Raw genomic sequence first — 106,843 nt, forward strand, 5'->3', positions numbered from 1 at the left:
TGCATGAATTTATTTAATTTAAATATTTGTTTATATCTCGCTACACTATTTTTTTTTTTGTTATTTGAATTTAATTAATCATTTCTTTCAGCCACGGTTGTTGCTTTACACACTTTCATGAAGCTATATTTTTCATTGCTAAACTAGGATATCCATGAATCATAATAAACGAATATTAGTTTTAGTTCTCCGTCTACGATAAAATCCCATAGAATGAATTATTTTTAAAGTCTAATAAAAGATTATAATGCTCGCTTAATTTCCGCCTAACTATGATTTCCGCTAGCCGCAGCATGTAGAGGTTTTATGGGGTCGTTTAAATTATTATTTTATTTTATTTTTTTGGATAAAATAAACAAGGATGGGTGGGCGAAACTTTCCTTGACGACAGCAGAGGAAGGAAAAAAATGTTTCCAGTTGTATTACGTGGTCTGCCGTCCGAGTTCCAGGTTTCTGATCATATTTATGTCATCTTCCCAGTTTTGATGGCTTTCAGTATTGTACGCTTTGATTTCAAATAATAAGCTTGATGAAAGGCCGTATGTTTTGAGAGACATTGAACACCACCCAATATCCGACGAGCCCGAGCCGGAACCAAAATAGCGTGCGCTCTCAAACATACACTCACCACCTCGCCTAAGCTAATGGGTTACCCGTTACAATCCCTCTGGCAAGTCCTCACTTCGGAGGAATCCAAGGGACTGGGGTGGATTCAGTAAAAAATTACAAAAATGAAATAGTAAAAGAACGCACTCTAACATACGAGAAAATATGTACATCACTAGTGCAAATCAAGACCATACTGAACTCCAGGCCACTGTACAGTTTAGACAGTAGCATTGAATTAGAGAACAGTTTAAGGCCAGCACAATTTGGAATTCATGAACCACTATTCGAAGACATAGGTCGGAAATAAGAGATTTCAGTATTGGACCCATGGAAATTGGTACCAAACAAGAATATCCGTTTTTGGACAAAGTGAAAAGAGAAATACAATTTGTTGCTTGGATGCAATTAGGAGTAAAAATTATATGTTAAGAGACTAAGACATTATTTCCTGTCGCAAGATGTTCATAAAAGTGAACAACGTTTCAGAGACTAGCATTAAGAATGTAAACAAGTAGGTAGGCTAACCAGAAATAAAAATAAAAAATATATAATATCCACATGCAGTACAGCAGCAGACCAACTCTAGAAAAGTATATAGAAATAGGATCGCGACAGCGTTTAAGCGTGGATGCCCACTGCATGATAAGGAAAAGGCTTCAAAATATACATATGAAGGGGAAAACAACTTGACACTATAAGGATAGAATAAGACAAAAGATGTAAAATTAGACTACGTACAATGTTTAGAGATTAAGAAAGATTCAAATATTAAATTGTTAGTACATAAGAAACAAGTAAAAAAGCAAAAGTCGAGTGTCCCGACTTTGAAATACTCTGTACATATGTTTAGAATAATTATAGAAATTAAAAAATAAGAGAATTGAAAAAAAATTTTTGATCGACTTCATCTCTTTTGGTATTTGAACTCACGAAAAGGGTGTATAATTGCACATTTGCGTCTATGTGAGTGTATGTATGTTTATGCGCGTCTGCGCGGGCGTCCCGACTTTGAAATACTCTGTACAATTGTTTACAATATTATACAAATTAAAAAATTAAAAGAATTAAAAAAAATATTTTTTTTTTTTTTTTTTTTCCTTTGTATTTTATTTAAAACTGTCCAGCATGGACAATCATTAAATTTGATAAAGATAAACTTCTCAGTTTATTATTTCATTTAGAGTGTGGTTGTAGTATCCGGCTAGTCCCTGGGGAGGTCCAGAGGATGGGTCCTGAGCAGCCTCCTGGTCCGTTCGCTGTTGTCCAGCAAGTTCATCGCTAAGTTGTTGGGGTGGTCATGTAGCCTCTGCATGTACCGCTTGCTGATTTTCTTAACTTCGTCCTTCACCCAAGGGAAGCTGAGGACTTCATGAATGGTGTCGTTGTCGTGCAGAGGATGAGCGCTGGTGGCGATGCGGAGAGCTTTGTTCTCGAATGTCTGTATAATTCGGACATTAGTTTTACAGGCAGTGCCCCACAATTGGATACCATATGTCCAGATTGGCCTGATGATCGCCTTGTATACAAGAAGCTTTGATGACGTCGGCAGCTTGGATCTCCTACCCATCAGCCAGTAGAACGCTTTAATGCGGTCTTCTGCCTGGCGGCGCTTCTTCTGCAGGTGCGGTTTCCACGTTAGCTTCCTGTCGAGGGTGATGCCAAGATATTTGGGAGTGTCTTCTTCTGGGATTGTAATATTATTGAGGCTAACTGGTGGGCAGTTGCCGAAGCGGGTGGAGAAGGTGGTGGCGGTGGACTTATCGCTGTTAACATCTTGCATTACCTGGGAGGCCTCTGCTGGGGTGTCTGCTACGGTGAGGAAGGCCGTGTCGTCGGCATATGTGGCTATCATAATGTTGGGGCTCAGTAGCCCCGGGAGGTCGGCCGTGTAAACATTGTACATAAGTAGGGCTGGGGCAGGCCGGTTTTAATCTTTAGGAGGAGTCCAGGGTGCCAGACCCGATCGAAGGCTTGCTTGACGTCCAGCATGACCGCTAGGCAATATTTCTTGTTTTCAAAAGCGTCCAAGATATATTGAACCACTCGATGGCATTGCTCTGGGGTTCCGTGGCAGCGCCTAAATCCAAACTGGTGATCGGGGATCAGACCAGCCTCGTCCATTATCGGCAATACTCTATTTAAGAATACTCTTTCGAGTATCTTTGAGAGTACTGGCAGTAAGCTGATCGGCCGATAGGAGGCAATATTAGCTTCAGGTTTTCCAGGCTTAGGTATCATAACTATCTCTGCACGTTTCCATGATGATGGAAAGTGCCCCATTTGCAAGCATTTGTTAAATATGAGCGTTATGAGTTTCTTGCTTGTGGGTGGGAGAAGTTTTAATGCGATTGCATTGATGCCATCATCGCCTGGTGCCTTGTTGTTATGCATTGCAGCTATTAGCTCGGCAGTCTCCTCTTCCGTAACTTGGGGAATCGGCTCAGAGTCTGCGAGAGGTTCATCCAGGAGTCCGTTTCCGTTGCGTCATAGGGAGAGCATCGAAGAATTGGTGTGAAGACTCCCTCCAGGTGCTCGGCGAATGCGTTGGCCCTCTCCGCCTCTGTTCTGCACCATGAGTCGTCTGGTTTCTTAATGGGCGGAATCCTCTTGAGTGGCCGCTTAATGTGCTTGGTGACATTCCACAAATTGTGGTGAGGGACACCAGGCGCAAGCTGTCCTACGAAGCTGTCAAGGGCCTCCTTCCTCAGGTTTGCCAAAGCCTCCTTAAGCTCCTTTGTGGCTCTGTTAAGAGCGGTCTTGTCTCTAGGATTTCTTGAGAGGAACCATACTCGTCGGAGACGCCGTTTCTCGGTCTTCAGCTCGATTACTTGGGGATTCCAAAAGTGGACGTCCCTGCTGGTAGCTCTCAGCTGGTTTGAGAGCCTTGGTGCCGCACGTGCCGCTGCCTCCTTAATTTGCGTGGTGAGATTCTCGACGGCAGTCTCGATATCTTCGGGAGTGTCCAGTGGTGGGTTCGGGTTCATGGAGTTCAGCCAGTGATGGTATCTGCTGATGTCTGAGGTTTTGCATATCAGCTTTTTACGGGCGGTTCGCAGCATGGCTGAAGCGTACACGGAAATAGCTATGGCGCTGTGGTCCGAAAGGAGATCCTCGACCTCTCTGGCTAGAATCCTTGCAGAATCCAAGCCACCGGAGATGGCAATGTCCAGAACGTCTGGGATTTTTGCAGGATCGGTGGGCCAGTAGGTCGGTGCACCAGTCCCATGGCATTTGAGATTGTGGGACAGAACCTGCCTGCACAGCACTCTGCCTTTTGGATTGCAGACTCTGGATCCCCACCAGGTGTGCTTGGCATTGAAGTCCCCTCCTATGACAAACTTGGGGCCCAGGCTGTCCAGGAGCATTTCGAAATCCTCGTCTCTGACCCTATGCCTTGGAGGGCAGTAGGCAGCGCCTACAGTGATGTCGCCATGAGTGGTGTTGACGGAAATTCGGGCGCATTGCACCCAATCCTCTTGGATGGCCGGTAGGGTCTCGAACTTAATGCTGCTGCGGATGAGGATGGCCGCCCCGCCGCGGGCCGAACCACTTGGATGGTTGGCAGGGATAAGGTCATACCCTCTCAAGGTGAAGTAAGACCTGGCGGAGAAGTGGGTTTCGGAAATGAGTATAATGTCAGCTTGGTTGGTCTTGCAGTATAGCTCGACCTCAGGCCTGCTCTTGATCAGGCCGTTTGCGTTCCAAATGGTAATGTCTAATCCCGTTTGCATAGGGACTTGCAAACGGTGGCCATCATTTGCGTGATTTGGCTCATCATTTTCTCTATCATTCTCTGGAACATGGATTCCATCCTGGTCATCATTGCATCCATCAGACTGTCTGGTTGCGGGGAGGTGTGAGTCCCACCGGTTGCCTGTTTAGCTGCGTTGGCATAGCTGAAGTTGGGATTAACCCTACTGGAGTTCGCGGGATGTTGGACACTAGAAGCTGGCTGCTTTGGAGCGAGCATGTTCTTTGCTTTCTTATATGCGGGGCAACCTTTGTAGGAGGCCGCATGTGGGCCTTCGCAGTGCAGGCAGTGTGCCGGTTTGCTGGTGTTTGTGCACTCAGAGGTTGGGTGCCCGTCTCCGCACTTGACACATCTGTGCTCCAGGTGGCAGTACCGTTGGGTGTGTCCAAATCCCTGGCAGCGATAGCATTGGGGCACATCGTTAAACTTGATCGGTGGCTTGATCGTCACCACTGAGCTGCAAAGCCGCTTAACTTGATAAACCTCCTTATTATTCCTGGCCGGTTCGAGGTTGGCGAAGAAGATGTTAAGAGGCTTTTTGGTGCCTCTCTGGGTGGGATTGAAGAGATATCTGACCTTGTGCCCGAGATGGCATAGCCCTTCCCGAATTTCCTCCAGATCCATTGAGTGATGAAGACCTTTGATGACGACCCGATAGGCGCGTTCGTCTCGGGGCTGGAAGGTTTGGAACCTTTTATTGGTTTCCGTCAAAAACTTCTTGAGAGCGGAGTAGCTCTCCTTGTCCGGGGTCATCACGCGAACGTTGTTGTTGCTGGTCGCCTTGAAGGTGAACTCCACGTCTTTGCCGAGCACAGTAGTGATGTTACTGGCAAGGGCCTTGATGTTGGTCACGTCCGGGATAAAGATCGGTGGCGGCTTGATCGCCTTAGGTTTCTCCTTTTCTTTCTCCTTTGGAGGAGAATTGGCTGGCAGGTCATCGTCCTCATCATACTCGTCGTCCTCATCCGATGATAAAGGTGCGAATCGATTGGTCACCAACTTCGCTTGAGCTTCGGCAGCGGCCTTGCTCGTACTGGGTCCGTCTATTCCACGGGAATGCTTGCGCAGGGGTTTCCTCCTTGGCTCGTCCGGTTCAAGTGTGTCGTCGGAGTCCCAGGGAAAGGAGTTCTTTTTCTTCTTCGGTTTGCTGCCATTCGTTTTCCTAGCGCTAGACACGGCTTGCCAGTCCATGATGGACGGTGTCTAAAGGGGTGGGGGGAAGCGGACAAATAAGCTGCCTGTTAGGCAAGCTTAAGCTGCGTAAATTTTAAGTTTTCGCTGTCTGCTTAATGCTATTTTCCAAAGTTTGTAATAACACACACAGTGTGTGTATGTGCAGCTGGGTCACGCTGTCGCGGCGAATAATCAGAGCGGAATTTTTAACCAAAAATTAAAAATAAATCAAATATTTTGAGGAGCACCCAAAAATACGTGTTGTTACTTTGACAGTTTTCGATTTTACCTCTCTCGGTATTCTAACTCACGTAAAGGGTGTGATGTGTATGTGTATGTATGCCTATGCGCGTCTATTAGTGAATGTATGTATGTCTATTCGCGTCTATTCGTGTCTGTTTGAGCATGTTTGCAGTCAACCAAACAGCAACATCAACAACAGCTGCGGGCAGCGCTTGGGCAGCAAATATATTAGGCATACGGACACATAATCACTAACTGGGGATATTTGCAAAATTTGAGTTCGAAATTCCAGGAATTACGGGAGTTATGGAAGATCCCCTATTACATGGGAGAGGGGGAAGGTAGGGAAATTTCAAAATACACATTTTAAGGCATCTGACTAAAATTTGGTGTCCCTAGGTCTTATAGTCTCCGAGATGTAGGTAATTATAAGAACGGAAAACCGGGGAAACCCCCAAGGGGGAAAAGTCGGTGCGAAAATCAGAAAAATAAAACAAATTTGCACAGCATACACTCATAAGGTATCTTTGTCCAAAATTTTCTGTCTCTAGCTTTTATAGTCTCTGAGATGCAGGTGTTCATACGGACAGACAGACGGACATATATATATATATATATATATATATATATATATATATATCATATATATATATATCATATATATATATATATCATACAGACAGACAGACGGACAGACATACGGACAGACCGACATGGCTATATCGACTAGGCTTGTCATGCTGATCAAGAATATATATACTTTGTGGGGTCTGCCACGCCTCCTTCTGTGTGTTACATGTACACTCGCACAAAACTAATATACCCTTGTACCCTTTGGGTACAGGGTATAATAACAGAAGAGAATTATGTTAGCAATGGCTACTAGGGCCTTCAGCTAACTTTGTATGTACATTTTACAGTGTTAAAGAAAAAAGTAGGAATACATATGTATGGGGATTGGGCTTAGATTTTGTGGTAAATGTTTGTGGCTTGTAAATATTTAAATATGAGTTTGGAGTTATGTATTGATGGGTTTGCAATTAAGGTGATGGGGTTAATGTGTGGGAAAATAGATAATCTATATGGTGTAGTATTAAGTATATAAATAGTATAAGTGAAATTGAAGTGAAAAATTTTTATATTTGTTAATTAACACATAAAACAATGCAAAAGATATGTGCCGATGAGTTTTCATTGTCACAGTTGAGAATGTGGTTGATGCTGTTGAAGTGTCCGTCGGACGGCGACAAAACGGAGCTGGTTGTGCGTTTAAGTGAAATTCCAACTGAATTCCGCGGCGAGTGTCCATCAAGAGAACACGCTGCAGCGGCGCTCCAAAAAATGCAAAGACGGTCGCTAGATGGTACGGACGAGCAAGAAATGGGTGCTGGCGACGGCGGTGGTGGCGCCGAAGATCCGTGCAGGGCAATTGAAACACGTGACGATGGGCATAATGCAGACGGCGATAACGGCCAGGGTTGAGCAGAGAACGAACTGAACATGCTAAAACTACAGTTAGATATGCTGAAGCTCGAAAATGCAATGCTGAAAAAGAACGAGAAAGAGAGAGAAAAGAGAAATGAAACACACGAGGCCGTGGGCTTAAGCATCAAATTAGGCAACATGTTGATAAATGTTGTTAAAGACATATTGCCAGCGTTTGATGGCAAGAGCCCTGTAAACATTTGGGTTGCGCAACTGAAGTCTGTGGCCGCTGTTTATGAACTTGACGACAACATGTTGCGAATGCTGCTAATGGCGAAGCTGAGAAATGACGCTCAGATGTGGGGACGCCTTGCTCCACCAGCGCATTTAGAATGCATCCCCAGTCTGCCGAGTTAAATGCGTTCTTTACATCCAGGGTCACCACCAAGCAATATTCCTTGGATCCGCCTTTCCATCTGCTGCCAGAAATCGCATTAGACGCGATGTCCACTACTTTACCGATAGCATCTATCGTGGACCTCGACTTCCTGAACCCAAATTGGTTGGGTGAAAGACCGATAACTGCTTCAATCCTAACGCATAATAGTCTCTCCAGGACCTTTCCGATTGAGTCTAGGAGACAGATCGGCCTGTAAGATGAGGGATCTTCAAGTGGTTTACCTGGTTTTGGAAGCAGGACCAGGTTCTGTATCTTCCAGCAGTCTGGGAATATGCCTTCCTTAATGCACTTCCCAAAGAGAGAAGCGAACGCCTCAGCGTGCATACACAAAGCCAATTTAAGGGCGCGGTTAGGTATTGCGTTCGTGCCCGGCGCTTTGTTTGTCTTAAGACTGCGAGCAGCTAGGAGCACTTCCTCTGTGCTGACATCGTCAAAGGCCGCATCTGTAGTGGGGATCCTCGCAGGCGTCTCCGGTCTCGTAGGAAATAGAGTCCCAACAATCCGATAGAGGTTCTCGGCATCCAGAGGGGCATCACGTCCACCAGCATGGATTCGCTTCACGATCAGCTTATATGCCTTCCCCCAGGGGTCCTGCTCGGCGGAGTCACACAGCTCTTTCCCCAAATTTTAGCTTTCTAGCTCTCACCGTTTGGGCTGTGGGCTGTTGACGCGGTTTCCTCTTGTGCCTCAAAAAAGCCCCAATAATTCAGCCTCCAAGAAAATATTTAAAAAACCAGATATGCAACTTTATTTGTATTCTTTTATTGATTTTAGAAACCAAGTTTTAAGTCGATGGGTTGAAAAATGAGGATATTTGGGGTCAAGTATCCTATCATGGTGTAGGTGCCCACTAAGAAGGGATTTTGGAAAACTCGAGCTCCAAAGGGGGAAAACAGGCTCCAAAGGTTATTTGAAAAATCTTCAGTTTTCCACCAATCAACTTTAAATTTGATTTTTAAAATCTATAAAAGAATACAAACAAAACTGCATACTCGCATTTTCGAAATGCGTGTTGGAGCTTGAATTATTGGGGTTTTAATATTTATTCACCTTTTCAAATTAAAAGTTTGTGCTATAAATTTGTTCCGATCGGTTTTAAATTTGGGGACTATAATCTACGTAACTAAATCTACAACTTTGCGTTCAAGGATTTTCAAAATATGCATTTTACAAATGCAGGCAGAACAAACAATACAAAATATCAAACAATTGGGACAACTAAGTATACACACACACACACACACACATACAAGCAGCTGTTCATGTAGTTGCGTGCAAACGATTGAAATAGCCAAAGCAAAATGTGAGACCCTAATGTGTGAATGTACACACATACATATGTACACATCTATGTACATGTCCGCTGCCAGCGGAGAAGGCAAGGAAGCTCACGGAAATTGGCAAAGTGCGAATTGGCTGGGTAATCTGCTGTATCCGTGGGGTGATTCGGCCAACACGTTGTTATAAGTGTCTCGGCTTCGGTCATACGGCAGCAAGGTGTTCCAGTGCAGAGGACCTAAAGGACACCTGTTACAGGTGCGGGGAAAAGGGGCACCTAGCCAGAAACTGCTCAAATAGCCCTAGATGCGCATTATGCGCGAAGAAGAGCATACCATCTACAGACCACGCCACTGGTAGCTTTAAATGCCCGGCATACAAGGAGGCAGTACGACAGCTAAGATGTTAAGGTTTCTGCAGCTAAACCTTAACCGCTGTATTGCAGCACAGGACTTGTTGCTGCAGACCGTTAGGGAGGAGAATATTAGCCTGGCGATACTCAGTGAGCCATATAAAACTTACAGTAACAGCAAATGGGCCGTGGATTTGTCTGGTAAGGCTGCTTTATGGCTTTGCGATCCTAGAACGCTCGCTTACTCAGAAACCAACACGGGACACTGCTTTGTGAGAGCGAAGGTTGCCGGCCTGTGGGTCTACAGCTGCTACTTCCCACCCAGCCTACCTCTGTCGGAGTTCGCCGCTGTGCTAAACGCACTGGTGAACGATGCCAGGGGGCACAGCCGCGTCATAATAGGCGGAGATTTCAACTCATGGGCAGTCGAATGGGGCAGCAGTATCACTAACGCGCGTGGCCGTACACTACTGGAAGCCTTCTCAGGACTGGATCTGACACTACTGAATACTGACTCAAAACAAACATTCAGTAGGGCAGGTATCGGAACCATAATAGACCTGTAATACGCTAGTAGCTCCCTGCATATGCATCAGGGCAAGGAGAGTGGCCCAAAGAGCACGCTGTACACCCTCGTTCTCGTTCAGGCAGGACATGTACCGGGAGTCTAGGCGTTCGCTAAAAAGGGCAATCGCAGCCAGCAAGAGAAACTGCTTCTTAGAGCTGTGTGACTCCGCCGAGCAGGACCCCTGGGGGAAGGCATATAAGCTGATCGTGAAGCGAATCCATGCTGGTGGACGTGATGCCCCTCTGGATGCCGAGAACCTCTATCGGATTGTTGGGACTCTATTTCCTACGAGACCGGAGACGCCTGCGAGGATCCCCACTACAGATGCGGCCTTTGACGATGTCAGCACAGAGGAAGTGCTCCTAGCTGCTCGCAGTCTTAAGACAAACAAAGCGCCGGGCACGAACGCAATACCTAACCGCGCCCTTAAATTGGCTTTGTGTATGCACGCTGAGGCGTTCGCTTCTCTCTTTGGGAAGTGCATTAAGGAAGGCATATTCCCAGACTGCTGGAAGATACAGAACCTGGTCCTGCTTCCAAAACCAGGTAAACCACTTGAAGATCCCTCATCTTACAGGCCGATCTGTCTCCTAGACTCAATCGGAAAGGTCCTGGAGAGACTATTATGCGTTAGGATTGAAGCAGTTATCGGTCTTTCACCCAACCAATTTGGGTTCAGGAAGTCGAGGTCCACGATAGATGCTATCGGTAAAGTAGTGGACATCGCGTCTAATGCGATTTCTGGCAGCAGATGGAAAGGCGGATCCAAGGAATATTGCTTGGTGGTGACCCTGGATGTAAAGAACGCATTTAACTCGGCAGACTGGGGATGCATTCTAAATGCGCTGGTGGAGCAAGGCGTCCCCACATCTGAGCGTCATTTCTCAGCTTCGCCATTAGCAGCATTCGCAACATGTTGTCGTCAAGTTCATAAACAGCGGCCACAGACTTCAGTTGCGCAACCCAAATGTTTACAGGGCTCTTGCCATCAAACGCTGGCAATATGTCTTTAACAACATTTATCAACATGTTGCCTAATTTGATGCTTAAGCCCACGGCCTCGTGTGTTTCATTTCTCTTTTCTCTCTCTTTCTCGTTCTTTTTCAGCATTGCATTTTCGAGCTTCAGCATATCTAACTGTAGTTTTAGCATGTTCAGTTCGTTCTCTGCTCAACCCTGGCCGTTATCGCCGTCTGCATTATGCCCATCGTCACGTGTTTCAATTGCCCTGCACGGATCTTCGGCGCCACCACCGCCGTCGCCAGCACCCATTTCTTGCTCGTCCGTACCATCTAGCGACCGTCTTTGCATTTTTTGGAGCGCCGCTGCAGCGTGTTCTCTTGATGGACACTCGCCGCGGAATTCAGTTGGAATTTCACTTAAACGCACAACCAGCTCCGTTTTGTCGCCGTCCGACGGACACTTCAACAGCATCAACCACATTCTCAACTGTGACAATGAAAACTCATCGGCACATATCTTTTGCATTGTTTTATGTGTTAATTAACAAATATAAAAATTTTTCACTTCAATTTCACTTATACTATTTATATACTTAATACTACACCATATAGATTATCTATTTTCCCACACATTAACCCCATCACCTTAATTGCAAACCCATCAATACATAACTCCAAACTCATATTTAAATATTTACAAGCCACAAACATTTACCACAAAATCTAAGCCCAATCCCCATACATATGTATTCCTACTTTTTTCTTTAACACTGTAAAATGTACATACAAAGTTAGCTGAAGGCCCTAGTAGCCATTGCTAACATAATTCTCTTCTGTTATTATACCCTGTACCCAAAGGGTACAAGGGTATATTAGTTTTGTGCGAGTGTACATGTAACACACAGAAGGAGGCGTGGCAGACCCCACAAAGTATATATATTCTTGATCAGCATGACAAGCCTAGTCGATATAGCCATGTCCGTCTGTCCGTATGTCTGTCCGTATGTCTGTCTGTCTGTATTAACGCAAGGATCTCAGAAAGTATAAGAGCTAGAATAACTAAACTTGGGATCTAGATTCTTCTAAGCCCGGGACGAGTTTGTTTATTTTTCCCGATGCACCTCCCCACTCCCTCCCTATTCGAGATTTTCTATAACTCCCGTAATTCTTAGAATTTTAAGGCGCCAGTAGTCTCAAGGATAAAGAAGCCGTCGGTTTTATCGCGGTCGACGCTCACGAAAATGAATAACAAAGAGGACAAAGAAACCGTTACAAGTGAGCACGCACTGACAATATCATATGACAATATCATATGTTGCCAGAAAGGTCGGAGGGCAACAGAGAAACACAAGAAAAAATGCAAGAAGAAACGAATAGAACCACAACAGCCGAAAACAGCGTTACCATGCAACAGCTAGTGCAACTATTGACCCTGAAATGCAAAACGGAAGACAGCAGCAAAGAAGAAGGCAAATTGGTGGTGGAAAATTTTTCTAAAATTATTCCGGAGTTTGACGGTGAAAATATGCAAGTGGAAAAGTGGTTCACAAATTTTGAATTAAATGCAGACGCGTACGGTTTGAACGAAAAACAGAAGTATTTTCAGGCACGCGCCAAGATGACACGCACAGCAGCATTGTTTTTGGAGTCTACGTTCATATACGAGTACAAATCGTTGCGTGAACAGGTGATCGATGAATTTCAACGAGGCAAAATTTGCAGTTCCGAAATTCACAAACAATTAAGTGCTCGCACAAAGCGCAACGATGAACATTTTCATGAGTATTTGTTGCAAATGAAGAGCATTGCAGCCCGTGGAGTGATGGATACTGAATCGTTAATTCGATATGTTGTGGATGGGCTAAATCTTAAAACTGATTTTAAATACAATTTGTATAGCTGCACATCGTTCAAAGAATTGCGAGAGAAATATGAAGTTTACGAAAGTGTAGCGGAAACAAACGAGAAAGTGTATGCAGAGAGAAAACAGTTTGTACCAAACAAATACAACAACAAAAATGCAAATGTAAGAAGCGAAACGAAGCAGCATTGTTTTAATTGTGGTGCAGTGGATCATTTGCGCAAGGACTGAAAAGCTGAAATCAAGTGCTTTCGTTGCAATAAAACTTGGCATATGTCAACAGAGTGCACACCTTCGGCCGGCGTAAATGTTGTATATGAAGCAAAACGTCTCAGGGAGATAAAAATTAATGATGCAGTGGTCAATGCACTTGTAGACACCGGAGCAGACGTCTCAATAATGAGAAAGGCAGCATTTAGCAAAATCGGCGGCGCCAAATTGCAAAGCAACGTGGCTACACTTCGAGGCTTGGGCACTAACAGGATACGCCCGGTGGGTCAATTTCTAGCAGAGGTGGAGATCGACAATATGAAGGTGTTACACCAGTTCTTGGTAGTGGCTGATGGTGACATTGGATGCGACGCGCTGATTGGGTACGACTTTCTATCAAAGTTTAATGTCACGGTGACAGCGGCTGGATTTAAGTTTTCTCCCCCTGCTGGGGAGGAGACTTAGGAGAATAATCAGATAAGTACTTATCATGTAGTTGAGACAAATACTGATCCTGAAATACTGTAGTGTGCATACATAAGGAGTACACACTGTACGCAGTGCACTCTTAAGAACATACACTGTAACACTTTATTGCAGTGAATAAATTAATTCAAAAAAGCCAAGCATAATTCGGACGCGATGTAATATGATCGCACATGCATTGGGCGACATAAGTGCAGCGTCAGTGCAACTAGTGTCAGCCACCTCAAGTGCACATAACATTCTCCCTCGCGCTCTCGCTGCCAACAGCGCTGAGTACAAATACATAAGTAAAATACATAATGCGGCCGCTCCGCTGCCGGCGTCTCTGGCAGCGCAGCTACGAGGCCTTAGCTAAGTTCATTTTAAGTAAAATGTAAGAAATCAGTATAAGTTCAAGTTTTAAGATTGAGTGTCATAAAAGTTAATAAATAATTAATAAAAACTCATAATAAAAAGTACGTATGTTATTACATGGCGACCGTGACAGTGTCCTACATAGGACCGTGATAGTGGTCCTGGAGGACCAAGGACAGAGGAGCTGATATACCATAAAAACGACCATAATAACGGCAGGAGGACAACTTTAAAATTCGGAAGACGGAGCTTGGCATGGACATCAACACAATAAAAATACTGAGTGAGTAGAGTGCGCGAGTGATGGGTAAACGCGGAGGTGTGCACAATAAAATTAATAAGAGAATAGCACATTTAAAGTGGCTTTTATTCTCAACTGCAACACCACCCGCGTGGACAACGGCCCAAAAATTGCAGGCAGAACTTGACTATTTAAAGTCAATAAGCAAAAATGCGAAACCCGACTCCGCAACTCGCTCCACTCGTATTGAAAATATAAATAAACGTGAAATAATTTTACCGCCTTCACCCAAGCAACTGCCAAGGAACGCAAAAAGCTGCCCAACGGACTGCGAGGGACCATTGCACACCCCACACTGCGAGTACACGTGCCGCCACTGCACGATACGCAATTAGGAGCAGTAAGTGTGAAAGGCATAGGACCGCCTTTTGCACCACCGCTGGAAAAACGCCGACGACAACTGTAAGTGCGGGAGGCAGGCCGCCCCTTGCACCAACGAGGGAGCATCAGCGTGCCACACCGGCGACGCCCAGCTGATGCGGGAATACACCACATCAAATAGCGACAAGTGCGGGAGGCAAACCACCACCAGCGACAACGAGGGAGCATCAGCGTGCCACACCGGCGACGTCCAGCTGATGCGGACGCCACAAGACGACAATCCCAAAAAGGGACACCAGAGGAAAATTTAATGATTAAGCAAAGATAAAAACTTATAATGCAAAATTTGTAATGCATATTTAAGTTAAAATATATATATGTAAGAAAAATTGTAAAAAAAATAGCCAATAAGAAAATTGTAAAATAATTAATAAGGAAAATTGTAAAATTGAGCGGAACCTTTTCTGCCCGATTAGAAGTACAGCCCGTAAAGCTGTACGAACAAATAGGCAGGAAAATTGTCAATCTTTTAATAGTATGAATGAGGAGCAATAGTATAAGTAAGATAGATCAGATAGAAATATATAAGCCATATAAAAGTGGCATAGTTACCGATAAAATAAGTAATATACCCAAAATGGGTTTGATAGACACTAAGGTAGTAGATTCCACTGCAGGAATTGTCAATAAGGTGGAATCACAGAAAGTAGATGTAGAAATGATAAATATCCTGTTGGTAGTAATCGTTGTGTTAATGAGTGCGAATTTGTTTTTTAAGCTGTATAAGCTACACAATAAATGCCAAAAAAAAAGAATTCTGAGTAAGGCAAATGACTTAGATAAAATATAAAAAAATATACAGCGATTACTGCCAGCAGCAAAAAAAAATTATTAATAAATAAATATAAATAAAAAAAGGACATTTTTCACCAATGTAAAATTATAATATCAGGTATGCCCAAGAGTGGAAAGAAATCCACACCTAGGTAGAACCAACCACTATGCACAATGGGTAGATGACCAGGACAATAGATTTAAACAGTAAATAATAATTATGAAATATAGGAATAGAATAGAAGAAACATAAATAAATAAAAATTAATAAATAATAAATAAAACATAAAAATTAAAAGTAAAAAAAAAGAAAGGGTGTTCAACTTAATTACCTAGGAGTCCAATGAAAAAAAAATCTTGCTGAGCATCAAAATTATCCATAATACATGGACTGGAATGCTATATGCGGGAGAGTGCAAGAGCTGAGAGCTGAATTTGATAAATCATACAAAAGCCTCACTCAAAATAGGCCAATACAGATTGGTACATTGAATAAGCACACCATCAAATTGGTGCATTATTATAACGAGATCCGAGAGATATTCCTAGAAAACAAACCTAGGCTCACGGATCTCCATTGGACTCAGGCTTCAGACGTTGTCAAACGTCTAAGAGAACAGCTGCTCGCTGTTAGGGAAAGACATGGCTTGGATATACACTTGCCAAATGTCATAAGTAGCGCGGCGACATATATAGCTGTGGACGAAGATGAAGTAATGTCTATAAGTCCCAGGTCAAAATCGCCAAATACGGCATATGTCAGCATAATTTCGGAAGAAGATTCCAAAAGCGGACTTACTCCCAATAACAGCCCCGCAAGAAGCGAACCGGCTGACAGCCTCAACGCAATAGTAAACAGCCCGCAGTTGCGAAAAATGTCGCAGACACAGATACAATTCTTAAAAACGGCGTCATCTCTGATACCGGAGTTTGATGGCAAAGCCGAAAATTTGAGAAGCTTCTTGGACGCGTTGCAGTTGGTGGACTCAATTAAAGAGACACACGAGTCAACGGCAGTCCAATTAATAAAAACAAAGCTCAAAGGCAACGCACGCAATTTAATTAGCACTGAGAACTCAATTGCTGAAATTGTTTGCAAACTTTCTGCCACTGTAAAAGGTGACTCAGTTGAGGTTATTACAGCCAAACTGATGAACCTTCAACAGAAGAGCAAGACGGCTAATCAGTATACCCAAGAGGTAGAAAAACTGACAAAGTCTCTAGAGAGTGCATACATAAACGATGGACTTTCATTGGAGATAGCCGCTAAATACAGTACGCAACATGCTGTAAAATCAATGATGAAGAATTGTAACATTGACAGGGTAAAGCTGGTAATGGAGGCCGGCCAATTCAACAATATGAATGAGGCTGTCTCCAAGTTTGTCAATAGTTGTACCGATGCAACTGGACGAACAGATACAATTTTGTATTATAAAAACCAGCAAATAGACAGACGCTTCAGTAATAATCATAGAGCCAGAGGTAATAATAACCATCGCGTTGGAAATAGCTATCGTGGTGGAAATAACTATCGCGGTGGAAATAACTATCGCGGTGGAAATAACTATCGCGGTGGAGATAACCATCGTGGTGGTAGAAACTACCAGAATGGCTACCAACGAAATAACAGCAATTATAACCAAGTCCGACTGGTGCAAACCACGTCGGAAAACCAGTAAAAACCCTTGGGATAAAGAAAACTGTGGAACAAACGGTTCACGCAATAAACCTTAATTTCAATCTTTATGTTACACTAAAAAATGAAGCAACACATAAGTTGTACACATTGCTGGTTGATACAGGTGCAGATGTGTCTTTAATAAAGGAAGATACGGACTCGTTTGATAACGTCAATTATAATAATATTACTCAATTGTCCGGTATAGGTGAGGGAACAACCAATTCCAAAGGATCGGCAATGATAGAACTCCTATCAACATGCTATGCCATCCCTCATGACTTTCATATAGTAGATTCAGACTTTCCGCTTCCATGTAATGGAATAATAGGTATAGATTTTATGAAGAAATATAATTGTCAAATAGACTTAAATCAGGAGAGTGATTGGCTCATACTGAGACCTAATAATATTGATCACTCAATAAAAATCCCAATACATCATACACTTCAAAATAGTTACACAATTTTGCCAGCAAGATCCGAAGTCGTCCGAAAAATTTCCATAAATACTACAAGCAAGTATATATTCATACCAAATCAAGAAATTCAAAACGGAGTATACATTGGGAACTCCATTGCAGACTCTAAAAATATTTTTGTCCGAATTTTGAATACCACAGATAAAAATGCAATCATTCAGTTAAACGAAGTAAATTTTGAACCATTGAGTGATTATGAAATAATAGAAACAAATATGAACAGCAGTCACATTGAGGTCTTGGACAAACTAAGTAAAAATTTCCCACCACAGTTCGAACACGCTCTTACGGAGATATGCACCAAGTACATTGACGTATTCGGAATAGAAACCGAATCGATATCAACCAATAATTTCTACAAACAAAAGATAAGAATGAAAGATGATGAACCAGTTTATATTAAGAACTATAGAATTCCACATAGCCAAAAAGAAGAGGTAGACAAGCAAGTCGAGAAGCTAATAAAAGACAAAATAGTAGAACCGTCAGTCTCAGAATATAATAGCCCATTATTGATAGTTCCAAAAAAGTCATTGCCGGGTTCTGATAGTAAAAGATGGCGTTTGGTGATTGACTATCGCCAGATCAATAAAAAAATCTTATCCGACAAGTTTCCGTTGCCCAGAATTGATGATATTCTCGATCAATTGGGTAGAGCTAAGTACTTCTCATGTTTGGATCTGATGTCAGGATTTCATCAGATAGAGCTTGAGGAAAGCTCCAGAAACATAACGTCTTTTTCCACGAGCAATGGCTCTTATCGCTTCACGCGATTACCATATGGTTTAAAAATAGCACCAAATTCATTTCAAAGAATGATGACAATCGCATTTTCGGGTATAGAACCTACTCAGGCATTCTTATATATGGATGACCTGATTGTCATCGGGTGTTCAGAAAAACATATGATTAAGAATCTTACAAGCGTTTTTGATTTGTGTAGAAAACACAACCTTAAATTGCACCCCGAAAAGTGCTCATTCTTCAGGCACGAGGTAACCTTTTTGGGCCATAAGTGTACTGATAAGGGTATTTTGCCAGACAGCAAGAAATATGATGTCATAGAAAGGTACCCAGTCCCAACGGACGCTGATAGCGCTAGAAGATTCGTTGCATTCTGCAATTATTATAGACGTTTTATAAAAAATTTCGCCGATTATTCGCGGCACATAACAAGATTATGTAGAAAGAATGTTAAGTTTGAGTGGACCGGTGAATGTCAAAAAGCATTCGAATATTTAAAAGTCCAGTTGATGAAGCCTACGTTGTTGCAGTACCCAGATTTTAGCAAAGAATTTTGCATAACGACGGATGCGAGTAAACAAGCTTGTGGAGCTGTACTGACCCAAAATCATAATGGGACACAACTGCCAGTAGCGTATGCATCAAGATCGTTTACAAAAGGGGAAAGTAACAAAAATACAACGGAGCAAGAACTGGCAGCCATCCATTGGGCAATAAACCATTTTCGACCATATATTTATGGCAGACACTTCACAGTCAAAACCGATCATAGGCCCTTAACTTACTTGTTTTCAATGACGAACCCGAGCTCAAAACTGACGCGCATGAGACTTGACTTAGAGGAGTATGATTTCACAGTTGAATACCTCAAGGGAAAAGACAACCATATAGCAGATGCGTTGTCGAGAATAACTATAACAGACTTAAAAGATATACATAAAGGAAACAAAATACTAAAAGTCACTACAAGAAATCAAAGTAAACAGAAAAATCTCTGCGCAGAGAAAGACAAAGTAGATTTGCATAAGCAAACTAAAAATAAAGCTTCAAAGCCCAACGTATACGAAGTCATTATAAATGACGAGGTACGAAAAGTAGTGACCTTGCGTACGACAGATTCAACATGTTTACTAAAGCATGGAAAAAAAGTCATAGCAAGAATTGATGTTAGCGATATGTACTCCAATGGAATTCTCGACTTAGGTCAGTTCTTCCAAAGGCTTGAAAGGCAAGCCGGTGTGCTTAATATCAGCCGACTCAAAGTGGCACCGAGCGAAAAGATTTTTGAAACAACTTCAATAGAATCTTTTAAAGAAATGGGCAATAAAATATTGAAATCATTAAGAGTAGCGCTACTCAAGCCGGTGACCCAAATAAATAAAGAAAAAGAAAAAGAAGCAATACTGTTTACATTCCATGACGATCCAATACAAGGAGGCCATACGGGTATAGCAAGAACAATGGCAAAAATAAAAAGGCATTATTACTGGAAAAATATAACAAGAGACATTACAAATTATATAAAAAAATGTCGAAAATGTCAAAAGTCGAAATCGACTAAACATACCAGAGCCCCATTGATAATAACAGATACGCCAATAAAGGCTTTCGATAGGGTAATTGTGGATACGATCGGTCCACTACCTAGGTCAGAAAAAGGAAATGAATACGCAGTAACTTTAATCTGCGATTTAACAAAATACCTTGTAGCCATACCAATAGAGAACAAAAGTGCAAAGACAGTAGCCAAGGCTATATTTGAACATTTTATTCTGAAGTACGGTCCAATGAAGACGTTCATTACGGACATGGGAACAGAGTATAAGAATTCAATAATTGAAGATTTATGTAAAAATCTAAATATTAAAAACATAACATCTACTGCACATCATCACCAGACTGTAGGAACCGTGGAGCGAAGCCACAGAACATTTAATGAGTTCATCAGGTCATACATCTCAGTCGACAAATCAGATTGGGATGTGTGGTTACAGTACTTCGTATATTCTTTTAATACTACACCCTCAATGGCACATGATTACTGTCCATATGAGCTAGTTTTTGGTAGAACCTCAAATTTACCAGAGTATTTCAATAGCATAGATAGAATAGAACCACTTTACAATATAGAAGATTATGCTAAGGAATCTAAGTTTAGGATAGAACAAGCTTTGAAAAGAGCAAGATTAATGCTAGAGTCAAATAAACATAAACAGAAAATTAGTTATGACAAGAATAGTTTAGATCTGAAGTTAAAAATAGGAGACCAGGTTCTATTGAAAAATGAAACAGGTCACAAGCTAGATTTTAAATATACAGGACCATATAAGGTAGAAAAAGTAGAAGAAAATAATAACATAATAATATCAAATAATAAAGACAAAAAACAAACAGTACATAAGGATAGGTTAAAGATTTTTAATTCGTAACTTGAAGTATGGCCATACACAAGCATAAATACATATATATAAATATCAATAAATACAAAAAAAAATATACATCAATTTTCTATGATTCCATCGAAAAAAAATAATAATAGAAAGAAAAAAATATATATATATACATATACATATAAAAAAAAAATAATAAAATAAAATAAAAATAAGATAAAAAAAAAAAAAAATTTATACATACAAATAAGTATATACATACATATATCAATTTTCCCTTTAAAAACATTATTAAACAAACAAAACAAATAGATTAATAAGAAACGAATCATAAAGATATAAACATATTTCATAACTAGATATACATGAAATTAATAGATAAATAATTTAGAAAATAACTTCATAATATTACGTTATTTTTCAAAAGGAGGGAGATGTAGTGTGCATACATAAGGAGTACACACTGTACGCAGTGCACTCTTAAGAACATACACTGTAACACTTTATTGCAGTGAATAAATTAATTCAAAAAAGCCAAGCATAATTCGGACGCGATGTAATATGATCGCACATGCATTGGGCGACATAAGTGCAGCGTCAGTGCAACTAGTGTCAGCCACCTCAAGTGCACATAACATTCTCCCTCGCGCTCTCGCTGCCAACAGCGCTGAGTACAAATACATAAGTAAAATACATAATGCGGCCGCTCCGCTGCCGGCGTCTCTGGCAGCGCAGCTACGAGGCCTTAGCTAAGTTCATTTTAAGTAAAATGTAAGAAATCAGTATAAGTTCAAGTTTTAAGATTGAGTGTCATAAAAGTTAATAAATAATTAATAAAAACTCATAATAAAAAGTACGTATGTTATTACAATACCTCCCATTTCGAACTCAAAATAGTTTTGGAGGATGATAGTGGCGAATCCGAAGACGAGGAGGATCTTAATAAAGAAATGGGCGGAACCGAGGATGGTGCTGAAAAACTGGACGAACAGATTTGGAGTGACAATGAAGAAGAAAAAAATGAGCACGACGAAATGAATGACGAGGATCAAGGCAAGGGCACTAAAGACGAAAAGGATGCTCATAACGATTTGGACACAAAAAACGATGTGGCCAATGAAGATGGAAAGGATGAGCATGAAAAAGATGGGCTAGACGCCACCAACGAGCCAAACTCCGAGGATAAACGTAAGGAGCAAGCTAAGGACATTGATGATATTAGGAGTCCTGAAGTGGACGAAGAGCAAACGAATGTCTTTCACAATGAGCTTGAGGAGCCACCAGAGCCAGAGGAAATGGACCTTGGCGCTATGAATAATGTAGATGAGGGACACGATGACCTTGAGGATCAGGTTGATGAAAATCCGTTTGATATTGATGCAATGAAAGAAAACAACCCGCCTGAAAACTTGGAGGACTTCGAGTATAAAGTGGAGCACAGGAGTGGAGATCGTCTTAGGCACGTCGATTGTTTGACTCGCTACCCACAGCAAGTAATGATGGTCACGTTAGAAGTCTCAGCCCGTATAAAAGCAGCTCAACAAAAAGATTGTATGATCAAAGCTATTTTTGAGATTCTAAGCAGCCGCCCCTATGACAATTTTAAAATCAAAGGAGGATTGCTGTTTAAGTCGATAGAAGGAACTGATCTGCTGGTTATACCGAAGTCGATGGAGCGAGAAAAATTTGTCGACGCTCACAATGTTGGACACTGGGCTGTTCGAAAGGCAACGCACTTGATCAAGCAAAGCTATTGGATACCACATTTGGAAGGAAAAGTTGCTCATGCTATCGCCAATTATATTAAATGTATTGTCCACAACAAACAGTTGGGTAAAAAGGAAGGCTTTCTCCATCCCGCCGAGAAAGGAGGAGAGCCATTGCACACATTGCATGTTGACCATCTCGGACCTATGGACGCCACAACGATGCAATATAAATGCATTTTTGCTATAGTCGATGCATTTACTACGTTCGTGTGGCTGGATCCGATAAAGACAACAAGCTGCGAAGAAGTCCTTAAAAAGCTCGACAGATGGTCGGAAATCTTCGGTAATCCCAGTCGCATCATCAGTGACCGAGGGTCTGCGTTTACATCTTCAGCTTTCGAGGAGTACATGAGCAAAAATGGTATCGAGTATGTTTGGAGCACCACCGGAGTGCCCAGAGGAAACGGAAAAGTAGAGCGCGTTAACCGGTCGATACTACAAATCATATCCAATCTGTCATCAGAGAGTCCTGAAAAATGGTTTAAGTTTGTGGCTAGAGTACAGAAGGTCATAAACAGCACCATTCATGTATCAACGAAGAAGTCGCCATTCGAACTCATGTTTGGCGTAAAGATGAGAACTACGGCCGAAAATGAGGTGTTGCAACTGCTGGAAAAGGAGATATGCGACAACTTTGATGAAGAAAGGCAGAAAATAAGACAAGCAGCGAAGGAGGACATACAGAGAGCACAGGAAAGATACAAAAAGCAGTTCGATAAAAAGCGGAAGAATGCATATGGTTATAAATTGGGTGACCTAGTCGCAATCCGCCAAACACAATTCGTAGGTGGGAGAAAGCTAGCCAGCAGCTATCTGGGACCATATGAAATTACAAAAATAAACGTAACGGGCGATATGAAGTGCACAAGGCTGCAGACGTCGAGGGGCCGAACAGCACGGCACATAATATGCTGCTTTGGTGCTATATCGCAGATAACGAAGACTCGTGGTCATCGGAGGCCGATGACTAGTGCAGGCGGAACACCTAGAAGCAGCATCGCCATCAGTACTCGGTACTCATTTTGGTTTTAAGCAGTCAGTAGATATGTACTTAGTTGTCAGTAGTAAGTTGTCAGCCGCACTACAAACACAGTCGTCAGCCGTAAAGAAAGAAGCAAAAGTCAGCAGTCAAAAAAAGAAGCAGAGAGAAGCCGTCAGAGAAGCTGCATATGCTAATATTCGCCATCATCATTTTACTTTATATTCCTATTTTAAACTATATCATATATCTTGGTATCGTTATAAATAATAAACATTGTATGATACACAAGATCACATATATATATATATATATATATATATATATCATATATATATATATATATATATATATATATATATATATATATATATATATATATGGAATGGAAAATCGGGATAACCTCCATAGGGGGGAAGTGAGGGGGAAAATCAAAAAAATAAAACAAACTCGTATAGAATACACACATAAGGCATCTTTGTGCAAAATTTGGTGTCTCTATCTCTTATAGTCTCTGAGATCTAGGTGATCATACGGACGGACGGACGGACAGACAGACAGACAGGGCTAAATCGACTCGTCTTGTCATGCTGATCAAGAATATATATACTTTGTGGGGTCTGCCACGCCTCCTTCTGCCTGTTACATTTTTCTGCTCGCGCAAACCTAACATATATAACATATAACCTAGTATAAAAAGTCCATTAAGTCAATAAGCGGATTAGAAGGCACTTCGACCACGATGATCGCCGAAACACCCTTTCGCAGCTCCAGCTCTGATTGGTCTTTAGTCAGTTCCAGATGTGAATTTTGAGGCTAAAGGGAACGAATCAGTCAGTTCAGTTGTGGAACAACCACGTGAAGCTAAATCTGCTGAATTTTTTTTATAGGAACGTGACGCCAAACATTGGCAACGAAGGTATTTAAATGAGTGGGTACATTTGCATCCAATGTAATACCACTTCTGAGTCTGACTAGAACATGACTTGCTTCACTGGCATGTGCAGGAGCTGCCTGACTGATCGCTCAGATCATCCAAAGTTGCCGGTAGGCAAAGTGAAGGGGTCCCTCGTCGCGACGATCCAATCAAGATGTATGTATATAAGTACCCTTGTACTTATATGCACGAACGCACTGGCTTATGTTCACCGAAGAGCACCGAAACGAAATCAAAATAAACTGCACAAATCAACTTCCAATTTTCAAGTGCTTTATTGCTAGCCATGCAAGGCTTAGCATACGCATAACATAATGTGGACATTAACTTAACAGCGACCAAGAGACTAACATAAACAGCTGTTATTACAAATTAACATTTATGAGCGCTTACAACTAATTAGTTACAAACGGCTTAAGTCTACAATTCAATGATAATTCAAACAACTTATATCTACAATTCAGATTATTTCAACAAACTTAAATCTATACTTAAGTATAAAGGCATGAAATGCCCATACACTGACTTTTTCCCATAAAGTGGCCAATAATTGGGCTGCATTAGCCTCCAGGCGTGGAACCGATTTGGTTTCAATGGTGCAACTTTGGACTTAGCAGTCAACAAGTGCACTGTTACCTTCTTCACGAATTTGGAGACAGCACCCGTACGCTCTTGTTGAGGCATCAGCAAAACCATGCACTTGTCACTTTGCTGTTTTTGTGCACCAACGTAACGGGGTATGCGCAACGACTCCAAGTCAACAAATGAGTTCGTTGTACACTGTAAGTCCTTCAGAAAATGACTGGGTATTTGGTCGTCCCACGCAAATTTAAGTAGTCATGTTTTGCGTCATCACAAGGATTCCAAACAATGCCTAAATGACTTCAAAATCCTTACAGTTTGATGGCTATTTTGCAAGAACAAACCCAAATGGTTTTAAAACTGCATTAATTTCGCAATGTAACCGCTGAAATTATTCCACAGTATATGCGCCAGATAGCAGATCATCCACATAACAGTCAGAAGCTAATGATTTAGAAGCCAGTGGATGTGACTAAGCATTCAGCGCACTCAAATATTATAGGCATCGAATTGCCAAAAAGATGCAGAAGCGGTACCATAGGTGACCGTATTTAATCGGTATATTTAAAGTGGCTCTGTGGGGCTTTTTCTCCAAGTGATTAACTGAAAACTGCACTGTGATTATTCAACTTGAACCTGCAGGTACATTTTGGTAATGTCAGCCAACAGTGCAAATGGCCGAAGTCGGAACCTCAACAAAGTGGAGTATAAACATGGTTGGATGGTTGGACCAAACATAAGAATGTAAAGAATGTTTAAAGACTTCTGTGACCACGTCTTACTTGACGCGTCGAAAACTACTCGCAGCTTCATTGAGGTCCTTTGTGGTCTTAGCACACAGTGTTATTGAATGAAATAGTGTGGCTCTCTCGGAATTATGCTGTCGGTAGCAGTCATATGACCTAACGAAATATATTCCAACATAAACTTGTTGTACATTACATATATTTGAACGTTAACCACAGAATTTTCTGGCTGGTACGACGAAATAGCTCAATATTCCGAATTTAGAATCGAAATTAAAATTGGCAATGCGTGAAGCTATTGACGTTTGCGCAACATATCTTACAGCAGATTTTGTGTGTGCCTATGTACAGACCTAATCGTTTACAGACCGAGCTGCATCGATGGACATCGGACACAAGTACCAAATGCGAAAGACTAAAATATTAAAGTCAAATGAATATATAAATGGCAGACTGCTTTTGGCTCGCACTGAGGAAAGTTAAAAAAAAGCGAACTGCAAAGCCTTATTTCAATTTTCTAAGTAAATTTATTACAGATCAATGCAATGCATTCAATTCTTTTGCTTGGTCTCATGGGCAAGTGGATCGAGAGAGAGAGAGAGAGAGAGCGATAGAGCAACATACATTGTAAATAGACAGCGCCTAACAATAGTGTAATGACCTGCAAATTGCCCAATAATTACAAACCAACTGCACGCAATTACTAAGATATACCAAACAATGTTTATTATTTCTTCGGTGCGATCCGCACTTGACAAGTGTATATAAACGACTGACTCAATGAGAGCCAGTATGCTCTCCGCTTTCTGCAACGCTCGCAGTGACAGGCTGCCACATCCCTCCAATATTTTTCAGCTTCAGCTTCAAGTTCTGCTGCGCATCTGCAGGCTGCTCCACGGAGATATCGGGAATTGATTCGGCTTGTGGTAGCGGTGGTGGCTGTGTTCCAAGTGAGGCACCATTTTCTTGCTCGCTGCCATCCAACTGTTGTGAAGCTTCGATGCCCAAACTAGAACCCCCTGAGATCTTTTTAACATGACTTATATTTCTCAAATACGTTTTACCTCCTCCCGATATCTTTACTACGCTTCCATCTATCTGAATTACCTCATAGACTGTTGTATCAAAATTAGAAGTTAACTTGTCTCTCTCTTCCGATTCTCCCACTTCCCCTACTATATCCTGAACTCCCGGAATATTGTCTCTAATTGTGCGATTGAATATAAGCTCGGATGGTGGCGAGCCCGTAGTACCATGGGGAGTAACATTGTACATTAATATGAATTTTTGAATCTCATGTCTATAATTTTTATCATTCACATGCGCTATTTTCAACCGCTTTACTAATGATCTATTCATATTTTCTACCTCGCCATTAGCCTGAGGCCAATATGGAGGGGTTGTAATGAGGTCAATTCCATTCGTCTCAAAATATTTTTTAAACTCTACACTCAAATATTGTCTGCCATTGTCTGTTCTTAACTTTTTTGGATACCCCAATCTACTAAAAATTTCGGACATCTCTTCAATAAGCACCTTCGATCCTATTGATTGTAAAAATTTTACTTCTATGTATCTAGAATAGTAATCGATGAGAACTAGCAAGTGCTCATTATTTGGCAACGGTCCTAACAAATCAGTGTCTACCCATACCCATGGGCTACTCGGAAATGCATGACGTCTCATTGGGACTGGATTATCTGGTAAAGATACCAATATACAGTCACGACAATCCTTAACAAATTTTTCTGCATCCCTGTCAATTTTTGGCCACCATACTTTTGATCTCAGTCACCTTTTCATTGCTGCTTCTCCAGGGTGTCCCTCATGAGCTAATGTTAAAACTCTCTGTCATAGTTGTTGGGGGATGACCAGACGACTTCCTCTTAATAGAATGCTACCAATACTCGACAGCTCCAGGCGAAACGGATAATATGGGCTAGTTGCTGCAGAATTCCAGCAGTCATTGTCCAGGCATGTTATGGCATCTAGTACTTCCTCGTCTCTTGTACTCATTTCGGAAATCTCGGATATATTTAAAGATGTGGGAGTAGAAATTGAAATCATATGGAATATGTTTTCCTCTCCACCCCAATCAAATGATTTAGTACTTGAAACGTTACATAAGCGTGAGATCGAGTCAGCAATATTTTCCTTCCCAGACTTATATATCACCTGGAAGCGGTATGCCTGTAGGCGTAATAACCACCTCTCAATTCTAGCTGGAGGCTTAGAAGTTGGTTTAAAAATCGCTTCCAATGGCTTATGGTCAGTTACCAACTCTAATTCCAGACCAGCAACATAGTAATGAAATTTTTCCACGCTCCATACCAATGCCAAACTTTCCTTCTCCGTTTGCGAATATCGTTTCTCAACATCAGAAAGGCTCTTACTTGCAAACGATATGATAAATGGATTATTTTCGACATCAAACTGTATTAAGACCGCTCCCAGCGCTACAGGACTGGCATCAGCTATTACACGAGTTTTTAATTTCACGTTAAAATATGCCAACTCCGAAACTCGTGAAACTCCAATTTTCAATTTGTCGAATGCTTGCTGTTCTTGGTGGTTCCACAGAAACTTCTCATCCGCTTTGAGTAACTTTCTCAACGGTTCTGTTGTGTCTGCCAAATCTGGCAAGAACCTTCCCACGTACGTGACCAGGCCTAAGAAACTACGAAGTTCCTCTTTGTTCTTTAGTGGCCTGAATGCCGTAATTACTTCTACTTTCTCTGGATCAGCAGAAATGCCTGTGTCAGATAATATATGCCCGAGGAACTTAAGTCGCTGTGTTTTCCATACGCATTTATCTTTGTTGAGAAATATATTGTTTTCCTTAGAAATAACTTTTACCATCTCCAGCATTTTGTCGTTTTCCTCCAATGAACTTCCGAAGACAATTACATCATCTATATAATTTAATGCATTCGGGCATTTCGCTAATCGTTCCTCCATCAGTTTCTGAAATATCTCAGGTGCTGAGTTAACACCGCAGAGTAGACGCTTGTATCTATACAGTCCTTGTGGTGTTATAAATGTAGTAATTTCTCGGCTATTTGGATGCAATTCCAATTGTTGATACGCACTCTTCAAGTCCAGTCGAGAAAAATACTTAGCGTCCTTAAGCTTCGTTAAAAACGACTCGAATGTTGGTAATGGGCAATTTTCCCGTTGAATTGCTTTATTCGCTTGCCGCATATCAATGCACAGCCTTATATTCCCATCACCTTTGAATGCGATAACTATTGGAGAAATCCATTCACTTGGTCCATGTACTGGCTCTATTATATCTTGAGATAAAGCCGATTCTAGCTCTTCTTTTACCTTGTCCTCAATGGCGGCTGGGATGCGTCGCATTGGTTGCTTGACGGGCCTCACATGTGGATCAATTGACAGACGAATAGATACATTATTCCTTTTTGGAAAAGGTTCCAACTTTTCGACCCTATTTATAGCTATGCCCAATCTCAACACGTTGAGTTTTATGGCTGTTTCGCGACCAAGCAACGATTGCCTACCCTTTTTTATGACATAAAAGGTTGCAATAGACTCAGCATTCCCTCCAACTGCAATCGGTGCTTCAAACACACATGAAATCTGTAACAACTGATCTGCAGCATATGCCCGAAATTGATTTGTCGACTCAGTTCGCAGATTTAATATAGCTGCGCCTTTTTCTTGTAGATAATTCGAATCATCTTGACTTAATAAGTTATACTTGGATCCGGAATCGATGACCATGCTAATTGGTAAACCACCAACTCGGCAAGAAATGACTTCGCCCATGTCACAATCATTCGCAACTCGGTAACAGGGATTGTGAAATTGTTGGCCACCACTCACTGCTCGGACCGGTGCTTCATCTACATAGCGCCGCTTTATACCTCCTCGATGATTTCCGCCGGATCTTTTCACAATAGTCCGACATCTCTTAGCAAAGTGCCCGACTTTGGAACATCTGCTACACTCCGCATTTTTCGCTGGACAAAGCAAACTATTTGAATCATGATCATTTCGGCCACATCTGCCGCACTCTACTTTGGTGTGGTTCCATTTAGCCGTGCGCGATGCAATCTTATTGACCATAGAGCCTGAGCATCCATTTGATGACATTGCTTGCGTCTGCTTGCTCACCTGTTCCTCAATTAGACAAGCAGATATGACTCCCTCCAAGGACTGTTCAGTTGACAGCAACTTTTTCTTCAGCTCAGCCGGTGCCCAAGAATCAATTAGTTTATCCTTCAGACAGATCTCTTCTATTTCTGTTTTGGAAGTGCCAAAATTACACTTCCTCACCTGCTGACGCAATCGCATAAGAAACTCGGTGAAACATTCTCCATCCCGCTGTGTCATGCCACGGTACAAATGTCGCTCAAATACCGAATTGCGTATCGGCGAAAAATATTCATTTAATTTTTCCACCAAAGGTGTGAAGACATCGTTCTGCTCCTCTGGAATATAAGGGACCATCGCTCCTGGCAAGTTATAAACAATAGACTGCAGTTGTGAGCCTCCAAAATGCAGAAGTTTATTGCGCTTTTTAAGAGTTGAGCTGATCTCTTCGCTGTCCGCATATATGTTGAATGCGCGCAACCAGACCTCCCATTCGGAGCGCCAGAGTGATTTGTCTATGCTATTGCATAGGAATGGCTTAAGTTCGGCCATTACTTTGTTTTTTTTTTTTTCTTTTTCTTCTTATTCGATTCTCAATGTAACTCTGCGCCCACGCTACTTTGAAAAACAAGTTCAGAGTGACCAACTATTACAAGGGCCGTAATAATGCGCCTTCTTTTTTTTTTTAGTATTTTCCTAGGCTGTATCGAAACGGCCTCCATTAGGCTACATTTAAGTGGCCCCACCTTTTTCCGTTTCTTTTTTTTTTTTTTTTTTATATGTATGTATGTACCAAAATAACACACATACAGCCGAAACGAATTTTATTCTTTATCGGTCTTTTCGTAGGCTGTATTTAAACTGCCACAATTAGGCTACATTCAAGTGGCCACACTTTTTATACTCTGTACATGAAATGTACAAGAGTATATTAGGTTTGCGGGAGCTGAAAAATGTAACAGGCAGAAGGAGGCGTGGCAGACCCCACAAAGTATATATATTCTTGATCAGCGTGACAAGACGAGTCGATCTAGCCCTGTCTGTCTGTCTGTCCGTCTGTCCGTCCGTATGAACACCTGGATCTCAGAGACTATAAGAGATAGAGACACCAAATTTTGCACGAAGATGCGTTATGTGTGTATTCTATACGAGTTTGTTTTATTTTTTTGATTTTCCCCCCCACTTCCCCCCTATGGGGTTTTCCCGATTTTCCATTCGTATAATCGCCTATATCTCAGAGACTATAAGACCTAGGCACACCAAAGTCCCAGATGCCTTGTGTGAATACGCAGAAAATGTATATTTTGGAATTTTCCTCCCTCCCCCCTCTCCCCCGCAAATGCGATTTTCTCTAACTCCCGTAATTCTTGGAATTTCGAACTAAAATTTTGCAAATACCCCCAGTTAGTAATTATGTGTCCGTATGCCAAGATAGACCGATTTACCAAGAAGTTATAGCCATAAATATATTTGCTGCTGCAGCGCTGCTCAAGCGCTGCCCGCGGCTGTTGTTGATGTTCCTGTTTGGTTGACTGCGAAAATGCTTACACAGACACGAATTGATGCGCATAGGCATACATACACTCACACAGACGCAATTGCTATGTAAATCTGCAATTATACACCCTTTACGTGAGTTCGAATACCGAGAGAGGTAAAATCGATCCAATTTTTTTTTTATTTATTTATTTTTTTATTTTCTATAATTATTGTAAGCATATGTACAGAGTATTTCAAAGTCGGGACACCCGACTTTAGCTTTTTTACTTGTTTTTTTAGTATTTCTTAGGCTACATCTTTTTTTGGTTTTTTTTTTTTTTTTTTTTTTATATGTATGTATGTACCAAAATAACACACATACAGCCGAAACGAATTTTATTCTTTATCGGTCTTTTCTATTTTTTTTTTTCGGTTTTTCTCTCGTCGCCAATGTAATGACCTGCAAATTGCCCAATAATTACAAACCAACTGCACGCAATTACTAAGATATACCAAACAATGTTTATTATTTCTTCGGTGCGATCCGCACTTGACAAGTGTATATAAACGACTGACTCAATGAGAGCCAGTATGCTCTCTGCAACGCTCGCAGTGACAGGCTGCCACAAATAGCATATGTACAGTCGACTCTCGTTTTAATGCACTTAGTAATTCAAACGAATTTCTATATAACAAAAAAAAATTTTGTTGTACTTCCAACAACAACAATAACATTTATTTAGTTAAGTGCTTTGCGTAACTGATGAGAAAAGTGTGACCACTATTAATTCGTACGCTGCGTAAAATATTTAATATTTGATAAAAAATATAAATTTTCCTTAATATTAATATTGGGTAACATCGCCTTTGGCCTCTACACATTTACAACGCTGTGGCATCGAATTTAGTAATTTTTGGCATTGTTCTCTTGAAATTGAGCTCCACATCTCTTGCAGTTTCGATTTTAAATCTGCAAGGGTTCTTTGAGCCTCATTTTTCAGGTTTCTTTTCATTATTCCCCATATATTTTCGATTGGGCTATTTGATGGCCAATCTAGGACCTCAATTTCATTATACTGCAGCCAATTTCTCGTTCGTTTGGCAGTGTGAGATGACGCTCCTTCCTGCTGAAATGTGTATTCACCACAGTCTGCGAGTTTTGGTATTGATGGAAGCAAACTTTCCTCTAATATTTTGACATATTTGTCAGCATTGATAATGCTCTCAATAAAATTCAGTTGTCCTACCCCTTGGCAGACATACTTGTACAACCCTACACCATTATGCTTAGTGGAAACTTGACTGTCCTTTTAAGACAGTCTTTGTGGTACGCTTCTGCATTTGTACGGATGATTCTTCTTCACGCATCACCGACACGCACATCAAATTTAGCTTCATCGCTAAATATGATGGTGTTCCATTGCCTTTGAGTCCAAGACATCCTTTCCCGAGACCATTGTAAACGCTTCTTCATTTGACGAAGCGAAAGCAATGGTTTTTCCTTGGCCTAAGAATAATATAAGTTTTTGACTATGTAACATAGATAATCACTATATTTTGTAAAACTTATATGTATCCAATATCTCGCAACTGCAGGCGCGTTCACTCACGCTTAACACTTTTTCCGATTTTCGCAGACCACTCAGTTGCTACATTTCTCAAACATTGGCGCCGATCAGTCTTCACAATTGTGGCCAGGGCTCTTTTGTCACGAGCTGTTATGGTCGATGATCGGCATCTATTTGCAATATTACAAGTATTTTCAATATTTCCGTTTCTTTTGAACATTTTTTATAATTCCTTGAACCGACGACTTAGCCAGATTTAATTGCTTGGCTATTTCACCAAAAGTATTCCCAGACTTAAAATACTTGATGACGAAACTTCGTATTTCTGTGCATATTGGCTTACCACGTGCCATCGTTACAAAACTTTGATTAACTTTAAGTACACATTTTTTACATTCTGCATTATGTTACCATTTCTACATTATGACTAGATAGTGATTAGGTGATTTGCTTTTGTTTTGATGTACTTTCAATTCTAAGCTAAGCATATTCAGCGTACGAATTAATAGTGGTCACACTTTTCTCATCAGTTACGCAAAGCACTTAACTAAATAAATGTTATTGTTGTTGTTGTTGGAAGCACAACAAAAGTTTTTTTTCTAAAGTTAAGAGAATAAAATCATCTTTCAGAAAAGAATATGTTTGCATGTGCTCATTAGTATTGAAAATATCGTCTATTGAACATTGCATACGGGTAAAAAAGTATGCCGTGCGAATTAATAGTGGTCGGGGCTCGTAATCGGCATCCAACACTCGACAATTCAAAGTTGCACAGAGAGATGCAAAGATTGTATGTAAGTACATTTTGCGATAAGTTCAAACTTGTATCAACGTACAGGTGCTAGCCCCGCCCGTCGCGCAGCACTTCATACCACCAAGCAGACCCAAAAATCAACTTATGCGCATTTAACGGTCACCGCTCAAGATCCGTCCCAGTTTTTTTTAATGATTAAAAGTAACAATAATAGTAACATTTGACTGTTACTTTTGGTCGGCAAAAACCCTCTAACTGAACCCTCCAAGAGGGTGCCGACTGGTAATGGCACTACAATGGTCCCGTACGTTGTCGGTTGACGGTGTCCAGCTGAGATCAGGGATCATGACCACACAACCTAACTCCTTAATAGTTTCGTCGGTAGGCAATGGTCCTTGATCATGGCTACGAGGTGGGGCTGGATCAAGGTGTTATGCGACCCGTGCCAAATATTAGCCTGGCTGGGGGCCCCCGTAAAAAAGCCCAGTCGCGTACGGAATATCCGGAGTACCTGGCGTCCCAAAGGATTAATTAACCCAGCCCGGGTACATGGATCGCTGCCCGGGTGGTCATCTATTTCTCCGCCACTCAACAACAACAACACCAAGGAACCCGACCAATCTGAAAGGTAGGAAGGAACTATAAGTTCCGGAATTATAGGAGCTACGGTAAAACCGAGCTCCGGAAAAGGAGTGGGAAAGCCTAGTAGGCCGCCTCCTTCTAACCCAGCCGCTCTACTAAAGGCCACCCCTAGCATTACGACTACCAGAAGGCATATTTCCACTGGAGGGTAAGCTAAGGATGTGCGATGGTCCACTGCAGAAATCTTTTTAACAGAGCTAATTGGGCGTCATACAAGAATAAATTAAATAGCTACAAGTTGGCCATCAGGAAAGCCAAGTGCTCCTCTTGGGCGAAATTCTGTAGCGGGTTAGAATCGGTATCTGATGTTTCTAGGCTGAGAAAGGTACTATCTAAAACTCCCTCAATGCCATCCCTCCTACAGGATGAGTATGGCAGTTGGACAGGCTCATGCAAGGAATCTTTAGATCTTTTAGATTGCAAACTTCTCCCCCCTTCCACATGGGGTACCAAGATAATTGGTTAACTACATAGTTACAGAGAAGCGTATCATCTGACCTATTAATACCTTCAAGCCCTATAAATCACCTGGTCCGGATGGTATCGTCCCGGCCCAACTTCAGCGCTCTCTGCAGCTCATTATGCCTTGGCTACAGCCGATGCTCAAGGGCACCCTGCTGGTCAACCATATTCCGACGGGCTGGAGAGAATTTAAAGTGGTGTTTATCCCAAGGCTGGGAAAGCATCAGCATGTTAAGCGAAAGGACTTTAGGTCCATTAGCTTGTCTTCTTTTCTGCTAAAAACTCTCGAGAGACTAGTGGAAGTATACCTCAGGCAGTCAATCCATCCGGCTTTACTGTCCCCCTCCCAACACGCTTACAGCAAAGGCAAGTCTACTGACATTGCCCTTCACTCACTGGTTTTGAAGATAGAAAATTCACATTCCGTCAAAGAGTACTCACTGGTAGCCATTCTAGATATAGAGGGCGCCTTCAATAACATACTGTCATCCGCTATTACCCGTTCACTGAAAGAACTTGGGGTGGAAGGACCTCTCGTCGACTTCATTAGCCAACTGCTCAACAGCAGGGCTGTGAATGCCGAGCTGCGCAGTCAGACCACACGCAAGTGCGCCAACAGGGGTACACCACAGGGCGGGGTGCTCTCCCCTCAATTCCGGACCTCCAACCACCCAAACTCATGGGGGTCAATCTCGAATTCAGCGGTAAGGCTAAATACCTGAGGTTCATCCTGGATAGGAAGATTTACTGGCAATCCAACATCAGTGAATGAGTAAAACAGGCCAGTAATGCACTATACTCGTCTAAGAAGGCTATCGGTACAACATGGGGTTTCTTACCCCGTGCTGTACACTGGATCTATCAGGCTATCATCAGACCAATCGCAATTTATGGGATTGTAGTGTGGTGGCCAGCGTTGGAAAAATCCTCTGATCTTGCAACGCCCTGCAAGGTGCAGAGATCAGCGGAGTTAAACATCAGCAGGGCGCTGCGGACAACTCCGACTGACGCCCTAAACATAATATTACAGTTTCTTCCCCTGGATATCATAGGGAAAGAAATGTCTACTAACACAGCGCTAAGGCTTAGAGAAACCCGGGTCTGGAAGGACTCAGCAAAGGTGCATGCCAGCATACTCCGCCGTATGCTACTGATCACTGCAGCGTCTATCAGGCAGAGGTCACTGCGCTGATGGAGGCAGATCGTCACCTATCACCGCTCATAGTCGGTGGTAGAACACTATATTTCTACTGAGATAGCCTAGCAGTCCTTAAGGCACTTGACTCAAACATGGATAATTCCAGAACCATCACGAACTGCCGAAAATCTCTCAACGAGATTGCCCAGCACGTCAGTATAAATCTCATATGGGTATCGGAACATCGAGGCAACTGCATCGCAGAGCGAGGGATGAAACGACCGTACTTATCGATCCTGAAAAGGAGGGTATAAGGAGGCCTGAAAACTTGGAGGACTTCGAGTATAAAGTGGAGCACAGGAGTGGAGATCGTCTTAGGCACGTCGATTGTCTGACTCGCTACCCACAGCAAGTAATGATGGTCACGTCAAAAGTCTCAGCCCGTATAAAAGCAGCTCAACAAAAAGATTGTATGATCAAAGCTATTTTTGAGATTCTAAGCAGCCGCCCCTATGACAATTTTAAAATCAAAGGAGGATTGCTGTTTAAGTCGATAGAAGGAACTGATCTGCTGGTTATACCGAAGTCGATGGAGCGAGAAAAATTTGTCGACGCTCACAATGTTGGACACTGGGCTGTTCGAAAGGCAACGCACTTGATCAAGCAAAGCTATTGGATACCACATTTGGAAGGAAAAGTTGCTCATGCTATCGCCAATTGTATTAAATGTATTGTCCACAACAAACAGTTGGGTAAAAAGGAAGGCTTTCTCCATCCCGCCGAGAAAGGAGGAGAGCCATTGCACACATTGTATGTTGACCATCTCGGACCTATGGACGCCACAACGATGCAATATAAATGCATTTTTGCTATAGTCGATGCATTTACTACGTTCGTGTGGTTGTATCCGATAAAGACAACAAGCTGCGAAGAAGTCCTTAAAAAGCTCGACAGATGGTCGGAAATCTTCGGTAATCCCAGTCGCATCATCAGTGACCGAGGGTCTGCGTTTACATCTTCAGCTTTCGAGGAGTACATGAGCAAAAATGGTATCGAGTATGTTTGGAGCACCACCGGAGTGCCCAGAGGAAACGGAAAAGTAGAGCGCGTTAACCGGTCAATACTACAAATCATATCCAAGCTGTCATCAGAGAGTCCTGAAAAATGGTTTAAGTTTGTGGCTAGAGTACAGAAGGTCATAAACAGCACCATTCATGTATCAACGAAGAAGTCGCCATTCGAACTCATGTTTGGCGTAAAGATGAGAACTACGGCCGAAAATGAGGTGTTGCAACTGCTGGAAAAGGAGATATGCGACAACTTTGATGAAGAAAGGCAGAAAATAAGACAAGCAGCGAAGGAGGATATACAGAGAGCACAGGAAAGATACAAAAAGCAGTTCGATAAAAAGCGGAAGAATGCATATGGTTATAAATTGGGTGACCTAGTCGCAATCCGCCAAACACAATTCGTAGGTGGGAGAAAGCTAGCCAGCAGCTATCTGGGACCATATGAAATTACAAAAATAAACGTAACGGGCGATATGAAGTGCACAAGGCTGCAGACGTCGAGGGGCCGAACAGCACGGCACATAATATGCTGCTTTGGTGCTATATCGCAGATAACGAAGACTCGTGGTCATCGGAGGCCGATGACTAGTGCAGGCGGAACACCTAGAAGCAGCATCGCCATCAGTACTCGGTACTCATTTTGGTTTTAAGCAGTCAGTAGATATGTACTTAGTTGTCAGTAGTAAGTTGTCAGCCGCACTACAAACACAGTCGTCAGCCGTAAAGAAAGAAGCAAAAGTCAGCAGTCAAAAAAAGAAGCAGAGAGAAGCCGTCAGAGAAGCTGCATATGCTAATATTCGCCATCATCATTTTACTTTATATTCCTATTTTAAACTATATCATATATCTTGGTATCGTTATAAATAATAAACATTGTATGATACACAAGATCACATATATATATATATATATATGGAATGGAAAATCGGGATAACCTCCATAGGGGGGAAGTGAGGGGGAAAATCAAAAAAATAAAACAAACTCGTATAGAATACACACATAAGGCATCTTTGTGCAAAATTTGGTGTCTCTATCTCTTATAGTCTCTGAGATCTAGGTGATCATACGGACGGACGGACGGACAGACAGACAGACAGGGCTAAATCGACTCGTCTTGTCATGCTGATCAAGAATATATATACTTTGTTGGGTCTGCCACGCCTCCTTCTGCCTGTTACATTTTTCTGCTCGCGCAAACCTAACATATATAACATATAACCTAGTATAAAAAGTCCATTAAGTCAATAAGCGGATTAGAAGGCACTTCGACCACGATGATCGCCGAAGCACCCTTTCGCAGCTCCAGCTCTGATTGGTCTTTAGTCAGTTCCAGATGTGAATTTTGAGGCTAAAGGGAACGAATCAGTCAGTTCAGTTGTGGAACAACCACGTGAAGCTAAATCTGCTGAATTTTTTTTATAGGAACGTGACGCCAAACATTGGCAACGAAGGTATTTAAATGAGTGGGTACATTTGCATCCAATGTAATACCACTTCTGAGTCTGACTAGAACATGACTTGCTTCACTGGCATGTGCAGGAGCTGCCTGACTGATCGCTCAGATCATCCAAAGTTGCCGGTAGGCAAAGTGAAGGGGTCCCTCGTCGCGACGATCCAATCAAGATGTATGTATATAAGTACCCTTGTACTTATATGCACGAACGCACTGGCTTATGTTCACTGAAGAGCACCGAAACGAAATCAAAATAAACTGCACAAATCAACTTCCAATTTTCAAGTGCTTTATTGCTAGCCATGCAAGGCTTAGCATACGCATAACATAATGTGGACATTAACTTAACAGCGACCAAGAGACTAACATAAACAGCTGTTATTACAAATTAACATTTATGAGCGCTTACAACTAATTAGTTACAAACGGCTTAAGTCTACAATTCAATGATAATTCAAACAACTTATATCTACAATTCAGATTATTTCAACAAACTTAAATCTATACTTAAGTATAAAGGCATGAAATGCCCATACACTGACTTTTTCCCATAAAGTGGCCAATAATTGGGCTGCATTAGCCTCCAGGCGTGGAACCGATTTGGTTTCAATGGTGCAACTTTGGACTTAGCAGTCAACAAGTGCACTGTTACCTTCTTCACGAATTTGGAGACAGCACCCGTACGCTCTTGTTGAGGCATCAGCAAAACCATGCACTTGTCACTTTGCTGTTTTTGTAACACCAACGTAACGGGGTATGCGCAACGACTCCAAGTCAACAAATGAGTTCGTTGTACATTGTAAGTCCTTCAGAAAATGACTGGGTATTTGGTCGTCCCACGCAAATTTAAGTAGTCATGTTTTGCGTCATCACAAGGATTCCAAACAATGCCTAAATGACTTCAAAATCCTTACAGTTTGATGGCTATTTTGCAAGAACAAACCCAAATGGTTTTAAAACTGCATTAATTTCGCAATGTAACCGCTGAAATTATTCCACAGTATATGCGCCAGATAGCAGATCATCCACATAACAGTCAGAAGCTAATGATTTAGAAGCCAGTGGATGTGACTAAGCATTCAGCGCACTCAAATATTATAGGCATCGAATTGCCAAAAAGATGCAGAAGCGGTACCATAAGTGACCGTATTTAATCGGTATATTTAAAGTGGCTCTGTGGGGCTTTTTCTCCAAGTGATTAACTGAAAACTGCACTGTGATTATTCAACTTGAACCTGCAGGTACATTTTGGTAATGTCAGCCAACAGTGCAAATGGCCGAAGTCGGAACCTCAACAAAGTGGAGTATAAACATGGTTGGATGGTTGGACCAAACATAAGAATGTAAAGAATGTTTAAAGACTTCTGTGACCACGTCTTACTTGACGCGTCGAAAACTACTCGCAGCTTCGTTGAGGTCCTTTGTGGTCTTAGCACACAGTGTTATTGAATGAAATAGTGTGGCTCTCTCGGAATTATGCTGTCGGTAGCAGTCATATGACCTAACGAAATATATTCCAACATAAACTTGTTGTACATTACATATATTTGAACGTTAACCACAGCATTTTCTGGCTGGTACGACGACATAGCTCAATATTCCGAATTTAGAATCGAAATTAAAATTGGCAATGCGTGAAGCTATTGACGTTTGCACAACATATCTTACAGCAGATTTTGTGTGTGCCTATGTACAGACCTAATCGTTTGCAGACCGAGCTGCATCGATGGACATCGGACACAAGTACCAAATGCGAAAGACTAAAATATTAAAGTCAAATGAATATATAAATGGCAGACTGCTTTTGGCTCGCACTGAGGAAAGTTAAAAAAAAGCGAACTGCAAAGCCTTATTTCAATTTTCTAAGTAAATTTATTACAGATCAATGCAATGCATTCAATTCTTTTGCTTGGTCTCATGGGCAAGTGGATCGAGAGAGAGAGAGAGAGAGCGATAGAGCAACATACATTGTAAATAGACAGCGCCTAACAATAGTGTAATGACCTGCAAATTGCCCAATAATTACAAACCAACTGCACGCAATTACTAAGATATACCAAACAATGTTTATTATTTCTTCGGTGCGATCCGCACTTGACAAGTGTATATAAACGACTGACTCAATGAGAGCCAGTATGCTCTCCGCTTTCTGCAACGCTCGCAGTGACAGGCTGCCACATCCCTCCAATATTTTTCAGCTTCAGCTTCAAGTTCTGCTGCGCATCTGCAGGCTGCTCCACGGAGATATCGGGAATTGATTCGGCTTGTGGTAGCGGTGGTGGCTGTGTTCCAAGTGAGGCACCATTTTCTTGCTCGCTGCCATCCAACTGTTGTGAAGCTTCGATGCCCAAACTAGAACCCCCTGAGATCTTTTTAACATGACTTATATTTCTCAAATACGTTTTACCTCCTCCCGATATCTTTACTACGCTTCCATCTATCTGAATTACCTCATAGACTGTTGTATCAAAATTAGAAGTTAACTTGTCTCTCTCTTCCGATTCTCCCACTTCCCCTACTATATCCTGAACTCCCGGAATATTGTCTCTAATTGTGCGATTGAATATAAGCTCGGATGGTGGCGAGCCCGTAGTACCATGGGGAGTAACATTGTACATTAATATGAATTTTTGAATCTCATGTCTATAATTTTTATCATTCACATGCGCTATTTTCAACCGCTTTACTAATGATCTATTCATATTTTCTACCTCGCCATTAGCCTGAGGCCAATATGGAGGGGTTGTAATGAGGTCAATTCCATTCGTCTCAAAATATTTTTTAAACTCTACACTCAAATATTGTCTGCCATTGTCTGTTCTTAACTTTTTTGGATACCCCAATCTACTAAAAATTTCGGACATCTCTTCAATAAGCACCTTCGATCCTATTGATTGTAAAAATTTTACTTCTATGTATCTAGAATAGTAATCGATGAGAACTAGCAAGTGCTCATTATTTGGCAACGGTCCTAACAAATCAGTGTCTACCCATACCCATGGGCTACTCGGAAATGCATGACGTCTCATTGGGACTGGATTATCTGGTAAAGATACCAATATACAGTCACGACAATCCTTAACAAATTTTTCTGCATCCCTGTCAATTTTTGGCCACCATACTTTTGATCTCAGTCACCTTTTCATTGCTGCTTCTCCAGGGTGTCCCTCATGAGCTAATGTTAAAACTCTCTGTCATAGTTGTTGGGGGATGACCAGACGACTTCCTCTTAATAGAATGCTACCAATACTCGACAGCTCCAGGCGAAACGGATAATATGGGCTAGTTGCTGCAGAATTCCAGCAGTCATTGTCCAGGCATGTTATGGCATCTAGTACTTCCTCGTCTCTTGTACTCATTTCGGAAATCTCGGATATATTTAAAGATGTGGGAGTAGAAATTGAAATCATATGGAATATGTTTTCCTCTCCACCCCAATCAAATGATTTAGTACTTGAAACGTTACATAAGCGTGAGATCGAGTCAGCAATATTTTCCTTCCCAGACTTATATATCACCTGGAAGCGGTATGCCTGTAGGCGTAATAACCACCTCTCAATTCTAGCTGGAGGCTTAGAAGTTGGTTTAAAAATCGCTTCCAATGGCTTATGGTCAGTTACCAACTCTAATTCCAGACCAGCAACATAGTAATGAAATTTTTCCACGCTCCATACCAATGCCAAACTTTCCTTCTCCGTTTGCGAATATCGTTTCTCAACATCAGAAAGGCTCTTACTTGCAAACGATATGATAAATGGATTATTTTCGACATCAAACTGTATTAAGACCGCTCCCAGCGCTACAGGACTGGCATCAGCTATTACACGAGTTTTTAATTTCACGTTAAAATATGCCAACTCCGAAACTCGTGAAACTCCAATTTTCAATTTGTCGAATGCTTGCTGTTCTTGGTGGTTCCACAGAAACTTCTCATCCGCTTTGAGTAACTTTCTCAACGGTTCTGTTGTGTCTGCCAAATCTGGCAAGAACCTTCCCACGTACGTGACCAGGCCTAAGAAACTACGAAGTTCCTCTTTGTTCTTTAGTGGCCTGAATGCCGTAATTACTTCTACTTTCTCTGGATCAGCAGAAATGCCTGTGTCAGATAATATATGCCCGAGGAACTTAAGTCGCTGTGTTTTCCATACGCATTTATCTTTGTTGAGAAATATATTGTTTTCCTTAGAAATAACTTTTACCATCTCCAGCATTTTGTCGTTTTCCTCCAATGAACTTCCGAAGACAATTACATCATCTATATAATTTAATGCATTCGGGCATTTCGCTAATCGTTCCTCCATCAGTTTCTGAAATATCTCAGGTGCTGAGTTAACACCGCAGAGTAGACGCTTGTATCTATACAGTCCTTGTGGTGTTATAAATGTAGTAATTTCTCGGCTATTTGGATGCAATTCCAATTGTTGATACGCACTCTTCAAGTCCAGTCGAGAAAAATACTTAGCGTCCTTAAGCTTCGTTAAAAACGACTCGAATGTTGGTAATGGGCAATTTTCCCGTTGAATTGCTTTATTCGCTTGCCGCATATCAATGCACAGCCTTATATTCCCATCACCTTTGAATGCGATAACTATTGGAGAAATCCATTCACTTGGTCCATGTACTGGCTCTATTATATCTTGAGATAAAGCCGATTCTAGCTCTTCTTTTACCTTGTCCTCAATGGCGGCTGGGATGCGTCGCATTGGTTGCTTGACGGGCCTCACATGTGGATCAATTGACAGACGAATAGATACATTATTCCTTTTTGGAAAAGGTTCCAACTTTTCGACCCTATTTATAGCTATGCCCAATCTCAACACGTTGAGTTTTATGGCTGTTTCGCGACCAAGCAACGATTGCCTACCCTTTTTTATGACATAAAAGGTTGCAATAGACTCAGCATTCCCTCCAACTGCAATCGGTGCTTCAAACACACATGAAATCTGTAACAACTGATCTGCAGCATATGCCCGAAATTGATTTGTCGACTCAGTTCGCAGATTTAATATAGCTGCGCCTTTTTCTTGTAGATAATTCGAATCATCTTGACTTAATAAGTTATACTTGGATCCGGAATCGATGACCATGCTAATTGGTAAACCACCAACTCGGCAAGAAATGACTTCGCCCATGTCACAATCATTCGCAACTCGGTAACAGGGATTGTGAAATTGTTGGCCACCACTCACTGCTCGGACCGGTGCTTCATCTACATAGCGCCGCTTTATACCTCCTCGATGATTTCCGCCGGATCTTTTCACAATAGTCCGACATCTCTTAGCAAAGTGCCCGACTTTGGAACATCTGCTACACTCCGCATTTTTCGCTGGACAAAGCAAACTATTTGAATCATGATCATTTCGGCCACATCTGCCGCACTCTACTTTGGTGTGGTTCCATTTAGCCGTGCGCGATGCAATCTTATTGACCATAGAGCCTGAGCATCCATTTGATGACATTGCTTGCGTCTGCTTGCTCACCTGTTCCTCAATTAGACAAGCAGATATGACTCCCTCCAAGGACTGTTCAGTTGACAGCAACTTTTTCTTCAGCTCAGCCGGTGCCCAAGAATCAATTAGTTTATCCTTCAGACAGATCTCTTCTATTTCTGTTTTGGAAGTGCCAAAATTACACTTCCTCACCTGCTGACGCAATCGCATAAGAAACTCGGTGAAACATTCTCCATCCCGCTGTGTCATGCCACGGTACAAATGTCGCTCAAATACCGAATTGCGTATCGGCGAAAAATATTCATTTAATTTTTCCACCAAAGGTGTGAAGACATCGTTCTGCTCCTCTGGAATATAAGGGACCATCGCTCCTGGCAAGTTATAAACAATAGACTGCAGTTGTGAGCCTCCAAAATGCAGAAGTTTATTGCGCTTTTTAAGAGTTGAGCTGATCTCTTCGCTGTCCGCATATATGTTGAATGCGCGCAACCAGACCTCCCATTCGGAGCGCCAGAGTGATTTGTCTATGCTATTGCATAGGAATGGCTTAAGTTCGGCCATTACTTTGTTTTTTTTTTTTTCTTTTTCTTCTTATTCGATTCTCAATGTAACTCTGCGCCCACGCTACTTTGAAAAACAAGTTCAGAGTGACCAACTATTACAAGGGCCGTAATAATGCGCCTTCTTTTTTTTTTTAGTATTTTCCTAGGCTGTATCGAAACGGCCTCCATTAGGCTACATTTAAGTGGCCCCACCTTTTTCCGTTTCTTTTTTTTTTTTTTTTTTATATGTATGTATGTACCAAAATAACACACATACAGCCGAAACGAATTTTATTCTTTATCGGTCTTTTCGTAGGCTGTATTTAAACTGCCACAATTAGGCTACATTCAAGTGGCCACACTTTTTATACTCTGTACATGAAATGTACAAGAGTATATTAGGTTTGCGGGAGCTGAAAAATGTAACAGGCAGAAGGAGGCGTGGCAGACCCCACAAAGTATATATATTCTTGATCAGCGTGACAAGACGAGTCGATCTAGCCCTGTCTGTCTGTCTGTCCGTCTGTCCGTCCGTATGAACACCTGGATCTCAGAGACTATAAGAGATAGAGACACCAAATTTTGCACGAAGATGCGTTATGTGTGTATTCTATACGAGTTTGTTTTATTTTTTTGATTTTCCCCCCCACTTCCCCCCTATGGGGTTTTCCCGATTTTCCATTCGTATAATCGCCTATATCTCAGAGACTATAAGACCTAGGCACACCAAAGTCCCAGATGCCTTGTGTGAATACGCAGAAAATGTATATTTTGGAATTTTCCTCCCTCCCCCCTCTCCCCCGCAAATGCGATTTTCTCTAACTCCCGTAATTCTTGGAATTTCGAACTAAAATTTTGCAAATACCCCCAGTTAGTAATTATGTGTCCGTATGCCAAGATAGACCGATTTACCAAGAAGTTATAGCCATAAATATATTTGCTGCTGCAGCGCTGCTCAAGCGCTGCCCGCGGCTGTTGTTGATGTTCCTGTTTGGTTGACTGCGAAAATGCTTACACAGACACGAATTGATGCGCATAGGCATACATACACTCACACAGACGCAATTGCTATGTAAATCTGCAATTATACACCCTTTACGTGAGTTCGAATACCGAGAGAGGTAAAATCGATCCAATTTTTTTTTTATTTATTTATTTTTTTATTTTCTATAATTATTGTAAGCATATGTACAGAGTATTTCAAAGTCGGGACACCCGACTTTAGCTTTTTTACTTGTTTTTTTAGTATTTCTTAGGCTACATCTTTTTTTGGTTTTTTTTTTTTTTTTTTTTTATATGTATGTATGTACCAAAATAACACACATACAGCCGAAACGAATTTTATTCTTTATCGGTCTTTTCTATTTTTTTTTTTCGGTTTTTCTCTCGTCGCCAATGTAATGACCTGCAAATTGCCCAATAATTACAAACCAACTGCACGCAATTACTAAGATATACCAAACAATGTTTATTATTTCTTCGGTGCGATCCGCACTTGACAAGTGTATATAAACGACTGACTCAATGAGAGCCAGTATGCTCTCTGCAACGCTCGCAGTGACAGGCTGCCACAAATAGCATATGTACAGTCGACTCTCGTTTTAATGCACTTAGTAATTCAAACGAATTTCTATATAACAAAAAAAAATTTTGTTGTACTTCCAACAACAACAATAACATTTATTTAGTTAAGTGCTTTGCGTAACTGATGAGAAAAGTGTGACCACTATTAATTCGTACGCTGCGTAAAATATTTAATATTTGATAAAAAATATAAATTTTCCTTAATATTAATATTGGGTAACATCGCCTTTGGCCTCTACACATTTACAACGCTGTGGCATCGAATTTAGTAATTTTTGGCATTGTTCTCTTGAAATTGAGCTCCACATCTCTTGCAGTTTCGATTTTAAATCTGCAAGGGTTCTTTGAGCCTCATTTTTCAGGTTTCTTTTCATTATTCCCCATATATTTTCGATTGGGCTATTTGATGGCCAATCTAGGACCTCAATTTCATTATACTGCAGCCAATTTCTCGTTCGTTTGGCAGTGTGAGATGACGCTCCTTCCTGCTGAAATGTGTATTCACCACAGTCTGCGAGTTTTGGTATTGATGGAAGCAAACTTTCCTCTAATATTTTGACATATTTGTCAGCATTGATAATGCTCTCAATAAAATTCAGTTGTCCTACCCCTTGGCAGACATACTTGTACAACCCTACACCATTATGCTTAGTGGAAACTTGACTGTCCTTTTAAGACAGTCTTTGTGGTACGCTTCTGCATTTGTACGGATGATTCTTCTTCACGCATCACCGACACGCACATCAAATTTAGCTTCATCGCTAAATATGATGGTGTTCCATTGCCTTTGAGTCCAAGACATCCTTTCCCGAGACCATTGTAAACGCTTCTTCATTTGACGAAGCGAAAGCAATGGTTTTTCCTTGGCCTAAGAATAATATAAGTTTTTGACTATGTAACATAGATAATCACTATATTTTGTAAAACTTATATGTATCCAATATCTCGCAACTGCAGGCGCGTTCACTCACGCTTAACACTTTTTCCGATTTTCGCAGACCACTCAGTTGCTACATTTCTCAAACATTGGCGCCGATCAGTCTTCACAATTGTGGCCAGGGCTCTTTTGTCACGAGCTGTTATGGTCGATGATCGGCATCTATTTGCAATATTACAAGTATTTTCAATATTTCCGTTTCTTTTGAACATTTTTTATAATTCCTTGAACCGACGACTTAGCCAGATTTAATTGCTTGGCTATTTCACCAAAAGTATTCCCAGACTTAAAATACTTGATGACGAAACTTCGTATTTCTGTGCATATTGGCTTACCACGTGCCATCGTTACAAAACTTTGATTAACTTTAAGTACACATTTTTTACATTCTGCATTATGTTACCATTTCTACATTATGACTAGATAGTGATTAGGTGATTTGCTTTTGTTTTGATGTACTTTCAATTCTAAGCTAAGCATATTCAGCGTACGAATTAATAGTGGTCACACTTTTCTCATCAGTTACGCAAAGCACTTAACTAAATAAATGTTATTGTTGTTGTTGTTGGAAGCACAACAAAAGTTTTTTTTCTAAAGTTAAGAGAATAAAATCATCTTTCAGAAAAGAATATGTTTGCATGTGCTCATTAGTATTGAAAATATCGTCTATTGAACATTGCATACGGGTAAAAAAGTATGCCGTGCGAATTAATAGTGGTCGGGGCTCGTAATCGGCATCCAACACTCGACAATTCAAAGTTGCACAGAGAGATGCAAAGATTGTATGTAAGTACATTTTGCGATAAGTTCAAACTTGTATCAACGTACAGGTGCTAGCCCCGCCCGTCGCGCAGCACTTCATACCACCAAGCAGACCCAAAAATCAACTTATGCGCATTTAACGGTCACCGCTCAAGATCCGTCCCAGTTTTTTTTAATGATTAAAAGTAACAATAATAGTAACATTTGACTGTTACTTTTGGTCGGCAAAAACCCTCTAACTGAACCCTCCAAGAGGGTGCCGACTGGTAATGGCACTACAATGGTCCCGTACGTTGTCGGTTGACGGTGTCCAGCTGAGATCAGGGATCATGACCACACAACCTAACTCCTTAATAGTTTCGTCGGTAGGCAATGGTCCTTGATCATGGCTACGAGGTGGGGCTGGATCAAGGTGTTATGCGACCCGTGCCAAATATTAGCCTGGCTGGGGGCCCCCGTAAAAAAGCCCAGTCGCGTACGGAATATCCGGAGTACCTGGCGTCCCAAAGGATTAATTAACCCAGCCCGGGTACATGGATCGCTGCCCGGGTGGTCATCTATTTCTCCGCCACTCAACAACAACAACACCAAGGAACCCGACCAATCTGAAAGGTAGGAAGGAACTATAAGTTCCGGAATTATAGGAGCTACGGTAAAACCGAGCTCCGGAAAAGGAGTGGGAAAGCCTAGTAGGCCGCCTCCTTCTAACCCAGCCGCTCTACTAAAGGCCACCCCTAGCATTACGACTACCAGAAGGCATATTTCCACTGGAGGGTAAGCTAAGGATGTGCGATGGTCCACTGCAGAAATCTTTTTAACAGAGCTAATTGGGCGTCATACAAGAATAAATTAAATAGCTACAAGTTGGCCATCAGGAAAGCCAAGTGCTCCTCTTGGGCGAAATTCTGTAGCGGGTTAGAATCGGTATCTGATGTTTCTAGGCTGAGAAAGGTACTATCTAAAACTCCCTCAATGCCATCCCTCCTACAGGATGAGTATGGCAGTTGGACAGGCTCATGCAAGGAATCTTTAGATCTTTTAGATTGCAAACTTCTCCCCCCTTCCACATGGGGTACCAAGATAATTGGTTAACTACATAGTTACAGAGAAGCGTATCATCTGACCTATTAATACCTTCAAGCCCTATAAATCACCTGGTCCGGATGGTATCGTCCCGGCCCAACTTCAGCGCTCTCTGCAGCTCATTATGCCTTGGCTACAGCCGATGCTCAAGGGCACCCTGCTGGTCAACCATATTCCGACGGGCTGGAGAGAATTTAAAGTGGTGTTTATCCCAAGGCTGGGAAAGCATCAGCATGTTAAGCGAAAGGACTTTAGGTCCATTAGCTTGTCTTCTTTTCTGCTAAAAACTCTCGAGAGACTAGTGGAAGTATACCTCAGGCAGTCAATCCATCCGGCTTTACTGTCCCCCTCCCAACACGCTTACAGCAAAGGCAAGTCTACTGACATTGCCCTTCACTCACTGGTTTTGAAGATAGAAAATTCACATTCCGTCAAAGAGTACTCACTGGTAGCCATTCTAGATATAGAGGGCGCCTTCAATAACATACTGTCATCCGCTATTACCCGTTCACTGAAAGAACTTGGGGTGGAAGGACCTCTCGTCGACTTCATTAGCCAACTGCTCAACAGCAGGGCTGTGAATGCCGAGCTGCGCAGTCAGACCACACGCAAGTGCGCCAACAGGGGTACACCACAGGGCGGGGTGCTCTCCCCTCAATTCCGGACCTCCAACCACCCAAACTCATGGGGGTCAATCTCGAATTCAGCGGTAAGGCTAAATACCTGAGGTTCATCCTGGATAGGAAGATTTACTGGCAATCCAACATCAGTGAATGAGTAAAACAGGCCAGTAATGCACTATACTCGTCTAAGAAGGCTATCGGTACAACATGGGGTTTCTTACCCCGTGCTGTACACTGGATCTATCAGGCTATCATCAGACCAATCGCAATTTATGGGATTGTAGTGTGGTGGCCAGCGTTGGAAAAATCCTCTGATCTTGCAACGCCCTGCAAGGTGCAGAGATCAGCGGAGTTAAACATCAGCAGGGCGCTGCGGACAACTCCGACTGACGCCCTAAACATAATATTACAGTTTCTTCCCCTGGATATCATAGGGAAAGAAATGTCTACTAACACAGCGCTAAGGCTTAGAGAAACCCGGGTCTGGAAGGACTCAGCAAAGGTGCATGCCAGCATACTCCGCCGTATACTACTGATCACTGCAGCGTCTATCAGGCAGAGGTCACTGCGCTGATGGAGGCAGATCGTCACCTATCACCGCTCATAGTCGGTGGTAGAACACTATATTTCTACTGAGATAGCCTAGCAGTCCTTAAGGCACTTGACTCAAACATGGATAATTCCAGAACCATCACGAACTGCCGAAAATCTCTCAACGAGATTGCCCAGCACGTCAGTATAAATCTCATATGGGTATCGGAACATCGAGGCAACTGCATCGCAGAGCGAGGGATGAAACGACCGTACTTATCGATCCTGAAAAGGAGGGTATAAGGAGGCCTGAAAACTTGGAGGACTTCGAGTATAAAGTGGAGCACAGGAGTGGAGATCGTCTTAGGCACGTCGATTGTCTGACTCGCTACCCACAGCAAGTAATGATGGTCACGTCAAAAGTCTCAGCCCGTATAAAAGCAGCTCAACAAAAAGATTGTATGATCAAAGCTATTTTTGAGATTCTAAGCAGCCGCCCCTATGACAATTTTAAAATCAAAGGAGGATTGCTGTTTAAGTCGATAGAAGGAACTGATCTGCTGGTTATACCGAAGTCGATGGAGCGAGAAAAATTTGTCGACGCTCACAATGTTGGACACTGGGCTGTTCGAAAGGCAACGCACTTGATCAAGCAAAGCTATTGGATACCACATTTGGAAGGAAAAGTTGCTCATGCTATCGCCAATTGTATTAAATGTATTGTCCACAACAAACAGTTGGGTAAAAAGGAAGGCTTTCTCCATCCCGCCGAGAAAGGAGGAGAGCCATTGCACACATTGTATGTTGACCATCTCGGACCTATGGACGCCACAACGATGCAATATAAATGCATTTTTGCTATAGTCGATGCATTTACTACGTTCGTGTGGTTGTATCCGATAAAGACAACAAGCTGCGAAGAAGTCCTTAAAAAGCTCGACAGATGGTCGGAAATCTTCGGTAATCCCAGTCGCATCATCAGTGACCGAGGGTCTGCGTTTACATCTTCAGCTTTCGAGGAGTACATGAGCAAAAATGGTATCGAGTATGTTTGGAGCACCACCGGAGTGCCCAGAGGAAACGGAAAAGTAGAGCGCGTTAACCGGTCAATACTACAAATCATATCCAAGCTGTCATCAGAGAGTCCTGAAAAATGGTTTAAGTTTGTGGCTAGAGTACAGAAGGTCATAAACAGCACCATTCATGTATCAACGAAGAAGTCGCCATTCGAACTCATGTTTGGCGTAAAGATGAGAACTACGGCCGAAAATGAGGTGTTGCAACTGCTGGAAAAGGAGATATGCGACAACTTTGATGAAGAAAGGCAGAAAATAAGACAAGCAGCGAAGGAGGATATACAGAGAGCACAGGAAAGATACAAAAAGCAGTTCGATAAAAAGCGGAAGAATGCATATGGTTATAAATTGGGTGACCTAGTCGCAATCCGCCAAACACAATTCGTAGGTGGGAGAAAGCTAGCCAGCAGCTATCTGGGACCATATGAAATTACAAAAATAAACGTAACGGGCGATATGAAGTGCACAAGGCTGCAGACGTCGAGGGGCCGAACAGCACGGCACATAATATGCTGCTTTGGTGCTATATCGCAGATAACGAAGACTCGTGGTCATCGGAGGCCGATGACTAGTGCAGGCGGAACACCTAGAAGCAGCATCGCCATCAGTACTCGGTACTCATTTTGGTTTTAAGCAGTCAGTAGATATGTACTTAGTTGTCAGTAGTAAGTTGTCAGCCGCACTACAAACACAGTCGTCAGCCGTAAAGAAAGAAGCAAAAGTCAGCAGTCAAAAAAAGAAGCAGAGAGAAGCCGTCAGAGAAGCTGCATATGCTAATATTCGCCATCATCATTTTACTTTATATTCCTATTTTAAACTATATCATATATCTTGGTATCGTTATAAATAATAAACATTGTATGATACACAAGATCACATATATATATATATATATATGGAATGGAAAATCGGGATAACCTCCATAGGGGGGAAGTGAGGGGGAAAATCAAAAAAATAAAACAAACTCGTATAGAATACACACATAAGGCATCTTTGTGCAAAATTTGGTGTCTCTATCTCTTATAGTCTCTGAGATCTAGGTGATCATACGGACGGACGGACGGACGGACGGACAGACAGACAGACAGGGCTAAATCGACTCGTCTTGTCATGCTGATCAAGAATATATATACTTTGTGGGGTCTGCCACGCCTCCTTCTGCCTGTTACATTTTTCTGCTCGCGCAAACCTAACATATATAACATATAACCTAGTATAAAAAGTCCATTAAGTCAATAAGCGGATTAGAAGGCACTTCGACCACGATGATCGCCGAAGCACCCTTTCGCAGCTCCAGCTCTGATTGGTCTTTAGTCAGTTCCAGATGTGAATTTTGAGGCTAAAGGGAACGAATCAGTCAGTTCAGTTGTGGAACAACCACGTGAAGCTAAATCTGCTGAATTTTTTTTATAGGAACGTGACGCCAAACATTGGCAACGAAGGTATTTAAATGAGTGGGTACATTTGCATCCAATGTAATACCACTTCTGAGTCTGACTAGAACATGACTTGCTTCACTGGCATGTGCAGGAGCTGCCTGACTGATCGCTCAGATCATCCAAAGTTGCCGGTAGGCAAAGTGAAGGGGTCCCTCGTCGCGACGATCCAATCAAGATGTATGTATATAAGTACCCTTGTACTTATATGCACGAACGCACTGGCTTATGTTCACTGAAGAGCACCGAAACGAAATCAAAATAAACTGCACAAATCAACTTCCAATTTTCAAGTGCTTTATTGCTAGCCATGCAAGGCTTAGCATACGCATAACATAATGTGGACATTAACTTAACAGCGACCAAGAGACTAACATAAACAGCTGTTATTACAAATTAACATTTATGAGCGCTTACAACTAATTAGTTACAAACGGCTTAAGTCTACAATTCAATGATAATTCAAACAACTTATATCTACAATTCAGATTATTTCAACAAACTTAAATCTATACTTAAGTATAAAGGCATGAAATGCCCATACACTGACTTTTTCCCATAAAGTGGCCAATAATTGGGCTGCATTAGCCTCCAGGCGTGGAACCGATTTGGTTTCAATGGTGCAACTTTGGACTTAGCAGTCAACAAGTGCACTGTTACCTTCTTCACGAATTTGGAGACAGCACCCGTACGCTCTTGTTGAGGCATCAGCAAAACCATGCACTTGTCACTTTGCTGTTTTTGTAACACCAACGTAACGGGGTATGCGCAACGACTCCAAGTCAACAAATGAGTTCGTTGTACATTGTAAGTCCTTCAGAAAATGACTGGGTATTTGGTCGTCCCACGCAAATTTAAGTAGTCATGTTTTGCGTCATCACAAGGATTCCAAACAATGCCTAAATGACTTCAAAATCCTTACAGTTTGATGGCTATTTTGCAAGAACAAACCCAAATGGTTTTAAAACTGCATTAATTTCGCAATGTAACCGCTGAAATTATTCCACAGTATATGCGCCAGATAGCAGATCATCCACATAACAGTCAGAAGCTAATGATTTAGAAGCCAGTGGATGTGACTAAGCATTCAGCGCACTCAAATATTATAGGCATCGAATTGCCAAAAAGATGCAGAAGCGGTACCATAAGTGACCGTATTTAATCGGTATATTTAAAGTGGCTCTGTGGGGCTTTTTCTCCAAGTGATTAACTGAAAACTGCACTGTGATTATTCAACTTGAACCTGCAGGTACATTTTGGTAATGTCAGCCAACAGTGCAAATGGCCGAAGTCGGAACCTCAACAAAGTGGAGTATAAACATGGTTGGATGGTTGGACCAAACATAAGAATGTAAAGAATGTTTAAAGACTTCTGTGACCACGTCTTACTTGACGCGTCGAAAACTACTCGCAGCTTCGTTGAGGTCCTTTGTGGTCTTAGCACACAGTGTTATTGAATGAAATAGTGTGGCTCTCTCGGAATTATGCTGTCGGTAGCAGTCATATGACCTAACGAAATATATTCCAACATAAACTTGTTGTACATTACATATATTTGAACGTTAACCACAGCATTTTCTGGCTGGTACGACGACATAGCTCAATATTCCGAATTTAGAATCGAAATTAAAATTGGCAATGCGTGAAGCTATTGACGTTTGCACAACATATCTTACAGCAGATTTTGTGTGTGCCTATGTACAGACCTAATCGTTTGCAGACCGAGCTGCATCGATGGACATCGGACACAAGTACCAAATGCGAAAGACTAAAATATTAAAGTCAAATGAATATATAAATGGCAGACTGCTTTTGGCTCGCACTGAGGAAAGTTAAAAAAAAAGCGAACTGCAAAGCCTTATTTCAATTTTCTAAGTAAATTTATTACAGATCAATGCAATGCATTCAATTCTTTTGCTTGGTCTCATGGGCAAGTGGATCGAGAGAGAGAGAGAGAGCGATAGAGCAACATACATTGTAAATAGACAGCGCCTAACAATAGCATATGTACAGTCGACTCTCGTTTTAATGCACTTAGTAATTCAAACGAAAAAATCATTACTATATAACAAAAAAAACTTTTGTTGTACTTCCAACAACAACAATAACATTTATTTAGTTAAGTGCTTTGCATAACTGATGAGAAAAGTGTGACCACTATTAATTCGTACGCTGCGTAAAATATTTAATATTTGATAAAAAATATAAATTTTCCTTAATATTAATATTGGGTAACATCGCCTTTGGCCTCTACAACACATTTACAACGCTGTGGCATCGAATTTAGTAATTTTTGGCATTGTTCTCTTGAAATTGAGCTCCACATCTCTTGCAGTTTCGATTTTAAATCTGCAAGGGTTCTTTGAGCCTCATTTTTCAGGTTTCTTTTCATTATTCCCCATATATTTTCGATTGGGCTATTTGATGGCCAATCTAGGACCTCAATTTCATTATACTGCAGCCAATTTCTCGTTCGTTTGGCAGTGTGAGATGACGCTCCTTCCTGCTGAAATGTGTATTCACCACAGTCTGCTAGTTTTGGTATTGATGGAAGCAAACTTTCCTCTAATATTTAAACATATTTGTCAGCATTGATAATGCTCTCAATAAAATTCAGTTGTCCTACCCCTTGGCAGACATACTTGTACAACCCTACACCATTATGCTTAGTGGAAACTTGACTGTCCTTTTAAGACAGTCTTTGTGGTACGCTTCTGCATTTGTACGGATGATTCTTCTTCACGCATCACCGACACGCACATCAAATTTAGCTTCATCGCTAAATATGATGGTGTTCCATTGCCTTTGAGTCCAAGACATCCTTTCCCGAGACCATTGTAAACGCTTCTTCATTTGACGAAGCGAAAGCAATGGTTTTTCCTTGGCCTAAGAGTAATATAAGTTTTTGACTATGTAACATAGATAATCACTATATTTTGTAAAACTTATATGTATCCAATATCTCGCAACTGCAGGCGCGTTCACTCACGCTTAACACTTTTTCCGATTTTCGCAGACCACTCAGTTGCTACATTTCTCAAACATTGGCGCCGATCAGTCTTCACAATTGTGGCCAGGGCTCTTTTGTCACGAGCTGTTATGGTCGATGATCGGCATCTATTTGCAATATTACAAGTATTTTCAATATTTCCGTTTCTTTTGAACATTTTTTATAATTCCTTGAACCGACGACTTAGCCAGATTTAATTGCTTGGCTATTTCACCAAAAGTATTCCCAGACTTAAAATACTTGATGACGAAACTTCGTATTTCTGTGCATATTGGCTTACCACGTGCCATCGTTACAAAACTTTGATTAACTTTAAGTACACATTTTTTACATTCTGCATTATGTTACCATTTCTACATTATGACTAGATAGTGATTAGGTGATTTGCTTTTGTTTTTATGTACTTTCAATTCTAAGCTAAGCATATTCAGCGTACGAATTAATAGTGGTCACACTTTTCTCATCAGTTACGCAAAGCACTTAACTAAATAAATGTTATTGTTGTTGTTGTTGGAAGCACAACAAAAGTTTTTTTTCTAAAGTTAAGAGAATAAAATCATCTTTCAGAAAAGAATATGTTTGCATGTGCTCATTAGTATTGAAAATATCGTCTATTGAACATTGCATACGGGTAAAAAAGTATGCCGTGCGAATTAATAGTGGTCGGGGCTCGTAATCGGCATCCAACACTCGACAATTCAAAGTTGCACAGAGAGATGCAAAGATTGTATGTAAGTACATTTTGCGATAAGTTCAAACTTGTATCAACGTACAGGTGCTAGCCCCGCCCGTCGCGCAGCACTTCATACCACCAAGCAGACCCAAAAATCAACTTATGCGCATTTAACGGTCACCGCTCAAGATCCGTCCCAGTTTTTTTTAATGATTAAAAGTAACAATAATAGTAACATTTGACTGTTACTTTTGGTCGGCAAAAACCCTCTAACTGAACCCTCCAAGAGGGTGTCGACTGGTAATGGCACTACAATGGTCCCGTACGTTGTCGGTTGACGGTGTCCAGCTGAGATCAGGGATCATGACCACACAACCTAACTCCTTAATAGTTTCGTCGGTAGGCAATGGTCCTTGATCATGGCTACGAGGTGGGGCTGGATCAAGGTGTTATGCGACCCGTGCCAAATATTAGCCTGGCTGGGGGCCCCCGTAAAAAAGCCCAGTCGCGTACGGAATATCCGGAGTACCTGGCGTCCCAAAGGATTAATTAACCCAGCCCGGGTACATGGATCGCTGCCCGGGTGGTCATCTATTTCTCCGCCACTCAACAACAACAACACCAAGGAACCCGACCAATCTGAAAGGTAGGAAGGAACTATAAGTTCCGGAATTATAGGAGCTACGGTAAAACCGAGCTCCGGAAAAGGAGTGGGAAAGCCTAGTAGGCCGCCTCCTTCTAACCCAGCCGCTCTACTAAAGGCCACCCCTAGCATTACGACTACCAGAAGGCATATTTCCACTGGAGGGTAAGCTAAGGATGTGCGATGGTCCACTGCAGAAATCTTTTTAACAGAGCTAATTGGGCGTCATACAAGAATAAATTAAATAGCTACAAGTTGGCCATCAGGAAAGCCAAGTGCTCCTCTTGGGCGAAATTCTGTAGCGGGTTAGAATCGGTATCTGATGTTTCTAGGCTGAGAAAGGTACTATCTAAAACTCCCTCAATGGCATCCCTCCTACAGGATGAGTATGGCAGTTGGACAGGCTCATGCAAGGAATCTTTAGATCTTTTAGATTGCAAACTTCTCCCCCCTTCCACATGGGGTACCAAGATAATTGGTTAACTACATAGTTACAGAGAAGCGTATCATCTGACCTATTAATACCTTCAAGCCCTATAAATCACCTGGTCCGGATGGTATCGTCCCGGCCCAACTTCAGCGCTCTCTGCAGCTCATTATGCCTTGGCTACAGCCGATGCTCAAGGGCACCCTGCTGGTCAACCATATTCCGACGGGCTGGAGAGAATTTAAAGTGGTGTTTATCCCAAGGCTGGGAAAGCATCAGCATGTTAAGCGAAAGGACTTTAGGTCCATTAGCTTGTCTTCTTTTCTGCTAAAAACTCTCGAGAGACTAGTGGAAGTATACCTCAGGCAGTCAATCCATCCGGCTTTACTGTCCCCCTCCCAACACGCTTACAGCAAAGGCAAGTCTACTGACATTGCCCTTCACTCACTGGTTTTGAAGATAGAAAATTCACATTCCGTCAAAGAGTACTCACTGGTAGCCATTCTAGATATAGAGGGCGCCTTCAATAACATACTGTCATCCGCTATTACCCGTTCACTGAAAGAACTTGGGGTGGAAGGACCTCTCGTCGACTTCATTAGCCAACTGCTCAACAGCAGGGCTGTGAATGCCGAGCTGCGCAGTCAGACCACACGCAAGTGCGCCAACAGGGGTACACCACAGGGCGGGGTGCTCTCCCCTCAATTCCGGACCTCCAACCACCCAAACTCATGGGGGTCAATCTCGAATTCAGCGGTAAGGCTAAATACCTGAGGTTCATCCTGGATAGGAAGATTTACTGGCAATCCAACATCAGTGAATGAGTAAAACAGGCCAGTAATGCACTATACTCGTCTAAGAAGGCTATCGGTACAACATGGGGTTTCTTACCCCGTGCTGTACACTGGATCTATCAGGCTATCATCAGACCAATCGCAATTTATGGGATTGTAGTGTGGTGGCCAGCGTTGGAAAAATCCTCTGATCTTGCAACGCCCTGCAAGGTGCAGAGATCAGCGGAGTTAAACATCAGCAGGGCGCTGCGGACAACTCCGACTGACGCCCTAAACATAATATTACAGTTTCTTCCCCTGGATATCATAGGGAAAGAAATGTCTACTAACACAGCGCTAAGGCTTAGAGAAACCCGGGTCTGGAAGGACTCAGCAAAGGTGCATGCCAGCATACTCCGCCGTATGCTACTGATCACTGCAGCGTCTATCAGGCAGAGGTCACTGCGCTGATGGAGGCAGATCGTCACCTATCACCGCTCATAGTCGGTGGTAGAACACTATATTTCTACTGAGATAGCCTAGCAGTCCTTAAGGCACTTGACTCAAACATGGATAATTCCAGAACCATCACGAACTGCCGAAAATCTCTCAACGAGATTGCCCAGCACGTCAGTATAAATCTCATATGGGTATCGGAACATCGAGGCAACTGCATCGCAGAGCGAGGGATGAAACGACCGTACTTATCGATCCTGAAAAGGAGGGTATTGGTATGCCGTTGGAGTCCTTCCGGCTGATGACTAGAAACCGCGCGCTTTTATTAGCCCACTTTCTGGACACTGCTCGGTTGGTAGACATGCGGCTAGGCATGGCATCCCGCATAACGATTTTTGCAGAAGCTGCAGAGATGAGGAAGAGGAGGAGAGTGTGGAGCACCTCCACTGCCACTGTCCAGAGTTAAGCAGGCGCAGGTTCTCCACAATGGGACGACCGTTTCTAAATGGTCTTTCAGATCTGAATAAGATTGAACTTATTAGCACGGTAAGATTCATAAGAAGTACACGATGGTTGAATTAATGGATATATATAGATGTCCGTCTGTCCGTCCGTATGAACACCTGGATCCCAGAGACTATAAGAGATAGAGACCCCAAATTTTGAACAAAGATGCGTTATGTGAGTATTCTATACGAGTATAATCGCCTATATCTCGGAGACTATAAGACCTAGGAACACCAAATTTTAGTCCCAGGTGCCTTATGTGAATACGCAGAAAATGTATATTTTGGAATTTCCCTCCCTCCCCCCTCTACTCCGCAAATCGTAACTCCCGTAATTCTTGAAATTTCGAACTAAAATTTTGGAAATACCCCCAGTTGGTTATTATATGTCCGTATACCAAGTTTCACTGCAGCGCTGCTCAAGCGCTGCCCGCGGCTGTTGATGCTGGTGCTTTGGTTGACTGCGAAAATGCTTACACAGACACGAATAGATGCGCATAGGCATACATACACTCACACAGACGCAATTGCTATGTAAATGTGCAATTATAAACCCTTTACGTGAGTTCGAATACCGAGAGAGGTAAAATCGATCAAATTTTTTTTTTTTATTTTCTTAATTTTTTTTATTTTCTTTAATTACTTTAATTTCTTTAATTTAAGTCGGGACACCCGACTTTAGCTTTTTTACTTGTTTTCTTAAGACTATGTGAGTGTAAGTGACCATACAATGTTGTAGACCTTTTCTATCGAATCTGCCTGATCTACTACTTCTACTGTGTTTATGACGTTAGTTGGTAACTTGCTAACCTTGGACTCTTTTGATCCCATTTTAAGAGAAAAAATTGATGACAGGTATATTATATTTAAGTATTCATATATTTAAAAAAAATTAAATATAGTGTATTTTGTGGGTACGTAAAATTATGTGTGTGTATTGGGTGTATTTTGTACGTTATGCAAAGGCGTTTTCACGCCACTTGTGCTCCGTGCCGATGAATGTAGTATTATTGCTTTATATTTTTCTTATCTGCTGGATTTCCCTTTCCCGTTTCTCTATACCTTCCCACGCTGCGCTTGCTTTCGGCCAGGGCGGTGGTGGATCCGTATTAACATACTTTAGTAGCGTCGCCCTCGCTTTTTAGGTAGCTTTACAAACGGAATTTCGTGCGGGGGTTGCCTGTTTCAATATTCAGCGATCGTTAGTGGCCTCGGTGTGGCCTGTGTTAAGTGCCTCTTCTAAAAGCACCTCCTTTATTTGGCTATCCCTTCTGCCGATTTTAGGCATTAGGATCAATATTCCTTTGTGCCTTCAAATGTCAATTTAGTCAAGCTGGCAGGATTGTATCAGATGCCAATTTAGGAAAGCTGGTAGGATTGTATCAGATGCCAATTTAGAGGCGATTGGATAAGCTCAACTTGGAGCTTTGAACAGAATTGTTCTTTATTGACAAACATCGTGGGTATTTATACAATTTGAACTTCATTTCATTGACGTTGGCCAGGCACTGCAATCGGGCGAAGTAAATGTGCCGTTGAACAGAGTGTCAGGTGGCTCATACCACGAGTCTGCCCTTTATGCTTGTCATGCAGTTTTGCTGACCCATTTGATTTGTCAATGCAGCTACCGGTGCTTGTGTCATATGATCCCTTGTTTTTACTGTTGCCTTTGGTATACAGTGAAGTCTACGTGGGATGACAGTTGTGTTTCGCTACAGTAGGTAATGTAAATGTGGACAAAATAGCAACTTAATGTTCGACGCGACAACTTTTCAGCTTGACTACATAACAACTTTTTAAGCACGACGGTTTCAACTGCATCGACAGCACGACCAACTGTGTGTACAGCTTCTTATCGCCTGATTTCTGAGCCCTTGATAGGGTTGTCATATGACAGCATTACTATCGCTTCATACATTAATGTAATCTCCGCCCCAGCTCTACCTACAGCTGTTGTTGTTGCTGTTTTGGCTCAACTCTATACTGCTAAAGAAAACAATTTGACACTTTACACGTAGCAGACTTCTGGTTCTGCATTTTCTATCGTTAGCTAACTATATGACCGTTCGTGATGTAGTATTTCGCCACAACTTAACTGCAATTTGGAATTCATTTCGATTTTTATGCTCAAGCCCCACCGAATTTTCTCACCATCCATCAATCGAACCCTTCCTCTTTATTAAGCTTATATTTTCACCTAGTAACATCGACTGTGAGTGGAGGTATAACTTGCCGAAAAACAACCCCCACCAAGTAAGTGTTGCTGTACTTTTTATCAATTTTCAAATGAATCCTGGAATGCACGTAGCTGTGAGTTGGGCAAGAGTTGTAGAGCCGACAAAGAACATACTTGTATATTCCTGATCCACCTGACAAAACAGGTCGAGCATACTTAGGAGTAATAGGCAGATGCTTGCAGTAAATTATGTCTGCTAAGACGAAGACTTAATAGTTGTTGCATTAAACGTTGGTACGAAAAACCTTTATCATGCTTTTACCCGAACTTACTTCCTCTAATATTACAATATACTTATATTTATAGGACTAAGAATATTTGGAAACGTGTGAAGGATCTTCCGGTAGAAAACGAAAAGCGTCCACCTTGGCGTGCTGTCAGCGTTTCTACCCTTCCGAAGCCAGACAAGAGTGCATTATTGCGCGCAAAGCTCTTAGATGCGTCAAGGTTATATATTTATTCAACTAATGTTCTGAATCTATTTACATACGTTATTTGTCTATATTTCCTGCCAACTTAGGCGTATGAGAGCTGGAAAGATTAATACATCTGTCCAGACGGATTTGATGCCTACCAAAATTATGAAAGAGGTCAGCCTAGATACACAAAACGACTTGATTTTATATAGTGATGTTGCCATCTTAACAGATGGAAATTATACAATAAGAAAAGATGGATCCAATCAATGTAAATATGACTATAATCTTAAATAATTTATAATTCTATTCTCAGATTTTTTATAGATGTATTGACCTACTCCAAATCGCAAATGACTGATGATATGACTGTGCCTACAATGGATGTATCTACGCAAACTTTATTGCCAAAATATTTCAACGACAGTTTCATTTATGCATACTTATCAGACGCTGATGGAATTAATTCATTATTAGCTAAGCGCAGGTTTTACATTAATCATAATAATACAAAGAAATCATGGGCAGCGTTGTTAACACCAACTTTATCTTCCTGGCGTTTTAATGATGATTTAAATAAATTGAAATCAGCAAAAATTTGCTTGCCGTATATAAGTGACCATAACAAGCCGGTGAGCTTTATGCCGTTTCCAATTCGGCTTAGAAGCATGTCAGTGATCGGAAGCAGGGTTACAGATTGGAACGATTTTTTTCAGTGCATCGACGAATTAATTGAAGAATCAAATAATTTGGCTGATAAGCTTGAAAAAATAAGAGAACAAAAAGAGATAATTTGTAATACTTTAAAATATTAATTACGAGTGCACATACATAGGTAACTATATGTCTTCATCAAATTTTTGGTTGCCAATAATTGAGCAACAAGAGAAAAACTTGTATTTGATATTGAACAGCGGTAACTATTGAATATTAATTTCCACAAAAGAAGAGAGTCAGTTTGAGTAATTTGTTAGTAAAACTCAAATTTTCTGTTTTATTTTAAATACATGTAGATTATAAACTAAAAATGAACGCTACAGGGCACACTGGCCGAATTGGCAAAAGTTGTGGAATAAATAAAATGTTGATTGTAATAATGTCTATATAAAAATTGAAAACAATTTTAGGTTGACCCGACCATGCCCACTCTAATCTCCCATATTAACCATATTAAATTGCTTTGAATTTGATACTTATGTACACGTACTATATACATATATATTATTTAAAATTTATGAAATTTTTAAACATAAAATAACATTTAACTTAACATTCTTCAACCTCTATCTCAAATGAAGTGGAATATATGTATGCATAATCCGAATCCGAGTCTATATCAGATTCAATATTATTTTCATTTAATACTACATTTACTATAAGCGCTGACGACAGCTTCTTCTTGTTTTTCTTCAGATTTTCTTTTTATTTAAATGAAGGCGGGATATTAACGGATCCGAAAAATCAAAAAAAAAATTTTTTTTAAAATTAAATTATTAAAAAAAATGAATTAATTAATTAAATTAAATTAAATTAGAAGACATGTTTATGTTCAGTTTTAACAGCATACATTTACATCACGTACCTATGAGTGTTTATATGCGTGTATGTATGCAGCACAAAGTTGAACCAAAGTAGCAACAACAACAACAGCTGCGGGCAGCGCTGCCGACAGAGCATGAGCAGCGATTTTACTTATGGCTATAACTTTCTTCAGAATTGACCTATCATGATGAAATTTGGCACACGGACACGTTAGTACTAACTGGATGTACCTACCAAAATTGAGTTCAAAATTCCGGAATTACGGAAGTTATAAGAAAAAACACGAATTGCGGGGGACTGGAGGGGTGCATCAGAAAAAAAACACAAACTCGTCCTTGCTCGGACTTAGGAGAACCTGGATACCAAGTTTGGTTATTCTAGCTCTTATACTTTCTGAGATCCTTGCGTTCATACAGACGGACGGACTGATCAAGAATATATAGACTTTGTGGGGTCTGCCACGCCTCCTTCTGTGTGTTACATACATGCGCACAAAACTAGTATAGCCTTTCACCCTTTGGGTACAGGCTATAAAAATTATTTAAAAAATTTAATTAATTAATTAAATTAAATATAAAATATTCCATACATGCATACATACATTTACATCAGAATCGTGTCTATTCGTGTTGGTGTACTTGTACATATGTATGTATGTGTGCATTGGGCCTGGTTATATGGCTATAACTTTTTTTCTAATCACCCTATCATAATGAATAATGGTGTATGGATATATAATCACTAACTTGATGTGTCTACCAAATTTTAGTTCTAAATTTCCATAATTACGGGAGTTATAGAAAATCGTGAATAAAAATCGTCCTTTCTCGGGCTCAGGAGAATCTGTATACCAAGTTTGGTATACAGCTGGTAGCTCTTATACTTTCTGAGATCCTTGCGTTCATACAGACAGACGAACAGACGGACTTGGCTATATCGACTCGGCTTGTCATGCTGATCAAGAATATATATACTTTGTGGGGTCTGCCACACTTCCTTCTGTGTGTTCCATGTACACTAGCATAAAACTAATATACCCTTGTACCCTTTGGGTACAGGGTATAATAATCAAAACGAACAAAAAATAATTAAAATAATAATATCCAAAATAAATTTTACTCCTTAGTAACTCATAGCAAAAAGAAGGCTGTATGTGTGTGTTATTTATTTATTTATTGATGTCAACAAACATTGACTGTCGACATTGGAAATAGTACATAAAAATTAAACCAAGAAAAAACGCTACAGTCGAGCAAGCCCGACAGGAAAATAGCCTGTACTCTCCACAAAAAAGAAAATTTAAAAAAAATTAAATTATTTAAAAAAATGTAATTAATTTATTAAATTAATAAAGAAAATTTTTTTAATACATACATATAAGACATGTTTATGTACAGTTTTACATTTACATCACGTGTCTATGCGTGTTTATATGCGTGTATGTATGTAGCACAAAGTTGAACCAAAACAGCAACAATAACAGCTGCGGGCAGCGCTGTGGGCAGAGCATGGGCAGCGATTTTATTTATGGCTATAACTTTCTGCAGAATTGACCTATCATGATGAAACTTGGCATATGGACACATAAGCACTAACTGGAATAATAATAAGAAAGGGGTGTATCAGAATAAAAGAATAAACTTGACCTGCCTAGGGCTTAGGGAAACCTGGATACCAAGTTTGGTAATTCTAGCTCTTGTATCTTCTGAGATCCTTGCGCTCATACAGACGGACGGACGGACAGACGGACATGGCTATATCGACTCGGCTTGTCACCCTGACTTTGTGGGGTCTGCCACGCCTCCTTCTGTGTGTTACATACATTCGCAAAAAACTAGTATAGCCTTTCACCCTTTGGGTACAGGCTATATAAGAGAGTGTAAAATAAAGACGAAATCCTCTCAAGAATTGGGAGCATACCTAAGGGTTAGGTATCTCGCGAGCTGAAAGATACAACAGGCAGAAGGAGTGGTCTCGATCAGCATGACAAGACGAGTCCATCTATGTCTGTCTGTCCGTCTATCTGTCCGTATGAACACCTGGATGTCAGAGACTATAAGAGGTAGAGACACCAAACTTTGCACAGAGATGCCTTATGTGTGTACGCTGTGCAAGTTTGTTTTATTTTTTTGATTCCCCCCCCCCCCCCCCCCCCCCCACTCCCCTCTTATGGGCGTTGTCCCGATTTTCCATTCGTATAATCGCCTATATCTCGGAGACTATAAGACCTACGGACACCAAATTTTAGTCCGGGATGGCTTATGTGAATAAGCAGAAAATGTGTATTTTGGAATTTAAATATTTAAAATAAATTTGTAAGGAGTGGGTATAGAGTATTTAGGACTTGTAGTGGCTCGACCACAGAGTTCATTTCTTGCTCAAATATCCATTCTTGAAAATCTCGTTTTTTTTAAATTTTATTACACTGTCAGTGTCATGAAGCGTACGAATTTTATAAATATATTTATTTATCAATGTGTTGCTCAATGTCAGGATTTTTACATGGTTATTTTAAAAAGCAATGACTCGAGAATATAAGAGAAAAATCGTATTTTTATTTCTAACATTATACATTCCTACACGCGAAAAAATTACTGACAGTTTCATAACATAAAATATTTATATAGAATTCCTATGGAAAATTTTGATATAGTATTAATAGTTTCCTGATTTGACGTTTAATTAAGTATTAATTAATATCATTAAAAACACAAAATTTAGTAAATAATTATGACAGCTAATGAAGCTAGGTTTGTTATAAATCGGTTGTCGAATGAATAAGACACTAAGTTTGGTGTCATTAGCTGTTCATGTTCAAAAGCCGGGTGTTCACACAGTATAGGTACATGTATAAATGACCTATACTACAAGTATATTAATAATTTCTAAAGTGGGGAAGGTAATGTTTTTAAAGAATTTGAAACTGAAAATTAAAACAAGATAGAACGCTACAGTCGAGCAAGCCCGACAGTGAAACAACCTGTACTCATTCACGTAACAAATTAGTATTTTTTTTTATTTTAAAATTAAATTAAAAATAAATAATTCTTTTGTTAAATTTAAAAAATATATTTAATACATACATTCATAAGTGGAGACATATGTTTATGTTCCAACAGCATACATTTACATCATCATGTCTATTTATATGCGTGTTTGTATGCAGAGAAAGTTGAACCAAAGCAGCAACAAAAGCTGCGGGCAAAAGGTGGGCAGAGATTTTATTTATGGATATAACTTTCTTCAGAATTGACCAATCATGATGAAACTTACATACGGACATATAATCACTAACTGGATGTAATAACCAAATTTTAGTTCAAAATTCCAAAAATTACGGGAGTTATGGCAAAAATTCGAGTTGCGCGGGAGTGTGGGGAGAGGGGGTGTAATAAAAAAAAACACACTAATTCGTCCTTTCTCGGACTTAGGAGAATATAATTACCAAATTATTGTAGCTCTTATACTTTCGGAGATCCTTGCGTTCATACAGACGGACGGACATGGCTATATCGACTCATCATATGTCATCCTGATCAAGAAAATATACATATACCATATAAACTAGTATATCCTTTCACCCTTTGGGTACAGGGTATAAAACAGAACTGATCGCTTCTACGAATATTTATACAAGTATACATACGTATAATGGAAATTCGCCGCAGTGGATGGTCTGCAATAATCTGTACATATCACATTTTAAACGAACTGTACGTATAATACAAATGTTCTTACGGTATATATAAATGTATAATACAAACAATACTCAGTGCGTAAACCGAAGAATTTTAAAATTTTTGTAAACAGAAACAAAATGCTCTCAATAATGAGGTAACCACAATTTTGTTATTCCAAAAATAATTTTATTTTGAGAGAACGAGAAACTGTTGTTGTTATAACTGCAGAGAGCTGCTCCCATCACCAAAATTCTTAAAATTAAAAATTATAACATGCGGTTTCATGTCAATCCTTGGCAGAACAACTCGAGCAGGCGTCAAGTGAACTACCCCGACGATTGATTCGAATCGATAATTACGAAACAAGTGTTTATAATTTAAATTAATAAGTAATTTATATTTTGGAATACAAATTGAAAGAAAAATGGTTTACGAAAACGGATTTACAACCCGCAGATCTTACTCTTCGAGACCGGTCACCACATCGTATGCCGTGACGGTGAGTGAAAGTTTTTTTATAATAGGGTGTGTATGATATGTCGGAGTTGTCCTTTTATAACAAATTAAGATCCAAATAAATAAATAATAAAAGGATCAGTTTTAAAAGCTCTAAGTAATGTTCGATTTTCATATTATTCGGTTTCATATGAAATGTTTGACTTTACTTACTGTAATTCATAATTGTACTGCACATATTTTTATCTGATGATTTCTGCATAATAAAAGGATAAATTTTTATAAAACCTGAGATTTGAGAAATTGAAACACGTTTGAATTGAGGTATAGTAAAACATATGAATATCGTATCGCCAAGATACATACAATATATATGCTATATACTTTGTTCATATACTCGTATTTGTTTTCATATATGTACTTTGTTTTGTGATTTTTAGGAGATAGATATTTTTATTACCTATAACATATATGTGAAAACGAATATGTAGTCTATGTACGAGTATGTATTTATTAAGGCATTCAATATTATATTTAATAGTAATATGGTATGAAATGAAATTGTAAAAATTAGATTAGTAATAACTGCCTTTTGGTAACATATATCTGATCTATTATTTGATTCTTTTTAAAGAGTCACATAACTTATTGCTAAAGAATTGAAAAACAGATAATGATATACTATATAAGTTTATATATAACCCGCCTACAAACAATTTTCGAAAAGCACAAAACAGATGTAGCCACCTTCTTTTTTGTTGCTGTCGAGCTATGGGGCTTTGAAAGGAAGGGTTTTACTATGTGTATAATAACATATCAGTGAAGATGCAAAAATCATAATAATAATATACCATTTTTTATTTATTTTTTTTATTATACCTATTGAATTGATTTTTGAAAATCGTACGTTCTCTATTTGTGTAACATTAGCTGTGTCCACTCTTAGTCCATACAAACATACCCACTTGCACATATACATGTATAAATATATTTATATATAGATATGGCTAAAAATATATTTCTGATTTCCATAAGTGAGTTGAGTTGGGTGAGCCATAGCACCAACACAATAACAACTACTTGTACATAAGAAAACGATAATTCTCAAATAGGATTATAAATAACATGCAATATATGGCGAGATATCATGATATAATGTACAATTTTGTGTATATGAGTCATATACCTAACGTTAATATACATTTATTCTTAGTTTTATGTATTTGTTTGTGATTTGTATATAAGCAAATGCTGTTATTATATTTTAAGATCTTTTTGTGATTGGCTACTTATACATGATAAATTTGCTGTTGAGTGCCTAGCACTTGCCGTTTAACTTGTTTTGTGCAAAAACCCAACTAAATCCATATCTTCAAATAAATCTACATAAACGTGATAGTTTTGTTATACTTATGTACATATGTATGTATGAAGTTTGTCTAAAAAGTGTGACAACTATACGTAGAAGTCCTAATATCTAGAAATTGTGATCCCTAAATTTGGCAAGCTTCATATATGGCTTCTTACTAAACTAATTTTGCATTGGAAAGGGTAACCGTGCCGCCCTAAAGCTATAAATATAGTGCCAAATATTTCGAGAACTTGGAATTAGAAAATAAACACGTCCTATATGGCATTACAGAAAACAAATAGAACACCAATTGACTGGGAGAAAGTTCCTTTTGTACCTCGAGCCTCACTTGTCCCAAATCCGGTGACAGCTTTCGGAATTCAACGACGGGACCAGGATCAACGAAAACCATCTATACTAATTCCGGCTAATCAGGCTGCTATTAGGCCAAACAATAAAATTCTTCATCAGCCAATCGACCCCTACGTATCAACGCGAGATAAAAACCGTTCGCGCATTCGGGGCTTAATAAGAGAGCATATTGATACTCAGGAAATGGACGCAAATAGAGCAGCTCGCACTTCTCGCGTTAACATCGACGCATTTTTTTATTTACAGCGCGCAGCATTGAATAACCTTCCAGTGCAACGCGAAACTTATCGAAATGAAAGGTCTGGCGCTGTCGTTTCAAAATATTATTACTAAGTACTTACAAAAATATTTGAGGGTTTAACCATGAAACCGGCAATTCAAATCGAAATATAAACGACAATAATCTAGAGCTACTTAATTTTCATTAAAGTAATTTCCTATTGCTTATTACAGTTATATTACATTTTTTCTTATTTTTATTTACATAATTGTGAATTTTTTTTGAATTATATTTAAAGTTGAAGTTTTGAAATATATCTTGTATTGTTCTATTCGTCTTATACTCGTATTTAGAAAAAGAAACTTATGAATTATTTTAAGCTTCATTTACACGAACATGTTTCAATTTCCTTTCATTAGACTTAGAATTTCGTGAGCGAATACATGCTCAAATGTATTATGTATAAATAGTATATAGCAATATTATATAGCATGCCCAAACATTATTTCAATACAAATAACTTATTGACTATAATTACAAACAAAAAAACTAGACATTTAATATGAAGTAATAAAGCAGATAAAATTACATTTGGTGGTGAACCCAATTCGCAAATCGAAACATAAAACTGTGTATTTTTATGGTTGAGCACTTTTACTCAATTCGTGAAATTTATAGATTTTCAAAAAGGGAACATAGCTGTTTATAAGAAGTTTTGGTTAAATAATTAAAAGGCCTTGTAGGCCAAACCTTTAGAAATCGAGTTTTACATTTTCTATAATTTTTATTAATTAATATGTGACTCAATTATATAAATATTAAATATATGAATTAAAAACGGAAATTATAGACTCCGCGCTTAGACCTATGTACGGATAGACCTGGTTCACACCGCAGTCGTACATCGTCGGACTACTCGTACACTTCCAAATCAAGCGTTGAGAAGAGCAGCTATGATTCGAGTAACCCGTATGTAAGGCCAGAGCGTTCAACCTATTCATCGACAGTTGAGAAATCATCCCGCAGTGGTCCAGGTGGCTCATACAATTATAGCACAGAAAGGACAAGCACTTCTGGAGCGGGACCTGGAGGTTACAGCTACTCCTCAACTTCATCTGGTACATTGCCGGGTGGTACCAAATATCGCCATTTTTCATATCATGTTTAAACAATTGTCAGACCTTATAACAGCAACGTTGCAGATCCTTTTCAATATTCTTGTTAAATAATGTGTTTTCTTAATTTTATAAATGGTATTACTAAACTCTTCATCTAGATTTGTTTGCTTATAGGTAGTAGTTCCGAAAACTGTTAAAATAATCAAAATTCAGACGGTACAAGTTACAGAAATAACTAATAAAAGATCAAGATTTTTATTATATTAAATAGCTTTGCCTTTTATTTGCACCTCACATAGCTTTTGGAGGGCGCTTGATACGATATTCATATGGAACTATTGGTCATAAAATCAAAATAATATGGATACATTGAGTACGCTTTCCCCCTATATTTTTTAAAATTAAAAGGTACATGAAAATATTGAGTTTGTTCCAAGCGAAAAATATTGTAGACAAAAGGATGCGTGTCAGACCCCAAAAGTATATACTATACTATATTCTTGAACACCATGACAAGACGATCTCATTTTATTTTGTAGTGCACTTGTTTCCTCCTTCTCTAAATTACCATTAGTTAGTGATAATTAGTCCGTATGTCAAGTTTAATCATGATAGATCAATTTGAAATGAAGTTATAGCCATAAGTGCAATCTCTGCCCAAGCGCATAGACATGTATCCTATTGAAACTGAACGTGGTATGTATATTTGATTAATTATATTTAATTAGTTTAATTTAAAACAAGTAGAGAAGCTAAATTAAGGTGTCCCGACTTTGAAACACTCTGTACATACATATACTATATGTAAAATAATTATGCGTGTATGTGTGTGTTTGTGTATATCTCGTGTGCCTGTGCAAAGCAGTAATAACAACAACAGCTGCGGGCAGTGCTTGGTCATATATACATATATGGCTAAAACTTCCTGTTACAAAACTTGGCACACGGACTCATCACTAATTTTTCGAATTTCAATGAAAAATTCCAAGAAATACGGGAGCTATGAAAAGCTATAACAAGTAAAAAAGCTAAAGTCGGGTGTCCCGACTTTGAAATACTCTGTACATATGTTTAGAATAATTATAAAAATTAAAACAAGTAGAGAAGCCAAAGTCGGGTATCCCGACTATTATGTACATATATGCCTATAACTTCATGTTAAATCGGCCTATCATGATGAAACTTGGCATTTGGACTTATAATAACTAAATGGAGGTATTTGATAAGTTTGAGTTCGAAATTCCATGAATTTGAGTTTGAGAATTTTGAGTTACGATGTGTGGAGGAGAGGGGGGAGGGAGGGAATTCAAATAAAGCATCTTGGACTTCAAATTTAATGTCCCTAGGTATTATAGTCTCCGAGATATAGGCGATTATACGAATGGAAAATCGGGAAAACCCCCATAGGGGGGAAGTGGGGGGGGGGGGGGGGAAATCAAAAAAAGAAAACAAACTTGCACAGCGTACACACATAAGGCATCTCTGTGCAAAGTTTTGTGTCTTTATCTCTTATAGTCTCTGAGATCCAGGGGTTCATACGGACAGACAGACAGACAAACAGACATAGATCGACTCGTCTTGTCATGCTGATCCAGAATATATATAATTTGTGGGGTCTGCCACGCCTCCTTCTGCCTGTTGTATTTTTCAGCTCGCGAGATACCTAACCCTTAGGTATGCTCCCAATTCTTTAACGGATATCGCCTTTATTTTACTCTCTACTATTTAGTTTTATTGAAACTAATAACCAATTTATTAGGTGCCGAGTTCCTTCTTCGTCAGATGTTCTAGGAATTTTCTAGGAATGAATTTGAGAGACATTCAGTCTTGACGCTTGATGAGAAACCTCTTGCGCTGCCAGCTCCTTTGGATAAACGAGCTGCCAATTGTACTTGCTCAAAGTAAGCCTACTTGTGTGAAAAGACTGACATGGTAACTCCTCCCCCCTTAGACTAGAGTTACGGCCAGAGCGAAGCTCAGGACGAAACGTAAGTTACCGGCATGGCGGTGGGCTCGGAATTAGTGTCGTTGTCAAGGTGGTGCAAGGTATGTCGTACAGTATGGTTGCTTAGTGACGACCAGGCCATGGTAAGCCAATCACGGTGACCGGGTCCTCTTTTCTTGAATTTGAATATTAGTTTGACTCCGTTCAAGATCCAATGTAGTCGTCTTAGTTAAGGTTCCTCCGCGTTGAGCTTGTGACTACCCCGATCTTTTGTGCTACTGCCAATTACTTCTCCAGATTATCCCTTACGGTCCGTCGCAGTTCAGGCTTAATCATCTCGTAATTTGAGTGGTGCATGTTGGGAAATTTTGCGTGGAATAGGGAATTTAGTGCCATTGTAGGTGTAAATTTACTCCTTTTTTTTTAAAAAAAAAGGATTGTAATATAGAAGTGAATTTATTATCGTTTCTTATTTGAGAGGTGTTTACTAGCTGCATGGCTATCGTGTGTAAAAGTTTGTGATGCAATCGTGTCTAACTTTGCTTCTGGTTTTGATCTTGTGTATCTTTTGTCTTTTAGTAGTAATAAATGTTGATCCATCATCGCTTTCTACTCTATGTTTAGTGAACCTAGGTGTTACTTTATTGCTTCTATTCTCTTTTCTGAAGATAGTATCGCGTTCTTCTAACTTTTTTAGGTGTACCCTTTCCTGATACAATTTTCGAGTTCTCTTTGACATTTCTTCTGCCATCTTTGTTTGGACTTGTGTGTATTATTTTTCCCTAAACAAATTTAGTTCCCTCAGGTAGTCGTGTTCATTGTTGAATTTTATTTTGTTTTGAAAGACGTGAGTACGGCCGCTAAATAGTTCGAAAGGAGTTAAGTTTGTTGTATGGTGTTATTATAGGTGGCAAATGTCTCTGACAGTATCACATCATGACTCAAAGATAATTTCTCAGCTCTTCGTTTTTCCAAGGTTATCCTGTAGATTTCTGTCAGTGACGAATGTAGCCTTGTATCCACTGGTGCATTGCTCGTGGATTGCTGGAATGACGTTTTGTGGAAATCTATATTGTACTGCAAGCAAAAGTCTTTCAGTAAAATGCCGGCGAACTCTGGCCCATGGTCCAGATCAGTTTTTGGGGTATCCCGAATAGGCTCGTAAAATTTCCCAAGCTTTTCACTACATTCATGGTATCTCTAGCAGGGATTGAATAGCCGGTAGCGAACTTGGAGAACCTGTCTATTAAAGTTAGTACTGTCTTGCCATTAATAGTGTATAAGTCCATGGTCTAATGAAAACACTATCCTCTGCGGTAGCCTATCATATTTTAATGTCCGACAGACATCGCACTTGTTAACTACCTGGGTAACCTTCTTTTGCAGGTTTGGGAAAAAAATGTTCTTTTTAAATGTTTTACCGTTTGCTTGATTCCTCTATGATTGTTTTTGACGTAGTAGTCTGAAATTATTTCTAACTGGGCGTCTAATGTCGGAACTCCTTTGACTGGATTCGTGCATCTATATATTTTATAAACACCGGCTTCTCTAAAGAAATTTGTAAAGGTCCTTTCTACAATGTTGAAAATCTCATCCGATGCATATAAGGCATATGTTTAGTTTGGTCTCAGTGTGGCCTTCAAGATTCTGGCTGTACTTTCCGCGTCCCAAATGGGTTCGATTATTGTTCTTCTGGTTTTGTTTTTAAACGGATTTTCTGTTACCAGCTTGGCCATATTCTCGACCTGAAAAACGAAATGGAGGCTGAATTCATTAAGGGCTTTTTCTGAAAGTCTGGTTCCGCTACCTGTATTATGTGCGTATTCTATTCCCTCATTACTAACTTCTTGGGTAGTTGGAACTAATTCATTGAGGTTGACGTCGACAATTATGTGACTTAGCACATCATCTACCACATTCTGTGAGCCCTTGTTATAAATAACTTCACATTCATATTCTAATAGTTGTAATTTCCAGCGAACTAGTAGGTTCGGTTCTTTAAAATTTTTGAGCCATATCAGGGGTTCATGATCTGTGATCAATTGAAATTTGTGTCCGAATAGATACGGTCTGAAGTGTTTCGTTGCCCAGACGATGGCTATCAGTTCTTTTTTAATCGTTGAGTTGTTAATTTCTGATTCCGAAAGCGTTCTGCTAGCGAAAGATACTGGTCTATCACTACCTAATCTGCCTTGCGACAGAACTGCCCCAACCGCGAAGTTGCTAGCGTCCGTAGTCAGAATAAATGGTCTTGAGAAGTCTGGGTATTGCAACACAGGGTCGTTACATAGAGGAGCCTTGCAAATTTCGAATGTTTTGATATACTCATCGCTGATTTTTATGTATGTTTTTCATTCATTTTAGCTGAATGGTCCTAGGTTTAGTGATTCTGGCAGTCTTTTATAAACTTTCTGTAATACCCAAAAGGCCTAAGAATGACTTAATTTCATTTCTTGTTTTGGGTAGAGGAAAGCTCTTAATCGCAGAATTTTTTTTTTTGGGTTAGGCTAGATCCCCTCGTCAGTAACTATATGGCCTAGATATTCAATTTCTTTTCTGAAAAATTCGGACTTGTCTGGTTGGAGTTTCAGGTTCGCTTGGATAAGCTTACTAAAGACTGAAGTTAGGTGTGTTACATGTTCCTGTAGGGATGGCGAAAAAATTATTATGTCATTTAAGTAAATTAGACAACATTTGCCATTATGGTCCACCAGCACGTTATCCATGACCTTCTGAAAGGTGGCCGGGGCGTTAGTAAGACCAAACGGCATTCTGACAAATTAAAAGTGTCCTCCTTCGGCAGAGAAAGCTGTTTTAACTCTATCTTTAGGATCCACCTCTATCTGATGGTACCCACTTGTCTAAGGCCGAAAAGTATTTAGCTCTGCCTATTCTATAGAGGACATCATTGATGTTGGATATTTATCTTTGATTGTCTTCTCGTTAAGTTTTCGAAAATCTACTACTAACCTCCATTTCTTTTGGTTGGACGCATCCAATTTCTTGGAAACAACGAAAACTGGTGCGCCCCACGGAGAATGGCTATGTCGAATTATATTTTGCTCTAGGAGTTTTTCTAGCTGTTTTCATCTTTCCATCTGACTGTACCGAAATGGTCTACTATTAACCGGTATGTCGTCAGTGGTTCTAATTTTATGCTTCACTGGTTAGTAAACGTCAACTTTTCCCCTTCTTTATTTCGCGTTTATTTCTACATACTCTTGTTCTTGAAATTCTTCTACCTCTAGCTGTGTATCCAAGTATAAGTTCTGTTTATGTGAAGAGTAGTTCAGTTAGGCTATAGTTATCATATTGTCTGTATAAGCCCCCTGAAATGATCGGATCCTTGTTAGTCTGTATCGGGTCACAGTAAAAAGTGCCATCCTTTAGACTCACCGGGAGGCAGATGATTGCTCTTATTTCCTCTTCCACTAGGTGACGTTCAGTGGCCCTGTTCTCCTCGCGATGGATCTTTGTTTGAAACCTCTGAGTAATTAACCAATTTTTGTGGCAATTTACCACTGCCTGAATTTCTGATAAAATATTCATTCCTAATAATCCATTAAAGTGTCTAAAAATTAAAATAAATAGCTGTACATTTGTCTTTGTGTGCAAATCGTGTATGCTTAGAACTGTTTTAACTTTTACTGCATAATATAAATCTATTTGGTTTTTGGGGTCGACAAAACTAGGATCTATGAAAGAAAGGGTTGAGCCAGTATCTATTAGGAATTTTAACGGAGTTCCCTGTGAAATTATTAAATGATGACCTGTTTTGTCTCTGTATGGATTCATATCTTTGTTGTTTGTTTCTTCCAGCGTTCTCCCTAGGTCTAATGGGAAGTACATTCCTAGTTGTGTCGTTTTGTTCATCTCTACTACGCGATTTCCAACGCGAGCTGTAATTATTTCGTCCATAGCTTCCTCTAGAACCATTTGATGACAGGCCTCTTCTATCTTGGCGATGGTAACCATTCTCTCTGTTTGGTTCATCGTTGGATAGACTTCCTAAGCTACTTCCGGATTCACGCCTATACTCCAAAATACGATTTTGTTGTTGGAAGTAAATCTCCCTCTCTTTCAAGGCTACTTCTAGTGCTTCCTGCATGGTTCTGGGTCTCATAGCTCTAACTGTAGCTCCCAAAAGTCCTTTTATACCCAACAAAAAGGTATTCAAACATGTGTCCAGAAAAAGTAGTTTCTTTGTTCTGATAACCATCGGATCGCTTTCCTTAGTTTCTACTACTTTAAACAAAGCTACTTTCATTTCCATAACCTTTTCATAGAACTTTTGTACAGGTAGTTCCTTTACTGGTAAAATATGTAGGTCAAGGATGCTTCGTCACGCTTATCTGTAAAAGTAGAGACAAGGGTATCTCTAATTTCAGTCCAATCCCAGCCTGTGTCTGTTGTAATTAGGGCATCGTTGGCCTTGCCCTTAATTTTATTTCTAATTGCTCGAAGAAGCATTTGCCCATAAGGAGTTTTATCGGTTCTTCGAAATATAACGAGAATTTCTTTTACTTTATTCAAAAATGCATTAAAATTGCCAGGGATACCGTCATAAACCGGTAAAAGGCGGATCGCATCTGAAATCCGTAATGAATTAAAAATATCTTGAGGCTTAACCACCAGACCGGATGGCTGGGGTGAGCTGCTCTCTGAGCTCGAGCTCATGGCCGTGTTAGTAGCTGGTATGGCTATCACCTGTTCCTATTGTTCCCCAGTTACCGAAACCAGGTCTTTGACTACTTGGATTTCCGACAAAGCTCTATCGTTTGGATAAATGAGCTGCCAATTGTACTTGCTCAAAGTAAGCCCACTTCGATGAAAGGGCTGATATGGTAACTCGCGTAATCCTAGTATACTCTTGTACATTTCATGTGCAGAGTATAATAAAACAGTTTGTCCTGACTGACTGACTGATTGGTAATCAACGCACAGCCCAAACGGTAAGAGCTAGGAAGCTGAAATTGGGACTCAAGTATCCTTTCATAGTATCCATCACAGTGTAAGTGCGCACTAAGAAAGGCTTTGGAAAATTCGAGCTCCAAAGGGGGGAAAACAAGCTTAAAACAATATTAGTTATAGTGGTCATGTGTGTGTACGTTTAACGAAATATTTTGGCAATAACCAAAATGTAACGGACAACTGAATAATATTTTGTCAAGAACAGAAAATGTTCATTTAAATACCTGAAATGCCTTCCTACTGGTAATTAATAAGGTGAAAATATATGGGTAGGTCACGCACACACACAAAATATATTGAGCCGGGTTGAGACGGGCAATACCTGCAAGTGTAGTCATACAAGGACTCACCTCGATCGTTTATATTATTACTATTCCAGATTGTTACTATTGAAAATCGACAAGCATTGCATAGTAGTTGATGGCCGAATAATGTGCGATTCACGAATAAAACGCCCACAGGAACGGCGTAGATTAATTGTATGTACATACATTACGCGTCATTATCGAACAAATGCTCGGGTTGCCAAGACTTCCAAGTTGATGTTTTACCACTTGGTAGAGATGTAAATCGAAGGGAAAACATCGATGTCGGTATCGCTCTAAAACTAGTGGAAAAGCGAATGTCGGGTGTGCCGAATAATTATGCGTGCCTATGCATGTTTAAGTGAGTTTGTACGCGTCTGTGTGTGCCTCGTAAGCCTGTGCACAGCAGCAAAAACAACAGCTGCAGGCAGTGCTTGGGCAAGATGACATTTATGGCTTGTTAAATCGGCCTATCATAATGGTGACATACGGACTCATAATCACTAACTGGAGCTATTTTCCCAATTTCAATTATAAATTCTAAGTATTACGGGAGTTATTGAAAATTATGGCTGTAACTATGGCTATAACTATGGCTATAACTTCGTGTTAATTCGGTCTATCATAACTTGAGTTATGGAAAATCAATGATTCCGGGGGAAAGGGGGGAAATTACAAAATTCACACTTCCATCATATTCACATAAGGTATCTTGGACTAAAGTTTGGTGTCCCTAGGTCTTAAAGTCTCCGAGATATAGGTAATTATACGAACGGATAATCGGGAAATCCCCCACAGGGGGAAGTAAGGGCAAAATCAAGAAAATAAAACAAACTCGTATAGCGTGAATACCTAAGGCATTTTTGTGCACAATTTTGTGTCCAGGTGAGATCCAGGTGCTGATACGGACTCTCCACTTGTTGTTGCTGTTTGCACAGGCACAGGAAACATACCAGACACACACAAACGCGCATAGACACGCATATTTATTCATCACATATGTACAGAGTATTTCAAAGTTGAGACACCCTACCTCAGCTTCTCCAGGTTTTTTTGAAAGGCATATATTTATTCATCAATATCCATTTTGTGCCCTTCAAAGTAGAGATGGGCATGGGTCGGCTATTTTCGGCACGAAACGGCCACGAAATGATCTTTTAGTAACGTAAGCGCACGCACGACGAAAATTTGTCTAAGCCCGGCCCAACACTAACCTGATATTACCATTAAATCCATATAAAGCACATCAAGTTTGTATTTGTATTTACCTACAAGGTTTGTTCCAAAGTAAACAGAACTTTTTTTTTTTAAAAAAAAAAACAGAACAAATGGTTTTTTGGGCAAAATCAATTTATTTTATTCAAAATAGTCTCCTTCTGCTTCAATTCAGCTTTTTGCATGATCCAAAAGCATGTCGAACGAGTGTTTTAGCTCGTTGGCCGGTATGACCGCCAGCATGCCGATGCAAGCCTTTTGAATGGCCTCTACGTCTGCATAACGCTTTCCTTTCATGGGCAAATGCATTTTTCTGAAAAGGTAGAAGTCGCACAGTGCCATATCAGGTGAATACAGCGAGTGGTTAATGGTTAAAATGTGATTTTTGGTCAAATAATTGGTCACAAGCGTCGATCGATGGGACGGCGCATTATCGTGCAACAAACGCCAATTTTCATCTTCGCGATATTCGGGCCGAATACGGCACAACAAACGCTTCAAAACTCCAAGGTAGAATATCGCATTAACGTTTTGGCCAGGTAGAACAAATTTTTTGTGGACAATACGCTTGGAATCATAAAAACAAATCAGCATTGTCTTCTTGGAGAAGTCTAAATCTCCATGCGAGATTTTTTGGGTTTCGGCTCGTCCGGTGCCTTCCATTCAGCACTCTGGCGTTTCGTTTCGGGATCATATTGGAAACACCACGTTTCGTTTTTGACCTCTTTAATAATGTCATTCGAATGTTGGATTCTGAGCAATTTTTGGTCGGTCAAAATGCGATAAATCTATGTTTTGGAGATGTTCAATTCCATCAATTTCAATGATGATTTCGGCTGATTTTTAATTAATACACGCACAGTTTTGATGGAATTTTCGGTGTTCAATCATCGCCACAAACTTGTTCCATCAATTGAAACGTTTCGGTAAAAGTTTTACCAATTTTAAAACAAAACAAGTAAAAAAAGCTAAAGTCGGGTGTCCCGACTTTGAAATACTCTGTACATACAATTATGTTTACAATAATTATAGAAAATAAAAAAAATTAAGAAAAAAAAAAATTGGATCGATTTTGCCTCTCTCGGTATTCGAACTCACGTAAAGGGTGTATAATTGCACATTTACATAGCAATTGCGTCTGTGTGAGTGTATGTATGCCTATGCGCATCTATTCGTGTTTGTGTAAACATGTGTGCAGTCAACCAAAGCACCAGCATCAACAGCCGCAGGCAGCGCTGCAGCAGCAAATATATTTATGGCTATAACTTCCTGTTAAATCGGTCTATCATAGTGAAACTTGGCATACGGACACATAATAACTAACTGGGGGCATTTGCAAAATTTTAGTTCGAAATTCCTAGAATTACGGGAGTTAGAGAAAATCGCATTTGCGGGGGAGAGGGGGGATATAGGGAAATCCCAAAATATACATTTTCTGCGTATTCACACAAGGCATATTGGACTAAAATCTGGTGTTCCTAGGTTTTATAGTCTCCGAGATATAGGCGATTATACGAATGGAAAATCGGGAAAAACCCCATAGTGGGGAAGTGGGGGGGGGGGGGGGGGGAAATCAAAAAAATAAAACAAACTTGTGAATACACACATAAGGCATCTTTGTGGAAAATTTTGTGTCTCTATCTCTTATAGTCTCTGAGATCCAGGTGTTCATACGGACGGACAGACGGACGGACAGACGGACGGACAGACGGACGGACAGACGGACAGACGGACAGACAGACAGACAGGGCTAGATCGACTCGTCTCGTCATGCTGATCAAAAATATATATACTTTGTGGGGTCTGCCACGCCTCCTTCTGCCTGTTACATTTTTCAGCTCCCGCAAACCTAATATACTTCTGTACATTTCATGTACAGAGTATAATTAATGTTGGCTCTTTGTTCGAAGCTCATTTTTGCACCGATGACACAAACATACTGACACTTAAAACGCAATAACTTCACTTCCAATCGATGAAATGTCATGAAATTCTCACTGGACAATCGATAAAGATATCAGATTCTAACGCATCAGTCGACATATAGATAGAGGCGCCAAGGGGCTCTAGATTCAAAAAGTCCTGTTTACTTTCGAACGCACCTTGTACATATATACAAGTCTGCCACGCCTCCTTCTGCCTGTTACATTTTTCACCACCCGCAAACCTAATATACTCTTGTACATTTCATGCACAGAGTATAACAAATATGCTATTTGTATTAATATTAGCCAGCGACAATTTGCGGAAACGTCAATTAAATGTTGAAAAAGTACAACGAAAATGTTTGCGAAGTGCATCTGATCCCACTAAAGAATTCCACTTATGATGCTCTATAAAATTTAGATTTATTTGTAACATTTTTTAAAACATTTTGAATTTTGCACAATGTCGGTATGTGCTTTCATAAATTGGACGAAAATTGCGTCCTTTTGTGGCAATCTATGTTTTTCTCTACAAAAAACTAGCATTTGAAATTGAATTCAGAAATTGCAAAAATGTACTTACAGTTTATGATCATTCACATTTTCGCTAACAAACAGACCTGCCCACTCGACGACACGCAATTTTCGCCAAGTTTGTTTAATACACAGTTGTTTGGTAGTAATTTGAAACAAGAGTGGCGTGAAAAAAATATATTATTTTTAACTTTCGTTTGACACACAAAATAAAATGTGATGATCGAAAAATATAATATTGTATTGGGGCCAGTGGGCATCTCTATTGTTCTCTTGCTTTCGATACTGCGTGTAAATGCTAGTGTTTTAACTATACAAGTAGATTTAGTAATTTGATAATTTAATAATTTTTACATAGGATATGCAAAATTTTATTGATGCAGCTTGTTCAAAAAATCTATAAGGCTTATATTCCAAACTTTTTTTTATGTTGGTTTTTTTTAGCAAATCTTCACGCAAAACACACAAGATTTGAAACCTTCGAAAATATATTTCCGTGGCGAAATTTGGGCTGAAGAGTTTTCTGTGGCACCCCTGAACATATTTGTTTGGCAACACATAATATACATATACACCGACATTGTTTCAGCATATATATTATTGGTACCATAGTCTGCACGCGCACACAAATTACAAATTATATTATTAATTATGATATTTATCTTCCGACACTATATAAAGTTTCTAAAGAGTTCATTTCCAAAACAGCAAATTACTTTCGTACGATTGGCACTGAACCTGTCCCGCGCAGGACATTTAATTTTGATTTAAAAGTCGGGACGTCCCGCCAAAATCGGGACGTCTGGCAATACTGATATCTACATACATTTTATTTTTTAATGCAGGCGCTAACATTCCTCATGCATGTTCATACGTGCATATACATACATATAAGTTTTTTTATACCCTGTACCCAAAGGGTGAAAGGGTATACTAGTTTTATGCGAATGTATGTAACAGGCAGAAGGAGGCGTGGCAGACACAAAGTATATGTATTCTTGATCAGGGTGACAAGCCGAGTCGATATAGCCATGTCCGTCTGTCCGTCCGTCAGTCCGTCTGTATGAGCGCAAGGATCTCAGAAGGTACAAGAGCTAGACTTACCAAACTTGGTATCCAGGTTCCCCCAAGACCGGCAGGTCAAGTTTGTTTTTTTATTCCGATATACCCCCCCCCCCCACTCCACCGCTATTAGTGATTTACGTAACTCCCCTAGTTCTTGGAATTTCAAATTTGGTAATTACATCCAGCTAGGGATTATGTGTCCGTACGCCAAGTTTCATCACGATAGCTCAATGTTGAAGGAAGTTATAGCCATAAATAAGATCACTGCCCACACTCTGCTTGTAGCGCAGCCGGCAGCGCTGCCCGCAGCTGTTGTTGTTGTTGCTGATTGGGTTCAACTTTGTGCTGCATACATACACGCATATAAACAAGCAGAGATGTCTGCGTGTACATCTCTGATGTAAATGTATGCTGTTGAAACTGTACATGAACATGTCTTTAATTTAATTAAATAATTAAATTAATATTATTTTTTTAAATTGTTAAAAAAAATTTTTTTCATTTTTTCCTTTTTGGTGGGAGGTACAGAGTATTTAAGAGTTGAGCTTGCTCGACTTTAGCAATCTTTTCTTGTTATACTCTGTACATGAAATGTACAAGAGTATATTAGGTTTGCGGGAGCTGAAAAATGTAACAGGCAGAAGGAGGCGTGGCAGACCCCACAAAGTATATATATTCTTGATCAGCATGACGAGACGAGTCGATCTAGCCCTGTCTGTCTGTCTGTCCGTCTGTCCGTCCGTATGAACACCTGGATCTCAGAGACTATAAGAGATAGAGACACCAAATTTTGCACGAAGATGCGTTATGTGTGTATTCTATACGAGTTTGTTTTATTTTTTTGATTTTCCCCCCCACTTCCCCCCTATGGGGGTTTTCCCGATTTTCCATTCGTATAATCGCCTATATCTCGGAGACCATAAGACCTAGGAACACCAAATTTTAGTCTAAGATGCCTTGTGTGAATACGCAGAAAATGTATATTTTGGAATTTCCCTCCCTCTACCCCGCAAATCGTAACTCCCGTAATTCGTGGAATTTAGAATTTTGGAAATACTCCCCGTTAGTTATTATGTGTGACGCAATTGCTATGTAAGTGTGCAATTATAAACCCTTTACGTGAATTCGAATACCGAGAAAGGTGAAATCGATCAACATTCTTAATTTCTTTTATTTTCTATAATTATTGTAAACATATGAACAGAGTATTTTAAAGTCGGGACACCCGACTTTAGCTTTTTTACTTGTTTTTATATTTGCAATCTGTCCTAATGAACATTGACATTCGGATTTTGTATTATGTGGGGCTTAGTAGGGAGATGGGTAGATAGGGGTGCGGAAGTTTAGTTAATGCGATGAGGTATGTCAACCGGGTGATGTCTTCTTAGACGGCGGGTGGAGGTGCTGTTGTCAAGCAGGTTAATGGCGAGGGGACTGGTGTGCCTGTACAGTCGCTTCATGTCAGCTCTGCTCAGCCTGGTTATCTCCTCGTGAACCCACGGGACTCCGAGCTCATTCTCAATCTCCACGGTTGAGTGGAATGGGTGCGCGTTGGAGATGATTCTGACTTTTTTGTATGATATTGGTACTGTTGGTTCGGCAGCCAGTGCCCCAGATCGGAATCCCGTGGGTTTCATTATAGCCTTATTAATCATGTTCCATCTCTTTAGCCAAATGTTAGTGGTGTCAAGCTGCATTTGGAGGATGTCAGTGGCAATCCGTGACGAGACATCGTTTGCCAAGAAGGTCATGCCGTCGGCATAGGTGGCAGTCAGTAATCTTCTATTCGATATGATAAGCATGTCAGCGGTATATAGTATATAGAGGACTGGGCCCAGTACGCTTCCCTGAGGAACTCCGGCTCTGATGTCTATCGGAACCTTCATCTCCACACTTCACGAAGAACTTTCTGCCGTCGACGTAAGATTTTAGCAATATTTAGTAGGGTACGGGTAGGGCAATCTTCAGCTTGTAGAGCAGTCCAATGTGTCATACTCAAAGGCTTGCTTGACGCAGTATTTCTTATTCTCGAATGCTTCCAAAATTTTAACGACAATCCTATGGCATTGTTCAGGTGTGCCATGACATTCTCTGAAGCCAAACTGGTGATCCGGGATCAAAGTGGCCTCCTGCCGAATTGCTCGGACTCTGCGCAAAAATAGTCTCTCAACTACTTTGAAAGAAACCGCCAATAAGGTAATAAGGTAAGATTAGCTGCAGACTTCACAGGTTTTTGAATTAGGATTATATTAGCGCATTTCCACTGGGTGGGGAAGTGTCCTAGTTGAAAACAGTTGTTTATGATTTTGAGATGGAGCAGGATTCCATTCGGCGACAGTGCTTTGATGGCTGGTACGTCGATTCCACCGTATCCAGGGGATTTTGACGCCTTGAGCTTTCCGATTTCGCAGATTAATTCATTTGGCTCGAAAACAGGAATAGGGAGTGCCATTTGGTAGGGCACGTCCAGGAACTCGGCCGTCTCGTCTGCTTCCTGTTGAGAGCATCTTGAGAAAGGTGAGAATGCGTCATACAGATAAACAGCAAAAGCTGTTGCCCTTTCGCTGTCAGAACGACAGTAGGCTCCGTTGGTGTTCTTCACTGGTCTTCTGGCGTTCTTGGTCAGTCGCCACAGGTTGTGTTGAGGGTCGCCTGGCTCAACGTCCTCAAGATACTGCTGAAAAAAAATAAAACAAACTCGTATAGCGTACACACATAACGCATCTTTGTGTCTCTATCTCTTATAGCCTCTAAGATCGAGGTGTTCATATGGACGGACAGACGGACAGACGGACGGACAGACAGACAGACAGGGCTAGATCGACTCGTCTCGTCTTGCTGATCAGGAATATATATACTTTGTGATGTCTGCCACGCCTACTTCTGCCTGTTAGCTTTTTCAGCTCCCGCAAACCTAGTATACTCTTGCACATTTCGTGTACAGAGTATAAAAATGTAACGGACTAATTGAACAATTATTTGTCAAAATGTACATTTAAATACCATAAATGTCTTTCCACTGGTAACTAATAAGGTGAAAACATATGGGTCATGCACACAGAAAACAAATGCAATTTGAAACATTATATTGAGCCGGGTTAGTACGGGTAATACCTGCTAGTATTTTATAAGAAACTAGCGTCCTGCCCCTGCTTCGCACGAGCATTTTTTACCAAAATTATGAAAATTATATTTATAACACACACACATTTAACACAAATACATCCTTGTTTTTGCTATGAGTTACTAAGAAAGAGTAACATTTATTTTGGATATTATTATTTTTATGAATTTTTGTGCGTTTTTAGATTTTTTTGTTATTCTTTATTAGGTCAGATGTTCTCTGTAAAAGATATTTGATGTTTTATTTTGTGGTAGCAAAATAAATTGATTTTCAGGAGCTCCGACCCGTCAGGTCTACATACAGTAAAACATTGCTTTCGTATGTCGATCCCTACTAATTCGAAAACTTGGCCTTGGGGCTACCGGAAATTGAAGCCATATATATGATCAAATGGGATCATCGGTATCCTCGGTATCCTCGTTATATGAGCTAGTGGACCAGTTGTTGGGCCGTTGATAATAGTTGCTACACTTAAATTGTCCTGCAATTCCTTAATAATCACCCTCGTCGCATTGCACATGCGTGGAAGGCTTTAGTTTCTCAAAAGCATGATTGAAATTCCAAATTTTACCGTCAATTCATGTGGCAGCAATCCAGAAGGGTTTAGTGAATTTAAATGTCTTCAATATTAATCACGGTGTCGATCGATTTGTAATCTTTTTTTTAGCTGGGGGCTTTTGAATAATATTGCCTTAATTATACTCTGTACATGAAATGTACAAGAGTATATTAGGTTTGCGGGAGCTGAAAAATGTAACAGGCAGAAGGAGGCGTGGCAGACCCCACAAAGTATATATATTCTTGATCAGCATGACAAGACGAGTCGATCTAGCCCTGTCTGTCTGTCTGTCCGTCTGTCCGTCCGTATGAACACCTGGATCTCAGAGACTATAAGAGATAGAGACACCAAATTTTGCACAAAGATGCGTTATGTGTGTATTCTATACGAGTTTGTTTTATTTTTTTGATTTTCCCCCCCACTTCCCCCCTATGGGGGTTTTCCCGATTTTCCATTCGTATAATCGCCTATATCTCGGAGACTATAAGACCTAGGAACACCAAATTTTAGTCCCAGGTGCCTTATGTGAATACGCAGAAAATGTATATTTTGGAATTCCCCTCCCTCCCCCCTCTACCCCGCAAATCGTAACTCCCGTAATTCTTGGAATTTCGAACTAAAATTTTGGAAATACCCCCAGTTGGTTATTATGTGTCCGTATGCCAAATTTCATTATGATAGACCGATTTAACAAGAAGTTATAGCCATAAATATATTTGCTGATTCAGCGCTGCTGCAGCGCTGCTCAAGCGCTGCTCAAGCGCTGCCCGCGGCTGTTGTTGATGTTGCTGTTTGGTTGACTGCGAAAATGCTTACACAGACACGAATAGATGCGCATAGGCATACATACACTCACACAGACGCAATTGCTATGTAAATGTGCAATTATACACCCTTTACGTGAGTTCGAATACCGAGAGAGGTAAAATCGATCAAATTTTTTTTTATTTTCTTAATTTTTTTATTTTCTATAATTATTGTAAACATATGTACAGAGTATTTCAAAGTCGGGACACCCGACTTTAGCTTTTTTACTTGTTTAAATATTAAGTGACAATGTTTCGAGGATGATTATGAACTAACAGTATGCTATTCAGGAGTTTTTTAAGGTAATTTTTTTACACCTTTGGTTACATTATTGGCGTTTTAGTAATTTTTTGCAAATATAATATAGCCCATGTTAACCATCGATAGTGTAGCTTCCCAACAGTGAAAGAATCCATTAAATCGGTCCAGTAGATTCAATTCAAACAAACAAACAATCAAATCTTTCCTCTTTATAATATTAGTATAGATATCTAATATTTGCATTTCGTCCACAGTATCCGTCCATCCAAAGGGTATCCCGGGTAAGTACCGTATACTTATTTAAAAAATCATGGTCTTTCATTACCCCATACATTGTTTTATGCTTATTGTAATTTATATACATGCTGCGATTCCATGTCCTTAATTATTTAAAACTTCTTATTGCCCTTTTGATGTTACTGTGAAATAGTAACTCTGGAGGTATTTCGGATGGACCAGTGCTTGGCATGCTACCGGTTGGTTTGCCTTGCTGAATCAGAGCTGCTCTCGATATCTGATATGAACTTTTGCAGGGAGGATCGTTTTGCATGCCTGAGTATTTTATTGTACTCTAAAAGACCGTTTATATATGCAAACCATTTTCACCATCACTTAAGCTACGAAGCAGAAAAATATTTATATCTTTCATAGTCAAAATGTATGTTCGGGTCTTGCCTGTAAAAATTGGCTCTATCAACTTATGGCTTTGCGTCTTTAGTCCTTGCCTCCACAGACCCAAGGCTCCTGGATGAGGACTACATCTGCTTTATGCTACCTGAGACGAGCGAATGCTGCTTTACAGTGGTGTAGATTTATGTGGAGAAACCTCAAGGAAATTTTCCGAACTTCCACCACTGTAATGTCAGCATCCTCGTCATCCTCGAGGATCAGGTCTTCGTCTTTGTGGTCTTCATGACCAAACTTATAGAGCCCTCGCAAGCTCCGACGTGTCAGAGGTGTATCCTTCTAGAATATCTTCCTTATCTGTGGCTTCCACCGTCCCTGGTCTTAGGAGAATGTATTGCTCCGTCTTATATTCGGATTGCTTGCTCTGAGTGATTGTCTTCCATTGCGTCACCGCTGTAGACTCGAACGGCTACCGTAGTTCACCAGACTTCCATTCTTAGTCAGCTCCTCTGCCGATTCCTTGTTAATGACAAGGACGAATTGTCTTGTGGGCCCATATGCTCTCTCCACCTTGGCCACACACCTGTCGTCCGTCTTTAACTGAGGATTGCACACCTGGAAGATTTTGAGGATCTGGTCTGGATCCTCAGGCCCTCAAGGTCTGCACGGTACATCGCACCAATCATCAGCTACCAGCTTGGCTCCTGGGTAGAACTCTCCCAGGGATGCAGTCGCTTTCTTATTGGCCTCAGTCGATCGCTTGTCCTGCCAAGCTATGTTCTTGACCTTCCTTGATGCCGTCCGGCATCCTCACATGTTGGAGGAGGACCTCCGCTGTTCACCAGGTCCTCCAGGTCAAGAATCCGTCGTCTGTCTTGGTACGACTGTTTAGGCTTAGGTAGTTTAGTTTCCGAAGAATTAGGCTGTAGCAGTCTGCTTGTTACCCCCGCTCCGGATACTGCAGCCTGGCTTAGCTACTTCGCCGTTGTGCCCGAAGTAGAGGAGGTTTGCTTCCCCCTAGAATCTGGGGAAACCGTTTTACCTGGACACTACGAGTAGTCACAGTCAGGTTCACAACTGTTGTTGATGACGAATTTGCGGTCCCGTGTACGGGAAGCCTATTTGAAAGTAGAGGTCGGCAAAAATGTTGATCGATTCGAACTCACGTAAAGGGTGTATATTTGCACATTTACATAGTAATTGCGTGTATGTGAGAGTATGCCTATGTCTATGCGTGTCTATTCGTGTCTGTGTGAGGATGTTTTCAGTACACCACAGCACCAACATCAACAACAGCCGTTGTTGACTGCAAACATGCTCACACAGACCCGAATAGACGCGCATGGACATTGAAACGCTCACATAGACGCAATTGCTTTGTATATGTACAATTCTACACCCTTTACGTGAGTTCGAATACCGAGAGAGGTAAAATCGTTAACATTGTTATCTTTAAATTTTCTTACTTTTTATACCATGCAATGGGTGAAAGGGTATAGTACTAAGTAGTTTTGTGCGATTGTATGTAACACACAGAAGGAGGCGTGGCAGACACCATAAAGTATATATATTCATGATCAGGATGACAAGACGTGTCGATATAACCATGTCCAACAGGATTTCAGAAAGTATAAGAGCTAGAATAACCAAACTATCCAGATTCTCCTAAGTCCGAAAAAGTACGAGTTTGAATTTTTTTTTATGCATGTGTTGAATATTTTATATTTAATTTAATTAATTAATTAAATTAAGTAATCAAGTAAAAAAGTTAAAGTCGGGTGTCCCGACTCGAGCAGAAAATATATTTATGGCTATAACTTCTTGTTAAATCGGTCTATCATAGTGAAACTTGGCATACGGACACATAACTGGAGGTATTTGCAAAATTTGAATTCGAAATTCCAAGAATTACGGGAGTTACGATTTGTGCTGAAGAAGGGGGAGATAGGGAAATTCCAAAATACACATTTTCTGCGTATTCATATAAGGCATCTTGGACTAAAATTTGGTGTTCCTAGGTCTTATAGTCTCCGAGATATAGGCGATTATACGAAAGGAAAATCGGGAAAACCCCCATAGGGGGGAAGTGGGGGGGGGGGAATCAAAAAAATGAAACAAACTTACACAGCGTACACACATAATGCATCTTTGTGCAAAGTTTGGTGTCTCTACCTCTTATAGTCTCTGAGATCCAGGTGTTCATACGGACAGACAGACAGACAGGGCTAGATCGATTCGTCTCGTCATGCTGAATGGCCTCTTCGTCTGCATAACGCTTTCCTTTCATGGGCAAATGCATTTTTCAGAAAAGGTAGAAGTCGCACAGTGCCATATCAGGTGAAAACGGCGAGTGGTTAATGGTTAAAATGTGATTTTTGGTCAAATAATCGGACACAAGCGTCGATCATCTGAGCAATTTTTGGTCGTCAGTCAATTTCACCTTTCATAAGCCCAAATGTTTGGTCAAAATGCGATAAATCGATGTTTTGGAGATGTTCAATTCCATTTCCATCAATTTCAATGATGATTTCGGCTGATTTTTGATGAATTCACGCACAGTTTCGATGGAATTTTCGGTGATCACGAATTTTGATTGGCCCACATGTTGATCGTCATTTATCCCCACGACCACTTTGAGAACGTTGAAACCACTCGTACACTCTGCTACGGGATAGGCAATCATCGGCATAAACTTGTTCTATCAATTGAGACGTTTCGGTAAAAGTTTTACCAATTTTAAAACAAAATTTAATGTTGGCTCATTTTTGCACCGATAACACAAACATACTGACACTTAAAACGCAATAACTTCACTTCCAATCGATGAAATGTCATGAAATTCTCACTGGACAATCGATAAAGATAGCAGATTCTAACGCACCAGATACATATAGATAGCGCCACCAGGGGGCGCTAGATTCAAAAAGTCCTGTTTACTTTGGAAATATTCTTGTACTCTTGTACATTTTATGTACAGAGTATAATATTTTTTTTCTTAAATTTTTATTTATTTTTATTTATCGAACCTTCTCTCTTGGAGACTTACGACAAGTAGTCAAATCTGAATCTAATATAGTTATTTAATTAATTACAATTAACTGTTATTGCTGGGTGGGGAGGTCTCTTCGCCGGAGTCGTGTATGGCTAGCCTGCCAAGTTAAATTCTGCGCAAGTCTATTTCGATGGTTCCGAAGCTTAAGCTTTTTTTGCTTTCACTTTGACGATTTCATCTTTAACAGATCCAACAGATCCTGGGTGCACCAGGGATGGTTCTCAGTATCTTCGATTGAGATCTCTCGATTAACTCTAAAATAGTAATGGAAGCGTTTCCCCATAATTCAGAGCCATATGTCCAAATTGGTTTGAGAACAGCATTGTACAAGAGTACTTTGTACTCCAGTTTTAGTCGTGAACGGACGTTTATCAGCCAATGTAGATTAATAGCTTTTAGTTTTAGTTGATCTCTCTTCTTTTGATGTGCTCACGCCAAGTAAGCCGTCTATCCAAATGGACACCAAGGTATGATACTTCGGTTTCTTGAGGAATATTGATGTTGTTTAGCGACAATGGAGGGCAGGTTTGTTTGTTTAGGGGAAAGGTGACATGTTTGCTCTTTTGCTCGTTTACATGTATGCGCCAGTCTGCTAGCCATTCTTGTATGGCCACGAGGTAATATGATAAAAGTTCTGTAGCTCTTTTTGGACACTTGGAGCGACTTAGGATGGCAGTATCATCAGCAAATGTCGAAATTGTTGTATGACTGTTTGTCGGTATATCTGCTGTGTATATAATATACAGGGTTGGTCCAAGCACGCTCCCTTGGGGTACGCCAGCTTCAATTGGATGGTATTCGGAGAGGAAATCTTTGCATCTAGCTGTGAAACTTCTTTGCTGTAGGTATGACTCCAGTATTTTGTGGATGTTCTGTGGAAGTAATATTTTGATTTTGTGAATTAAGCCATCCAGCCAAACGCGGTCAAAGGCTTGGGCGACATCCAGAAAAACAGCGGAGCAATACTCTCTCTCAGAGGTTATTCGGTTGACTTGTTCAATGGTTCCATGTTTTTCGCGAAAACCAAATTGGTGATTTGGGATTGCACTGTTGGTGTGTAGGTGCTATTTGATGCGATTCAGGGTCAGTTTTTCGAATATTTTCGATAGGCACGGCAGGAGACTGATAGGTCTACATGATGATGGCTGAGACTTGTCCTTTCCGGCTTTATGGGTCATTCTGATGACAGATTTTCTCCATTGCTTAACATAATAGCCCCATTCAATGCAATTCAATGATCATTTTTGGGGAATTTAAATTGTATCCCCGCGCTTTTTTTTGCTTTGAAACTTGGCCCTTCATTTTTTTTTTTCGTATTTTATTTAAAACTGTCCATCAAGGACAATCATGAAATTGGATAAAGATAAACTTCACAGTTTATTATTTCATTTAGAATGTGGTTGTAGTATCCGGCTAGTCCCTGGGGAGCTCCAGAGGATGGGTCCTGAGCAGCCTCCTGGTCCGTTCGCTGTTGTCCAGCAAGTTCATCGCCAAGTTGTTGGGGTGGTCATGTAGCCTCTGCATGTACCGCTTGCTGATTTTCTTAACTTCGTCCTTCACCCAAGGGAAGCTGAGGACTTCATGAATGGTGTCGTTATCGTGCAGAGGATGAGCGCTGGTGGCGATGCGGAGAGCTTTGTTCTCGAATGTCTGCATAATTCGGACATTAGTTTTACAGGCGGTGCCCCACAATTGGATATCATATGTCCAGATTGGCCTGATGATCGCCTTGTATACAAGAAGCTTTGATGACGTCGGCAGCTTGGATCTCCTACCCATCAGCCAGTAGAACGCTTTAATGCGGTCTTCTGCCTGGCGGCGCTTCTTCTGCAGGTGCGGTTTCCACGTTAGCCTCCTGTCGAGGGTGATGCCAAGATATTTGGGAGTGTCTTCTTCTGGGATTGTAATATCATTGAGGCTAACTGGTGGGCAGTCTCCGGAGCGGGTGGAGAAGGTGGTGGCGGTGGACTTATCGCTGTTAACAGAGATATTCCACTTCTTGTGCCACGAGTTAAGCAGATGGAGTTGTTCTTGCATTACCTGGGAGGCCTCTGCTGCGGTGTCTGCTACGGTGAGGAAGGCCGTGTCGTCGGCATATGTGGCTACCATAATGTTAGGGCTCAGTAGCACCGGGAGGTCCGCCGTGTAAACATTGTACATAAGCGGGCCGAGGACGCTTCCTTGGGGGACACCAGCGCGAATATCTTTGAGACCTGAGCGGGCTTCTCCACATTTGACGGCGAACCTACGGCCTTCCAGGAATGACTTCAGGAACTTGAAGTAGGGCTGGGGCAGGCCGGTTTTAATCTTCAGGAGGAGTCCAGGGTGCCAGACCCGATCGAAGGCTTGCTTGACGTCCAGCATGACCGCTAGGCAATATTTCTTGTTTTCAAAAGCGTCCAAGATATATTGAACCACTCGATGGCATTGCTCTGGGGTTCCGTGGCAGCGCCTAAATCCAAACTGGTGATCGGGGATCAGACCAGCCTCGTCCATTATCGGCAATACTCTATTTAAGAATACTCTTTCGAGTATCTTTGAGAGTACTGGCAGTAAGCTGATCGGCCGATAGGAGGCAATATTAGCTTCAGGTTTTTCAGGCTTAGGTATCATAACCGCTCATTTGAGTCAGGTGATCTGTGGGCTTGCCACTCTCACTTTCTTTTATTGCGTAGCAGTTCTTCAGTAAGCCTGGGGACCCGACTGCTTTTGTGAAGTTTATTAGCTGTAATTATTGGAGTGGTTTACCGCCAGTGACATTACAGACACTAAGTCTTCAAATGAGGCATCTATGTCATCTTTACAATTAATGTTTGGGCAGCCATCAATATGGGAACTTACGTATTTTCTGTATTTAAGCCAATTTATTTTTCTAGGAGCTAGAAAGATCTCCGTGTACTGTGGGTGTCCATTAAGGTGAAGAAGGATTGGCGTGTGATCCGATGATAGATCTGTTAAGTGCTCCACTCAAATCTGAGCCTGTGGCACTCTTCTTGTAACAGCAAAGTCAATCAAGTCTAGTTGCTTCTTTAGATCTCTGGGCCAGCCCGGAGAAATAAAGTCAAGCTTGTTTCATGGTGTTATTGTAATATATAACGTTATCTTCCGTAGTTATCTTTCTTTTCGGGTGGATGAGTCAGGATCTCCGAGGTATGTGTTTGGTATTGTAATCACTAGCTGCTATAAAGCGGTGAACTAGTAGCCTAGCTTCACCATCGGGATGATTGGTCGCATAGAATATGTAGCCATTGAGATGAAAATAATTTTTGTTTGTTAGGTGAGTCTCTGATATGAGCATGGCGTCAATGTCATGTTGATTGAGGAACTGCAAGAGCTGAAACATATTTTTAGTGAAGCCATTTAAGTAGATTTCTGTTAGTAGTAATTCCAGAAGGAGATTTTGATTGCGCATAATTTCGTGAATCGTTTGTTTTATTGCTACCATTGTATTTGTTAGAGTTGCCAGAATTGATTCAATTCCACTAGGCAATTGGGTTGGATTTGTAGTAGTATGTTGGGCAGTAATTTCTGGTCCCTGTTGCAATGTCTGACGATTTATTATTCCTGCAGTGGTTTGTTTAGAGACTGAGACGTACAACTCGTTGGTGTAACTTAACGCCTTAGCAAAAGATACTCCTGCAATCGCTGCAGATTTTTTCAGGCTTATGCGACTTTTTAACTCTTTGTAGACAGGACAACCTCTAAAGTCGGCGGTGTGGTTTCACCCACGGTTGCTACATTTTTTAGCAGAGGGGTCCTCCTTATTTACAGGGCAGGCATCATTGAGATGTTCATCCCCGCAGGCAACACAGACTGGGCTTACGCTTAGGGTGCAATAGGTTTTTAGGTGTCCATATTCCTGACAGTTTGTGCATTGGACAGGTCCATTTCGTTTGTGCGGTTCCTCAACGGTGATTCTACGGTGCAATAGATATTGTATCTTGTAAATTGGGAGATTATAAGCGTACAGTCAGGTGTTAGTTCTACCTTGAACATTGGGTGGGGAATTTTATTTCTATTTATTATGTTCATTGCCAATTTGACTTCAAAGCCCTTATCTTTAAGTCCATCTCTTATCTCGCTGACTGGAACTGATGGGTCGATTCATTTGATAACCACTTGTAATCCCTTGCTATTTCTAAGTTGAAAGCTATAGTAATTTAGTTTTTCATCGTCGAGGTATTTGGCTCCTGGTTGATACCTATTTTCGTTGTTGACTTGTATTTTAGTTTCATTTATGTTACCCCTTTTTATAGACGTGACATATAATTTGCGAATCTATTGCTTTTCAGTGCTTCAATTGGTAGTGCTTTCATCTGTTTTTATACTCTTTACATGAAATGTACAGGAATATATAAAGTTTGCGGGAGTTGAAAAATGTAAGAAGGAGGCGTGGCAGACCCCACAAAGTATATATATTCTTGATCAGTATGAACAACTGTGTTCAGAGACTATAAGAGCTAGAGACACAAAATGTTGCACAAAGATGCGTTATGTGTGTTTGCTGTGCAAGTTTGTTTTATTTTTTCGATGTTCCCCCACTTCCCCCCTATGGGAGTTTTCCCGATTTTCCATTCGTATAATCGTCTATATCTCGAAGACTATAAGACTTAGGGTCACCAGATGCCTTATGTGAATACGCAGAAAATGTGTATTTTGGAATTTCCCTCCCTCCCCCTTCTCCTCCACAAATCGTAACTCCCGTAATTCTTAATTATAAGTCCAAATGCCAAGTTTCATCATGATAGGTCGATTTAATAGGAAGTTATAGCCATTTATGTACATAAAACCAAGTAGTGCCTGCAGCTGTTGTTGTTGTTACTGCTTTGCTCAGACACACGAGACATACACAGACACACACAAATAAACACATACACGCATAATTATTCTACACATATGTACAGAGTATTTCAAAGTCGGGATAACCGACTTTAGCTTCTCTACTTGTTTTCTTAATGTTTTTAATTTCTATAATTATTCTAAACATATGTACAGAGTATTTCAAAGTCGGGACACACGACTTTATCTCTTTATAGCCTGTACCCAAAAGGTGAAAGGCTATACTAGTTTTGTGCGCATGTATGTAACACACATAAGGAGGCGTGGCGGACCCCACAAAGTATATATATTATTGATCAGGGTGACAAGACGAGTCGATATAGCCATGTCCGTCTATCTGTATGAGCGCAAGGATCTCAGGAAGTACAAGAGCTAGAATAACCAAACTTGGTATCGAGGTTCCCCCAAGTCCTAGGCAGGTCAAGTTTATTTTTTTTATTCTGATACACCCCCCACTCCCCCGCAATTTGGTAACTACATCCTGTTAGTGATTATGTGTCTGTATGCCAAGTTTCATTATTTTAGGTCAATTCTGCCCATGCGCTGCCTGCGACTCTGCCCGCAGCGCTGTCTGCAGCTGTTGCTGCTTTGGTTCAACTTTGTGCTGCATACATACACGCATATAAACACTCAGAGACACGATTCTGATGTAAATGTATGCTGTTGAAACTGCGTGCTGCTAGTATATGGGAATTGTTCTTGAACTTTTTCTATGGTCAAACAAGTAAAGAAGCTAGGGTCGGATGTCCCGACTTTGAAATACTCTGTACATATGTTTAGAATAATTATAGAAATTAAAAAAATTTGATCAATTTTACCTCTCTCGCTATTCGAACTCACGGAAAGGGTGTATAATTTCACATTTACATACACATAATCACTAACTGGGGGTATCACCTGACGAAATCCAACACAATAAAGCGGTGGAAAATCCTATGCCACTAAGCTTAAAGAGCAGAAGGTCATGGTTTACAGAGTCAAATCCTTTACTGAAGTCAGTGTAAATGACATAAGTCTGCATTTTTTGAAATGAATGCTTCATTTACCAAGGAAGTAAATTCCAGCAAATTTGTCGTAGTAGACCGTCTCTTAATAAAACCATGTTGAGCAGGAGATATGATATGATATGCAGGGGTGCTGCAAAGTGCCAGAAACTACTTTTTCAAATAAATTTTGGTATAGTGGACAACTTTCCAATACCTCTGCAATTCGAAATATCAGACTTACCACGCTTTTTATATAAACGAATTATAATATATTTTCTCCATATATCTGGAAAGATTGAAGAATCAAGCGACAGATTAAAGAGCTTAAGCAATGGTTGTATGAGGGATCTAGAACACTCCTTGAGTACACAGTCGAGCAAGCCCGACAGTGAAATACCCAGGTAAACTTCCGACACTGAGGTATATGGGCCCATAGCAGAAGCAAAAAGGGGAAGAAGAAGAGCGAACTTGTTGCTGCAGTTTGGGGGGGTTGTACTGTAGACAATTTGTTTCGCTAATAACTTTTCTTAGAATTGACCGCATTGGATAACATTTAACAACAGTAGATAATTATATATAAATTATGTGTGCAAAGTTTGGTTTAGGTAGCTTTTGAAATGTGGACGGTATTGACGAAATTCTGTAGCGGAGGAAGATTGGAAAATTCCAAAAAATAAAATAAACTCGTCCTTTCTCGGACATAGGAGAATCTGGATACCAACTTTGGTTATTATAGCTTTTATAGTTTGAGGTCCTTGCGTTCATCCATACAGACGGACAGACTGACAGACGGACGGACATGACTAGATCGATTTCTCTCGTCATGCTGATTCAGAATTTATACTCTATGGGGTCGGAGATGCTTCCTTCTGCATGTTACATACTTTGCACAAACCTAATATACCTTTTTACCCTACGAGTACAGGGTATAAAAAGGATCAATTAGTTCCTAAAATAAGTTAATTAAGCAAAGAAAAATTTCCTTTGCAAATTTCCGAAAGCAGGACGTGTTTTGTTAGAATTAAGTGTAGGAGTAAAGGTGTGATTTGAAAATGATAGGGAGATTTCTAAAGTAGGGTGGTAAGTATCTTCAGGCACTGACAGGGGTGAAGACCTAGAGACAACTGCGCTACTAGGGTTAATGACATCAGTCGAGATCAAGCATTTTACTTAGGTGATTAGGTATAGAATTAATTTGAAACAAAGAAAGGTCCATCAGGTAATCCAAAAATCCCTGAAAAAATACACACACACATTTAATATGCACAACCAACAATTAACAAACCGAAGTTGATCAGAATCAATTGCATCTTTAACTGTGCAAGACAAATAAATAAATACAAAGGTGAATGATCTAAATAAGGTAGCTAGCGCAAAGCTTAAGAAGATGCTATAAGCAAAAACTGAGCAAAAACAAGATAGAACGCTAAAGTCGAGTAAGCACTACAGTAAAACAGGCTGTACTCTCCACAAAAAGAAAAATAAAAAAAAATAAATGATTAAAAAACAAGTAAAAAAGCCAAAGTCGGGTGTCCCGACTTTGAAATACTCTGTACATATGTTTAAAATAATTATAAAAATTTAAAAAATTAAGAAAATTAAAAAAAACAAGTAAACAAGCTAAAGTCGGGTGTCCCGACTTTGAAATTGTCTGTACATATGTTTACAATCTCTATATATATAAAACAGTTTGTCCTGACTGATTGACTGACTGACTGACTGACTGACTGACTGACTGATTGGCAATCAACGCACAGCCCAAACGGTAAGAGCTAGGAAGCTGAAATTTGGACACAAGATCCCTCTTATAGTGAAAGTGAGCACTAAGAAGGGGTTTCGGAAAATTCTAGCTCCAAAGGGGGGAAAACGAGCTCCAACGTTTGTATGAAAAATCTACAATTTTTATCCGATTAACTTCAAACTTAGTTTGTATATTCTCTAAAAGAATACAAAAAAAACTGTATACTTGGATTTTCAATATTTTTCCTGCGGCCTGAATAATAATGATTTTCCGGTGGAAAATTCGGTAAACGAAAAGCTATGTGCAATCAACGCACAGCCCAAACGGTAAGAGCTAAGAGGCTGAAAATTGGACACATGTTGTCTTCAGTGGTGTAGGTGAGCACTAAGAAGCGGTTTTGGAAAATTCGAACGCCAAAGGGGGGAAAACGGGCTCCAACGTTTGTATGAAAAATCTACAATTTTCATCCAATTAACTTCAAACTTAGTTTGTATACTCTCAAAAAGAATACAAGAAAAACTGTATACTTGGTTTTTCACCATTTTTCCTGGGGCATGAAAAAGGGGGGGTTTTCCGTGGAAAAATTGAAACACAATCAACACCCCACAGCCCAAACGGTAAAAGCTAGGAAACTGAAATTTGGGCTCAAGTATCCTATCATAGTGTAGATGCGCACTAAGAAGGGATTTTGGAAAATTCGAGCTCCAAAGGGGGGAAAAGTAGCTCCAAAGTTTGTTTGAAAATTCTGCATTTTTGAATCGATCAACTTTAAATTTAGGTTTTATAATCTATAAAAGAATACAAACAAAACTGCATACTCATGTACTTCAAAATTTGTGTTGGAGCTTGAATTATTGGGGTTTTAATATTTATTCATTTTTTCAAATGAAAAGTTTGTGTTATAAATTTTGTCAGATCGATTTCAAATTTGGGTAATATAATCTACGTAACTAAAATTACAACTTTGCATTTAACGATTTTTAAAATATGCATTTTACAAATGCAGGTAGAACAAACAATACAAAATATCAAACAGTTGGGGACAACTAAGTATACATACACACACACACACATACATACATACAAGCAGCTGTTCGTGTAGTTGCGTGCAAACGGTTGAAGTAGCCAAAGCAAAATGTGAGACACTAATGTGTGAATGTTCATTTGTACACATGTATGTACATACATACATATGTATAAAAGTACATTCGTCTTGCACTGACAGGGCAAGAAATGTTAATTAATTAAAAATTATTAACATTATAACATGAACATTTTTATGCTATTTTTTCTTTGTTTAGTACATTTGGCATAAGGAGTTTTTAGGACAACGGACTACAAGGGCGTACGCATGTTGGACAGGGGGGACATTTCTCCCCTTAGAAAGAATTTCGCATTATGAATTACGCCAGCACCATATGTATTACATACGTACATACGTCTGTATGTATAGCATGTACATATGTATGTATGTACATCAATAAGTATGTATGTACGTTCATACATTCCTATATACATATATAGGTTTGTATGTACGTTCATACATTCCTATATACATATATAGGTTTGTATGTACAAGTATGCAGTGGGCTATCGAACACTGTTGTTTAATTGTAAAAAATAGTTTTCTATGGTTTCAAATCAAAATTTTTAAAACAACAACAACAACTTCAAGTTATTGGCTCGCAAATCTTCTTTCGTTTTGATCATTTACGCCTGTTCATTACATACGCAAAATGCCAAAAGTTTACAGTTACAGTACACATACAAATAAATTTGTATGTATGTATGTGTACAGTGTACAATCGAATACAGTATTATAATCAATAACTCTCAAACGATGTTTTTCGATGTATTTGTATTCGACATGTATTACGATATATCAACACAAGTATCGATATTTTCGATATATCGCATTTAATTTTATTATTGGGGTTTTAATATTTATTCACTTTTTCAAATGAATAGTTTGTGTTATAAATTTTGTCCGATCGATTTCAAATTTGGGTAATGTAATCAACATAACTATATCAACAAATTGGCATTCAACGATTAAAATATAGCAATATGTTTTTTACTTGCCATATATCAAATATCAAATAGTTGGGAACAGTTCGTGTCTATGTGTGCCCATGCATACATACATATGTACAAGCATATGTATCTATGCCTGTATATGTATGAAGCATGTAAATACAAAACAACAACAACAACTTCAAGTTGTTGGCTCGCTCATCTTCTTTCGTTTTGACCATTTAATGTTAATTGCAAAGGCAAAACGCCAAAAGTTTACAGTTACCGTCGCTAAGCAACGACTGCGTATGCGATAGTAAAGCAGAAACCGAATAACGGAGCTACGCATATTCTGCTTCGCATTGCGGGCAGATGTATGTATGTATATGATTTGTTCTTATCGATCTCAATAAATAATTAGATTTTATTATTTAAATATTCTGCTTATTGCATTCAAACTTCGATATTTTGATGGTATCGGTGGCTTCAACTATCGAAAGTTTTACTCTAGCAAATTGAGATGAGAATTGTCAGTGCTTTTTGATCGTGGCTCATCGCTGCACGGCATTGACACGAGTGCCGTGTTTCATATTCCGAGTTTGTGCGTGACCGTATTGACTCAAATGTGAATTTAAAATTAGGATATACCCTTATAATTATTCCCCTTTTTTGCACATAGTCTATCTTAAAACGTTGCGTTATCTCTATATATAAAACAGTTTGTCCTGACTAATTGGTGATCAACGCACAGCCCAAACGGTAAAAGATGAAATTTGGACTCAAGTATCCTTTCATAGTATCCATCATAGTGTAGGAGCACACTAAGAAAGGCTTTTGGAAAATTCTAACTCCAAAGGGGGGAGGTTTAAAAAAATATTAGTTATAGTGGTCATGTTCGTTTAAAGAAATAGTTTGGCAAGAACAAAAATGTAACGGACTACTGAACAATTTTTTGTCAAGAACAGAAAATGTTCATTTAAATACCTTAAATGCCTTCCTACTGGTATCTTATAAGGTGAAAACATATGGGTAGGTTATGCACACACAAAATAAATACAATTGGAAACATTATATTGAGCCGGGTTAAGACGGGCAATACCTGCTAGTAATTATATAAAATAAAAAAATTAAGAAAATAAAAAAAAATTCAATGATCGATTTTACCTTTCTCGGTATTCGAACTCACGTAAAGGGTGTATAATTGCACATTTACATAGCAATTGCGTCTGTGTGAGTGTATGTATGCCTATGCGCATCTATTCGTGTCTGTGTAAGCATTTTCGCAGTCAACCAAACAGCAACATCAACAACAGCCGCGGGCAGCGTTTGAGCAGCGCTGCAGCAGCAAATATATTTATGGCTATAACTTCTTGGTAAATCGGTCTATCATAGTGAAACTTGGCATACAGACACATTAGTTCGAAATTCCAAGAATTACGGGGGTTAGAGAAAATCGCATTATCAGGGGAGAGGGGGGAGGGAGGGAAATTCCAAAATATACATTTTCTGCGTATTCACACAAGGCATCTTGGACTAAAATTTGGTGTTCCTAGGTCTTATAGTCTCCGAGATATAGGCGATTATACGAATGGAAAATCGGGAAAACCCCCATAGGGGGGAAGTGGGGGGAAAAATCAAAAAAATAAAACAAACTCGTATAGAATACACACATAACGCATCTTTGTGCAAAATTTGGTGTCTCTATCTCTTATAGTCTCTGAGATCCAGATGTTCATACGGACGGACAGACAGACAGACAGGGCTAGATCGACTCGTCTTGTCACGCTGATCAAGAATATATATACTTTGTGGGGTCTGCCACGCCTCCTTCTGCCTGTTACATTTTTCAGCTCCCGCAAACCTAATATACTCTTGTACATTTCATGTACAGAGTATAAAAATGAATGAATGAATTAATTAAATAAATTAAATTAGAATACATGTTTATGTATTTAACAGCATACATTTACATCACGTACCTATGCGTGCTTATATGCGTGTATGTATGCAGCACAAAGTTGAACCAAAGCAGCAACATCAACAACAGCTGCGGGCAGCGCTGCCGGCAGAGCTGCAGGCAGCGCATGAGCAGCGATTTTACTTATGGCTATAACTTTCTTCACAATTGACCTATCACGATGAAACTTGGCACACGGACACATAAGCACTAACTGGATGTAACTACCAAAATTGATTTTAAAATTCCAAGAATTACGGAAGTTATCAGAAAAAACACGAATTGCGGGGGAGTGGGGGGGTGTATCAAAATAAAAAAAAACAAACTTGATCTGCCTGGGGCTTAGGGGAACCTGGATGCCAAGTTTGGTAATTCTAGCTCTTGTACCTTCTGAGATCCTTGCGCTCATACAGACGGACGGACGGACATGGCTATATCGACTCGGCTTGTCACCCTGATCAAGAATATATATACTTTGTGGGGTCTGCCACGCCTCCTTCTGTGTGTTACATACATGCGCACAAAACTAGTATAGCCTTTCACCCTTTAGGTACAGGCTATAAAAACTGAGCGGCACTGAGATGAGCTTTTAGGTACTGCGACAAACAGCAAACACAAACAACAACAAGGCTGAGTGAGAGCAAAGTGCACAAAGAGAGGGCTACCGCAAACTTGCTTAAAAGCGATATAATTGCAAAAATAAAATACAGTGCACTGACAAAACAATAAAATTATGAACTAAATACCTGTTAAATGTACAGCTACTAAACTGAGCACAATATTGGTCAAATAGACATTAAATGCTCACGGTAAAACAATAATACATAAACTCAAAGCTGATTTGAAAGGCAAAAATAATAATAATAAAAAAAAAAAAAACACAGAGAACACAGCTCAAGCAAACGCGCCTTTCACTGACAACAACTCTCTCTCTCATATGGACGGACGGACCGACGGACAGGTAGACAGTCATACAGACGGACAGACATGGATCGACTCGTCTTGTCATTCTGATCAAGAATATATATACTTTTTGGGGTCTGCCACGCTTCATTCTGTGTGTTAATTACATTCGCACAAAACTTGTATAGCCTTTTACCCTATGGGTACAGGCTATTAAAAGGAAGAACGCAAGAGCTGAGCAGAGGTCCACCACTGCCCTGGTTTTTGCGTACTGTAGCTGTGCTCCAAATGTCAGTTTCGGGTGCGCGCTGACCACCTGACTGTCGTCGATTGTAGGCCTGCGTGGTCTAAAGCCGTATTGTCTCGGAGAAAGACAACCGGCACTTTCGACAGCAGCTGCTAGTCGAGGCTTTCTTAGCTTCTCTAGCAGTTTCCAGCTGTGTTAAGCATATACAGTGGTCGATAAGCCGACCACTAGCCGTTGCAGCTTCCAAGGGTCGGAAAATATTCCATTCTGGATGCACGGGTTATAAATATCTAGTAAGATATTGGGTCAGATTTTAGCTATAGCTTTAAGCGCTTCTGCCGGGATATTGTCGGGTCCTGGTGTTTTCCGATTTTTTAGGCTTCTTGCGGCTTTTGTGAGTTACTCCAGCGTGACTGACTCCACGTATCTTCCGACTTCTGCCGCATTGTATGCAGTTTTCTTGTTTGGTAAAAGTTCTTTCCACTATTGTCGTTTGCTGTTTTTCTATATTGCCTCTTCTTGGATAGTCTATGTTGCTCCTCTTGTGCTATAAAATCCCTCTTCGTCTTGCTCGGATAAGGAGGCGTCTATTTCTGTTGCATGTTTCCCTCAGCAGTTTTATTTCCTCGGTCTTCCAGTAAACTTCTTGGCCATGCTTGTGTGCGTTGCTCGTCTTTGGCATCGCAGGCCTCGCTCCTCATTTCCTGTGTGTCAGTCACCCTCCTATCAATTGTGTTGATTAGGAGGGCCTTGTTTCACGTTCGTTCTCCGTTTGTGTCGTGATGTGTTATTTACAGCATCGTTCGTCCTGTTCTCTTTTAGCCCGAAAGTTATATATTCATGGTCCCTTCCGTTATATGTGTCCAAGGCCTTCCAGTCTGCTATCATGTGTGCCAAGTCCTCCGTTACTAGGGTTATATCCGGTGTAGTGCCGTCACTCCCCATTCTTCTGAATGTCCTAGCTGACTCTATTTTCGCAACCACAAGTCCTAATCTTGCGACTATGTCTTGAACCGTGCGGCGTCTAGAGCTAGAGTTAAAATCCCCCGATCTTATGATCTCAGTATATTTTGCGGGCTGTGCTCTCTATGTCATCAAGTTTGTCCAGGAAGGTTTGGATGTCATCACCTGATGTTAAATAGCAGATAAATATATTGCAGTCCTTGAATCTTGCAAAAACAAAGTCATTTCCATCCCCATGGTTTGAATGACTGACGGAACTTGCGCCTGCGATCCATATAGCGGCTGTTCCTGTATTGTCCTCAATCCAGAATCCGTTTTGTTTCCAGCGGTACTGTTTGCTGATAATCACTAGATCGGCTTGCTGTTCTGCAATTATCTGGGAAAAAAGGGAATCTGCTGTTCGGCACCTGTGTAAATTTGCCTGAAGATTCTTATATATTTTCTTTCCTTTTCTTGCTGTCAGCGCAGTTATTGACCACTGGGAGGTGGTTGAGCTCCTTCTTTTTTTCACGTGCACAAAGGCAAATTTTTTGTGGTTTTGTGCAACTTTTCATTTAGTGTCGCTTCTCTCCACACCTAATGCACAGCTCCCTCCGATCTGGTCCATCGCAATCCTTCTGTAAATGTCCGACGCCGGGAGTATTTGAGCATTTGCAGCGCTTGATGTCGATACACAGTTTTACTCGACAGCGCGTCCAACCTATGTTTATTCTTCCTTCCTTGAGGATCTTAGCTGCATTATCTGCAGGCAATAAAATAAATGCTCGCTTTTACTCTGAACTGTTGACAATTGAACTTCGAAGTTGTGTTCAGCGTTGCCTATCGCCATTTTTAGAGCGGATATGACTTCGTCCACCTCCGCAATGCTGTCCAAATCGCGGAGTCTGCTTTTCTTCTGGAAAACGCTAACCTCGTCTTCCATTTCAAAAACTCCCCTATTCTCGTCTAATGCATCGTTGTTTTTCTTGTTTTTTTTATTAATCTATTCGTTTTGGTCCCAACTTCAAGCCGCTATCGATGCTTGAATACAAGTAGTTACCTTTTATGCCTCGTGATTATCTATGCATGCAGGGAGGCCACGCTGCGTTCAGTGCCAGGGCGGATGGCGAATGGCGACGAGATAGCGAACTTGATGAATACTTGATGCTTGCTAGAATTTAGTGGGACGGAGGCACCTGCAGCATTACTTCGAATTCTGCACCTTCAATTAAATATATATTTTCATATTATGATAACTTTAGTTTTGTGCCTTTAAGCAACCACTGGTCATAATTTCTCCTAATATCCATTCAAGGTTGCCTCCTTAAGCTCTTTTAAAGATAAAATAAACAACTAGAGGCAATTAATGATTATTGATGAGTTTCAGTTGTATCCGAAATCCTGGTTAAGAAGCGCCTACTGGTAGTAGTATGTTTTGAAAGTACCTATTATATCCTAATCCATGGCTTATATTAATCTCGATGGCGTATGGATGAATTAATTGCACATCCTGGGTCATATCAGAAAAATAAAAGTGCGTTAAGGTAATACTTTTCTTTTAAAAATTTGTCCAACTTCTATCGTGTAAGAACGAGGTTTTTAGCTTGTTAATACAGAAAATGTAGCAAATTTTAAATCGTCTTAAACCGAGATCGTATTAAGGGGTCGTATCAACAGAGGGCTAGGTGTATATTTTTATAGGTTTGTACAAAGTATGTAATATGCATCTCCGACCCCATAAAGTATATATATTCTGAATCAGCATGACGAGAGAAATCGATCTAGACATGTCCGTCCGTCTGTCTGTCTGTCTGTCCGTCTGTCCGTCTGTATGGATGAACGCAAGGACCTCAAACTATAAAAGCTATAATAACCAAAGTTGGTATCCAGATTCTCCTATGTCCGAGAAAGGACGAGTTTATTTTATTTTTTTGGAATATTCCCCCCCTTCCCCCGCTACAGAGTTTCGGGAATACCGTCCACATTTAAAAAGTAACATTAACCAAACTTTGCACACATAATTAATACATAATAGTCTACTTTAGTTTCAAATCGGTTATTTCTAAGAAAAGTTATTAGCGTAACAAATTCTCTACAGTACAACCCCCACAAACTCCAGCAACAAGTTCGCTTTTTTTCTTCCTCCTTTTATACCCTGTACCCGTAGGGTAAAAAGGGTATATTATTATACCCTGTACCCGTAGGGTAAAAAGGGTATATTATTATACCCTGTACCCGTAGGGTAAAAAGGGTATATTATTATACCCGTAGGGTAAAAAGGGTATATAAGGTTTGTGCAAAGTATGTAACATGCAGAAGGAAGCATCTTTGACCCCATAAAGTATATATATTCTGAATCAGCATGACGAGAGAAATCGATCTAGACATGTCCGTCCGCCTGTCAGTCTGTCCGTATATCTGGATAAACGCAAGGATCTCAGAAACTATAAAAGCTAGAATAACCAAAGTTGGTATCCAGATTCTCCTGTGTCCGAGAAAGGATGAGTTTATTTTATTTTTGGAATTTTCCAACCTTCCCCCTCTACAGAATTTCGTTAATACCGTCCACATTTCAAAAGTTACATTAACCAAACTTTGCATACGTAATTCATACATAATAGTCTACCTTTTTTTTAAATTTCATCTAAATCGGTTAATTTTAAGAAAAGTTATTAGCGAAACAAATTGTCTACAGTACAACCCCCCCAAACTGCAGCAACAAGTTCGCTCTTCTTCTTCCTCT

The 106,843-nt window shown here is 40.3% G+C and overlaps 2 protein-coding genes across 3 annotated transcripts; both read left to right on the forward strand.

Annotated features, from left to right (window-relative positions):
- Positions 1-12,062: 12,062 nt before the first annotated feature.
- Positions 12,063-62,270, forward strand: LOC115628780. The gene is given in 6 exon segments (XM_030524993.1): positions 12,063-12,096; positions 21,382-21,907; positions 61,234-61,374; positions 61,448-61,614; positions 61,671-62,115; positions 62,117-62,270. Coding segments are annotated over 6 exon segments (1,467 nt in total).
- Positions 62,271-66,854: 4,584 nt separating this feature from the next.
- Positions 66,855-70,235, forward strand: LOC115628777 (protein anoxia up-regulated). Of its 2 annotated transcripts, none has more exons than XM_030524988.1 (2): positions 66,855-67,064; positions 68,664-69,592. In XM_030524988.1, the coding sequence occupies exons 1-2, from the start codon at positions 66,990-66,992 to the stop codon at positions 69,075-69,077; spliced, it is 489 nt and encodes a 162-aa protein (XP_030380848.1). In that variant the 5' UTR covers positions 66,855-66,989; the 3' UTR covers positions 69,078-69,592. The 2 variants fall into 2 exon arrangements, with proteins under 2 accessions (XP_030380848.1, XP_030380849.1); XM_030524989.1 differs by lacking the exon at positions 68,664-69,592 and adding an exon at positions 69,815-70,235 and having other exon boundaries at positions 66,866-67,064.
- The last annotated feature ends 36,608 nt before the right edge of the window (positions 70,236-106,843 follow it).

This window comes from Scaptodrosophila lebanonensis, unplaced genomic scaffold (genome assembly GCF_003285725.1).
Source record: "Scaptodrosophila lebanonensis strain 11010-0011.00,11010-0021.00 unplaced genomic scaffold, SlebRS2 tig00000126-arrow-arrow-pilon, whole genome shotgun sequence".
In the NCBI taxonomy this organism is placed as follows: Eukaryota; Metazoa; Arthropoda; class Insecta; order Diptera; family Drosophilidae; genus Scaptodrosophila; species Scaptodrosophila lebanonensis.

What these genes read in the sequence shown, in the direction of transcription:
- LOC115628777 (XM_030524988.1), top strand. Translation starts at nt 66,990, where the DNA reads ATGGTTTACGAAAACGGATTTACAACCCGCAGATCTTACTCTTCGAGA. An exon ending in CCACATCGTATGCCGTGACG is followed by an intron (nt 67,065 to 68,663) that starts GTGAGTGAAAGT and finishes ATGGCATTACAG; the next exon opens with AAAACAAATAGAACACCAAT.